Source organism: Sorex fumeus, unplaced genomic scaffold (genome assembly GCF_029834395.1).
Source record: "Sorex fumeus unplaced genomic scaffold, SorFum_2.1 ptg000002l, whole genome shotgun sequence".
NCBI classification, from domain to species: Eukaryota; Metazoa; Chordata; class Mammalia; order Eulipotyphla; family Soricidae; genus Sorex; species Sorex fumeus.
Window position 1 is genome coordinate 59,460,203 of NW_026606059.1, and position 144,179 is coordinate 59,604,381.

Here is a 144,179-nt window from a genome sequence, read left to right on the forward strand (position 1 = left end):
GAAGTGATCAACCATGTCAAGAGAGGGGGTCAGCAGGGTTGATACCATTTCACCGAAACTCTTCAGTGCCACCCTCGAGAACGTCATGTGACGACTGGAATGGGAAGGAATGGAAGTGAAGATAGACGGTTGGCAACTATACCACCTCTGCTTTGCTGATGACATCATAATAACACCAAACATTAGCCAAGCAGCACAAATGCTGGCCAACTTCGACCATGAGTGTGGAAAGGTGAATCTCATGAAGACAATGTTTATGAGAAACAACCTCGTTCCTGACACTCCATTTGCTCTCAACGGAATGACCATCTCCGAATGCAACAGTTATGTGTACCTAAGTCGAGAAGTCAACATGATGAATGACCTGGCACCTGAATTGCGCAGGAGGAAGATTGCTGTTTGGAACACCTTCAAGAGAGTCAAAGAAATAGCTAAGAGGACGAAGAATCTCCAGCTCCGAGCACATCTCTGATTCCACTGTTCTTCCTGCATTAACATACGCCTCAGAGACCCGGGCTCTACGAAAACAGGATGAAAATGCTATTCGGGTCTCCCAAAGAGGAATCAAAAGACCTATGCTTGGAGTATCATGCTTCACTTAAATGAGAGAAAGAATCTGGAGTTCTGAATATCATGCTTCACTCAAATGAGAGAAAGAATCTGGAGTTCTGACCTCCCTTGACGGTCAAGAATCAGGGATGCTATCTAGTTTGTCAAGGTATCTAAAATCAGATGGGCTCATATGGACACATAATGAGATTTGGAGATGACAACTGGACTAGAGCCTTTACCAACTGGATTCCACAGGGCATCAAAAGATTGCGTGGCTGCCCACCTAAGAGATGGTCAGACTTCTTCATCAAGACTCTGAACTATTGTGCTCCTAGAATGAGCAGACGCCATTGGGCTACACTATTACATGACAGGGATGAATGGAGATGTTACTGGTGCCCGCTCGAGCAAATCGATGAGTAACGGGATGTCAAGTGATCAAATGATCAAGTGTTTATAACAAACACCTTATAGAAAAGAAGCTACTAAAGTTTACCAACTCAAGCCAATCACCCAAAAAGGTATAGTCAGTGAGTACTATTCAATCTGATCTTATATGAAAGTCATGTTTTTAAACTAATTTTATTTTTTTTTTCATTTCAAAAATTTTTAATTGAATCACTGTGAGATACTTACAACGCTGTTCATAAGTAGGTTTCAGTCATACAATGTTCCAACAGCCATCCTTCCACCAGTGTACATTTCCCAGCACCAGTGTCCCCATTTTCCCTCCCATGACTCCCCCACTCCCCTCCCCCACCCTCTCTATATGCTATATGGCAGGTACTTTTCTTCTCTCCCTCCTCCCAGCTCTCCCTCCCTCTCTCTGTCTCTGTTTCTCTTTCTGTAATCCCTTTGGGCATTGTATTTTGCAATACAGATACTAAAAGGTTTCCCATTATTTATAGCTTCCAAAATTTGCCCAAGGAAGCAAAATTCTTTTCACATTGATATTGATTTAAATTATTTGTATTACATGTTGCTAAGATATGCACAAAATCTAGATGAAATGCCTATAATAATTTGAACTATAAATTCAAATATATATATACCAATTAAATTCAGACCTATGAATTTAATTCAACATAGGATTCAACATGTTGATTCAACATAGGAACAACATAGGAACAACAATTTAATGTAATGAATGTGTTACTCCCATGAAATAAAAAAAGGAACATGGTGTTTACTGTCAAGATTTGAAGGTTTTACTTTTTTGTGGTCTCATGCCCATTCTTCTGTGCACCATTAGATCAGTCAACTTTTCCACCTCTTATTTTCCAACTGTTGAAAAAAAAATAACATGATGTCATTTGGCCTTCAGTTGGCAAAAATTCACTATTTACATAGTAATTTTGCCTTCATATAAAAAAAATTTACCCAGAATAAAGTAGAACTACTTGGGCACAACAAATTAAAAACAAAAACACTATTATTAAAGTTTACAAATATGGGAGCAATTGTTAACTGTAAAGTTATAATCAGCAAGCCAAAATGTGCTTATGCAGATTTTTTTTATTTATATAAAATTTCTAAATTTCTAAAAATCATCATGGTCTCTGGGGACTAAGCTTGAGAATTCCCAGCGACCAAAGATCTTAACTTAGAAAGTACTCTGCCAGTTAATAAAATGATAATAAAATTAGTTAATAATAAAACAATAATTTTCTCCTCCTGTCTGAAAAAAATATCAGCTTATAAAATGCTTTGTCATGCTAAAGTAGAAAAGAATTAAAAGAAATTCTGAATTACCTTTTAGATTTTTGAACTGGAAAGGTCATTGAAATATTTTCTTTTTTTTTTGAATCACAGTGAGATACAGAGCTACAAAATTGTTCATGATTAGATTTCAGTAATTTTAAGTCATATAATGTTCCAACACTTGTTCCTTCACGAGTGTACATTTCCCACCACCCATGTCCCCAATTCCTGCTCATGTTCCCATATGCCTCTCTCTCTTTCTCTTTTCTATAACTCTCTCTATCACTTTCTCTCTCTCTTTTTTCTCTCCTCTTTTTTCTTTCTGAATTAAGAGAGGGAAAATTATAGAAAGACTGCATTCACTTGTGGAATATGAAAAAAAAAAGTAGGAGGATAATACCTAATGCCAGGACAACCAAGGGTCAGGAGGAGACTGGTGAACTGGTCAATGTATGAAGCTTGCCACAAGTGTGTTTGGGAAAAAGGGCAGGTAGGACAGAAAAAGGATCAGCATGACAATAATAGTTAGAAGTTACCACTGTGGATAAGAACTGGGTTTTGAAAATAGGTAAAGGCATATACATGATAACTTTTCGGTATCTGTATTGCAAAAATATTTTTTATGACCAAGTAGAATAAATGATATTAGAGAGGCTTGGTTTTTATTTATGGCTCACTACAGTGGTTGAGAAAAAGACACCTTTTATCATGGATGGCTCTACTATTTCACTCATTTTAAGGGATAATCAATGACTAATACTTATCTGGTATGTTATCATTTAAAGAGGTTTTTCTCCAACTTGATTATCCTCCATCTCAACCACACCCAGATGACGGCATTTCTCAAAGTAATAATCATAAATTAGGGAGTTAATATTTAAACTATTTCTCTAAATTATTATTATTTTTGGCTTTCTGCTCTACCAACCATCTTCAAAGAGTGGTGATACATGCACTCTCTACTGCATATTAATTAGCAAACATTTAACTTTTTATCTAAGGTCACAGAGATGATGAAATACAGGTATAGTTTCAACCCTTGTACATAAAAGACATATATGGCATATGTGTGCACACATGGGTGTGTATAATGTGTAATCAAAACCTGTGTTCTGGTGTCTGTTTATTGGTAATCACCATACTACTTTTGTTTGCTAGATATTTGTTTTGTAACTGGAGAAAAACTTCTCCTTATTAAGAATTTCAATATTTTCTTTTCATTTCTATTTTCCTGTCCACTTTGCAGGACTTTGTCATCGTTTTTTTTTCTAGACTATTGCAACATCACTCAATTAGTTTCCACTAAGTGGAGGCTGAGTTCAATATAATTAATTTTCTATAGCAAAGTGTTTTTTTTGAGGGGGTTTGGGGCCATACCTGGTAAGGCTCAGGGTATACTCCTGGGTCATGACCTCAGGAATTACTCGTGTTGGTGATAGTGAACCATAAGGAAAAGCAGAAATCAAACAGGGGTGGCTGCATACAATGCAAGTTCCCTACCCACAATTATCTCCTCCAGCCCCAGCAAAGTTTTATACCCTTAGTCCTCTTCCTCACTATATTCTTTATAAGGCTAATCATCACCTTCAAAATACCACCACAACCCGAACCCTACTTTCATTTCCAACTTTATTTCCTCCTAATTTGACATTTTAGGAATCCAGACCATTTGTAGATTCCTCAACATATTATTCTCATTTCATAAGACTCTGAAGCATGTTTTCCTGTTGATCTGACTATGTTGATGTAATGACTAAATTCTTCATATCTAGTTAAACTCATGTTTAAGAATCTTCTACATGAAGTCTTTGCTCATATCATTATTTTCACTTGAATTCTTGAAGTGATTATCTAAGCATTTCTGAGCAAGAGGGTTATAGACACAGACCTCTTCTGAAAATAAAATACCATCAAGTACATTGGGACTATTAACTACTATGCAATTTTTTACACAATAGAAAGTCATATATCACAGAAATTTGAGGCAACTAGTACATAATAACTTAACTTAACAATATCATTAGGCTTCCTGTTAAAACAACAGCAGTATGGTGTGGATCCAATTTGTTTGTTTTTATATCTCAAGCAGTCTTTGCATAACAATTTGTCTTGGGCAAAACTTGACACAAGTTTTCCTAAGACCTCCATACCTTCTCTTTCTCCTTCCCATCCCCCAAAGGCTTTGTTACTAAACTGTTTGTCAAGAAAAAATTGGCTTGTAAGTATCTGATTTGTTTACCCTTGACTCATCAAAAATGTTTTGTAAGAGATTTGATGTTCAAGAAGCCTCTTGAGCCTCCTTTGTATCTTTAAAACATATTTTTCTGAGAACTAAAATTATTTCTGGCCAAATTCAAGTAAATGGGGAACTTCAAATGACTTAAGGCTGTTAAAGGACCAAAATAAATACATGTGCATTCTGGCATGTGCTCTCTTGTCCTTAAATTGTATACCCATGCATAGGAAGGTTTTCAATTTCTCCCTGAAGGTGAATTTCAGGAAGTGTGGAGTTGTATAACATGACCCAAGAAACCCTTCTTAAAATATTACATAGTTTGCTAAGCTCTACCAAGATTTCTTTGTCCTTGATGTCACTAACATTTCAAAATCTAAAGACAGCATCACCTTAGCAACAGCTAATGTCAGTTTAGGATTTCTTTCACAATTACCTATGGCTTAGGGCCAGCTAAGGTAGAGCAGGGGCCTTCCTGCTAAGCCACCTGGATCCCCAGTTTCTGGCTATCTCAGGTAGTCAGGCTTAGACAGTGGAGGAACAAACAAACCTCAGGAAGATAATGCAATCCATGTGTCCCAGAATAGATGCCTCTGTTTTAACTGCAATGCCCTAAGTCATTTATTCAAAGACTCTAAATTATATTTTAAAAGTTCAACAAATAGTTCATTGTAGAACAGTCTTGACCACTTAATTAGAAACTGCAGTACTTACTCATTGTATGTAAGATTATAATGGTCCTTTTCTTCCATTATCCAAATGTTGTAGCTCATTTATCTTGTAAGATGTCCTCTGCAGTATACAACCAAAGCACTCTGCATGTATTCAAGTTAGACAAGTCTAACCTCATTTAAGATGAGGGTTTTTGAGAATCCTTTCTTAATATTTCTTGATGCCCCCCTTGTCTAATCTCAACCAAGCCACAGGATGTCCTGACTTAAAATGTAGCAGCACAAGAAAGCTTCCATCTAGTTACTTTGGAAACTTATTTCCAGTCAACTTTGCAACTTCTGTTGCAAAGTCCCTAGAGGAAATTCATATTGGCTCAAATCCAGAGAACAGAAATAGAATCAATAGCCTTCTTGGAAATATTGGTATCATGACATCCTGAATGATCACTTGTCTTCCTTATTTCTTCAATAACCCTTCATTGAAAGAACTATATTACCACATATCCACCAGCCTAAAATGTCTATGAGAACTTGTAACAGTTATACAACACCAAATGGCTGGCTACAAGAACATATTTTGATGTTTCCCTCCTCCGTTCCATTTTCAGCCAGATGTTTGGAATCACTTAGATAACACCTAATGTTCTAAAAAGAAATTATTTTAACGTAAAATTTCAAATTGGCACTATGAGAAAACAAAGAACCAGAAAGATGTAATTAAAGTCTATCTAATCACAAAGGATTTTAATAGGTTGAATATAAACTCAATCATAAAAATCTCGTAATACTAAAAACATCCTTTGAAATTTGAGTCTGTAATCACAAACAAAAGAGCCAACCAAGTTGAGAATAAACATATGGGACTTGCTACCCCAGAAGTAGGGAATGAATATACACATACTAATCTCAATTTATGTATGTATGTTCTCAGATGATCAGCAGAGTCATTAAAAGCAATAAAATATTTTGGGTATATTATTAACTTTTTGACATTGGTGTCTTGGAGAAAAATTCTGACTTCTACCACATATTCCTTAGAATAACTATCTGTATCCATACACTGGATTGGTTGAAATCCAGCCTGGCTATTGTTATTTGCATGGTAACTGCTTATAATTATCTGTTGAATGAATATAAATATGTCTAGTGTTTTCAGTACATAAGCTCTTGCATATGCATTACCATTTTTTCCTTAATAAAATCCTTGAAATTTTAAATGAAGAAATTTCCAGAATAACTAAGATGACTGTAATGGGGAAAGAGAAAGTCTAGGGGAGAATAATTGTAATAATGAATTCTGGAACTGGAGCTCTAAAATTTTGGCTCTACAAATCATGGGTTTATAATATTATAAATAGCTATATTCTTTATCAGTTAATATTTTAATTAATGACATAGATATGAACACTTCTTATGTGCTGATTGTATTTTTAAAGGTTTTTGGCTTCCAGGGGCCACACCCAGATGTGCTTAGAGCTTATTCCTGGCCCTGTGTTCAGTGTTCAAGAAATATTATTCATTTGTGTATGTGACTCAAGAAACCATGGAAGTTTTTTGGGTATCAAACTCAGGTCAGTTGCATGCAAGCCAAGCACCTTCCTGCTGTACTATCACTCCAGCCTTTAATGATTATATTTATAGATGATAAAAAACAGAAAAATTATCAAAGATGTGCAAAATCATTTATGAATAATGTCTAAGTGTGAAACTTAGAAACCTAAATTCCCAGAAATTCATAATACATTTTCAGATCACACCAGGAAATACAATGAAATGATTAAATATCATATAAACAGTATATAAATATATGGCAGATATTTTATAATGTCCATTGCTAATATCAAAACTTTTTAAAAGGTAGACTTACCTAATTTAAAAAAGAATTAAACAAGTACATTAATGGCCATTATCCAGAGACTCACAAATGAATCTCAGAACAGAGTAGCTCGCTGCTGAGATTTCTCCAGACCTGATTTCACCAAGAACCTCAGATGGGAGCAGACATTGTTCCTCCTCAGGCTTTAAATGAATCTCTGTGACCACAAACCTCCATAATCCAATTGCTGCCACACTCATTGCTGATCTTCACAGGCTCGTCCAGATCCCCCACACAAGAGAATGAATTCTCTGAAAATCCCAGGGATGCAGGACCAGTGACTGAAAACTCCAGGCTTCAAGGACCTGGGAATGGGAAACCTCTTCCCATTTCCTTGCCCTTCTGGGGTCCTGGTTGTCACACCCACAAACTGCCTCTGGGTGCCATTTAAGTGCATTAACGGCCATATTGCAGAGACTAACAAATAAATCTCAGGACAGAGCAGCTTGCTTCAGAGATGTCTCTGGACCCCAGTTATTTAAAATTTTAGAATTCCAGGAGCGTGTGGCTTCAAAAGTGGCCGTGTGACATCTCATACTATTTATTTTCTTCTTTTTTATTGAATCACTGTGAGCTAGACACTTACAGACATCTTATATTGTTCATAACAAGCAATACAAAATAAATTATCTAGCCTCTACCTGTGAGGCAGGCTTCAGTGGTGGGAAAATTCAAAATAATGGTAGTGGGAAGGTGTAATGGTGGGGGGATTGGTATTGAAATATTGAATTTAATCAATTACTGTGAACAACTATGTAAAAATAAATTTAAAAATTAGATAAATAATTAAACTTTCCACATCTCAATTAACTTGTAAGTAAATAAGAGTACAATGAAAAATCTACTTCAGGAGATTTTTTTTATGAGGAGTTATGAGATTCCAATGTAGAGTATATGGTCCAGAGCTTGTTATAAAATAATTATTCAGTCAATACAAGCTCTTTTTGTAAACTCATATTTTAAATTTCACTTGATCACTTGACATCCTGTTAATCATAGATTTGCTCATGCGGGTGCTAGTAATGTCTCCTTTTGTTCCTGTCGCATGCTAGTGTAGCCCAATGGCGTCTGTTTGTTCTAGGAACACGAAGAGCCTCAAACCAATCATTCAGGGACTTGATGAAGAAGTCTGACCATTTGGTAGGTGGGCGGCCACACACTCTTTTGACGTCCCGTGAAATCCAGTCAGTAATGGCTCTAGTCCAGCGGTCATCTCCAAATCTCATTACGCATCCAGCCCATCTGAATTTCGACGCTTTGGTAAACGAGACAGCGTCCCAGATTCTTGATGGTCGATGGAGGTCGGAACTCCAGATTCTTTCTCTCATTTGAGTGAAATGTGATACTCCAAGCAAAGCTCTTTCAATTCCTCTTTGGGAGAACCGAATAGTATTCTCATCCTGTTTGCTTAGGGCCCAGGTCTCTGAGGCGTATGTTAATGCAGGAAGGACAGTGGAATCGAAGAGATGTTCCCGGTTCTGGAGGTTCTTCATCCTCTTAGCTATTTCTTTGATGCTCTTGAAGCCGTTCCAAGCCACTCTTCCTTCTGCGCAACTCAGGTATCAAGTCATTTATCATGTTGAGTTCTCGACCTAGGTACACATAACTATTGCTTTCGAAGATGTTTGTCCTGTTGAGAGTTAATGGAACATCAAGAATGAGACCATTTCTCATAAACATTGTCTTCATGAGATTCAGCTGTAGTCTGACCTTTCCACACTCACGGTCGAAGTCGGCCAGCATTTGTGCCGCTTGGCTAATGTTTGGTGTTATTAGAACGATATCATCAGCAAAACGGAGGTGGTGTAGTTGCTGATAGTTTATCTTCACTCCCATACCTTCCCATTCCACTCGTTGCATGACATTCTCGAGGGTTGCACTGAAGAGTTTCAGTGAAATGGTATCAACTTGCCATACCCCTCTCTGACATGGATGATCACTTCTTTGTAGAATGGTGAGATCCTGGTAGTGAATTTTTAATACAGCTCACGGAGGATCCTGATGTATTGAGTTTGAACGCCTGACTGGCTAGGGCTCCAATGACTGCTTCTATCTCAACAAAATCAAAGGCCTTCTTTAAATCAATGAATGTTAGACAGAACAGCATCTTGAGCTCCCAAAAAACTTCAATGAGCTTGGTTATCATGTGGATATGGTCAATAGTGCTGAATCCTTTTCAAAAACTGGCTTGCTCGCATGGTTGTTCTTCATCTAGTGTTCTTCCAATCCTATTCAGGATGACTCGAGTGAACAGTTTGTAGATGACAGATAATAGGCAGATTGGGCAATAGTTGCCAATGTCATGGATGTCTCCCTTCTTGTACAGTAGTACAGTCCTGTTGGTTTTCCATTGGGACGAAAACTTGCATTCAGACAAGTAGCGTGTGAAGAGCTGAGCCAGCGTATTGATGAGCACTGACGGCAGGTTCTTCAGGTGTTCAGGTCTGACGTTATCTGGGCCAGGTGCTGTTTCTTTAACGACAAAATGTCATGTTGGATTTACAAAGGAAGAACGATGGGAACGACATATCCATTCTGCAGAATTTGGTATGTGGGCAGGTGGACGTGGCTATCAAAGAGATCTGAGTAGAAGTCATGGATAATCTAGAAGTCATGGATAATCTTCTCCATTGCCCTTCTGGAAGATGTGATAGATCTGTCAGGATGTTGGAGGGCAATCATCTTGGTCTTGTAGTTGGCAAAGGACATGCGGGCATTACAAATGCTTTTCCTGACTTCTGACGCATCTATCAACACTTCTGCTCTTCTCTCTGAGGTCTTCCTTGATCGCATCTCTGCACTGGCATGTGACAAACCACGTTGGCAAATAAGCTCAAGAGTTTTTGAAGACAGGCATTTTTTTGTGTGTGTGGCTATCTCTCTTTTGCCATTCCTTGCACAACCATGGAGTTTCTGAACCAGCTGATTGTATTCTTTGTCAATGCTGTCAACGATGTCATCTTCCCATGTTGCCGCAATAGTGCCAAAGAGCTCCCAATTGGTGGTCGTTCTGTGAGTTCTCTTCTTAAACTTTTCAGTCCTTTCTCCCTGTTCTGTGAAGTAGAATTTTGCACGAAGGACATGGTGGTCCGATCCCGTTTGGAATTTTGGGAGAACAGTGACATTAGTCAGGCAAAACCATCAATTGAATATGATGTTGGTCAATTTCGTTGTGTAACCATCCACCAGGAGACTCCCGTGTCCACCCTTTAGATTCGGCCTTCTGGAACTGTGAGTTACCATGGATGGTCTTGGTCGACATGTTGAACTCAGACAGTATCTCACCCTGTTCGTTCCATTCTAAGCCATGGGTCCCAATGTGAAGTTCTTCAGCTGATCTTCTCGGTCCTATCTTGGCATTAAAATCACCAACAATGGTCTTATAGAAGGTGTGGTCTTTTTTATAGAAATTCTCCAGCTCCATGTAGAACTTCTCAATTTCTCCTTCATCATAATTGGATGTTGGTGCGTAGACAATGAAGATAGAAACTTCTGGCAGTGAGCCACATCTATTTAAATCATCTGCTTTGGGTTGTTAGGCATTTGAATGAATCAATGCTCATGGCCAAGTTCGTGTTGACAAGGACCCTGAGGCCTCCAACACCTCTTGTCCAGTGTGATCATTCACAGCTATTATTATCATACTGGTCTCTTCTCTCCAAGAGAGAAAGAGAGAAAGAAGAGAAAGAGGAGGGGAGCGGGTTGAGCTTTCCTCCCAGCCCCGACCAGGGCTCCAGCAGCGGAAGACCTCCAGGACCAGCCACCACCATGCCGAGACGACTCTCCGCACACATGAAGGTACTGGCAAAGGGACAAAGCCACGCGGGTTCCGGGGCCGAGATCTCCAAGCCTACTTGGATTGGAGTCGAGCATCCTCCACCCAGATCCTCCAAATTCCAGTAGGCGGGGGTCACACCCACCACCTGGCCCCCTGGCGCCGTGTAATCCCATCAGTGGCCAAGACTCAGAGACTATAAAATCCAGCTCCCGGACATCTTATCAGGACATCTTTTTATGACATCTTATTATCTCATTCCTACTTTGGACAAACTGGCAGGCTATCGAATGTAGCCTGCCCACAGGGCAGAGTCTGGCAAACTCCCCGTGGCGTACCAAATATGCCAAATACCAGTAACAATGATGGGTCTCATTCTCCTAAAGAGCCTTGAATATAATCTCAGGGCTAGGATGAAAGAGACGTTACTGGGGCCTGCTAGAGGCAATCGACGAATAACAGGATGATGAATGAAAAAATGAAATGGTCTCTTCTCTATCTTAACTGCCCTCAGGCCTCACATACTTGTAGTTAGTTCCAACCATTGACCAGTCTTCCTAACCCCTGTCCCTGACCATGGATATTATTCTTCTACTGTATATATATTTTATATCCCCAAAATGAATGTAGTCATTCTGTATTTGTGCCTTTCCTTCTGACTAATTTCACTCAACATGATACTCTCTATATCCATATACTTATAGGCAAATTTCATGGCTTCATTTTTCCTGAGAGCTGCATAGAATTCCATTGTGTGGGTGTAATATAAGCTCTTTTAAAGATGAGAAAATATATTTAAAATAATAATTAATATAGCGAACTTAAAATAAAATTACATGGGGGTATGGTGCTGCCAGCAAGTCAATCTGTACCTGTGAGGTGAGTGCATCAGCAGCCTGATGCCACTGTCAGACTTTCAGATAATCCAAAGTTGCTGCTGTGCTTTTGGCCAGACCCCAAAAACTTTGGACAAAGTTTACCAAGAAAGTAAATGGCAAAAAGTTAGGTATGTGGGAAACACACCCACAAACCACCTCCGGCTCATCTATATAATTGAACGCATGGCCTCACTGGTTCCTGTTCGAACTGCTTAACGGACATGATCCCAGAGATTCAGAAAAGAATATTGGAACCCAAAGGCTTTTGGCAGAAATGCGTTCTGTTTCTGCAGTAGGTTACTGGTGCTGGGCCAATCCAGGTGGAAATAGGTTTCATGCCTTGGCCTCTTTCCCCTGGTGGCCCGGTGACCGCCATCCTCCAGAGGCACTGGACAGTCAGGTTTAGGTCTGCTGTAATGAGACACACTGGGCCTCACCAGAAGGGGCTGGAACCGGCCCTTTCCTCCCCATCCCAACAAGACCCCACGTTGCCACCTATAAACGGCCTCTCTGGCTCCTGATCAAGCTGATTAACAGCCATGATCCCAGAAATCAGAAACAAATCTCGAAACCCAGCTGATTTTGGCACAAAAGCATCTGGACCACATACAAGGTGGCCATCGCCTCAGAGCTTATAGGAAAGCCAGGTATGAGCTGGCAGTGATGGGGCAACTGCAGTCTTATGGGAAGGGGGACTGTACTGGCTCATACTTTATGCCCTACCAAGGTCACGAGTTGCCCCCCACGAGCGGCTCACTGGTCCTAGCATGGCTCCAGAGGCAAAAGGACTTAATCCAGAGCCCAGCAGCCTGCAGCAGAAAAGTGAGTGGACCATGCGTTAAACTACAGTGCCATGCCTCCCTGGTAGGGAAAGGGTGTTGCTCCCTTCCACTTTTTCCCCCCCTGGCAGCAAGGTGGCTGCCACCTCAGAGCTTATTGGAATGGCACATACGAGCCAGCGGTGACAGGGCAACTGTAGTCTCATGGGAAGGAGGACGGTATCGGCTTGTCCTTCACGCCCTACTGAGATCACAAGTTGCCCCCCACGAGTGGCTCTCTGGCACAGCCATGGCTCCAGAGGCAAAAGGACTTAGTCCGGAGTCCGGCAGCTTGTGGCAGAAAACTGAATGGACCATGCGTTAAACTATGGCGCCATGCCTCCCCGGGAGGGAAAAGGTGTTATTCCCTTCCGCATTTTTCCCCCCAGCAGCAAGGTGGCTGCCGCCTCAGAGGTTATAGGAAAGCCAAATATGTGCTGGTGGTGACGGGGCAACTGCAGTCTCATGGGAAGGGGGGCTGTACCGGCTCGTCCTTCACACACTAACGAGGTCACAAGTTGGCCCCCACGAGCGGCTCTCTGGCACAGCCATAACACCAGACGCACAGAAACCAATCTCGTAATTATCTGGCTCTTTGCAGAAATGCAAATCGTGGCTGCGTGACATTATATGATTCTCATAAACAACTATAGAAAACAAAATATTTCACAATGCCTTTTCAGCAGTTCTGATTATTGGGGGGAAATTCTAAACAATAATGGTGCATCTTTTTTTGAAATAATGAATGTAATCAATGTAGAGAAGAGTTAAGCAGAAACCATCTGCCTCACAGGCATTGGGAGGGGTGGGAATGGGAGTATATAGGGGTTCCTGGTGGTGAAAAATAAGTACTGGTTAAGGGAAAGGTGTTTGATCATTGTATGATTGAGACTTAAACTTGAAAGTTAGTAACTTTTCCCACAGTGATTCAATAAATAAATACGAGAAGAAAAAATAAATAAATAAAATTATGAAAAAAGTAAGGTGGAGTTCATGCCCAATAAAGTCAGCTAATCAGTGCTGAATAAGTAGCAGTACTCCTACATAAAAAAATAAAATAAAATAAAATTACAGTACTGAAAATGAAATGGAATTTTTTAGATGCTATACTCTGTAATCTCTCAAACTTTCTGGCTTATGCTATGGTGGCCAAAGAAAAAAGACTAGACTGAATTGTTCAAGAACAAAAAGTCTGACAGGGGGTGTCTCAATAAGTCACTTCATTAATGCTCATTAAACAATATATATTTTAAAGAGACTTCTGTTTGACTCATGATTAAAAATATTTGGGCTTTTTTTTGATGACAATCAACCAAGTTGAATTTTCAAGCTACCAAAATTATCTTGTCAGTGTTTATCATCTATTAATAATATTATGTCTATAATTTTAAGTAACAACAAATATTCACATTCTTGTGAGATGTTTTATGGTTAAAAGAGGATTAGATAAAACTTTCTGGAGGAAACAATGCAGACTGTTCATTTTCATCCATCCCTCAAAGAAATCCATCTTTCAAGAACAAGAATAGCATGAAAATTAATGACTTTTCCAAGTTGTCAAGCAAATTAAGTTAGTTGATGTGTTTGGATAAAATGAGAAAAAAAATCCTACATGCCATTATTTTCTGTAAAAGCAACTGATATTTTCATCTATATGATGAGTAATGTAATTAAAGTTAGGTATGTTTAGAAATATATAATTTTGTATCTTTATCCTAAATTCATGTAAATCAGATTATTACATGGGATGGGGTCCTTTGATACCATTAGCTTGTCTTCACTACACAACATTCACCTCCACCACAACTTCCTGTGGCTCGTATATCTAGATAATATTATTTAGGTAAATGAAAGACAAAAATTGTGTCAGTTCATTCTTGCTGTGTAACAATAACCTCTAGATCACTGGATTAAAATGACACTTATTACTTCTGACAATGCTTGAGTTGGCGGGGCAGTTCTAGTCTGGGCTCACTTAGCAATTCAGCTGGGGCTGGGTGGTCAGGCTGTCATTACTCACATATCTGGTGGTTAGTTCAGAGTCATATCAGGGGGGTGAAGGACCACATGTCTCCCATTATTCCACAGCCTCGCCCAGACTTATTCACATGACGCGGGTTTCAGGATTCCCAAAATCAGCCAGTAGAAAAGTCATAATAAACAAATGATTCCTAAGTCTTTATTTATGTCATGTTTATTGTGCCATTGACCAAACAAACCAAAAAGTCAAAATAAGATTGTAAGAGTGGTTAAATAAACTTCTACTCTTAGTGAAAGGAATTACAAGATCTCATTATAAAGAATATTATATTAGTAAGTATAAAAGTTGAAGTGACATGTTCTTTTACCACAAATTATCTGGTGCTATCTTACTAGCATTTTCTACCATAACTTGTTCCGTACTTTACAAGCTCTATTCAAAGCCATTTCTTATTTCAATCACTTAAAATTATGAAAAAACAATTAATGATAAAAATATATATTTAATTATACATTTAATTCTAACCTGTACACAAATTACCTTTATGGTTTTGGTTCAATTATTTAATATCTCATTACTGAATATAATAGAATGGAATTCTATTTATTTTATTTTTTATTAAAAAATTTTTTAATAGTGAGACATCATGAGGTACAGTTGCAGACTTACACATTTTTGTGCTTGGGTTTCAATTATACAATGATCAAATACCCATTCCTCCACCGGTGCCCATTTCCTCTCACCACGGATCCCAATATCCCTCCCACCCTCCATCCCCCCTATACCACCCTGCCTCTGTGGCAGGGCATTCCCTTTTGTTTTCTCTCTCTTATTGGGTGTTGTGGTTTGCAAAAGAGGTAATGGGGGACAATCATGTTTAGTCTATAGTCTACTTTCCGCATGCTTCTCCCATCCTGGGAGGATTCTCCCAACACCTTTATTTGGTGTTCCCTTCTTTATCTGAGCTCCCATTCCCCCTAGTTTATGTGGTTGGCCTCCAAGCCATGGAGTAAAATTCCTGGTACTAATCTTGGCCATTCTTGGGTGTTAGTCTCCTATTTTGTTACTTTATGTTCCCGAGATGATGAGGGTCACTGTCACTGTCCTCCCTTGTTCATCAATTTGCTCGAGTGGGCCCAGTAACATCTCCATCATGAGACTTGTTGTTACTGTGCTGTTTTTGGCATATTAAATACATCACAGGTAGCTTGCCAGGTTTTGCCGTGCAGGCGAGATACTCTCAGTAGCTTGCCGGGCTCTCCAAGAGGGGCGGAGGAATTGAACCGGCTTGGCTGGGCCAGCTGCACACAAGGCAAATGCCCTATCGCTGTGCTACCGCTCCAGTCCAAATCTAAGACTATATCTCAAGATTATACCAAGGTAGCAAAGAGTAACCCCCAAAAAAGAAGAAAGACAGAAACTAAAAATAAAATAGTATAAATCAAAGTAAAATAACATGTAATAGAAAATTAACAAATCCAAATGAACTCTCATATCTTGTTCATGGAGTTAATAAGTAAAAGAGTTGTCATACAACAAAAATCATAATAGAATGCAAATACATACCAAGTTGGCTTCCATTTACTACCTCTTCAGATTCTATGACAAATTTGTGACTTATTATTATGCCCCTTATTTTATATATGGGGCAAATGAGGCCCATAGATGTTATTTTGGCCATGGTACCATTGCCAGTATGGACCAAACCCAGGACTAAACCCTAATACATCCTGATGTTCCAAATATTTTGTTCTTAAGCAATATATTACACTTTTCAATATTCATGGAAAATAATAAAAATATGTGGATGCTGTATAGTACAAAAAGGTATTTGAGGAAACAATTCTATCATATAGTATCTATGTATACACAATGCACCTAAGCAATAGGTGGGTGTAGGGTCAATATTCTGGGTGTCTTGCCTGCTTTTAGATACACAGACACACCCACTCAATAAAATGCATAAGGAAGTTTGAAATATCATCAGTTGTCCTGACTTTATTGCTGTAACTACCAGGCAAAGATCAGGGGAAGAATCTGTGCTGGCAAGTTGCTCGACAAATATTTTGAAATCCACATTCTAGTATCACTTTTTCTGCAAAGTAGTTAACACCTAAGGTAAATCACATCATTTCCTTCTGGGCCTCAACAGTGCATTAACAGTGCTGGATCTGGACAGCCTGTTTGGTGTTCTGTCTGGAGATTCTGTGCCTATCATCCTTGTAGTCCTGGTTTCAGAGTTATTACTGATCTTTCATAATGCGGCCATAATAAACAAGCATCTTTGAGAAGACAGATCACATAAAACAAAACATGTTACTTGTAATTTGATATCCAAAACAACTTTTTCCTACTGGGAGAATTTTGTTTCCAGGAAAGTATTATATAGTCGAAATAAGGGTTCACTTAGGAATCATATAGACAAGGTTCAAATCCCAATTTGGAACTCTTCATTCATATGAACCTGATCCATTCACTTTCTGTCATTACTGGTTCCTCATCTGTAATTGGAGAGTGTAAATGTGTATCTTAATGTTCCATGGCCAGTTCTGTTGATAGCCATTGCCAATCCTTTTCCTAATCTATCCTTCCCCAAATTACTGCCACCTGCTGCCAGGAACACTCCCTTATTCGACCTTCTAGAGCTCACTTGTTTCTTTCTACTTTAAATTGCAAGAACTGTGGGAAACTTAAATGAGTTCTGCCTTTATTAATACTATATGTCATATTTGATAGAAACTGTTTAATGCAATGAAATATACTATAAATAGAACAAGTGCAATTGTCCTTAGTAGCACTATATTAGTCATTAGTTATTCAAAACTTAATTTATACAAGTATGTGGTTCAATGGTACGTTAGTGTGAGACCCTGTATTTAATCCCCAACCCCCAGTTCCACATTAAATAAATAGAGAAAATTATATTTTTAAATAAAGTGAAAAATAAAGGAAACACAATTGTCCCTTTATCATGTCAACAGCAACTAGGAAATTTAGTTTATAGTGAATTTCAGATAGGACTCATATCTTATTTGAACTGTTTAAATGGTTTAATGCTGGTTGAGTCTTCTACAACAATTTCTATATCTATAAAGCTCTATATCTATTATAGAGCATATCTTTGTAGAGCCCTATTGGACTCCTCTCTCTCTCCTCTCCCTCCTTTCCTCTTCTTAAATTCTCCTTACCCATCTTTTTCTCTCTTTCCCTCACTAGCTCTCTATCTCTCCCCCTTTTCCCCTCCCACACTTTACTCTTCAGCTGAAATCTGAGCCCTTGAGAGGCAGACCCAATATTTGTAAATTTCTTTGTGCTGCACCACTTAAACACAGATTTTCTTATAAAAGTCACTGATATTATAAACAAACAGTTTGCAGCTGGTGTGAACCAGTCTTTTCCATCTGAAGGTCTTCCTAAAAAATATACAAAGCATGGGGAAATGAGCAAGTCATCTAACCTAAAAGGTTGTGAGGCTCTATGATACACCCAGAATGCAATAGTCCAAATATGAATTCAGCCTTGGCTTATTTTTCATTTCTTTGTTGGCTTCAAAACTGACCTTGAGTCAGGGGCCAGGCTGTGATGTAAATAGAAGAATATATTTATTCTTATATGTTTTGCATGCTACATTAAAATACAGAAGTGTCTAATCAAGTGATTTCTGGAAAAGAAAGCATATTATATTGTGGTAAAATTTAAACTATATGAATTTATATGGACTGGAGTTATAGCACAGTGATAGGGCATTTGCCTTGCATGCAGCCAGCCTGGAGGACTGGGGTTTGATTCCTCCTCACCTCTCGGAGAGCCCGACAAGCTACCTAGAGTGTCTTGTCTGCACGGCAAAGTCTGGCAAGCTACCCGTGATGTATTCGATATGCCAAACATAGTAACAACCAGTCTCACAATGGAGACACTACTGGGCCCACTTGAGCAAATCGATGAACAACAACAGGACAGTGCGACAGTGCTATAGTAGTTACACAAATAGTAAAGCTTAAACACCAAGATTTTTGGTTACTTTTCCAAGAACTTCATTGAAACACACATTCTGACACACAAGGGACTGTGGACATCATTTAGATTAATGGAAGATTTAGATATGAAAAACCTAGGAAAGAAAAAGTAAACATCAGTTTTTTTAATAAAATATAATTTCAAAGATAAATATATATTTATTCACACAAATTTACTATACTAGTAGTAAAAAGTAATTGATATAATGGTAATAATAAGAGTAAATAACATATTAGATATACATTTTCTACCAGACATTAATTATCATCAGTCCTGTGTATTATCTTACTTGACCTTCAAGAAATTTATTAAGCTGATTCTTAAAGACATCAAATAAATTGTCACATTTATCACATGTTAGGTCACTGTCACGGTCCTCCCATTGTTCATCGATTTGCTCGAGCCGGCCCAGTAACGTCTTCATTGTGAGACTTGTTGTCAGTGTGTTTGGCATATCGAATACACCATGGGTATCTTGCCAGGCTTTGCCGTGCGGACGAGATACTCTAGGTAGCTTGCTGGGTTCTGCAAGAGGGGTGGAGGAATCAAACCCAGCTGGGCTGGGCCTGCTGCGCACAAGGCAAATGCCCTACTGCTGTGCTATCGCTCCAGCCCATCACATGTCAGGTAGTAAAGACAATATTCAAATTCGAAAATTCAAACTTTAGAACTCATGTTAATTAGTATATTCAGTACATCTTAGTAATTTTTTTCAAAATTATTTTAAAATTAAGATGCATTATTTAGGAAATTTTGGATAATACATAATGACACAAATTTCAACTTTATTTAATATCAAACTGAATTAACAGTAATTTACAACCTCACCTGTTCCTTGCAAAATTTGTAGTAAATGACAATAAAAAGTTGAAAAGAGCTTGATTTTAATATTTGACATGAGATAATTTTACTGGACAATATTCTCCCATCCCTTACTCCCCAGTTGCCTCTCATTATCACTCGACAAATTCTTACATAAGATATGACCCAGTTTAATATGCAAAGCCAATTGAATATTAAGACACTAGAAAACCTAAGACTTTCTAAACCTTAAACATAGAAAGAATATGATAGGCAATAAAATAAAAATGACACTTAATTGAAAAAATGAAACTCACAGGCAGATGAAAACATGTAGCTTTATTTCCAATTTTCTACTTATAACGCTTTTAGTATGAATCTGTATAATAACATCATTTGCAGGCATTGCCTTACTGTTGATTCCAAAAGCAAAGCCCTCTAGTACAAGATGTGCACATAGCAGATGATTAAGATGCTCCATGCGGTCAAAGGAAGAAAACAGATGATAGAACTTAGAAGGATAAGGAGGAAAAGAAAGCTAGGGGAACCGAAGGCAACAAGGATAGAGAGCAAGGACTTCGGACACAATAGTGGTGTTAAGGTCTCTATATACCTGAACCACAGAACCAACCAAACTGAAAGCATGAGGTCCAAACTACAACCAAATTTAAAAATGTATCTGTCAAGGAGGTGGTTGGGGAGGGTAGCAGGGAAGGGAACTGAAAGCATTGGCAGAGGAAAGTTGACACTGGTGATGGGCTTGGTTCTAGAACATTGTATGCCTGAAACTCAGCTGTGAACAACTTTGTAAATTATGATACCTTAATAAAAAGAGTATTAGAAATTTGGCTTGTGTTTGCTTGTAAAAATACATAAAGTGATTTATAAATATTTAAATCAGTAGTGACCTGGGAGACTTTCTCCGGATCACCAAACTGAAGGGCACATGCTGTTCATAAGATGTCCAGAGGGATAGGGAAAGGGTTGAAAGTATTGACTGTTAGTGAATTTTTCATTATTTTTTCTCTATTTTTTTAGTACAGGCAATAATTTATAGTTTACTTTCCCCAGTTAATTGAATTTATAATTTATATCATTGAATTTCGAATGATTCAATGGTAATAAAGTGACTAATGACAAAATATCGCTATTGAGAAATAGAAAATTGAAGATAATATCAACAATGCAAGCACACCAAAAACTGAACATGGACAAAGTCATATAAGCTTTTTCTCAGCCATGGCACAAAATTAAAATGTTCAAAATTATTAGGGAAACTTCCATCTCTAGGTTTAAACCCATTTTCATAATTTATGAATCTTTCCTGTAAAGGCAAATTCTACTTTGATTGTTTGACAGACAAATTTGTCTAATAATGCTTTAAAATACTACAAACTAAATTATTTTTCAGAATTTCCTTTAAGGTAACCCACACTATTAGAAACCACTTTTGAATGGTCAGAGAGATAGCTAGGGGTAAGACACTTGCTTTGCAAGCAGCCATGCCTGGTTTGTTCAGGCACTAGGTATGGTTCTCCGAGCATTGTTTGGAGTGATCCCTGAGCATGGAATGAGCAGTCAGCACTGAATACTGCTGAGGTGGTCAATAAACAAACAAAATCATCTAAAAATAGAAACGTTGTTTGTGATTCGTTAAGAGCAAAGACTCAAATCTTCAGAGAAGCACTTGTTTTGCCTTTTTGGTGAAATACCTACAGGAAGTAGTGGACAGTATGGTGAGAAAAAAATACATTTCCTTTTTTTTTTTTTTTTGGCTTTTGGGATCACACCTGTGATACTCTGGGGTTACTCCTGATTCTGCACTCAGAAATTACTCCTGGCAGTGCTCAGGAGACCATATGGGATGCTGGGCTCAGCCACGTGCAAGGCAAATGCCCTACCTGCTATGCTATCGCTTCAGCACTTACATTAGCTTATTCCCTTGTCAAGCAAAAGTATTTTACTGCTCAAAAAAATCTTTTAAAAATAGCAGCAAATTGTTCAGTGAAATATTCACATTCTTATGAAATAAACTTTTTTGCAATCATAGCCCTTAAATCCAGTTTTGAAATAAATTAAATTTGGAAATAGAAATTTGAAGGTCTGTAAAATGGTGCAACTCAATATTTTATAAAATATTTAGGTCTCATATAAACTTATTCTGTCACTAATCAAAATACTTTAATAATAATTATTATTATGAATTAACAATACTAGGTGATGATAATCACTTTATTGTCATAATTTATTAAAATTACATGTATAGTCTCAATTTTTTTTGTAAGTTTGGGGTTATTTGACTGAATTCTCCCCAATAAAATATGGATAGAAAAGCTGTGAACTTATGAGGGTGAAATTTTTAAAATTTCTTATGCAATATTTTGATCTCTCTTTTAGTAGCAACTGTGAAAGACACATATTACTGTACTGCAAGATGAACTCAATCTGGAGTAAATGAGAAAAAATGAACATTTAACTTTACTAAAATCTAATATGACTGCCTTGTGATAAGCCTGATTGTGATAAACTAATGAAAATTCACTGGAACTATTAGAGACACAGTACTACACAGACGAATATGATTATTAATATTTTAATAACTGCATAATGTTTTAGCACTAATAGTTAATATAATAACTGTATTTTATATAGTCTTCATATCACACTTAGCATTTCTCTATTTTTGTGTGACTTATTACATGTACTATATTTCATTATTCAGAATGTATTTCCACATAGTACAAATATTCATGTTTAGATGACCTGACAAAGATACGTTTTTTTGAAACCAGGAGATAATAAAGTGGTTAGAGCATATGCCTCGCATGTACCTGATGCTCGTTTAATTCGTGGCACCTCATGGTTTCCTGAACATCTGTGGGTACAATACAGGAATTCCCTTATATCTGTAGAGTAGCTCAACTAATCCTCAGTACCACATGGGGCCCTTGCATTGAGCTTTTGGCCTGGTTGTCAGAGAATCACCAGTAAGGATTCTATGACTCATGAGCCCTTCACAGGAGCAACCCCCCAAATTAGTTTTCCTTCATGATGAGGCAATCAAAATCATTTGGAAATAGTGAAATTAAATGTTCTCAGTTGACACATTCTCATCATCAGCTCTTTTATTAATAATATACCCCTAGAGGTACTCTAAAAATTGATTTTATAGCATGACCCTAAAAAATGAGTGCTAGTTGCATTCTATTTCCGCAGGGATCCTCTAACTTCACTCAATTTTTGTTCATGTAGTTTATCATATCCAAACCAATAATGTAGCAGAGAATACCAGTAGGAGGTAGTTTAACCAGCTAGTGTATGTGGGGTTTGGTAATGCAAATGTATTAGATCTGAGAAATAAGAATAGAAACAATGATTACATTTTGGGGATATTTTGTGTGTGTTGTGGGGTGAGTGCTTGCCACGCTATAGGCTGCCTTGTGGGTTAATGCAGACTTAGTACTTGGTAGGGAGCATGTATTGCTAAGGATCAATCCTAAACCCACTTTTGGGTCCCTGCATTCAAAGCATGTATTCCAGCATTTTGCATTACCTCCCCAGCACAAACCCAGGGCTCACACATGCAAGGTAAGTGCTCTACACATCCCAAATCAACAATGACAGTTTTACAAGAAAATAAAGTGAAAAACTAAATGGAAATTTTCTTGAGATGAAGATATAAATGCATACATATACAGATGCATAATATGATCACTTAAATTTATTTGGTACTTATTTCATAAATTCATAAAAAATGTTTATCTTAGAGTCTCTTTGACAACTCAAAGTAAAAGTAACTAGAAGTGAAACTGAAAGGAACACTAGCTACAAGGAAGAAGTGATGGTCTTGGGTCTTATTTTCCTGCATAAAGATTGTATGCTCATTACGAAGAAGATAGATAGATAGAAGGTTTTCGTACTCTCTGGTGCAAAATGTAGTCCATTTTATGTGTTTAATATCTTACATTTATGTGAAGCTAGATAGCTCACAGGATGTCTGCCCAAGAGCTCTCTTCAAAATGCATTCATTTCTAGACATTTGTGACTCTTACAGTCTGTCATTGAAAGCAGTAGGAAGAGTGGGCTTTGAAATCTTTGAAACTGTTGACAGTTATAAGCTCTCTGGGACCTCCTGCTTACAATAACATGTACTGAATGAACTCTTGGCCATCTCACTGGAAGCTCTCACCCTATCATCTGATCAAAAGTTTGACCTTTTAGGTCATTTTGTGAGACTTTCAAATACACTTTTCAAAAGCCAACAGCAACATTTCAACACAACTAAAGCAAGATTAAAGCCTTCAGAGTAAGGGACAGATCCCTTTTCAACTTCAAGGAGACATCCCCAACAATAGTGCTTTTGCTTCATTATTTCACAGCATGAATACTTGTGTTTCCCCTAATTTACTCTGTTGAATCCTTAATCTCCAGTGTTACCGTATTTGAAAGTAGACAGGTCATTAGGATTGTGGTTTCATGAATGGGATTAGTGTCCTTATAAGAAGGGGTTTGAGAGATAATGGCATTCTGCAAGTTGTCTACAAACCTGGAAGAGGGCACTCATAAGGTACATGGAATGTGCAAACAACTCGATCTTGTATATCTCAATCTCTAGAAATAAACGGTTGCTGTTTAAGTCCCTTTATCAATGGTCTTTGTATAACAGCTGCCAAATTAAGATAAGTAGTGTAATCAGCCAACTACTCTTAATATAAAGGTAAATGTATGCTCAAACAACCAAGGACTACTTAATTTAATAAGCTACTTTGATATAAAATTTATATTGCTCTTTTCCAAGTTGATAGCATGATGTTGCAATATCAATTTGCAGTCTTCTGTCATCTCTACTTCTTAGAAATGACTGTTTATATCAGTAATTGAACCAAGTGGAACTGTAAACCTCCTGTCATCTCTCTTGATCAGTGGAATTGCAAATTGATTAGGGATGAAATTTTGGGTGGATGTCATGCAATATCAGTCAAAGTAGAAATCTTGAAGGATGTTATTTAAGGAAAGGAAGGGACACGTGTCCCATAGGTAAAATAAGGTCACTAATTCATAATAATTACAACATTTTCACTGTATGCCTGACTTTTTTTTAGCATCCCTGAGCATAAGGTTTGAATATAAGATTTTTAAGTCAGTGAGGGGAAAACAAGAAAGCTATTGCACTCTAGGATTGTATGATCTACAAAATGTGAAAACAGATTAACTATAAATTGAGATTTCATTATTCTCACAATTACATAGGATCTGCCTCCATTCTGTCTGTCACACAAAACCAATAGGAGAGTAAGATGTGATTAAATGGAGATAGATATGTGCAAATGTCTCACTAATTAATCCAGGTTGGGATCTTTTAGAGGATCTTTCCCTCTATAGAAACAGACAACTACGTCTAAGAGAACAGAAAAGAAGGGTTGTGTAAACTCAAAAAGAGCACAGCAGCGGCGGTGGCTCTATCTCTCCTGCCGCCTGCGTTCGGTAGTCTCAGGTTGCTTCCCCCACCCCGGGGATGTCGATGGCAATGGGCAGGCAAGGGAAGGAACGAGGGCCTGGCTGGTTGATGTCAGTTGCAGTTTAATCCAATCCTCTCTCCATTCATTCCTGTTTCTCTCCTCTGTCTCCTCTCCTGCTTCTTCCTCCCCCATGCTACTTCATTCTCCTTCTCAATCCGCCTTCATCCTCCTTCTCTGGAGTCTGGATTCTGTTTATGATCCCTCAGCCCACTCTTGCAGTCTAGTTAAATCCCAAAGCATGAGGGGTTGGGGTAATAATTACACATCTGTGTGGTCACAACAATAGGGGTAGAATTCTTTCCCTCGGGGAAAGCCGTTTCTAGGACAGGTTGTCATTATCAGATCAATCCACCCTACAGTAGAACCCCCTGGGTGTGTTTCTCCTTTCCTTGTCCAACAAATATGTAAGCATATATAATATAAATTATTTTGTATGGATACAGTAAGAAATACCTTAAACTTATAAAATTGCCCTCCTAAGGCCATCTCGATCTCAGACTACAGTGCTCAGGCCAGATAGTCTTTCCTACCCCTAGCAGGGTCCTAGTCTCGTCGTTACTTTTGGATCATAACAGCATTTGTCTATGATCAAACTCTTAACTTATAGTTAAGGCACTTTGGCCTGGCCCATTTCAATGCCAAGGTAGCTCATTGCTTGCCCTGGGTCCATTCAGTCCCTCATTGGGACCCTGCTTTTGGGTGTTAGGAACCAAGGGCAACTGAGGCTTAAGTTGAGAAAGCAGATGTCCAGGAGTGAATAATATTCAAAGCCAATTAAATCCTAAGTTACAAAAGCATAATATTAACTGTCTTTCAGTATCTATACAAAAAGGACATTGCATTAAACTATTCAAAAGACATAAGGAGAGGAGAAATGCAATATTTCACTCATACATATAAAATCATAGATTTCTGAGGAATCCAACCTTACAAGGTAACAGGTCTGATTAGGGGAAAAACTGGTTGGGGAGGAGAGCATAGAGAAGTGGTTACAGATAAACCAAGGAATGGGAGTGATTCGGGAGCACTGTGATGGGTGTAACCTGATAAACCTAAGTTCCTTGTGGAGAAAGAGAGAAAGGACAAAGCAATGTCATCCTACAACGGGCCATGTTGTTTACAGAGCACAGCTTCTTTTTCCTATTTTGAAGAGTTGTTGAACTTCAAAGATTAAGGCTAGCTTATTAATTGCCGTAAAAGAATACCACTATCTGGGTTACTAAAGAACAAATATTAATTTTTTCACAACTCTGGAAGTTGGAAGCACAAGATCAAGACACCAGCAAATTTGGGTTCTGCAGAAATCTTTCTGTGTTCCAGATGGTAACTCTTCAGCTGTGTCTTCACAAACACTTCTCTGGGCTTAAGCTGGGTAAGATCTTTGGCAGATGTTTCTTCCTTTGTATTAGTGTTGCACCCTTAAACTTTTATTTAAATGTAATTAATTCTTTAGATGTCCATTTTCCAAAATTAGTCACATTGGCAGTTACAACTTCCACACTTAATAATTTTTAGTTGAAATAATATTGGATTGTAATGTGTGTTTTTAGATATAAACAGTGAAAATCAACATTACATATAAACAAATAATTTCACTACTGAAAGTTCAATTCAATTCTTTAGCATATATTTGTCTTGATTGACCCCACTCCCTTCTTTCTCCCTTTACTTCTGAAAACTATTAATTAGCCCTTAGTCTAAAAGTTCCTTTATATTTTATTTAATTCAACTCTGCTTATACTTGGGCTGGAGCAATAGCACAGCGGGTAGGGCGTTTGCCTTGCATGCAGCCGACCCAGGTTTGATTCCTTCGTTCCCCCTCAAAGAGCTCGGCAAGCTACCAAGAGTAACCCGCCCCCACGGCAGAACCTGGCAAGTTTCCCGTGGTGTATTCGATATGCCAAAAACAGTAACAACAAGTCTCACAATGGAGACGTTACTGGTGCCTGCTCAAGCAAATTAAAGAACAATGGGAGGACAGTGCTACCATGCTATTTTTATACTTACCAACTGAATGATATTATAATGTCTGTCTGTCATATTTATTTTGTACTGTCCAGGTCCATCCATATTGTTACAAATGATAGGCTTTTTAACTTTGTGATAGTTAATAATATTTCACTGTATATTTTATCTTTACTTAATTGTTAGTTTATGAGCACTTTCTAGTTCTTGATTATTGTAAGTAAAGTGACAAGAAACATGATAGTACAAATATTTCTTTGGATTAGCACACCTTTTCTATTTCTATGAACCATCAATTGAGAAAAAAACTAAGATTTGGCTATACTATGTCCAAAAAGTAAAATACAGTGGTTGCACTTTTTTATCAGTGAGTATATGCTTCTTATCCTTTAAAAATAGTTGTCTTTATTAATAGATTATCAACTAACACCATAAAATGCAGAGAAAAGTTTAACTATAAGATAGGCAAAGAAGAAGGTGTGAAGGGGATTGGAAGGAGAATAAGTTCTCAAAGGCAATAATAGGCCCTGATCAGAAAATACAGACCTCTGAATGATAGATGCCAGGCTTTCTTTAGCCCACTCCCAAAGTTTTGCTTTCTTTCTTTTTCTTTCCCTAAGTGAAATATCAGAAGTTCGTCTTAATATCTTCAAACTACAAGTGAAATGTTTTTTACTGTTGTACTATATTTGCAATGAAAGTTTGGGGGTAAATCTCATAAAATGTGACTGCTGCTGTGACCATTTTATGGTTTATGCTGTATTGTTAACTAATAAGTGTTTCTCATTTTCTGAAAGACAAGAAGATGTTCTGTACAGAGACACAGTATGTCAGGGAGGAGCAGGTAGGGGCATTGTGACAGATTTTCGGTCTTATCTTGCTCTTCCATTGTCTTAGTTGTTCGTTTATGACCATATAATGAAACCTCCTGAGATACAGTTATTTTTCTAAGATCAGGTTAATGTGTGAGGAAGAATAGACTTGCTGACAGCTACTAGAGAACAAGAAATTTAGAACAAAAAATTGATACGCTTTTCATGGATTTGAGATTTTGAGTTATTCTTGGCCTGGTTGGCAGAAATCTTTCTTCAAAAAAATTTCAGCTTTCAATGTCTTTAAGAAAATGCAATGTGAAGATCAAGGGCATGATATATTTTCAGCTGAATGAAAAATCCAGAGCTCTCTTAAGATATCCCTGGTTTATTCCATTAATGAATAGACTTATGTTCTTGGACAAAGACAAATTTTTTTTCCTGGCCCTTCTCCTGTACTTTGCAGACAAGTCATCAATGGCAGCAACAGCTAAAGATTTTATAGCCAAATCTGTTAAAAGGAAGTTCAATATTAGAAGAAAAAATACCCTCTATGGTCAAAGGTGTTATTGATCACTGCAAGACATTTTATTCTTTTCTGAATTAATGTTGTTGCAATGTTTAGGGGAGAATTTGTCAATTGTAATTTTGAAAATATAATCAATAGCGGTTTTTATTTGTTTAAGAACTGCTTTAATGGGCCTGGCATAAGAGCTACCAGATCATAAAATGAGAAATTCTATTGAATGAGCTAAAGGAATTGCTGGAAAAGATGCAAAGACACTAAAAAGAAAAATGAAATGGTAAATGATATATTTTACATTTCAACTGGTATGACTGATTGCTAATAGCTTTTCTGTTGAGATAGTGATTTTGTCTAGGTGGCTACTCTTATTCTTTCAATTCTGGTCTTGACTCTGATCACCACTATCATTTTTGTTTATCCCTTTTGTAACTGGGATAGTTTTGTAATTCTAAGTTAAGAATTTTATGGTAGCTTAAGATTGAATTTGTTTCCTTCTGTGACTATTATGTTGTCATGGCAAAAGTCTTGTGTAATATGAGAACCACAAAGAAAATAATAATTTATCAACAATTTCAATGAATAGCAAAGGACACAATCTTGTGAATCTGTCTAATAAACTTGATTTGAATATATGCAATGAAGTAGATTAAGTGTCATTAATCAATGTACTATTTCATGACATGTTCCAATCTATCAGTATTTTATCATGGAGGCCTTTGCTCATTATTTTAATTCATTTAATTCTTTCATCGTGTCAGAGCTAAGTTTATTAAGAAATTCAGAACTTTCACCAGGATCAAAGAAAAATACAACATTCTGTGGCCTGGTTTTGAAATTCAGTTCTGGATATGTGTGAAATTTATGTCCACTGTCCACTGTCCACTCTCCTCCCATTGTTCATTGATTTGTGATAGGTATGAAAAAAATTTAAAAATCATTATTATTATATATGAGAAAAATATATTTGAATTGAATATTTTGCTACTATTTTGTACATATTAATTTCGATATATGAATTGTTTCAAGCAATTATTTATTTTTCACTTACAATTCTATGGAATAAGGTATTGTTTAGAACCTGCCTTGCAGTCGCAATCATACAACAGCTGAATTGATAGTCCTGGAACATTCAAGATGGTTTCTCATACGCCTGGTGGTTGGTGCCTCTTGTGAGTTGAGTGACTTTCTCTCAATAATATAATAAAATCCAATAAATGGACAGTTTCCACCCCTACCCATCCTGCTTCACAGAAAAACAATTTAATGCCAGTGAACACAATGCTTCTTAAACCCTTACCAATGAACCCCACTCTGCTGTTGGTCATTTATGCACTTTGGCATGTCACAGATCATTTCACATTTGACACAGTGACATTCTAGACAGTGGGTTCTGCACTCTATTCGGAGTCTACACATGATGGCAGGACTGAGTATAACCAACAGGCTAAGGAACGAAGGAGGAGTTCGCAGAAACAAAATGAAATTATATTATAATTATCATCATTAATGACACATTTTAAATGATTTTTTGTTTAGGAAGATTGAGAGTTGCAAAGCTGTTTTAGAAAGATCTTGCCCTTACTTAGAAAACACTATGAAGACTATTATTAATCAGTACAATCATTAATCAGTGGGATAGAAATTTTAGCACCACTGAAGGGCTTTCTATGATTAAACAATATTGTATATGTTCACAGAGAAATGTGAATGAGAACCATCTCTTTGAAATAACTGTAGTGATAGGTGATTGATACAATTTTCTTACCATGAGCACTTCTGTACTTGTTTATTTTTTATTTGATCTGTTCTTGATCTCAAATAAAATTCATTTCTCAATGTTAAATGAAAAATTCTATTGCCTTAATTTATGAATAAGATGACATGAAGTATTAGAGTGTCTTATCATCAAAGATCCACATAAATTGAGGGTTTTCTTTTTTAGACAAATGAATAAACTAGATAAACATTTTATTTTATTGGTTAACAATAGTAACAGGACTTTATCAGTCTAGGTAACATTTCCAGTTTTTACTGATATTTTATGCTTATTATTTCCAAGTGACTTTCCCAAAAAGAGATCTGGGATCTTAAAACAATTTTATATTTTCTAAATAATAATGTGTATGATTATCAAATATATTAAAATGTACTCAGGAAAGAAAACAACAGATAGGAGACATCGAAAGTATAGGACTGGTTTCATCAAGGGCAAAGCGTTATTGTGGGGAAGTTGAAGGGGTTTTGGAAGGGACCTAGAGATAACGGTGGAGGAAAGTACACACTAGTGGAATACAGAACTTGGAACAGTATATGCATGAAACCCTATCCTTCACAGTATAGCAAATCATGGTGATTTTAATAAAGTAAAAGGAGAGAGGAGAGAGATAATGAAACCAAAATAAGGTAAGATACATAAAAGTTTGAAACTACTTAAGTGACTAAGATTGGACACTGTCTTGCAATGACTGAGGATGTAAGAGCAGATGGATTCCAGAAGGTCACATGGCCTTTGTATTGAGAACAAAACCCTATAATTACTAGGGGTTAAGTGAAGTCCCTTTCATACCAGACCACACCGCCTTCTTAAAATGTCCATGACGTTTTCATCCTAAGTCCTGGCACACTTCTGCAGCCCAGGGCTGCCCCCATGTCTTTGGATCCGGTGGGTGGTCAGTGTTATTTCACTGAAAGAGAAACAGAAGTTCCAAAGGGGTTAAGTGAATTGCAAAATGTCAAACAATCCTTCAGAGAGCTGATCTCAAACTCCTCAGGGTAAATCTCTGTATTCAGATATTCTTGAGGAAAGTGATTATTTATTTTGAAGAAGTCAAAAAGTTTTGAGGGTAAATAGATGTAAAAGAGTTATGGTCTACATTTACTAGGGATTACAAAACAGAGTAATGATGACTTTGCAAATAATTTCAGTAATTTAAAACGTGTGGGAATTTCACATATTAAAAGGCCATTATTAAAGTTTTCTTTTTTTCTTAAGCGCTGGAAAACTCTTGAGAAAGTGATATACTTACTTGGAGGAATTTACCTAAGAAGCTCATTCTATCTTTGACATCTACTCTTGCCTAAGAGTGTAGAGTTCAGGAGAAGACACGCCACTTATCCTACAAGAAAATTGGAAAGATCTTAGCTTTGAGCTGTAATATTTCCAGATGTTTGAAATCAAAAGCAGACTTCCTCTTCTAGCCTGGTCAGCCAAAGTTTTATGCAGCAGTAAATAAACTCTTATTTGCTTGTGCCACATTTTATTGCAGGGTACAGAAGTATTGAAACAACCAATTTTGGGGGAATTTTTTTTCTCAGTGTTCCTTGGAGGTTATGTACAGCATCTGTCTTAAAACAGGGACACATAGCTTGAAATTTTAAGTCTAAGAATACCATAGAATTCTTTGATAGTACTGCCTTTTCCCATTACTCATGTCTAATACACACAGAAAATTTTCTCAGCCTCTATTGCTACAGAGCTTGGCAGAAAAATAGAGTGATATTATTGCCCTTTAGGCTTTAAACATTAAAGTTATTTTATATAAGTAAAACAGTACAATAATTTTTATTGCACATGCAGTAATTAAACATTTCAGGAAACATAATAGTCCTGGAAATCTAAATTAAACATTAAAATGCTTACTTTCTCATTAATAGGAATGTAGTCATAAGGGGGAAAGTTGACAAATGAATTGGAGTTGCTTACATATCTTGCAAGTATGGAATTTCAACTTTTTCTATCTTACAATCTCTATCACATTTTTGGTGCAAATTGTATTTGAGATATGATCTTTTTATTGAGTAATGTTTCTGGGTATCCCCTATATATTAAACAGATATAATTGGTACACTCAAAATAATTTATACAATCAGCTTGTTGAAAACCATATTAATGTATGTGAGACTAGAATATGACAAAATATAATTACTGTATTGTATTTCATGCATAGTACGTGTTAAATTTCTCTCAATTTTCAAAAGTAACAAGAAAAGTAGAATGTAATATTGTTTCAGAATCTGATGTGACTTTTCCACCTCCACCCCTATTGACTAGTTTACCAATGTGAAGATTATAGATATTATCAGGATCATGAATCATCCAAGATAGGTTGTATGGAGGTGTCTAATCTGGAATGAAAAAGGAATTTAGCAAATGCCAGAAAATGGCAACTAGAGATGACATCGGTTGTGATCACCTAATTGCATTTATAAATGTTCTTTTCTGACAAGCAAGTGATACAGAAATTGTCAGGGTGTCCAGACTTTGGAGAGGGAATAGACTATTAACTTCTGGTTAATTTCCAAAGACATGTGCTGACAACCAAAGGTAAATGAGGTACTGTGATTGGCAACTACCCTGAATTAAATATTTCTGGGTCTCACTCCCACTAAAAATCATACATTGATATTCCTTAATTTCAAAATGGTAACATTGTGAGATAAAGATTTTTGGAACTGGTTGGATTCTAAGACAGCATAAGGTTTCTTGATAAATGGACAGGGACTTCTCTGAGGAAGACCAATGGATGGCCAACAGGCACATGAAAAGATGGTCATAATTATTAAGTAAACAATCAAATGCTCATTAGGGAAATCTAAATCAAGACAACAATAAACTACTATTTCACAGCAGTGAGAATGACACATGTCAAAAATAATGGGAACAATCTGTATTGGCAGGGATATGATTAAAAAATAACTCTTATCCACTATTGGTGGGAATGTTGTCTGGTTTAGCTCTTGTGGAAAACAGTATGGCAGGTTCTCAGTGCGCTTAAAATTGAGCTGCCATATTTCACTTTTGGGTATTTTCCTGCAGGACAGAAAAAGAATCATTTAAAAGGATGTATACACACCATGATTCATTGCTGCATTCAGTATAGTTGCAAATATTTGGAATAAACCTATATGACCAATAGCAAATCATGAAGATATGGTACGGACAGACACAATGAAATACTATGCAGCTATAAGGAATGATGAAATTGTGAAATTTGTTGAAACGGAACTTAAAGATATCATATTAAATGAAGTAACCCAGAAAAAGAAGGATAAACACAGGATGATATCACTTATCTATGGTACTTAGAGTAAGTGGATGAGGAGGTGCAATGGTTTAAAAAGGACGATTCCTAGGTCACACACTTGATTCCAAAGTATAGGGAAGAGCAGGAAAAATAATGAATTTGGGGTGGGGAGAGTTTGGGGATAGTGGGAGAAGAGATATATGAAAAGCAGTAGGGAGCAAGGGGAAAGCTACATCGGTGCTATTTTAGGAATGATGGAGCTAAATATCCAAACCACAGAGTGAACAACATTGAAATCATGAAACACAAACTTTAATAAATTTTTTTTAAATGTACCTGTTGAGGGCTGGAGCGATTGCACAGCGGTTAGGGCGTTTGACTTGCACGCGGGCATTTGACCTAGCTTCGATTCCTCTGCCCCTCTCAGAGAGACTGGAAAGCTACTGAGAGTATCTCGCCCACAAGGCAGAGCCTGGCAAGCTCCACGTGGCGTATTCAAAATGCCAAAAACAGTAACAACAAGTATCACAGTGGAGATGTTACTGGTGCCCATTTGAGCAAATCAATGAACAATGGGAAGGACAGTGCTACAGGGCTACAGTGTACCTGTTGAAAAAGAGATTAGACGATGGGGTGAGTGGCACAGGGGACCTATGAACACTAATGGAGGGAATATAAAACTGGTGGTAGGATTGGTGGTGAAACATCATATGTCCCAACTATGGATAGCTTTGTAAATCATGGTGCTTTTATAATATAAAATTTGGGAATTAATTAGTCACGGTCACGGTCCTCCTATTGTTCATCGATTTTGCTCGAGCGGGCCCAGTAACATCTCCACTGGAGACTTTGTTGTTACTGTGTTTGGCATATTGAATACATCACGGGCAGCTTGCCAGGCTCTGCCGTGCGGGCAAGATACTCTCGGTAGCTTGCCGGGCTTTCGGAGAGGGGCGGAGGAATCGAACTCAGGTCGGCCATGTTGGCTGCATGCAAGGCGAACGCCCTACCTCTGTGCTATCACTCCAGCCCAATTAATTAGTATTTTAAAAAATTCATAGGGAGCCATTCCTCATCAATCCTGTGAGGTCTCAGTAAATGGAGTATATTTCAGAACAAGGAAATAGAATCTGAAATACTTAAAACATGCAATACATTTATCTTAAAGTTTCTAGTTTCCAGAACTGGGGAAAAAATTCTTTTCTGAACTCCAATTGTTCTGTTATATTTTGTTACAGCAGCTTGACTGATCACTTGATCACTTGGCTTCCCGTTAATCATCGATTAGCTCTAGCTGGCGCCAGTAACATCTCCATTTGTCCCTGTCGCATGCTAGTGTACTAGCCCAATGGCATTGGTTCCATTATAGGGAAACGAAGAGCCTCAAACCGATAGTTCAGGGTCTTGACAAAGAAGTCTAACCATCTGGTAGGTGGATGGCCACGCGGTCTTTTGACGTCCTGTGGAATGCAGTCGATAACAGCTCTAGTCCAGCAGTCCTCTCCAAATGTGTCCAGCCCATCTGATTTTCAACACCTTGGCAAATGAGAGAGTCCCTAATTCTTGACCATCGACGGTGGTCGGAACTCAGAGTTCTTTCTATCATTTGAGTGAAACGTGATACTCTAAGCATAGCTCTTTAGATTCCTCTTTGGGAGATTCGAATAGCATTCTCATCCTGTTTTGTCAGGGCCCAAGTCTCTGAGGCGTATGTTAATGCAGGAAGTACAGTGGAATGAAAGAGATGTGCCTGGAGCTGAAGGTTCTTCATCCTCTTAGCTATTTCTTCGATACTCTTGAAGGCATTCCAAGCCGCTCTCTTCCTCCTGCACAACTCAGGTGCCAGGTCATTAGTCATGTTGACTTCTTGACCTAGGTACACACAACTATTGCATTCAGAGATGGTTGTTCCATTGAGTGAATGGAACATCAGGAACAAGACTGTTTCTCATAAATATTGCCTTCGTGAGATTCAGCTGGAGTCCGACCTTTCCACACTCACGGTCGAAGTCGGCCAGCATTTGTGCCGCTTGGCTAATGTTTGGTGTTATTAGAACGATGTCATCAGCAAAGAGGAGGTGTTGCAGTTTCCAAACATCTATCTTCACTCCCATTCCTTCCCATTCCAGTCATCACATGATGTTCTCAAGAGTGGCAGTGAAGAGTTTCAGTGAAATGGTATCACCCTGCCGAACCACTCTCTTGACATAGATGATCACTTCTTTGTAGAATGGTGAGATCCTGGTAGTGAATCTGTAATACAGCTCACAGAGGATCCTGATATATTGAGTTTGAAGGCCCTGATTGGCTAGGGGTTCAATGACTACTTCCATCTCAACAGAATCAAAGGCCCTTTTTAAATCAATGAACGTTAGACAGAGTGGCATCTTGAACTCCTGAGAAACCTCAATGATTTTAGTTATCGTGTGGATATGGTCAATCGTGCTGAATCCTTTTCGGAAAACTGCTTGCTCACATGATTGTCCTTCATCTAGTGTTCTGCCAATCCTATTCATGATGACTTGAGTGAACAGCTTGTAGATTACAGACAATAGGCAGACCAGGCGATAATTCCCAATGTCTTTGATATCTCCCTTCTTGTACAGTAGCACAGTCCTGCTAGTTTTCCATTGGGACCGAACCTTGCCTTCAGACAGGTAGCATGGAAGAGCCAAGCCAGCATATTGTGAGTACTGACAGCAGATTCTTCTGGTGCTTAGGTCTGACCTTGTCTGGGTCAGGTGCTGTTTGCTTCTTTACTGAAGAAATAGCTTTTTGGATTTCGGAAGAAGAACATTGGGAATGACATCCATCCTGCAGAATTTGGTATGTGGGCAGATGGACGTGGCTATCAAAGATATCTGAGTAGAAGTCATGGATAATCTTCTCCATTCCCCTTCTGGAAGATGTGATAGATCCATCAAGATGTTGGAGGGCAGTCATCTTGGTCTTGTAGTTGGCGAAGGACAGGCAGGTGTTACGAATACTTTTCCCGGCTTCTTCCAGATCTACCAGCACTTCTGCTCTTTTCTTTTTGAAGTCTTCCTTGATCACATCTCTGCACTGCTTTTTGAGCTCGGATGTTTGCTTGCGGTTGCCTGCGGCACGCGCCAAACAACGTTGGTGAATAAGCTCAAGAGTTTTTGAAGACAGGCACTTTTTTGTGGCTATCTCTCTCGGTGTTCCTTGAACAGTCACGGAGGTGCTGAACCAGTCAATCATATTCCTCATCAATGTTGTTAATGACGGCATTTTCCCATGTTGCAGCAATAGTGCCAAACAGCTCCCTGTTGGTGGTCATTCTGGGAGTTCTCTTCTTAAACTTTGCAGCCCTTTCTCCCCGCTCTGTGAACTAGAATTTTGCACGAAGGAGACGGTGGTCCGATTCTGTTTGGTATTTTGATACAACAGCGACATCAGTCAGGCAAAACTGTAGATTGAATACGATGTGGTCAATTTTGTTGTGAAGACTCCCATGTCCAACGATTAGATTCAGCATTCTGGAACTGTGACTTACCATGGATGGTCTTGGTCGACATGATGAACTCAGACAGTCTCTCACCCTGTTCATTCCATTCTAAGCCATGGGTCCTGATGTGGAGTTCTTTGGCTGATCTTCTCGGTCCTGTCTTGGCATTAAAATAACCAACAATGATCTTATAGAAGGTGTGGTCTTCTTTACAGAACTTCTCCAGCTCCATGTAGAACTTCTCAATTTCTCCATCATAATTGGGTGAGCTGGAGTGATAGCACAGCTTGTAAGGAGTTTGCCTTGTAAGCGTCCAACATGGCCGGCCCGAGTTTGATTCCTCTGCCCCTCTCAGAGAGCCCAGCAAGATCCCGATAGTATTTCGTCCACATGGAAAAGCCTGGCAAGCTACCCATGACTTATTTGATATGCCTTACACAGTAACAACTGTCACAATGGAGACCTTACTGAACCCGCTCGAGCAAATCAATGAACAACGGGAGGACAGTGACAGTTACAGTGACATAATTGGATGTTAGTGAGTAGACAACATAGAAACTGCCGGCAGTGAGCCACATCTATTTAAGTGTAATCATCCAATTCGGGTTGTTAGGCATTCGAATGAATTAATGCGCATGTCCAAGTTCTTGTTGACAAGGACACTGATGCCTCTGATGCCTCTTTTGTCACATGTTCCGAGGAACAGTTTTTCTCCAGTGTCAAAAATGGCGTGATGTGATTGATGCCTTCTTGTCTCGGTCAGACCAATGATGTCATACTTGATCTTTTGCGTTTGTACCATCAAGTCCTCGATGGATGCATCTGATGCCAGCATACGTGTATTGAAAGTACAGACAATCATTTTTGTCTTTCTTCATTCTGGCAGCCTAGTTCGGCCTTGAGATTTTATCAGCCTCTTCCTTCCTCATCCTTCTCAATGCTGCCATATTGGTGACTCCTTCAGGGTCAGGGGAATGAGACCCATTATAAGTACTGGTTTTGGCATATCGAATACACAACAGATAGCTTGCCAGGCTCTGCAGTGCGGGCAGAATACTCTCGGTAGCTTGCCAGGCTCTTCGAGAGCGATAGAGGCTTTTGGGGCAGCCTCTAATCACCCTTGTAGGTGTCCCTATTGTTCAAACCATATTTGAACCCTATCAAATATGATGTGGCAAACCTGGAAGATGGGTATTAAGTGTGTTATAATGTGTCGTGTGGCTGCTTTGCGGCCGCATGGTCCAGAAAGCGTTCTGGAGTGTGGCAATGGCTGGGTCGTGGCGGTAGTGGAGGTAGTGAAGATCTGCAGGTGAGGTATTTATTTGGTACTGGTAGGGGTAGGGTGGGTCTTCTGTGCATAATCCAATCCCTGCGCCTCCGTGGTTGGTGGAAGCAGATAGGGCAGGGTGGGGTGGGGGGGCTCCTGGTTTTAATCCCTTTGTCACCTATGGTTGATGGGAGCAAGCAAAGGATCTCTATCCCTGGGTCCGTTGAGCCTGGAGTCCAAGGTCTCAGAGTTCCACTTATCTTGTTCTGTGGGGCTTCCATCATGCGTGAGTCTCTGTCCGAGCATCAGGAAAGCATCCTGGAGCATGGCAGTGGCTGGGTGGGTAGTGGAGGTAGTGGAGCTTGAATGAACCAAGACAATCATTCCAATGATGAAAATGGTACAACACTTGATCAGTGATTACAACAGTGTGATTTTCTTTTACAAAAAAAACTTGTATAAGGTCTGGGTAGAGTTCTCAAAGAGATAAAGCATTCAAGAGGAATGAAACTCTGAACAAAGTCTTAATAAAACAAGCATGGTGCGAGCATAGAATACCACTGACAACATATAACCTGAATTAGTTCAGGATAAAATTTAGTGGTTAAAAAAGTAAATATGTGAAGAAGGAAATGAAAGCCAGGTTACTAATAAGTTTGGATTAGTTCTGTAAATGGTGACAAATGGCCCTAGAGGAATTTTTTGCATTTTTATTTATTTATTTATTTATTTATTTATTTTTATTTATTTATTGAATCACTGTGGGAAAGGTTACAAAGCTTTAAGGTTTATGTCTCAGTCATGCAAATGTCAAACACATTTCCCTTTACCAGTACTTATTTTTTACCATGAAGAACCCCAATAAAACCCCACCCCTCCCCGTCCCTGTGAGGCAGATGAATTCTAGTTAACACTCTATCTGCTTTGATTAGATTCATTGTTTCAATAAAAGATCCACCACTATTATTTAGAGTTTACCCCCCCCAAATGAGACATGCTGAAAAAGCATTGTGAAGTGATTTGCTTTCTATAGCTGGGTTCAAGAATTAAATGTTGGTTTTGGATTTCTGCTCTTTTACCTATTGACCCTGGAAGTATTTCTACTGAAAGTCAGATAGTTAAGAAATTGGTTTCTGTGTTCTGGAGTCATGACCGTGCTGGAGAGCCGCTCGCGGGGGGCAACCGGTGGCCTCAGTAGGGCGTGAAGGGCGGAGCGAAACGCCCCCCTTCCCATGAGGTTTTAGTCGCCCCCACACTCCCGGCTCATACCTGCTGTCCACAAGGCTCCCATGTGGCCGCCATCTTTCTTTCCAGAGAGGAGAGGGCGAATGGGGCAACACCCTTTCCCCTCCGGCAGACTTGATGGCCTGGATCAACGCATAGTCCGTTCACTTTTCTGCTCCAAGCTGCTGGGTTCTGCATTAAGTCCTTGTGCTTCTGGGGCCATGGCCGTGCTGGAGAGCCGCTCGTGGGGGGCAACTGGTGACCTCGTTAGGGCGTGAAGGACGGACCGGAACGCCCCCCGACCCATGAGGTTTTAGTCACCCCCACTCCCCCGGCTCATACCTGCTGTCCACAAGGCTCCCATGTGGCCGCCATCATTCTTTCCAGAGAAGAGAGGGCGAATGGGGCAACACCCTTTCCCCTCCGGCAGACTTGATGGCCTGGATTAACGCATAGTCCTTTCACTTTTCTGCTCCAAGCTGCCGGGTTCTGCATTAGGTCCTTATGCTTCTGGGACAGTGGCCGTGCTTGGGAGCCGCTCGTGGGGGGCAACTGTTGACCTCGGTAGGGCGTGAAGGACGGACCGGAACGTCCCCCTTCTCGTGAGGTTTTAGTCGCCCCCACACCCCCGGCTCATACCTGCTGTCCACAAGGCTCCCATGCGGCCGCCATCCTTCTTTCCAGAGAAGAGAGGGCGAATGGGGCAACACCCTTTCCCCTCTGGGCAGAAATGATGGCCTGGGTTAACGCATTGTCCGTTCACTTTTCTGGTCTAAGCTGCTGGGTTCTGCATTAAGTCCTTGTGTTTCTGGGGCTGTGGCCGTGCTCCAAACTTAACTCTGATTTTCAGGGAGAAAGATTGGGTGGTTTACTTCTCATTGATCACTTTGTATATAGAGAGATATCGCGCGGCCACGCGGTTTTGAGAAAAAGTCCTCGTTCCCGCATACTCGAGCTGTGTTTGTAGAGGCTTCTGGTCACTGGGGTTCCATCTGGGGGAGGCGGGATGCGGCACCTACTCCATCTGGAACTTGCTGGTGATCTCGGCTCTTTTTGGAACCTGTTTTTTTTTTTTTCCTCCGGGATTTGTGGTTCCCGCACCCTCCATGTGGTCCTTCTCTTAATCTGAACGCTTCAAAGATCTTAATTTATTTTTTGACCTAAATTCTCATCCAGTTTTTGGTTGACGCTGCATTACATCCATAACCTTTGCTGTTTGAAAAACAGTATTTGTAGTTATCTTAAGAATCTTATAACTGGAGGACTTAGAAATAGCACAGAGGGCAGGATACTATCCTTACATACAGCCCACTGAAGGTTTAAACCCTTAACCCTATATGGCCCCCTGAGTACAAAACTGAGAGTAACTCCTGAGTACCACTGAGGGTCCCACCCATCCCCTGCTCTCCCCAATCGTATGATTAAATTTACCATTCAGCAAAACTAACATTTGTCTATGAGTGATGGAGTATAACCACAGTCACTGAAGACAGGAGATCATTACAAGCATCTAGGTTTTGAACGAGAGTAGCATTTACTTTCATAGCCCTGGTCACAGTCATAAATAATTTCTTTTTTCAGTACACATATGCTCACTTTTGTGTTCCTTATGAGATTAAAAGCATCATGATTTTAGAGAAAGTGCATTATTGACTATGATAATCCCAGAAGTTAGCAAATGTCTAATCAACAAATGATTTAATGCTTTATTAAATAGTAGTTTGTCAAAGAATCAACAGGTGATCTGGCTTGAATTAACCTGGGTGGGGTTAAGTTTTGAAGAGACATATTTTTATAAAGCTTCAAGAGAAAAATGTACTGAGACTTCTAAATGTTGAAAGCAGCATCAGGCACCTATATTAAATGGATCTTAAGCAGCTCCATTAACTACTCAGTTTGACACAATTTTGAGGATGGAAACTATGTACCTCTCTTTGCTCATCTTGGCACTTTGGCTTTCAAGCTCTGCTCCTAGGCAGATAATTCCACCCATCTTTGCCTTGATCTGATCAAATTTGAAATAAGAACTAATGGAGTACATGCCTTATCATTGTGATTCTGAGACTTTCAAGACTTCCCTCCTTTAAACCACTTAGGATAATGGCTGGCAGAGAGCATATGTTCAGCGAGAAGTTAAGATTAAATTCCCATTCAGCCATTAGTCACTTGTGACTGTTTAATTACAGGGAGGTGACTTGGCTTCTAAACCTTAGTAGCACCTCTTCATTCAATCCTCTGTCTTTCTCTGAATTATTTGTTGACTTAATTTAAGACATGAAAGATCAGAGGCATCCAACTAAGCTATGTGCTGAAGTTCACACATATTGTGAAAACAAGAACAAAGCTCAGAACAGGCATATATGGACACTTCCTACTGATTCCCATTTTGTCTTTTTCTAAGGAAACACATGCTGTTAGAAATGAATAAAGTCAAGAAAGGCAACATTTAAGTATTTATAAAATCATATGCTTTGGAAAATCATGTCAGGCCCAAGACCCATGCTGCCAGAATAGACCTGCCCAGTCTTAACCTGATGCCAATACCAGAGTTTTACAAAAACTCTTCAACATATGATTTAGTCCATTAAAGGTATGTCTTCCATAATTTAAATAAAATGCCTTTGTGTAGAAAATAAATTTTCTTTTCTATTAGCTTCTCCTTTACTTGATATTCTTGTGTAAGTAGGATTTCATCTATTTATGGATTCAACTAGGAGAGTTCTATGTTCATTGTGTTCTAACTTTCATATTATTTTAAATGATATAAAATTCAGACACAATAATTAGCAAAAACAAAGATAAAACACTAGGGAAATAAAAAAGAAAGTAGAAAGAGTGAGAGAATAGGTAAAGGTAAGGTAAGGTAAAGGCCCTCCCGTTGATCGTCGATTTGCTCGAGCGGGCCCAGTAACATCTCCATTGGAGACTTTGTTGTTACTGTGTCTGGCATATCCAATACTCTCAGTAGCTTGCCGGGCTCTCCGAGAGGGGCGGAGGAATCGAACTCGGGTTGGCCATGTTGGCTGCTTGTAAGGCGAACGCCCTGCCGCTGTGCTATCGCTCCAGCCCCTAACATCGCTACCATGGCAGTACCGAGAGAATAGGAATATTTTTCAAATCTGTATTGGCAAAGGGAAAGGAAAATAAATAGACATAAACGTAAGTCTTAGAAAAGTCTTTGTCTAAAGTGATGTCAGGGGGCAGAAACTGATAAAGCTGAAGAAGTATACTTTTGAGGCCTTGTAAAATGCTCTAGCTACAAAGAAGCTAAAATTATTAGTAAAAGGAATTTACCAACTATGATTGGCTACTTTATTATATTGAAAACATTTTAAAAACAAACATTAACTTTACTAATTTATTTATTCTGATTTGGGGGCCACAGCCAGCAATGTTCAAGGCTTACACCTGGTGGTTAATTTTATGTTATCAATATTCCTATTTTGTTTGGTTCTGGGTTTTGTTTGTTTGTTTTGAGGCCATACCAGGTAATACTCAGAGGTTATGCTCAGAAATCACTCCTAGTTATTTCTAACTTTTAAGAGGAATAAAGAGAGAATGTAAATAGTATCTCAAAGATGAGATTCAAAACCTTATAAAATGGGTAAAATGAACTGGATATATAGACTAAGAATACAACCCTTAAAAGTCTATCTTTCCTTTGCGAGAGTCCCTGTTGTGTGTGGATCTCTGTTATGATCACTGGTGTCTTATGTGTATTCTCTGTCCGCTGGAAGAGACAAAGCATGGAGAATAAGCAACTCAAATAATTGAGACATTCAGTGTGGGAGGTCATTGAGAATAAGCATTTTAAAAGTAATGTTTAATTTTATTTGATTATAAATATATTGCTGCAGTGTTTATCTGTTTTTGTTCTGTTTTATGTATCTTTTTTAATATTGTTTCTGATGATTAATTTTCTATTGTACAAAAATATCAAGGATGTAAAGTATGTCAGTAGTCAACAATGGATTGGGGATAAAAAAAAATTGCCCATACTTCCTAGTTTTAGAAACAGTATTTAAGAAGCAATAATTTTTCAATCCAAAAAATTTCAAATTTTCAATATTATCACATAAAATCTATACAAAAGAGAAACAAACAGTTTCAAGCAAGCAAAAGAAAGTAAATAGAGGTTTATTTATTTATTTATTTATTTATTTTCTGCACTCAGGAATTATTACTGGCAGTGCTCAGGGGACCATATGGGATGCTGAGAATCGAACCTGGGTCAACTGCATGCAAAGCAAATTCCCTACCCACTGTGCCATCGCTCCAGTTCCGTTTTTTTTTTAATTAACAAAACACCATGAGATAGAATTACAGACTTACACACTTTCGTGATTACGTTTCAGTCGTACATACAATGGTCGAGCACCCATCCCTCCACTAGTGCCCATTCTCCAACACCAATGTTCCCAGTATCCCTCCCGCCACCCTACTCCATGCCCCCCACCCCTGCCTCTGTGGCAGGCACATTCCATTTTACTCTCTTTCTCTTCTCTCTCTCTCTCTCTCTCTCTCTCTCTCTCTCTCTCTCTCTCTGTGTTATGGTTTGCAATACAGGCCCTCATGTTCGATCTATAGTTTACTTTCAGCACACATCTCCCATCCCAAGCGAGGACTCCAAGCATCCTTTGCTTGGTGGTCATTCTCTATCTCAGCTGCTTTTTCCCAGCATATGAGACCGACTTCCAAGCCATGGAGGAATCCTCCTGGCCCTTATCCCTACTATACTTGGGTTTAAGTCTCCCATTATATTACTTTATATTCCACAAATGAGTGCAGTCATTCTATGTCTGTATCTCTCTTTCTGACTCATTTCACTTAACATAATACTCTAAACGGAGGTTAATTTTACATTGTCAATATTCCTATTTTTATTTGGTTCTGTTTTTTTGTTTTTTATTTGTTTGTTTTGAGAACATGTCTGGTGGTACTTGGAGGACGCTCTTGGCTCTGAACTCAGGGATGACTCACTGATAACTGGTTAAATTTATCATATATATACACAATACACTTTAATTCTAACGACATGAAGGCTTATATATATATATATATTCCTATAAAATGTCACAGTCACTGTCCTCCCATTCTTTATCAATTTGCTTGAGCAGGCCCAGTAATGTCTCCATCGTGAAACTTGTTGTTACTGTGTTTGACATATTGAATACATCATGGGTAGCTTGCCAGGCTTTGCCATGCAGGCGAGATACTCTTGGTAGCTTGCTGGGCTCTCCAAGAGAGGCAGAGGAATTGAACCCGGCTCGGCCGGGCCGGCTGTGCACAAGGCAAACACCCTACAGCTGTGCTATTGCTACTATAAAATAATTTATCAAATTTTTGAGAACCAAGTCATATGACTTGAATATGGATTCTTTCAAAACTTCTGAGGAAAATAAAAGTTTGATCCAAAAAAATAATAAAGATGGTATAGAAATACAGCTACACAGAATAGAGCTCATGGAGAGAAATGGCAGCACAGAAAATTTCACAAGCAAGCCATCAGGGTGATAGGCAGGGGCAAAGAGACAGTGACGATGACACTTATACCACCACAGTCTTGACTGGAAGCCAGTGGAAAAAGAGCTGGCCCGAAACGGGAACTTTGTCTCTTCCGTTTCTGCCAGCATCCAGAGCCAACTCCCAAAACCCAGGAATCCAGTCATATTATTGCAGAGAAAGCAGCCCATTCTGAAGGCTAATTTCAAGACAAGATCCCACATTCTCTGAATATATACTTCTTTGGCACTGAGGGAAGGGGAACAGAGCATGAACCTACACTGCAGGAGCACAGGTATCCCAGTGACTGACCATATAGCCCCAGTTTCCAGGAAATAACAACTCAACTGAAGATGGCTACTTAACATACTGGAGTCCAAAAGGAAAGAAGAACAGAGGACAGGCCAATGCTACGATTATTTTTTTTATCACCTGCATTTATGTTTGGTCTTAGGTGACTACTGAACAATTCCATTTGGCTATTCTATCTTTACCTCAAAGTCAACATACCAATCAGTGTTTATTTCCTCTAGTTCTTCCTTTAGCCAAATTCCTTACAAGTTAAGAGCATTATACAGTTATAAAAATCTTGAAGTCTGGTTGTTTTTTTTTTTTTGTCTGTTTTCACAGAAGTGTCTGTACATGGCACTTTTTACAGAGAAGAGCCATTACCATCATTGAATGAACTTACTGAGGAACCGGCTGCACCAGCACTTGTCATGTGTTTTAGATGCACAGGTGAAGATGGAGATGTCCTTTTTCATAAATCTTATATTCCAGTAGAAATTACAACAAACACGGGCAAGAAAGCAGCAAAGACTCAAAGGCAATGGAAAATTTAAGAGAATGGTCAGAGTAAGCTTGGTTGTTAAAAAGGAGATTCTAAGTTAAGGAGGTGAATAAGGTTAAAGTGGCCAAGCAGACAGGCAAGCAAAGGGCTGCAGGCAGGGGATCAGCCATGCACAGGACTCACTACGGACAACTGCAATGTCTGCACTAGGATACTGTTACCGTCCCTGGTGCTGCCAGACTGATTTTGCTTTCCCCACAACCCGGTGCCATCAGCCTCAGTCAGCCGTCTCCCTGGGCAGCCACATTCCATCCACAGCCTCTGTGTAGGAGTCAGACAGTCTCCCTCTACAGTAGAAACCAACCAACCACCTGATTCTAAGGAGGCTAAAACACCTAATTTACAGGATGACCAAGAAGGTTGTACATAGTTCTGTTTAGTTGATACCAGTGATTATTCAATATGTGGGACTTACTTAAATATTTACTTTTTTTTTTTGAAGAGGAATTAGATGTCACTGTCATGAAGTAGTATACTTAGTTGATTAAGGAAGAGATTAACAGGTTTCACTTGATATAAGAAAGGTTTTTCCACCAAATGAAGCTGCCTTAAAAAGTCAATTTATAAAGGACTGTTTCTAGAATATTCAGGCAGAGGTTGACTTACCTACCTGCGAAACTATAAAAGGTTTTTTTTTTCCTTTGGGTAAGAGGTTGGCATGTTTATCTCTAAGCTGTATTTGTACTCTAAATTTGTATTTTGAGGTATGTATTCTAGACTTCTCAATTTTTTATTCAAAGAGAACAGTTATACAACTCTGTGAGTAGGTGGGAAGCATGTTCCCCAGGGGTACTTGGTCGTGATTAGGTGTCACACCCAGTGACACTTGCCCCAGTGATGTAGGCGTGGCTGTTTGGTCCTGGACCTCTCCATGCTGAGGGCCATCTGGTGACAGAACCTTCAGGCCTTGAGCTGCATGGAAAGCTTGAGGCATAAAGGATCATAGTCCCAGCCTTTTGAGCATCTCTCTGACCCTTCATTCGCTGTTATCAGCCCACATAGAGGCTCTCAGCCTCCCTATAGCTCTGAAATAAACACTTTTCTAACTTTCTTACAGTACAGTATGCTTGGAATAAAGCCATATACATTATGATCAAAATAAATTTAAGAGCCAGTGAGTAAAAGGAGAGCACAGAGAGGGAACACTTGCATGTACTTTTGCCTGAGGAATGCTATTACAGATGAGCACAGTAGTTTGTAGGATAACACTGTTCTGTCCTTCCTGCATATCAATACTAGCTAATTTTGTATGGACTCAGTAAGAGATAACATTGAGACTTGTAGGGCAGCTCTCCTGGGAACATCTTTGCACAGACTCAGACTATAGCACTCAGGCCAGATGAATCTTTCCTAACCCTAGGAGGGTCCAAATCTATTTATTACTTTTCAGATCATGACAGCATTTGTCCATGACCAAGCTCTTAACTTATAATTAAGCATTATGGCACTTTGGCCAGGACAATTTTGATGCCAGGGTAGCACATAGCTTACCGCTTGCCCTGGTTCTGTCCAGTCCCTCATTGGGACCCTGCTTTGTGGGGCGCTAGGAAGTAAAGGCAGCTGAGGCTTAGGTGAGAGAACAGATGCCCAAGAAGAAAATATCACTGAGAGTCACATTAGGAAAGCATGTCTTCTTGTGTCCATAGGAAAAGGAGATTGCTCTGAATAGACTATGCAAAGGACTTAGGGAGAAGAGAAAAACAATATTTACAAGTCAACAGAGCACAAAGAAAGAAGTTACAAATAAACACAGAGGAATGGGAACACTGTGATGAGAGCAACCCAATAAACCTAAACTACCTGAGGCTATGCAGGAAAGACAGAACAGTGTTATCCCACAGTAGTTGGCAGTGAGTTTTCTAGCAGCAAGGGCATTTGGCCTTCCAGTTCTGATAAGACTGTAGTTCTATAACCCCCTCCCCTCCCTCCCGCTCCCCACCCCCACTGCTCTCTTAGTAAAATCCAGCCTAGACACAAAGATCGCCATTCAGGGAGAATCTCCAAGTAGGAAGGGAAACTCTGAACATGGAGACCCTGTTACTTATTCTAGAGCTTCCTCTTTGCCACATGGTAGATTCAATTTAGTGCTTCTGCTTATCATACATCTTGTCAGACCTAGAGGTACCACAAGCTAATTACATATAGTGGAGCAAAATAAATCCTTTTTTTTGCATTCTGATTTACTTTCTTCAAAAAGTATCTTGATGTTCACACCAAATAATAAGTTTTCTTTTTCTAGTCCTATAGCCTCAATTTCTGTGCAAATTTAAATTTTGCTTCTTGTGGGGAACTGTGGGAAGTGAGTCTAGTCATTAAGTAAGTTTTGTTTTGTTTGGAGACCACACCCAATAGTGTTCAGTGCTTATTCCTGACTGTAGTCAGGAGTCACTCATTGTGGGGTGCCAGAGATATGGGGTACCAAGATCAAATTCAGGTCCGTTATATGCAAACCAAGTGCCTTGCCCATTGTCCTAGCTCTCCGACCTTCTTAAATGATCTTTTATAAAGACAAACATGAAAAATGCCCTATCAAAGATTCAAAAGTATCACTGCAGCATACTCATTAGGGTGTGAGGACCAGACAGGCCTTTGAGATCATGCTTTGGAAATGATGTCCCAAGGGCTAGAGCTGCTTCCAAGTCTGTGCAGTCATTGTTCCTAAGTTAGTGCCATCAGAGATCATGCCATCAGCATGATCAACCAAATTGAGACCAACGGCATCTGTAGAAATGTTATAAGATGATATTTGGAGTATCATACAGACATGAGGATGTGTTTAATGTCCATTGCATCCAATAATATGAGACTCAGGTAAGTTTTGAAAAAGAGGAAACTGATCTTACACTACTGTTTATGAAAATAAACAACTATTTGTGGGTGAAAAGAAGCACTTTCTAACAAGCTTGGTAAACTGTACTTTGGTAAACCTCTTAATGGATATCTGACATATCTCTCTAGATTTTAAACCAACAACTCCTCCTTGAAGACTTTTCCCCAGAGATATATTCAAAATGTTGAAGAAAATGTTTCCTTCATTAATTTGTTGAATCATTTAAAAAGTTTTCAAAATTTCTAATTTTCCAGACACTATCCAGGTTTTGAACATGCAGTAATGGATAAGTTAGAACACAATCCCTTTCCATAAAAATATTTCACTTTAGTAAGGAAGGGAGAGTTTAACTGTACATTTAAAATACCACATAAAGGGCTGGAGTGATAGAATAGCAGGTGAACACTTGCCTTGCATGTGGCTGAGTTGAATTTGATCCCTGACATCTCATATTTTCCCCAGAGCTTTTCAGGAGTGATTCCTGAATACAGAGCAAAAAGTAAACCCTGAGCATCACTGAGTGTAGTGCCCCCCTGCCCCTTTCCCTATACCATTAAAACCTTGCATTTTACTGCTGCTTGGATGGAACTGAGGGTACGATGCTAAGTAAGTCAGGGGAAGAAGGGAAAATACTGAAATTTCTTATTCACCTGTGGGTTATAGAGTGACAGAACAAGGAATAGACAATATAGAATGATAACAGACTCTTTGTACTGTATTGCAAAACTCAGATAACCAAGCAGTGGAGGAGGGGTGTGAGGAAAGAAGAGGTGGGGTGGATGTGGCACTGGTACTGTGATGGGGATCTTTGGCACTTTGATGGGGGGTATGAAAAATCTAGATCAAGACCAAAAACTTCAGCACTGTTATAATCCTGTTGCTTAAACTATAGTAAAATAATAAATAATACAAATAGATAAATATATAATAAAATAAAGGGGATAAAAGTGGGAATTGTAAAACTAAATAACATCATATATTTATATGCACACAAATATATATTCATTAGAATAATGAAATAGAACACATGAAAAAAACTAAATAAAATAACTAAAATGTCTCTTAGTTATGGGATCAGTTACAATAGCTAGAGCACAGGTAGGCAAATAATCTTTTACATGCATATGTTAAAAAATAAACAAAACATTTTGCATATTTGATAAAGGTATTATCTCCAACATTGAAGGATGAGCACAGAATATCATACACTGAATATAGTGAGTTTTATTTTTATGAAGAAATATGTAAGTTATCACATGCATGCATGTGTGAGGTCCTGCGTTCAATTCTAAGTACCACAAAAATATATGTCTATATGTATGCACATGGCCTTTTGTTTAAATATATGTGTTTATGATTATGTATTTATATATAAAATGTATGATCAGATCAAGAAGTTAAAAGCAGCTTCTTTGATCAAATGGAAAGAAAAGTACATTATTCATTTAAGTACATCTTTAAAGCTCGCAGTGGATTATAAAAGGAAGTTCTGCATAACTGAGTGCAGTGGAATTCCGCCTAATTGGGGTACATGTATTTATGGCACAAAATAAAATTCTCAGGGTGAGGCAAGGGTGAGCTTGGGTGAGAAACTCAGACAGTTGATGTAAAATAAACTTCAGTGAACACATTTACAAAGACATGCCAATATGAAGAAGCCACTGTGTGAGGTAGTTTTAAAATAGATTCATTTGCTATAGGATCCTATTTAGACTACATAAAATAATTTAAATTTAGTCTAAAACATGGATCCTGCAGTGAGAGGTTGTGATACAGTGACGAGAGTGGTTGGTGGTTTCAAGGGTTGTTCACCTTATCTCCTCAACATGCAATGAACCTGGAACAAAAGACATTGACGTTATATTTTCAAGTTCTAGTCTGTTTGATGGAGTTGTGAAGGAAAGATACCTAGAATGAGGAGCATGAAGTTGGAATCCTACTCAAAAATCACTCTTATAAAGGAAGCCCAGACATTTACTCTGAAGGACGCTAGGTAGGGAAATGAGTGATGCCAGGACAGATAAATAATTTCAGTTCAGGGAAAAAAGCCAGATACAGAGAGAATCTTTGGGGTTCTGTGATCTTGTATCGACCTTGGCTGTTGATACTCTGCTGGCATATATAAGAGCATATCACAGAAACCTATAATTCAGCACCAGTATAGTAATTTAAGGAGCTTCTTATTTCTCATCACAGGTTTGCACCACTTTCTCAGCCAAGTATTAAAATGTAGGACAAAAGCAAAATGATTCAGACACCATAGTAAAGGATTTGGGGAATCTGCACAAGGAGAAAATATAGTTGATAAATAATGCACTGTGAATCTCCATTAATGCTCACTATCATAGACTGACACTCTGGTAAGTTATTTAACCTCTGTAAATCTTAGTTTCTTCATTTTTTAGATATAACAATTATACAACTTACATTCTAGGGTGCTACTGTGACTTACATTCTAGGATGCTACTGTGAGTAGAAAATGAGATAACATGCTCACAGTAACTGATATGCGATAAATTCTCTAAGTCAATAAACGTGATGATTGATGATGATATTGATGAGGATGACACAACAGCATTTCACAAGCAGAGGAAATGTGTACAGGAGATTCATACAATTTCTCTTATCTTCAAGAAGTCCATTATTCTCCATCACCAGTGATCCTACAGAAACAAAGCATAGACATATTCATGAAGGTCAAGAAAAAAAATTCAGCTGGAGTTCTTCAATTTAGCCATGTAGCAAATGGAAATGAACCATAGAATTACTACTTAGTTCTTCCTACAGCCTCTCTCCATGCTATTTTACCCCCAGGCTGGGTAACATCTGTTATATTATCATTTGCATGAACATGGGATTTTTTTTATTTTTATGCATTGTATGCTTGTCATTAGCATCCATATAGGGCTGAAAACTAGATGTGAGTTTTATCATGATTAATCTTACTAATTAGGTTTTCTACTTCCTTTTATTTCCTGTTATCAGAACTGACACCAGGAATTTTATACCAGAAGTTGCAGCTGTGTTCATATACCATGAAGTTTCAATTACAATAGGGAATTCCACAGTTCAGTGAGTTTGGTAGTTTAGGTTCCAAGCACATTAATCTTACTTTGTATTGGAGGTAACTCACTATTTCTCTTTCCTTATGTTCAGTGAATTTTCTCTTGCCTTATATGATGTGAAAGTACTAGGGTGTAGGTGGAAGCAATACTGGAATCAGTGGTGGTGGAGAATGGGCACTGGTGGAGGGATGGGTATTTGATCATTGTATAACTGAAACCCAATCACAAAAATTTGTAAGTCTACAACTGTACCTCATGGTGTTTCATTAATCAAAAGTTAAAAAAAAGAAAGTACTAGGGTGAAGTATTTTCTCATATTTCTTAGTAGTTAGTACAAATACTGCAGAGTGCTTTAATTTATTATATACTCATTTTATATTGCTACTTAAACAACTTGTCACATACTTAGAGGTAATACAAGAAGATGATTTATTATATGTTTCTAAAAGTTGAATTATGGATATGACATGGTTTATTTGCTTAGACTCTCACAAGGCTGACACCAAGGTACTAACACGACTGCACTCTAAGATTTTATCTTTGGAATAACTGCATTAAAATTAATTAATTAAAGGCCCTCCCATTGATCGTTGATTTGCTCAAGCGGGCCCAGTAACGTCTCCATTGGAGACTTTGTTGTTACTGTGTTTGGCATATCGAATACGTCACAGGGAGCTTGCCATGTTGGCCGCTTGTAAGGCGAACGCCCTACCACTCTGTTATTACTCCAGCATAAAGAGATATTTTTAGACTTAGATTATTGGAATAATTCATTTTCAGGTTGTTGAAGCATCGAGGTCCCCATTTTTTGCTGACTATCATCCTTTGGTGGGGATTTCATTCCTATTTTCTAGACGCTATCTAGGTTATTTGTCACATGATCCCTTATCATCTCCTTCAAAGTCAGCAATGGCAAATGAAGTCAAGCTTCAAATTCTTCTGATCAACTCTTCTGTCATGTGTCTCTTCTTGGTCTTGTGTTTTTTAGCTCAAATTTTAATTTTTTAATTTTTAATATATTCAAAAGACAATCACGGTCATGGTCCTCTCGTTGTTCATCGATTTGCTTGAGTGGGCCCAGTAACGTCTCCATCATAAGACTTCTTGTTACTGTGTTTGGCATATCAAATACATCACAGGAAGCTTGCCAGGCTTTGCTGTGCGAGCAAGATACTCTCGGTAGCTTGCCGGGCTCTCCAAGAGGGGCGGAGGAATCGAACTCGGGTTGGCCATGTTGGCTGCATGTAAGGCAAATGCCCTACCGCTGTGCTATAGCCCAAAATACAATAAACTAGTAAAAGGTAAAGGTAAAGGTAAAGGCCCTCCCGTTGATCGTCGATTTGCTCGAGCGGGCCCAGTAACGTCTCCATTGGAGACTTTGTTGTTACTGTGTCTGGCATATCCAATACTCTCGGTAGCTTGCCGGGCTCTCCGAGAGGGGAGGAGGAATCGAACTCGGGTCGGCCATGTTGGCCGCTTGTAAGGCGAACGCCCTACCCGCTGTGCTAGTGGGTAGGGCGTCTGCCTTGCACGCAGCCAACATGGCTGACCCGAGTTCGATTCCTCCGCCCCTCTCGGAGAGCTCGGCAAGCTACCGAGAGTATTCGATATGCCAGACACAGTAACAACAAGGTCTCCAATGGAGACGTTACTGGGCCCGCTCGAGCAAAACAATAAACTAGTATTATTTAAAAAGAACATTTTGATACTTGGACATTGTGATGGGAACATTGACATTTCCAGTCTATATTTTCTGAGACACTGAATTTTATGTTACTTTTCCTCTTCTTCCTTTCCTCCTATTTCTCCTGCATTTTAGTCTATTTTTTTGTCTTCTCTATTTTTGGGTGCTCTATGTCTTCTAAGAGGTTGTTCAGTCATACATAAGGGTCTGCACCCACACTTGCCTTTGTTTTATTTCCTTCAAGAATCCATTCCAGAGATCAAGGCGATATCTCAAATGGTTAGAGTACACCTTTTTGCTTGTGATAGGCCTGGATTCAATTCCCAGTAAAGCATGGTACCCCCAATATCCACCAAGAATGGACATCAACAACCCTGAAGTCCCCCTGCAAATAAGATCCAATCTCAAATGTCATTGTTTCAGGTACACTTGATGTAAATAACAACAATAATCAACATATTTGAGGCCAAAAAAAAGGTTATTAATACATTTATGGGGGTCATGAATTCAATTTTTCTATTAACTTTAAATGGTATTATTATGCCCATCTGAATATAAAGAAATAGACCCCAAGTGATATTTTTTCCTAATGTGATCCCAGAGAAAAGCCATGGCTTAAACAATATTGGTTCAAAAATAAATCCTTTATTCTTAATTGTGCTGCAATTGTTAAATACTCCATGTCTGTGGCAGTTTTTATTAAATTGCTTCATGATTCATTGCTTTAAGGTCACTTCCTACATACACTTTAATTTCTACAGCTATATCGCCCACAGAATTGAAGTGCCATCTTCTTATTTTGCTCTACAGTTTAGACCACTGCCATTTCTTTTCTGTATTCTTTTCCTTTATTGTCTACTGTGATATTCATGACCTTTTTGAGGACAAGGGCCAGACCTAATTGGTTCTATCCAGTTTAAAGGATCCAGCATTTTGCCAAACAGTTTGTCTGAGAAATAACCAAAGAATTGATCAACTGTTCCAAGTGAGTTTTTAAAGAGTTTGACATAAAACCGATCCTGCTTATATTAGGGAGTGTAAGGAAAGAGGACTTAAGTCATGCTTTAGTTACCTTTAATCCTCCTAATTGAGATTTTAACTTTGAAGTTAAATTCCAGAATGATTAAAAGTGCATTACTGACCTCACACACCATTCCAACTGTACGTCAATGTTCACCCACTGGGAGTATCAACCTTCCAAAGGTTAGAGCTAATGTTTGAGGGAGGAGCACCAGTAGTGAGTGATGCCAGAAGACGTCGGCCTTGGGGATATGCATAAAACAACCCACCCCTTTCTCACATAGTGATGTTACTACTTGCTAGTCAGCAACTGATGATAATGTCTGTGATAGAACATCTTCTCTGAATTTACACAGAGCATGAAAACAGGTGGAACATCACTGGATTTTTAATATATTTAGTACCATCAATGTCCATAAATGTTTTTAACTTTGAAACAAAATTACTGTAGCCTTAGAGATGGAAGAAGGGGGCTGGAGTGATAGCACAGCGGGTAGGGCATTTGGTTCAATTCCCAGCATCATATATGGTCCCCTGAGCACCACCAGGAGTAATTTCTGAGTGCAAAGCCAGGAGTAATCACTGAGCATCGCCAGGTGTGACCCAAAAAGCAAAAAAAAAAAAAAGATGTAAGAAGATTAACACTATGGCTTTTTCAATTATAATTATTTGCAGCAATATTTTTTGACCTTTAATAGCTTTTTTTAAATTTTAATTTTTATTAGTGAGACACCATGAGGTACAGTTGTAGAATTACAAATTTTTGGTATGGGTTTCAGTTATACAATGATCGAGTACCCATCCCTCCACCAGTACCCATTTTCCACCACCATGAATCCCAGTATCCCTCCCACTCTCCATCCCTCCCATCCCACCCCGCCTCTGTGTCAGGGCATTCCCTTTTGTTCTCTCTCTTCTTTTGGATGCTGTGGTTTGCAAAAGAGACATTGAGTAGCAATCATGTTTGGTCTATCTTCTACTTTCAGCATGCATCTCCCATTGTGGGAGAATCCTCCCAACACCATTTATTTGGTGCTTCCTTCTCTATCTGAGCTGCCTTTTCCCTTAGCTTGTGCGGCTGGCTTCCAAGCTATGGAGTAAACCTCCTGGTACTTATCTCATCTATTGTTGGGTGTTAGTCTCCTATTTTGTTACTTTATGTTCTCCAGATGAATGCAATCTTTCTATGTCTATCCCTCTCTTTCTGACTCATTTTGCTTAGTATGATACTTTCCATGTAGTACCACTTGTATGTAAATTTCATGACTTTATCTTTTATTTGCAGCAATATTGAGAAAACAGTATATTATTTCAAAAAATCTTTTTAAAATAAACTTACAAATGTACACAAATATGTACATATTTTCTTGGATCATTAGTATAAATCTTAATTATACAGCAACTTATAATATTTCCAATGTATGTTCAAATTAAAGAAGTTGAAGTAAATTGACTTAGACACTAAAATCATGATCATTCATAATGACATACATGATCAATTGACGAGATCAGTTCATTCAATGGTTCAACAATCATCTGGGTAAGACCCTAAACATCACTTTGCTTTCCTGTTCTCTGCATGGTAGATTGTCTCTTCAGGGTCACCCACCCAAGATCACAGGTAACTATAACCGCAACCCAGTTTCTTGTCAGTGAGTAGTAAAGTTAGGGAAAAAGAGAAGAAGAGGACTGTGTTACTTGGTCAATTGTAACTGATGAATCTATTTGGAGAATTATGATGAGTCCTGGGGTTTTTCAATTAATTGTATAACCCTAAAGTAATTTGCCTCATTAAGATCTTAAAGGAACAAGTGAGTCCCAATATTAAACAGTAACAAGTATCTGATGTCCTTCAATCTCAACGGACACACACATACACATACACACACACACACAAAACATACACACAAAGATTAATTGGTTCAACTTATTCCTGCTCTACCTTGGAGGAAGGGAACTAGTTGATCCCATTAATGATGGAGATCAGAGATTTACTAAATTAATATAGAACAACCTTAAGATTTGTGTGCTAGTAGTTTAGAATACTGGGTTTTATAGTTTCTGGGTCTTGGCCGTTGATGGGACCACCTGGCGCCCGCGGCAGCTGGTGGGTGTAACACCTGCCTACTGGAAGATGGGGTACTTGGGGGGAGAAGGCCCAGTCCCGATCCAAGCAGGCTTGGAGATCTCAGCCCCAGGATCCGCATGTCTGGGTTCTTCTGTTGGTTCCTTCATGCATGAGGCTTATCCGGATGGTTGGAGAGTGGTCTCAGCATGGCTTTTGGCTGGTTCTGGAGGTCTTCGGCTGCCAGGGCTCTGCTCGGGTTGGGGAGGGAAACTCAACCCACTCCCCTCCAAGGAGCCCTGGTGAGGACAGTCAGGCGTGGGGGCAGGAGACTATAAAACCCAGCTCCCGGAAGAGAACATCGCAGAGTCTCCTGCCCCCATGCCTGGCTGTCCTCGCTGGGGGCCCCTTGGAGGGGGGCGGGTTGAGTTTCCCTCCTCGCCCCTAGCAGAGCCCCGGCAGATGAAGACCTCCAGAACCAGCCACAGCCATGCCGAGACCACTCTCCACATGTCCGGACAAGCCTCATGCATGAAGGAACCAGCAGAGGAACCCAGGCATGGGTGTCCCAGGACTGAGATCTCCAAGCCTGCTTGGATCGGGACTGGGCCTTCTCCAACCAGATCCCCCATCTTCCACTAGGTAGGCATTACACCCACCAGCTGCTGCTGGCGCCAGGTGGTGCCATCAAACGCCAAGACCCAGAAACTATAAAACCCAGCTCCCGGAAAAGCACAATCGCATTTGCGGTTGCACGACATCTTATTATCTCGTTTTTACTTTGGAGAACACTGCAGGCTATTGAAAGTATCCTGCCCGCACTGCAGAGTCTGTCAAACTTTCCATGTCATACTCAATACGCCAAATACCAATAACAATGATAGGTCTCATTCTCCTAGCCCTGAAAGAGCATTGAATATAGCTCTTTTAAAATCTCAGGGCTATGACTTTACTGGTGCTTGCTCGATGCAATCAACGAGCAACAGTTTAGAATATGCTATTACAAAAATATATACACACTTAGAAAAGGAATGTTTTCCATTATAATGCTTATGTATAAAGATATAAAGCTAACCCCTGAAGTTTCATAATCTTGCAAACCAATGATAAATCAATATTAAAATAAAAGAACAAAAAATTGAAAAAAATTAATAAATTGTCTACTGAACATATATGATACTTTCAGCATCATGAGTAAATATACTCAGATATACAGCTGGGGAGTATATTTACTCAGTTATGATTCCAGTTTTTTATAAAACACTGATAAATCAAAGCAGCTACTATGTTGTCTTAACATTTAAATTTAAGTAGAGTCTTTTTTGTTGTTGTTGTTGGGTCACATCTAGTTATGCTCAGGGGTTACTCCTGGCTCTAAGCGCAGGAATTACACCTGGAAGTGCTGGGGGACCATATGAGATGTCGGGGATTGAACCTGGGTCGACCGCGTGCAAGGCAAACACTCTATCCACTAGACTATCACTCTGGCTCGGCTCCAGTCCTGACACAGAGTTTGATGGGTAATTTTTAAAGCTTTATACATTATATTGAGATTATTTATTTATTTATTTATTTTGATAATGAAAATCTAAGTATGTTTTCTAGTATTACTTCTAGACAGAGGGTGTTGAACTGCCCTACTAATTGCTAGTTCTCTCTGTGCTTTCCTTGGTTTCACGCATAGGTGTTATTGAAATGGAGGTATGTACTTGAGCCATATTATCTAAGACAGTTTCCTTGAAGACTTTTCAGATAGGTAGTGGAAAATGAATTCATTTTCTCAATGTTTTAAGCCACTGTGAAATTTTGTAGCATATGAATAGTTTTTCTGGTGTACCTTAGATACAAAACTTACATAACCTACTCCTACTCTCTATCCATATTTATGTACTCTTGGGTTTTCTTACCTTTATCTGTGGTAGAGTAAAAGTAATCTCATCTACTTAAAGGGAAAGAACTGACAAAAGTGTACTCTCTGGGGATAATAGGTATCATAAATATTCATTAAATTCCTATTATGTTCAAAAGAATTAATGTCTCATACATCACTTGTAAAATATTGATAACAAATAGACTTATCAGATATTTTATATCATTATGTAATAAAACTTAATATCCATAATAAGCACTAAAATATGGCACTGATTTGAATATAAAACATTTACTCAAAAACATTATAGATAAATCAAAATGAAATTTCAAAAATATTGAAATAAACTACAGGAAAACACAGAAAAGAAAACATAGTAGAGAGAAAAAAAGAGAAAAGAAATAGATAAAAAGAACAGCCTTGATTTAAAACTGAGAAAATAATTCTTTCAATTCTTTTCAACCTTCTGATCAAGTCTAGGAGAATCCCAGTCCAGTGACAAGAGTTGATCCTTCCCTGACTCCAATAACTAGCCTCTTTCCTCACCCAGGTTAAACAGCTTTAAAACTTCTCCTGAGTCATTAAGAGATTTAGTCAGAACATTCTAGCACCATTTTTCAGTGCCCTTACTTTTGTTTTGTTTTGTTTTGTGGCCACACCCAGCAGTACTCAGGGTTTACTTCTGGATTTGTGTTCAGGGATCACTCATGGCGGTCTTATGGGGGAGCATATGGGATACAGGGTATTGACCCAGGTTGGTCTCATCCAAGGCAAATGTTCTACCCTTTGTACTATCTCTTCAGCCCCATCAGTGCCCTTATTTTTAAAGATATTTTATCTTGCAGCAAATGATATAAATGTTCACATACAGATGTTACAAAATGTTCCCTTTTTTTCAGAACTAGAGAGAAAACAGTAGGAGTAAGCCTCATTATTGCCAGTGTGGCTCAAAATCCCCTCCAAAAGGAGAATAAATCCCAAATTAGGAAGAAATAATGTTTAAACTATAGAATGCTGTCAAATACATAATCATATATCAAAAAAATACCAAGAGGAAGATATTCAAAGCACTAAAGTTCATGACCATATGAAACATAACAAGGTATTAAAACCACTTACTATTTTATATAGAAAGTAAAATACTTTCATATTGCATATTCATATATATGTATGTGTATATATACATATATATATATTGCTTTTTGTTCCACACCCAGTGATACACAGAGATTACTGCTGGCTCATGCACTCAGGAATTACCCCTGGAAGTGCTCGGCGGACCATGTGGGTTGCTGGGAATTGAACCCAGGTCGACTGCGTGCAAAGAAAATGCCCGACCTGCTTTGCTCTAGCTCCAGTCCATATATATATATATATATTTTTTTTAAAGTGTACTAGAATATGAGGTATTTGGAAGAAATGTCTGATTTTTTTCCCTAGCCATTAGTGTTACATGTGTTCATCCTATAATTTTCTCAGTAAATACTGAACAGCTAGTCAGGGTCAGTATTTACTGACTCCCCGCCCTGACCAGGGCCCCAGCAGCCGAAGACCTCCAGGACCAGCCACCACCATGCTGAGACCACTCTCCGCACACCTGAAGGTACCGGCAGAGGGACAAAGCCACGTGGGTTCCGGGGCCGAGATCTCCAAGTCTACTCGGATTGGAGTCGAGCATCCTCCACCCAGATCCTCCAAATTCCAGTAGGCGGGGGTCACACCCACCACCTGGCCCCCTGGTGCCGTGTAATCCCATCAGCGGCCAAGACTCAGAGACTATAAAAACCAGCTCCCAGAACCGACATCTTATTATGACATCTCATTCCTACTTTGACAAACTGGCAGGCTACCGAATGTAGCCTGCCCACACGGCAGAGTCTGGCAAACTCCCCGTGGCATACCCAATATGCCAAATACCAGTAACAATGATGGGTCTCATTCTCCTAAAGAGCCTTGAATATAATCTCAGGGCTAGGATGAAGGAGACGTTACTGGGGCCTGCTCGAGGCAATCGACGAATAACAGGATGATCTGTGATCTGTGATCTGTGACTGAACAGCTTGAACAGCTCTAAGAGACTCTACAGGAAAGTACGAGCATGCTATACCATTTTGTTAGTTATACATTGTCTATGATAAACCAAAAACATGCTTTTATGTGCTTGATTTTTATCTAAATAAAATATGTTTTAGCTCATGTTTTGAGGTAGCAGGCATCGTCATTTTATCAACTTCAACAAGAACAAAAATGTGACTTTGTTCCCTGATTTTGAAACTTAGCTCTCAGCAAGCTACCTTTAGCTTTCAGAAATATAAATATTTTATTATTGGCATGTGTCCATTTATGATTTATAAGATTATAATTAGATAATATTACCAGCGCTTTCATAATCTGGTGGTTTTAGATACGGGAATTATTTTTGAAAAACACAGTTATACCTTTGTGAAAATGATTAAAATGGTTTATGATGAAATGTATTTTTGTTTTTATTGTATGAATATGTATTTTTAAAAAATTGGAACTCTTAATCATGTCCTTTCTACTTACAAAATTAACTTGAATAGCTTAGACAAAAATCCTCTAAGCGTAAACTGCCATTATTTCTGGAAATAACTTCTTTTTTTATTATGGCATAGAATAATATGTGGATATTTATGTTCATTTTTCAAAGAGAAACAAAATCACTGGCTGTGGAGCATATGTATGTTGGAGAGTGTGGCCTTTTGTGTGCGCGTAATAGCAGTGTCCAATTTATGGCTGAGATTCTATGACAGACCTTTCTTAAGCAAATTTGTTAATACTTTCAGACACAAACAATAACAGAGTAATAACTTCTGTCCAGATGTGGCCTCAGCAGATTTCCACAGGAAATAGATAAGGATCACAAACATTATGATAGTATCTTTCTGTACAAATTGTTAAGTGTGTGAAGTAATTTGTGCTTCAAAACTTCTAGTTGAAATAATCTTGACAGCATTATATTCTTAGCAAACTCCTCTTCCCATCAATGTAAGTTAAAACAAGTTTTTATCTGTTCTTGTTTGAATGATCACAGATTTAGAATCTATTGTATTTAAAATCTACTGTATTGTTCTAATAGTAGCAAAATGCCTTAAAAATTAAAATCACCATTTTACTTTTGAAAATTAAAACTTTTATTTTTAAAAAATAAATAAGAAGTTAACTTTTAAATATTTCTCACCCAAACACATAAAGATGATGTCAATAAATTTACTTAAATAAATTTAAATAAAATAAATTTCAATTTAAAAGGGCTGGACAGAGAGAACAAAGGCTAAGATACTTACTTGCCTTGCACATGTTGATCTGAGATCAGTTCCCGGCACACCAGATGGTCTCCTGAACCCAAGCAGCAGTAGTTCCTGAGCACAGAGCCAGGCTTAAACCCTGAGTGCTGCCAGGTGTGGCCCCAAAATAAAATTAAAGGCATGAAATTTGGTGATACATTATATTTTGGAAGAAAAATATTGCACAAAGTTCTCTATAGCGTAGACTGGCCATTTTATATCCCCTTATACTAAGAACAAAGGTTTGTTTCATGTTTCATTCTAATATCCATTTTAGAGGAATGAAAAGCCACATGTGTGGGAAATGACATTTCAAAACTGGTATCAAGGGAACAGCATATTCATAAAAAAATAAGTGTAAATCCATTTGGTGCCCAATAAATCTGTGAAACAAACATACTATTTTTTTTATTCAATGGAAATGGGTCAAGAACTAAAATATAACTATACATTATAGCCTGTCTTGTCTTACTACCAGAGTTGCTTTCATGAGAAAAACATAGAATTAAAAAAATTATTCCTTTGCATTTTAAAGGAATAAATTTATAAACAGGGAAAGCTTTCAGAAATTTAGGCTATAATAAATACTATATAGACGACAAAGAGAAAGAGTGTTAGAAAAAAAAGAGACTAGAAGAAAGAGAAGGAGTTGGCTATATTGCAAATACAGTAAGACATCGTAATCTGAATGTTGGAACAGATTTGGGAAAGAGATAAAGGCTTCATGCTTTCAGAATCCCAGCATATCACACACTCACACACACACATACACACACACACACACACATCACACATGTACAGACACACATTACCAAAGTCAAGGGAGTATTTGCCATGTCAGACATCTGTTGGCTTTAACCTCATATACTTCCTTTTATTGTTAATAGCATCCAGGTTCCTGAAAAAGGCTAGGTTTTGTATCCTTGAGAAAAATTCTGGAGGTTGGCCTTGTCTACTGTTTTGCATCTATGGAGGATAAAAGCTGACTTGCTTGGTACAGAAAATGAAAACATCTTCTCAGTTAAAATTTTAAAAAAAAGAAAAAGAAATACATAGCTTCCTGCAAAGAAAGAATCATTTCTTAGTACTACAATAAGCCCATTTTTATGTTAACAACATTTTCATTTTTTTCTAGAGAAATTCTGAGACCAAGATAATAAACTTCTATAAAATAAGTTTCTGAAAAATAGATAAGTAGATTTTAAAAACATTCAGTTATGAGAGGCTCAAAAGATAAGGCAGTAGTTAAGGAGCTTGTCTTGCACGTGGCCTACCCATATTTGATCCTTGTCACTGCATATTGCCCCTTGCACACCTGGAAATAATTTCTGAACACAGAATCAGGATTAAGTCCTGAGCAAAGTTGGGTGTGTCTCCATGCCTGCTTCCCCACTGAAAGTAAAAGATTCAGGACTTAAAGGATCACCATTTTGCAGATTACATAATCAAAAGACTATGAGAATGTTGTAATTTCTTGTTAATTTCTTATTCTCCAAGTAATTATTGTGCTAATAAAAAATAAATCATCATTTAAACATTGTTATTCATTTGTTTATTATTATTTTGGGGCCATAACTCTGTACACTCAGGAATCTCTCCTAGTGGTTCCCAGGGGACCATATATGATGTCAGGGATAGAACCCACTAATCCATTTGTTTCATGGTCATTGTCACCATCCAGTGCTGTAACTATCCCTTTGTGCTTTCAGGGCCATGACCATCCCCCTGGCCGATGAAGGAAGGAATGCCGACATAAGCCGGTAATCAGTGGCAGCTTATCTAGATCTCCCAGCATTATTATAGAAAAATCATGAAGGGTTAGCAGGGCAACACTTACACATAGGTATGGTTGAACACTAACATAAACAATTAATAGATATAAAGTCCCATTTCAGGGGAAATTTTTAGGGAATCCTCCCAGGGATGGAATTTCATGCAGGTACTTCAGCACTCTAGATTCCTAATAGGATATCTGTCCAAGGGTCGAATTCCATATAAGGGTATATTGCTTTCTCCTCTCCTTTACTGGTAATTGATTTAAACAATCATATTAAATTTACTTCTTAATAATATTTCTAGCCATTTTGTATGGACACAATAAGATATATAGACTTTTATCTATACCCAAAATTAAGCTGGAAGTATGGCTTTTCCTAATGTTTGGTGTTATAAGAACCAATAAGAAGAGCAGAAGTGCTGGTAGATGTAGAAGCCAGGAAAAGCATTCATAACGCCTGCCTGTCCTTTGCCAACTACAAGACCAAGACGACTGCCCTCCGACATCCTGATGGATCTATCACATCTTCCAGAAGGGCAATGGAGGAAATTATCCATGACTTCTACTTGGATCTCTTCTATAGCCATGTCCACCTGCCCACATACCAAATTTCGCAGGATGGATATGTCATCCCCAACATTCTACCTTCCGAAATCCAACAAGCCATTTTGTTGGCAAAGAAATGAACAGCACCTGGCCCAGACAAGGTCAGACCTGATCACTTGATCACTTGACTTCCCATTAATCGTTGATTTGCTCGAGCGGGCTCCAGTAATCTTTCCATTTGTCCCTGTTGCGTGCTAGTGTAGCCCAATGACGTCTGTTCGCTCTAGGAACATGAAGAGCCTCAAACCGATCGTTCATGATCTTGATGAAGAAGTCTGACCATCTGGTAGGTGAGCGGCCTTGCGGTCTTTTGACATCCCATGGAATCCAGTCGGTAAAAGCTCTAGTCCAGTGGTCGTCTTTAAATCTCTTTACGTGACCAGCCCATCTGATTTTTGACACCTTGGCAAACGAGACAGCGTCCCAGATTCTTAATCATCGACGGATGTTGGAACTTCGGCTTCTTTCTCTCATTTGAGTAAAACGTGATATTCCAAGCATAGCTCTTTCAATTCCTCTTTGGGAGACCCGAATAGCGTTCTCATCCTGTTTGCGTAGGGCCCAGGTCTCTGAGGCGTATGTTAATGCAGGAAGAACAGTGGAATCAAAGAGATGTGCCCCGAGCCGGAGGTTCTTTGTCCTCTTAGCTATTTCTTCGATACTCTTGAAGGTGTTCCAAGCTGCTCTCTTCCTCCTGCAAAACTCAGGTGCCAAGTCATTTGTCCTGTTTACTTCTCGACCTAGGTACACATAATTGCTGCAGTCGGAGATGGTCATTCCATTGAGAGCGAATGGGGCGTCAGGAACGAGGCTGTTTCTCATAAACAAGGTCAGACCTGAACACCTGAAGAACATGCCATCAGTACTCATCAATACACTGGCTGGGCTCTTCACACGCTACCTGTCTGAATGCAAGTTTCCATCCCAGTGGAAAACCAGGAGGACTGTACTACTTTACAAGAAGGGAGACATCCACGACATTGGCAACTATCGCTCAATCTGCCTATTGTCTGTCATCTACAAGCTGTTCACTCGAGTCATCCTGAATAGGATTGGCAGAACACTAGTTGAAAGACAAACATGTGAGCAAGAATGAGGGACACTGTCTCTTTTGCCAAGTTGTCGAAAATCAGATGGGCTGGACATGTAATGAGATTTGGAGATGACCTCTGAACTAGAGCCCTTACCAACTGGATTCCACAGGACGTCAAAAGACCGTGTGGCCGCCCACCTACCAGGTGGTCAGACTTCTTCATCAAGACCTGAACGATTGGTTTGAGGCTCTTTGTGTTCCTAGAATGAACAGACGCCATTGGGCTACACTAGCACATGACAAGGACAAATGGAGACGTTACTGGTGCCCGCTCAAGCAAACTGATGATTAACAGGAAGTCAAGTGATCAAGTGATGGATTTTCCTGGGGACATCTCACTATATATCCCAGACTACAGTCCTCAGGACAAGTTTTTTGTAACCCCAACATGGTCCTTATTCAGTTATTTTTTTGTGGATCATGTCAGAGTTTGTTCCATGACCAAACTCTTAATTTATCATTCGTCTTATGGCACTTATGCTGTCCCTTCTCGAAGCAAGGGTAGCTTACAGGATGCCTTAGTTTCATCCAAGTCCCTTGGCAGAAAACATCGTTTAGGTTGTTAGGAACAAAAGTTAATCTAAAGGCAGGAGTAATTTTATTCTGAGTCATTAATTCTCAAGTTACAAAAGCATAGTATTTACTGTGTTCCTGTATCTATACAAAAAGTACTTGATCACTTGATCACTTGTCATCCTGTTACTCATTGATTTGCTTGAGCAGGCGCCAAAAACGTCTCCATTCATCCATCACGTGCTAGTGTAGCCCAATGCCATTTGCTCACTCCAGGAACATGTAGAGCTTCTAACCGATCATCAGGGTCTTGACAAAGAAGTCTGACTATCTCATAGGTGAGCAGCCACACAATCTTTTGATACCCGGTGTAATTCAATCAGTAATGGCTCTAGTCCAGTGGTCATCTCCAAATCTCATTATGTGTCCAGCCCACCTGATTTTCAATGCCTTGGCAAACTAGACAGCGTCCCTGATTCTCAAGCACTGACTGAGGTCAGAAATCCAGATTCTTTCTCTCACTTGAGGGAAGTGTGATACTGCAAGCACAGCTCTTTCGATTCCTCTTTGGGAAACCCGAATAGCGTTCTCATCCTGTTTTCCTAGGTCTCTGAGGCGTATGTTAATGCAGAAGAACTGTGGAATTGAAGAGATGTTCCTGGAGCCAGAGGTTCATCGTCCTCTTAGCTATTTCTTTGATGCACTTGAAGGCGTTCCAAGCCACTCTCTTCCTCCTATGTAGCTCGGGTGCCAGGTCATTCGTCATGTTGACTTCTCAACCTAGGTACAGATAACTGTTGCCTTCGGAGATGTTTGTTCCATTGAGAGCAAATGGACGTCAGGAACGAGTCCATTGCTCATAAACATTGTTTTTGTGAGATTCAGCTGTAGTCCAACCTTTCCACACTCACGGTCGGAGTTGGCCAGCATTTGTGCCACTTAGCTAAAGTTTGGTGTTATTAGAACGATGTCATCAGCGAAGCAGAGGTGGTGAAGTTGCCAACCCTCTATCTTCAGTCCCATACCTTCCCATTCCAATCGTCGCATGACGTTCTAGAGGGTGGCACTGAAGAGTTTCAGTGAAAGGCTATCACCCCACTAAACCCCTGTCTTGACATTGATGATCACTTCCTTGTAGAACAGTGAGATCCTGGTAGTGAATCCGTAATACAGCTCATGGAGGATCCTAATGTATTGAGTTCGAATGCCTTGTTTGACTAGGGCTTCGATGACCACTTCAGTCTCAACAGAATCAAAGGCCTTCTTTAAATCAATGAATGTTAGACAGAGCAGCAACTTAAACTCCCAAGAAATCCAAATGATCTTGGTTATCAGGTGGATATGGTTGATTGTGTTGAATCCTTTTTGGAACCTGGATTGCTCTCATGGTTTTTCTTCATCTAGTGTTCTGCCAATCCTATTCAGGATGACTCGAGTGAACAGCTTGTAGATGACAGACAACAGGCAGATCGGGCGATAGTTGCCAATGTCGTGGATGTCTTCCTTATTGTACAGTAGAACAGTCCTCCTGGTTTTCCATTGGGATGGAACCTGCATTCAGACAGGTAGCATGTTAAGGGCTGAATCAGTGTATTGATGAGTACTGACGGCAGGTTCTTCAGGTGTTCAAGTCTGACCTTGGCTGGGCCAGTTGCTGTTTGCTTCTTTACTGACAAAATGGCATGTCATATTTCAGAAGGGAAAATGTTGGGAATGACATATCCATCCTGCGAAATTTGGTATGTGGGCAGGTGGACATGGCTATCGAAGAGATCCAAGTAAAAGTCATGGATAATCTCCTCCATTGCCCTTCTAGAAGATGTGATAGATCCATCAGGACATCAGAGGGCAGTCATCTTGATCTTGTAGTTGGGGAAGGACACATGGGCGTTGTGAAGGCTTTTCCTGGCTTCTGCCACATCAGCTAGCACTGCTGCTCTTTTCTCTTTGAGATCTTCCTTTATTGCTTCTCTGCACTGCTTTGCGAGCTCAGACATTTGCCTGCAGTTGCCTGAGGCTTGCACCAAGCGACACTGGCAAATGAGCTCAAGAGTTTTCGAAGATAGGTGTCTTTTTGTGACTGTCTCTCTCTCGGCATTCCTCGCACAATCATGGAGGTGTTGAACCTGTTGATCTTATTCTTCATCAATGTTGTCAACAGCAACAGTCTCTCACTCTGTTCTTTCCATTCTAGACCATGAGTCCCCATGTGGAGTTCTTCGGCTGATCTTCTCGGTCCTATCTTGGCATTAAAATCATGATATAAAAAGATATTAAACTTGGCACGGACCATTAAAAGAGGGAAAGTCAAATGAGTCTAAACTTTTTATCTCTACACCCAAAATATTTTTTATTTAATTAAAATTTATTTTTTAATTAAACTACAGTAAGGTAGTACAGTTACAAAGTTGTTCATGATTAAGTTTCAGTCATATAATGTTCAACACCTGTCCCTTCACAAGTATACATTTTTACCATCACCAATGTACACAGATGCTTCTTCTTCTTCTTCTTCTTCTTCTTCTTCTTCTTCTTCTTCTTCTTCTTCTTCTTCTTCTTCTTCTTCTTCTTCTTCTTCTTCTTCTTCTTTTCTTCTTCTTCTTCTTCTTCTTCTTCTCTTCTTCTTCTTCTTCTTCTTCTTCTTCTTCTTCTTCTTCTTCTTCTTCTTCTTCTTCTTCTTCTTCTTCTTTCTTCTCCTTCTCCTTCTCCTCCTCTCTCCCCCTCTCCCTCTCCCACTCTCTCTCCCTCTCTGTCTTCCCTTCCCCCTCCCTTCCCCTCCCCCTCCCCCTCCCTTTCCCTCCCCCTCCCCCTCCCCCTCCCTTCCCCTTTCCCCTCCCCCTCCGCTTCTCCCTCACTCTCCTCCTCCTCCTCCTCCTCCTCCTCCTCCTTCTCCTCCTCCTCCTTCTCCTCCTCCTTCGCCTCCTCTGCCTCCTTCTGTTCCTACTTCTCCTTCTCTCTCTTTCTCTCTCTCTTCCTCCCCCCTCTCTATCTCCCTATTGTGGTTTGCAATACAGATACTTAAAGGTTATCAGTTTTATTCCTATTTCTCTTTACCTACTTTCAGCACTCAACCTGTTCAAAGTGATTAGTTCTAGCTATTATTGTCATACTGGTACATTCTCTATCCTATCTGCCCTCACCCCCCACTTATGACAAGCTTCTATTCCTTGACTAATCCTGAGACACACACCTAGCCATGCCTTCCAGATACATTCTCTTAATTTCTTAGGATGCTTAATCTACAAACTAGTTATGATCTAATCTACACTCATATTTCCTCAAAATGCAATAATGAGTGTCATTTCATTTACATTGACCACATGTTCAGCATCCATTTTCACTTGTAAGCAAAGATTTTGATTTTACACCTTAACTTTATCTTGAGACCCTGAACTTTTCTTCATATGCAACACTATCATTCTGATGCAAGTTAAACGATTTTTTTTGACATTTTACTGGCATTGGCTCAAGTCCAATTCTAGCCTGTTGTCTAAATTGTAACACTAATGATCTTTTTTGAAGTATAACAGGTTTTATTCGGAAATTTTGGGGGAGACAGAGAGAGAGAGAGAGAGAGAGAGAGAGAGAGAGATCATGCTCAAGAGAGAAGACAGGTTTCTCCAGAGTAGAGAGAGTCCAGCACACACTCCAGCAGGAAGGTACAAAAGTACACATCTCAAGAGGGGAGATGGGGAAGACACATGTGTTCAGACAGCAAATACACCTGTAATGATATTTTAAACAACCCAAGCTTTCACTAACAGATGAATTCATAAAGGAAAAGACAAAAATCATGCAATGTATTGCTACATGTATGGATTTGGAGAGTGCCATGCAGAGTGAAGTCAGTCAGAAGTGGGGCAGATATAGAATGATCTCCTTCATGTATGGGAAATAACAGATGTTCAACAGCCATAGTACCTGAGAACTTCTCTGCAGAACTGAACTTACGATGGCGGGAACATGGGGTATAAGAGGATTGAGGAACACTGAGACACAATGGAGGGGAATAGTCACTCTGATGGAGAGTGTGGTGTTGAATGCTGTGTGCCTAAGAGCCTGTCATTAGCAGTATTGCAAATCACAGTGCCTAAAATAATATTTTTTAAAAAATAAAACATTATGTCATCAGTATTTGGAAGATAAAGAATAGAATTCTGATATGAACAGCTAATATAGGCAGCATAATGGTCTCTCTGTATTTCCCCAACACCAATTTACTTCATCATTCTCTGCTATGGACACTCTAGAATTGTACACCTGACAACATCTCTCAAAAATCCCATGGTCCTCCCCACTACATGCTGTCCCCATAAACTGAGAAACTCTTCTTCCCACCCCAGGTATTTACCTAATAATCTTTTCATTTTGAATTTGAACTCTGTTATTATTTCTCCTGGAAAATTTTATGCATGTCTAAATTAAATAATATTTCTCTATTTTAAGTTTGCAGTTGACTTTGTAACAATTCTTTTAAATGTGTCCCTTTATATATACTTCTACTATTTTAATCACTATCTTAAAATTGGATTAGATATTATTAAAAGAAAAAAATATTTATAATTTTGCTTTCAATTTTGAACATTTGTCACAATGCCTACAACATATAAGGCACATATTTCCTGAGTTAATATATCTTGTGAACTTAAATGAGCATAACCATGAGTTTAGGAAAGAAGGTATAGTCTTTTACATACATGTCTTTAACAGAATTATAAGGAAAATTTAAGAATTTCCTAAAAAACTTTATTAACTTAATATAACATTTGAATTGTTTTAATAAAGGTTCTTCTTGTTTATATTTTAATAGTACATAAGTTTATGCAAATAATAGAAAAATAATTATAAAGTATAAAATATTTCTTCTAACATTTAAAATTAAAATGCAATATAACTTTTGAATTAAAGAGATTAAAGGTATTAATGAGATTTCCAGATGCAAAATTCACATTGCTTTCTTGAAAATATCACAGTGACTTGGGTGGGGGTGGGGGCTTAGATAGAAACCAGACAAAACCATCTTTCTGTAATTCAGTATTGGGTGGGTTATTAGAATTGTGACCAAAATACATCTGTGGATATAAACACAAGCTCAGCCTTATACTTTTCCTTGAACCAGCCAAGCATTGCTTATAAATCACTCCCTAAGAAGCAATAATGGGATGTGTCTTTTCTGAGGACCCACTATTCATAATGAATTTTTCTAGTCAGCTCTTAAAATATCTATGAAGCAGATTCCTGTATATTTCTATTTCAAAAATGAGGTAATTGCCATTTTAGTTATTCTGAAGTAAACATGGTCCAAATGAGGTATGTAAAGCACCACTTACCCCAAATACTTTCTACAAAATATGAACAATGAGTTAGACATTAATTGATCTTTTTTATTAAAAAATCTAAGATTTGATCCTTGATTAAATAAGTTTAAACAAACATCTTGGTTAAAAGCACTTTCAGAGAGGTTTAGTCCACTCAGTATGCACTGTGATTCTCTAAGAAGTTAAATAGCAATAGATTTTCCTATATATATGCCTCTTGAAATAATATATCTCAAAAATGTTTTTAAGGAATATATTTATAAACTCTCTTGGTTTGTGAAGGAAAGTTTGAACATATTCTGTATTATGATGTATATGCTTGCAGATGGTATAAAGCAAATATTATTTTTTTAAATCTCATTCCAGACTCTTCAGCATAGTTTGAAGGAGCATTAGAGTAACATTTGTCTGAAATTTTAAAATTCACTCTACATAACACTATTTCTATAATTTTATAATAAAATTTCTGAGTAGCTTTCTAAATTATTTTCCCTAACTAAAACTCAAAGAAATTTTTTAAAAAATTTGAGTAATAACAAACAGGCATCAGGTTTTAGTGAGCAAGGAGAACAAGTCCTAGAGATCTGCTATAATAATTGTATCCAGAGTTCATAAGATTCCATTGCAAACCTAAAACTCTTAAGAAGGCAGATTTCATGTTGTGTTCTTTTCACAATAGAATAAAATCCCCAAAGTCCCTGTGATGTGATATGAAAGTGTATATAGTTTAGAATCAAATCCAAGTTTATCTGACTTGAGTACTTTGTTCTTTCCACAAAGAAACTTTTCCACAAAACTTTGTTCTAGGCATACCACCCTCTTTCAGGATGAGGCACTTTTACATGATGGCCAAAAACACTGGCTACTAGTTTTGTATTATAAATACAGACTTAATAAATAAATATGGAAATTTGAAATAGTTCATCCAGAAGCTCAAACAACATTCAAAATTTCATGTGAAGTACATACATATATTAATATATGTGTATATATTATATATGTGTGTGTATGTGTGTGTGTATTTATTAGCCATGTTGGAGATGGGAGACAGTACAGTGATTGGGATGTGCCTCTCCTGGGTTGGATTCATGGTACTACATTTTACCCCAGGCATTTCTCAGAGCAGCCATAGAGGCCCCACAATCATCACAGCTGTCACCCAGGAATTCCTTCCCAGCATCCAACAGCCTAGCCTATCCTAGGATTCACACATTGAACCCCAGCCTGGCTGAGATTCACTTGGCAGGGGCCATCAAAAACTTGAACACATCTTGGGAAGCCACCTCCAAAGCAAACCATGACTGCATTTTAGTTCCACTTATTGGGTGATCGTATTGTGTATTATTTCCTTAAAATGTTCTTTTGTCAAACACATGTTATTCACTTGATCACTTGACATCCCATTACTCATGGATTTATTCGAGCAGGCACCAGTAACATCTCCATTCATCCTTGTCCCGTGCTAGTGTAGCCCAATGGCATCTGCTTGTTCTAGGAATATGAAGATCCTCAAACCAATTGCTCAGGGTCTTGACGAAGAAGTCTTACCATCTTGTAGGTGGGCAGCCACTCAATCTTTTGACGTCCCATGGAATCCAGTTGGTAACAGCTCTAGTCCAGAGGTAATCTCCAAACCTCATTATGTGTCCAGCCCATCTGATTTTCAATGACTTAGCAAACTATAGAGAATTCCTGATTCTTGACCATCAACAAAGGTTGGAACTCTGGCTTCTTTCTCTCATTTGAGTGAAGCGTGATACTCCAAGCATAGCTCTTTGGATTCCTCTTTGGGAGACCCGAATAACATTCTCATCCTGTTTTCATAGGGCCCAGGTCTCTGAGGCATATGTTAATGTAGGAAGAACAGTGGAATTGAAGAGAAGTGACTGGAGCCGGAGGTTCTTCGTCCTCTTAGCTATTTCTTCAACACTCTTGAAGGCACTCCAAGTCACCCTCTTCCTCCTGCACAGCTAAGGTGCCAGGTCATTCATCATGTTGAGTTCTCGACCTAGGTACATATACTGTTGCATTCAGTGACGTTCGTTCTGTTGAGAGTGAATGGAACATCAGAAATGAGACCGTTTCTTATAAACATTGTCTTCGTAAGATTCAGCTGTAGTCCGACCTTTCCACACTCCTGGTCAAAGTTTTCCAGTATTTGTGCCTCTTGGCTAATGTTCGGTGTTATTAGACCAATGTCACCAGCAAAGCAGAGGTAGTGTAGTTGCCGACTGTCTATCTTCACTCCCATTCCTTCCCATTCCAATCATTGCATGACGTTCTCGAGGGTGGCACTGAAGAGTTTTGGTGAAAGGCAATCACCCTGCGGAGCCCCTCTCTTGACATGGATGATCACTTCTTTGTAGAATGGTGAGATCTTGGTACTGAAATTGTAATACAGCCCATGAAAGATCCTGATGTATTGAGTTTGAATGCCCTGTTGGCTAGAGCTTCCATGACTGCTTCCATCTCAACAGAATCAATGGCCTTCTTTAAATCAAGGAACTTTAGACAGAGCAGCTACTTAAACTCCTGAAAAATCTCAATAAGTTTGGTTATCATGTGGATATGCTTAATCGTGCTGAACCCTTTTCAGAACCCGGCTTGTCAGCATGCTTGTCCTTCATCTAGTGTTCATTTAATCCTATTCAGGATGACTTGAGTGAACAGCTTGTAGATGACAGACAATAGGCAGATTGGGCGATAGTTGCCAATGTTGTGGATGTCTCCCTTCTTGTACAGTAGTACAGTCCTGCTGGTTTTCCATTGCGACGGAACCTTGCATTCAGACAGGTAGTGGGTGAAGAGCCCAGCCAGTGTATTGATGAGTACTGATGGCATGTTCTTCAGGTGTTCTTGTCTGACCTTGTCTGGGCCAGGTGCTGTTTACTTCTTTACCAACAAAATGGTGTGTTTGATTTCAAAAGGGAGAATGTTGGGAATGACATATCCATCCTGCAGAATTTAGTATGTGGGCAAGTGGACGTGGCTATCAAAGAGATCCAAGAAGAAGTCATGGATAATCTTCTCTGTTGCCATTCTGGAAGATGTGATAAATCCATCAGGATACCAGAGGGCATCATCTTGGTTTTATAGTTGGCAAAGGACAGGCAGATGTTGCGAATGCTTTTTCTGGCTTCTGCTATATCTGCCAGCACTGCTGCTCTTCTCTCTTTGAGGTCTTCCTTTATTGCTTCTCTGCACTGCTTTGCGAGCTCAGTTGTTCATTTGTGGTTGCCTGAGGCTTGCGTCAAACCATGTTGGCAAATAACTTCAATTGTCTTCAAAGACAGGCATTTTTTGTTGCTCTCTTGGTGTTCCTTGCATAATAATGGAGGTGCTGAACCAATCGATCATGTTCTCATCAATGTTGTCAACGATGACATCTTCTCACATTGCCACATGTCATTAAGCAAATTGAATAAATTATTTTATTATAATAATATATTTTACTAACTGGATTAAAGAAGTTCATAATAACTAGCTTTTGGAAATCCTAAACCACAAAAATATCCCAAATCACAAGTAAATTTTTATTCATATATGCTTGGAAGCTTTTTGAATATTTCTTGAGGAAAAATCTGTGACACATTTTCAAATTCTTTATTGGTGAAATAGATGTCTTATTTATATATCTGTCCACATTGGTTGATGGATAATACTGGGTTGTCCTTGCTGCTCCTGCAGGGAGCTGAAGGTTCATTGAGTCACTTCCACAACAATGTAACTGAGGTACACCCAATTTCATCAAGCACTAATAATAATTGTTTTTCTCTTTTCTTTATGTCCTTTGCATGGTTTATTTAGCAATGTCCTTTTTTGTATAGACAAAGGAAGACAGTTGATGCTATGCTATGTAACGTGGGAGTTAATTGACTCCAAAATAATACTCCTGGGCATCCATATTCACTTGACTTAAGTCTCAGTTTCCCTTAGTCTTTAGCACTCCAAGAGCAGGGTCCCAAAAAGGGACTGGATGGACCCAGGACAAGCTATAAGCTATCCTAATCGAAATGGCCCAAACCAAGCTCCGTAATACTTAACTATAAGTTAAGAGCATGGTCATAGGCAAACTCTGTCATGACCTAAAAAGAGGTAACTGAATAAGGACTTTGCTGGAGTTAGAGAAGACTAACCTGGCCTGAGGATTATGGTCTGGGATATATAGTGAGATGTTCCCAGGAATAACCAAACTTTAAGCTTAGTATATCTCTTACTGTGTTCATACAAAATGACATTACTAGAAATATTATAAGAAATACATTTACTATGATTGTTTGAATTGATTTCAAGCTGAGGAAAGAAGAAACCAATACACCCTAGATGAAATCCCGCTCTTGGGTGCATCTCTTAGTAATATGGAGTGCTGAATCCTCAGATAAAATCTTATCTTGAGTTAATCTCCTGAAGGAGAGGTTTTACCTGTCTTTGTTGTTATCATAATGTTCAACACCACCTTTCTATGCCCACCCTTCATGATTTATATATAACTATGCTGTAAGAGGTAAGAAGGAGATGTTGGGAACTAGACTCTGGAACTAGATTCTGGGAAGGACATGTTGAAGACATTGAAGACTAGATTTGGGGAACGAGAAAGTCAGGACTAGATGCTGAAGACTGAACACTGAAGACTAGACACTGAGGATGAGAAGATCAATGACAAGATGTTGAAGAATAGGAGGAGAACTGAGACTTTGAAACTAGAAAGAGAACCAGATGATGATGATAACTCAAGCAAAGGACTTTGAGGTATATGAGGAGACTAGGATGATAGAACTCTGATGACCAGGACTGGGACAAAAATGATGACTATGATTGCGCCACAAAGGAAGAAATCCAACAATGCCGGTGTGGAAAGAGAAATAAACCAACTGCCAACCAGCACTGTGGCCCAGTTCCTGTTACTCCATCCGTCACCAGCCCTTCACCCACCATCTGTCCTGGAGAGGAAGCTCTAAGTCACCAAACGCCAGGTTCTTTTTTTTTTTAATTTTATTGAATCTCTGTGAGATAGTTACAAGCTTTTATGTTTGGGTTACAATTACACAATGATCAAACACCCATCCCTCCACCAGTGCACATCCCCCACCACCAATATCCCTGGTATAACCCCCCCTTTTCTAACCCTCCCTCTGACTCCATGGCAGACAATATTCCCCATACTTTCTACTTTTAGGCATTATAGTTTGCAATACAGACACTGAGAGGGTATCATGTTTGATCCCATCTACTTTCTGCACACATCTCCCATCCCTACTGGTTCCTCAAGCCATCATTTTCTTAGTGATCCCTTCTCTATTCCAGTCGCCTTCTCTCCTTTGCTCACGAGGCAAGCTTCCAACTATGGAGCAATATACCTGTCCCGTGTATCTACTAGAAACGCCAAAGTGTTGAGTCCTGTATGCGGGTCTATCACAACCCCTTTTCTTCTTTGATTTGAAACTTACAATTTATGACTTGGCAAGAAATCTTGGAACCATAAACATGAAACCATTTCATGGATATGTTCAAGAATATCAGCAGACTTATGTTCTCAAGTATTGGCATATACCTTTTTAGGGACCAACTTTGGGTAATTGCTATCCAGAAAAACCCAGGCAGCATTTTGAAAGCATATAGGTGATAGAATGATAATCAAGTTAGCTGCACACACTAATCTATCCACAAAAAGTTTCTTGATAATGTCATCAGCTACTTGTTTTCTACTGAAGAAACTGAAGCCATGAGACATAGGAAGGTAAATGGGACAAAGGATTTATGGCAGCATCAATGTGTAGTCAATTGGGCTATGATAGAGTGAATGTGGGCTTTGTTTCATGTGTACATCATTTCTATTACTGAGAAATATTTCAAGAGGAAACTGAAGTGCTGTTGGTGAATTGCACTCTATCCTTGAATTTCTAGAATTCCTAAAAGTGGTATTTTAACTATCATAACTTTAGATTCAGTACCCTAAATTTAGTATTTTACTTAAAACACCTAGAAGGGGTTCTAGGTTATAGGACAAAAACTTTGATTATTGTAGATGGGCTGGAGTGATAGCACAGCGGTAGGGTGTTTGCCTTACAAGTGGCCAACATGGCCGACCCGAGTTCGATTCCTCCGCCCCTCTCGGAGAGCCCGGCAAGCTACCGAGAGTATTCGATATGCCAAACACAGTAACAACAAAGTCTCCAATGGAGACGTTACTGGGCTCGCTCGAGCAAATCGACGATCAACGGGAGGGCCTTTACCTTTTGCCATTTACCATTGTAGATAGAATTTTAAAAATTAGCACTGACATGAGAATCAGTTGGCACAGCACAAAATTAGGGACCCAGAAACCTGAGCTCTTCTTTTAATTCACTTTTTGGATGACTTTTTGGCATCTGTCTTTACCTTTTAAGGCTTATTTTACATAGATATCCATGGATTCAAATTATTTCCACTGTGAATATTTCCAATAAATAATTTCTCAATAATGTTGAAAAAGGTATGATAAACTGCCAGAAAGTTAAAAATAAAAGTAACATGTTTAAAGTGATATACAGAAATGAAACAGCAAACATTTTCAAGCAAGATTTAAATGTTGCCTCAATGAATTTAATTATGCCTCAAAGAAAGGAACTGTTAAAAAAAGCTGCTATATTCATGTGCACAATTTTCCATCTTACATGTATAACCAGTAAGCATAGATACTATGAAGGAAGAGACCATGTCTTTACATTCAAGAACTTTGTTCATTGGAAATGAGCATAGCGCTAGTCAAAGAGGACACATTCAAAAATGTGTTTAATGGGACATAATGTGACAAGGAAGGATGGAAGAAAAAAAATAAAATAAGAAAGGAAAAGAGTATAAGAAGAAGTGAGGAAAGCACTGGATGACAATTTTTTAAAAATGAAGAAAACAGGTTGGGGGGAGGATGAGATGCAAAGGAGCAAGTCTTGCAAATGACTTTAAATCAAAAAACTAAGCCAACAAATTAAAAAAGCAAGTGTCAAGCTTATCAAAAGTATGAAATCATCCTGCATTCCTCCTCTCATTCAAAAAAATGCATTGTTGCTGCTTCTTTTGGCATTTACAGAATATTTATCCATCCCCTGCTGACTTTGACAGTTTTGCTCCCACACATCTCAATCTGTCTTTGTGCACACTGTTCTTTTCATTCAGAATAGGTCAAGCATGTTTACAAAAGTTTGGCATTCTTACATGTTTTTAAATTTCAGTGTCTCATGTCTATTCTGCTTATGGAGGGCAGAACTGTGGGGAAAAAATCCCAATTAATCAATAGGTGCTGGGATTTCCCAACTCCACAGGTAAAAAGGTTAGAGGCAGTTTGAGGAAGAAAGAGATATGAATTCTAATGACTTTGATCAAAGAACACCAATATTAGTGGTTCTTTTTGCTTGCAAAAGGCAGGATGTAAAGGTGGTGAAAAATAATTTTGTGAGTCTATCTTCAAATGGGCAATTGAGAGGCTCATAGGAATTTTCAAACATAATATAACAAAATTGAGAAACAAAAAAGTTCCTTTTTTTCTGCACAGAGGCCCTGTTGAAGCTGAAATATTTGTGGGATATTTGGAATGAAAAATGTCAGCATGCATACTGCCCAAGCTAGCCTGGTTTATGGCTCCCACCTCGTGGTCGCCACTTCTGTCCAGTAAAAGAAGTTCTTTGTCTCCAGAGCACTGCTTTTCAAAGACAAGAAGCATCCCCAAGCCTTTTCTCACTTTGACATATAGGTCATGGCATTCAGAGAATAATGCGAGGGATGGATCAAGTGCCAATTCCTTGAATCACTGAGACTGTTATTTAGTAAATTTTGCTCCTGTGAATTTCCTTCCTGAATGGAAAGTCTGAAGGCGACCTGTGTTCTTCAGTGGTTTGACACACAAAAGAAAGAAAAAAACTGAACTAGGATGGTTGGAGATAGGTGCACCAGATGGAGAGAGAAGGACATGACAAGGACAGGGCATTTATAAGTCTTAACTGCAGGCTGGAGAGATAGTGCTGCGGGAAAGTGCTTTCCTTTCTAAGGCCACCCCAGGTTCAATTCCTGGCATTCTTTATGTGCCCGGAGCTCTGCCAGGACTGGGCGCTGAGTGCAGAATAAGGAGTAAGCCCTGAGTACATTCAGGTGTGACCCCAGAACTGCTTCTACTAATAATTGGGGTAAATATGTCTGAGAGATAGTACAGGGGGTAAGGCCTTGCCTTGCACAGAGCCAACCCAGGTTAGATCCCCTACCCCATAGGGTCCCCAAATATCTTTAGGGGTGCTCCCTGAATGTAGAGCCAAGAGTAAATCTTGAGCATCAATGAGTGTGTAAAAAGTAATAAATTTAAAGTCTTAGCCTTAGATTGTGTGAGTGGTGTGTGCTTGCATGCGTGTGTGTATGTCTGTGTGTGTGTGTGTGTGTGTTAAAATCCACAGGAGAGGGGCAGTGGCTAGATAGATAGTGAAGGTGTTAAGATGCTCAAATTGCATGCTCCCAGCACTGCATAAGGTCCCATGAGTACCACCATGAGTGATTTTTTTTTAAGTTCTTTTTTTTCCCCTTTATTTTATTTATTTTTTTTTTAAAGTTGTAGATTTACAATTTTTTGTGCTTTGGTTTCAATTATACAATGATCAGATACCCATCCCTCCACCAGTGCCCATTTTCCACCACCATGGATAATATCCCTCCCACCCCCATCCCCCCATCCCCCCTGGTGATTTTTTGAACAGAGCCAGGAGTGAGCCCTGAGTACAGTCAAATTTGGCCCCCAAATATATATATATATATATATATATATATATATATAATAAAATAAAATGAATGCTAATTCCGTATCTCATAAATGAAATAATCCAGATATAAAAGGAGTATATTTTCTGATTTTTGAAAGATTGAGAAAACCTGACTTGTGGAAACAGACAATTTATCTTCTATTAGAAATCTTCCTGCCTAGTCTGCCTCAAATCTGTTGCTATCTGGCACAACTCAAATGCTGTGGCTTATCACTTAGAGATAAACATACTTTAATCAGAACTTTTCCAAAGAAAATCATTTATAAACCCAAATTGGTGGTTCACATTTGTTTAAGCTGTGGCACAAAGGGACAACAGTTACTTCCCTTTCTGGATATCTGATATGAATGTCCATGTTATTTTGCCTAAGTCCGATCTAATTTACCAATTTCTATTGCATATTGTACCTAAATCTAGTGAAAATAAGTTGAATATTTTGTACAAAATTAAATAATGGATGAATAGCGTGATATACCCAAGACAGCATGAACATTTGATGTGTGGCAGATAATATTTTTTACAGCTTAAAAACTTTAAACTAGATAAAAGATGCAATTTTTAAAAGGGTGAGGATAAACAGTTCTAAGCATAAGATGAATGACCTGAGCTTCACTTTTAAATGAATCCCATTAAAAAGATACTCATATTCTCTGTGGCTGTGCTTCTGTGTCTTCCTATTTCAAATACTTATATTTCTACTAAAAATACATATTCTTCTATCCTTCACAATGCCCCCAAATATCAAACAACATTTGCTAACTGAAATACTTCATTCTCAGGCCAAAGAGATAGTACAGTGTGTAAGTTGCTTACCTTACATGCAAGGTATCAGTTTGATCCCTAGCACTGCCTGTGGTTGCTCAACCCCCCTAGCCCCCCAAGAATGATCCCTGAGCACAGAGCCAGTAGTAGTCTCTGAGCACTATTGGTGTGGTCCAAAAGCTGAATAAAAATAAATTATTTCTGATAGTTTATAAGGTAAGATACTCTTGTTACCTTTAACAAATTGACATCATTCATCTGTGACAGAAAGTATTATAGGCACTCTGTTTTCAGAACTTATCTATCAAATATGCCGTAATAAAGGTTGCTTTTTTACTGCTTTATTTCCCCTACGTTATGTCATTATAATTGTTCTTGAATCCACAACACACCTTCATATGCATAGGCAAAAGTTATAGATGTTACAAAAACTTATCACCTTTTTCTGATTTAGAAATAATTTATTCATACCTAGAATAATTCATTTTTATTAATCCATTAATATACTAAATGTTTTCATGACAGAAGTATTTTATGGGCTTTTCAAATTTAGGTCTATTATATTTTGGAAGTATAAAGTAAGTAAAGCATTAAATGGATTCTGTCTTCTTAATGCAGGGTGAAACTAAGGTCGCTGTAAGAACGTGTACTGCATGTGAAGTTTGAATGAATCAGTTTGAATCCCTAATATTAATAAGTTCCCCAAGCAGTAACTTCAGTAAATGTTGGGAAAGTATTATGACTTGAAAAAATGACATTAATCCTACCTTATTTAAGTTCCATAGGCAGGAGAAAGGTGATATCTATGTTTTAAAAAGATTTCTCTCAGACTCTCCTTCACTGCTGGTGGGAATGCCAGCTGGTTCAGCCCTTTTGAAAAACAGTATAGATGATCCTCAAAAAATTAGAAATTGAGCTCCCATTTGACACAGCAATGCTACTCCTGGGAATATATCCCAGAGAGGCAAAAAAGTAGAGTCGAAGTGGCATCTGCACTTGTTTGTTCATTGCAGCACTCTTTACAATAGCCAGAATCTGGAAAAAACCTGAGTGCCCAAGAACAGATGACTGGGTAAAGAAATTTTGGCACATCTACACAATGGAGTACTATGCAGCTGTTAGAAAAGATGAAGTAATAAAATTCATATACAAGTGGTACTACATGGAAAGTATCATGCTAAGCGAAATGAGTCAGAAAGAAAGGGACAGACATAGATAGATTGCATTCACCTGGGGAACATAAAGTAACAAAATAGGAGACTAACACCCAAGAATAGCCGAGATAAGTACCAGGAGGATTACTCCATGGCTTTGAGGACAGCTGCACATGCTAGGGGAAAAGGCAGCTCAGATAGAGAAGGGAGCATCAAATAAAGGGTGTTGGTAGGTTCCTCTCTGGATGGGAAATGCGTGATAAAAGTAGACTATAGACCGAACAAGATTGCCACCCAATGTCTCTTTTGCAAACCACAGCACTCAAAAGGAGATCACAAAGGGATATGTGAGGTAACAAAAGGGAATGCCCTGCCACAGAGGTAGGGTGGGATGGGGGGATGGGAGGTGGGAGGGATACTGGGACTGGTGGTGGTGGAGAATGGGCACTGGTGGAGAGATGGGTATTCGATCATTGTACAACTGAAACCCAAGCACAAAAATTTGTAAGTCTACAACTACCTCATGGTGGTTCACTGATAAAAATTTAAGAAAAAAAAAAGATTTCCCTCAATCAAAACACTTACCAAAGTGTCTTGAGATGGGTGTGTATGGTCTACCATGTTTTGCTGCATTATCATCACAGATCTTATGACAAAAACAATGTTGCAAATATGCGGGGTATGAATGTTACATGATACACTCTTTCCCAATTGTTCCTATATTATTTAAAATATAGGATATGACAATTATATGGTGGTAGTGATTATGCGGTGAAATATAGTATAGTATAATATAGTTTTGCATGCCTTGGCATTTTTCCATTCTTTGGATGGTGTAGGCATTTTTATGAAAAAGAATAGTACCCTGCAACACCAGCACAGACTATCTTTCCAAATATCATCTTATTTTCCCATTTTCTTTTTTGTGCTTTTAAATTCAGCAGTCACCTTGGATAAGCATTCTTTTTTAAAAAATTAGTTTTATTAATTGTTTTTTATTTTATTGAATCACCATGAGATACAGTTACAAGCTTTCATGTTTAGGTTACATTTATACTATGATCAAACATACATCCCTCCACCAGTGCACATTCCCCACCACCAATATCCCCAGTATACCCCGCCTTTCCCACCCTCCCCCTGTCTCCATGGCATTTTTCTTATGAATACATCCGTCCTATACTTTTTCCCCTGATCCCCACTGGGAAAAACTTCTCCTGAGTCAGTATCACCTAGGATCTCTCTTTCACTCTGGACTAACTCCATCTAGATCTCTAATTTACATGTGCCATTCTGGTAATAAAAATACTGAGTAAAGGTAGATCAAAATATACTCAGAATTTATAAATTTGTATGTTTCTTAAAAGCAAATCATTGATGATAACTTTGAAATACTTATTCATTGAAAATATTCAAGAAATATTATATAATATATGATATTATAAAATATCATATACAATATTATAAAATATCATTATATAATACTAATATTATGGCAGAGCAGGACAAGTTCCCCGTGGTGTATTCAATATGCCAAAAACAGTAACAAAAAGTCTCACAATGGAGACGTTACTGGTGCCTGCTTGAGCAAATCGATGAGCAACGGGAGGACAGTGCTAGAGAGAATATTACATAATACCAATTATATAATATATTTTATAATATTAAATATTATTGACTGTGCTTAGGGATCAATCCTAGAAGTGTTTGGGGAATTGTAAGTGGTGCTGGGTGAGCCACAAACAAAGCAGGTGCCTTAAGCCCTGTCCTTTCTCTCAGGAACCTCGTTAATGGCCTTTATATTAATTACACATTGGGGATATATGGGGTGATATAAAATACATTGAAGCTAATGTTGCTTATTTCTTTTTCGTGGTTAATGTGGCTACTAGAAAATTCAAAAGGACCCGCGTGGTTGCCATTTGTGGCCATATTTTATTTCTATTAGTGGTATCCTAGGACAGCATGTGTCTAAATGCCTGACTTTGGTTATCTTTCAATTTATTTGGTTATTTTAGTGATGGCAGGGATGAAACCCAGGACTTCAGACATCTGAACCACACGCTCGCCCACAAAGTCACACCCCTGGTCCCATGCATCTTCCCAGACCTCAGTCCCCTTGTCCTCAGGGAGATGAAAAAAGCTGCTCTGAACGACTGTCCGGAGAAGGCAGCTGAGCCAGCACTGGTGATAGCACTGAGCACAGGCGAGTGAGCCCAGCGCATGTGGTGCTCCGCGCTTTCCCTTCCAGTCACACTCTGAAGCCCTCTCAGAGCAGAGCATCTCAGCTTCTCGTACGCCCCAGATCCACCTGGGCAGCTTTTCATTGCATTTATGATTTTTTTTATTGGGGATGGGGCATAGTGAGTGGTGCTCAGAGGTGACTTCCAGGTCCGTGCGCAAGGGACACTCCTGGCACTGCTCAGGTGCCCATGAAGTGCCAGGGATTGACCCAAGGCCTCCTGCTTGCAAGGCATCTGCTCAGCACATTGCACTATTGAGCCGATCAATATTTTTGTTGTTGTTGGAGCGATGGCACAGCGGGTAGGGTGTTTTCCTTACAGCAGCTGCCAACAAGGTTCGATTCCTCTGTCCTTCTCCGACGTAGCTACGTAGGGTATCCTGCCCACATGCCAGAGCCTGGAAAGCTCCCCTTGGTGTATTTGATATGCCAAAAACAGTAACAAGTCTCACAATGGAGACCTTACTGGTGCCTGCTCAAGCAAATCAATGAAATAAGGGACTACAGTGCTACAGTGCTAATTATATACTGTATAATTATATAATAATAAATTATATAATGTTTACAAGCTGTTCAAGACTATAGAAATGGAACACGCCATGTAGATATAGAACCAGTTGATGAGAAGTCTATAAACAAGTATATTTGATCACTAGCATTCTCTGGTTGTAACAATATTTTTTTTCTTTTTCTTTTCCCTTTGAGCAGTGTGACCACTCCCAGCAGTGCTCATGGCTTACTCTTGGCAGTGCTCAAGGAATTACAAGAAGTCCAGAGTACGGAAAAAGAGTCAACTGTGTGCAAATAAAGTGTCTTAATCCCTCTGCTCTCTCTTCTGTCTGGCAGCAATGCTTTTTAAAATATTTTTTTATTTTATAGTCCATACTAGGAAATGATGTTTATGATAACAAATGTATACACCTTTCCTCTAATCACTGTAAAAAAATTATATATGGCAAAATGCTTGCAAGTGTTTGGAATCTAAGACCAACACAAGGTTTTCTTTATTTTTTCTACTCTCTCGATGCCTAGAAAAAGTGTTTCTATTTGGAAGTGGGTGTTGTGAAGTTTAATTTTAACCAAATCTAATTTTGTAAACCAAAGTGAACATCAAGTAGTTATTTTAGGCTTATAATTTCATTGCTAACATAACAAGGTAAATATGCTATTTGATAATCCAAAATAGCAACATACACAGATAAATTGTTTCACATTTCATAATTTCATTTTTAAATAGAAAAAAATTAATTGTGAGATATTAAATTATTAGGCATAAAATATCTATTCTTATTAGAAGTATTTTTTTTATTTTGGAAGGATTAATAGTAGTCATTTTGGTTTAATAGGAATAGTCTAAGAGTTTTTAGACGCTAATAGTCAATCCAGTTTTTATATTACAAAGAGAAAAAGGCACAGTTGGTATTAATTGAATTTTCCATTGGTTTTACCCTGGGACAGAACAGGGTGACAGCCTTACAAGTGCATGGGCAGCAACCCCTGACTGTCTTCTTCAGCCCTGTTTAAAACAGAAACTGGTGATTATCTTGTAATACCATAATAAATTCATTGATACATTGCACTTTTTTTTTATCTTTCGGTTTTCTTTATTCTGAGTTCATCTTCTCAGCAATTACTATTTTGATAGTGACAAAGGGACAAAGACTCTTTGACAGAACCAAAGAGTCTAAACAGCAGGTACACACTTGCCTTACATGGATGGAGTCTACTGAGATTTCATCTCTGTCACCCCAGATGATCTCCTGAACCCAGAGACAAGAGCAAACCCTGAGCACTGTGGGGTGTGGCCCAGAAGTCAAAAACAGAAAGAAAGAAAGAAAGAAAGAAAGAAAGAAAGAAAGAAAGAAAGAAAGAAAGAAAGAAAGGAAGGAAGGAAGGAAGGAAGGAAGGAAGGAAGGAAGATGCCAAATGAAAGAACAAGAAGTAGAGACCTAAGTAGAAAGCAGAAGAGCTTAGGAGTGACTGAAGGAGATGTAATATCATCCTTTCCTGAAGTCCCAACATTTCCCTTTTTTCATCCACATCAAAGCAAGGCTGCAATTCTTCCAGTATGCAGAGATGTGGGGGGGAGGGGCAGAGAGGGTAGACCTTTAATCCTTTAATCATTATTTCCACCCTCCTCTCCCTCTATTGATATTATGATGACTAGAGGTCAAACAATTCATTGGCAACACTCACACTTCTGATTGGGGCACTTGCTGAGGATTACTCATTCAATGGCAACCTTGGTTGGAAGTCACACTTTTCATTGTGATGCTCATACACATTCTGGTTGGAGTGCTGGAGCTAAGTGTGCTCAGGGCTTACTCCTAGCACTGTGCACAGAAATCACTCTTGGGAGTATTCAGGGGACCATATGTGGTTCTGGGGATGAAACTTGGATTGGTTTTGGGACAAAGTAAACCCCTCACCCACTGTACTATCTCTTGTCTCCTTAGGTTTGGGTGGGCTTTTTGTTTAATTGTTTGTTTTGCTTTTGGTTAAAACCCACCAATCCGTGCTTGGGAGCTAGTGTTCCTGGAGGACATGAGTGCTGGGAACTGAACCAGGGCCAGTGGCATGCAAGGCAGTGCCTTGGCATCTGTATTATCTGTATTACCTCTCTGACCCCTGCTTCTTACATTTTCTCATGGAATCTATTTCCTATCATGCTAGAATATCTTCTCATTAGAAGTGATTGTATAATAATGTTCAGAAACATTCATGTTCTTTCCAGAGGGGAATGCTCAATAACCATGAAAACCAATTTTTTTCTTTTAAGCAAAATGATACCTCAAGAAAATGTGCTTCCCTGAGAAAATATGTGTCCCTGCATCCTCCTGGTTTCAGAAGGAGGATTTCCCGTAAGTGAGATAAAGGCAAAGCCTGGGTTCAAATTTTGTTCATCTGAAGATGGTTGGGCAATGTTGTGCATGCTGCTGAGGAACGTCTTGCATTCTTTGCTAATAACATTGGGTATTGTGTCCCAAGACTATATGGAAAAATTGATGGTAGCATATGACAATAGAATTGATTGTGCAGTTGGTATCCGTAAGACACTTACTTACATGAGACCTACAAGAACAAGACAATTTTTTGTTTCATTTGATTGATTAATTTTTGGTTTTAGGGGCCATAGCAGTAGTGCTCAGGGATTATTCCTGTCTCTACACTCAGGAATGGAAGTGTGCAAGGCAAACATCCTATCTGCCTATTGCTCAGGCCCCACAAAACAGTTTTTTAGAGTATCACTGAAATATGATTTGATTTTCCACTTTTGTCACACTTTGAGCATCACACACAAAAAAATCTACTTGCAGCTTGAGCATCGCAAGTGAAACTATGTTTAGTTTTCTACTCAAATCATAAGTAATTACAAATTTTAGGAAGACAGGAAAAAGAACTTCTACCTCCTTAATGCAACCATTGTATGTTTATTGGCAACTAGTCAAATTGATAGCATGGTAATATTGTGAATAATAATAAATAACAAGTATTAGGCATGTAATAATATTACAAATGTGAATAATAATTTTTACAGTTCAAATGGTCTGAATCTTTAATCCATGTATTTCCTCATAACAATACGTGTATGCCTATGAATTTAATTTTTTTCCTACAGTCTCTGTCTTCTCTCTGCCTCCAAATCTCAGATATCAGTTCTCATGGTCAGACAAATGAAGTCTCTGGGCATGCGCTGTCTGCAAGAAACACCCGTTTTCTCGCTCAATCCAGTTGATTTCCACAGGTTAGTTAGTCTTCTTCTCCTTCTTGTTTTCCAACTGGCAGGTGTTAGAAAGGGAGATTAGAGAGGACCCCAGTGGCGATGGAGAAGAGTTGTTTGGTAACTGGAAACCACACAGTCACTTAGCTTTGAAGGCACAAGAAAGGCTTCATTTAGATACCAGGCAGAGAAGATCAAAGCTGAGGAGGACAAACATGCCTGTTGTCTGTGGCAGCCAGCAAGTCACCAGAAGGGCGCCCCATATCCTTTATTGCAAAGCAGATGCAATACATCTGGGAGGTTACCATAAAGCAAATAAATACTGCCACAGACCCTTCCCTTGAAGTCTCAGGGAAACAAAAGCGTGGGACTTTCACCTGAAACAGAAGAGGCTGGTGCTCTCTGCAGCTGGCACATGGCCTCTGCCCCATACAGCTTCGAACGTCTGAGATGGATACAGACATCTAATAAAATATCCCCAAATACAAAACTGCTTTATCCATGTCTGAAAGAACACACAAATTTATTTTAAACATTCCCTGGAAAGTGAGATATAGTGACTTCTTGGTAAACCACAAGGGATTCTGGTTGGTGGAAGGCAAGGAAGAGAAATACTCTGCTTTACTTCATGGCTCTCAGAAGTGGACCCAGAGATAGGGGAGGAGCTTCTCACACTTCTAGTCAAGCAGTTCCTGTATTGAAGAGAAGAACATAATTGCATTGGGCATATACTCTCTAGAAGGTATCATTTGGTGTAGTTTATATTATCATGATTATTATGGAATTTGATTTCTATCGTAATCCTATGAATTAGGAATTGTTAAATCTAAAGAAGGAGGAGGCTTTAAAATAGCACTGTAGCACTGTCCTCCTGTTGTTTATCGATTTGCTTGAGTGGGTACCAGTAACGTCTTCATGGTTAGTGAGACTTGTTGTTACTGTTTTTGGCATAGCGAATATGCCACAAGGAGCTTGCCAGGCTCTGCCGTGTGGGCGGGATACTCTTGGTAGCTTGCCGGGCTCTCCAAGAGGGACAAAAATATGCTAGAAAATATACTAGATTTTATTTGAAAAGTTACTTTGCCATGAATTCTATTTGCTAGGAGCTAAACTCTCAGTTAGGGAAAGTAACAAAAGTGACATAACAATTAACTCTCAGATTAAAATGTCTCGTCTGTTCAGCTTCACTTAATCACTTAATCCCCGTTATTCATCGATTTATTCGAGCGGGTGCCAGTAATGTCTCCATTCATCTCGGTTGCGTGCTAGCGTAGCCCAATGGTATCTGTTCGTTTTAGGAATATGTAGAGCCTCAAACCGATCATTTAGGGTCTTGACGAAGAAGTCTGACCATCTTATAGGTGGGCGTCCACGTGATCTTTTGATGTCTCGTGGAATCCAATCAGTAATGGCTCTAGTCCAGCGGTTGTCTGTAAACCACATTACGTGTTCAGCCCATCTGATTTTTGATGTCTTGGCAAATGAGACAGCGTCCCTGATTCTTGAGCGTTGACGAAGATCAGAACTCCGGATTCTATCTCTCATTTGAGTGAATCGTGATATTCCAAGCATAGTTCTTTCGATTCCTCTTTGAGAGACCCGAATAGTGTTCTCATCCTGTTTTCGTAGGGTCCAGGTCTCTGAGGCATATGTTAATGCAGGAAGAATAGTGGAATCAAAGAGATGTGCTCGTAGCTGGAGGTTCTTTGTCCTTTTAGTTATTTCTTCAATGCTCTTGAAGGCACTCCAAGCCGCTCTCTTCCTCCTGCGCAACTCAGGTGCCAGGTCATTCATCATGTTGATTTCTCCACCTAGGTATATATAACTGTTGCATTCGGAGATGGTGGTTCCGTTGAGAGCGAATGGAGCATCAGGAACAAGGCTGTTTCTCATAAACATTGTCTTCGTAAGATTCAGCTGTAGTCCGACCTTTCCACATTCACGGTCAAAGTCGTTCAGCATTTGTGCCGCTTGGTTGATGTTTGGTGTTATTAGAACGATGTCATCAGCAAAGCGGAGGTGGTGTAGTTGCCGACCATCTATCTTCACTCCCATGTTTTCCCATTCCAGTCGTCGCATGATGTTCTCGAGGGTGGCACTGAAGAGTTTTGGTGAAATGGTATCACCCTGCCGAACCCCTCTCTTGATATGGATGATTACTTCTTTGTAGAATGGTGAGATCTTGGTAGTGAATCCGCAATAGAGCTTAAAGGGGAAAAATAGGTTTAAGATCAATACTGCCAAGAATTACTAAACAAATGCAGAAAATTGAAGAAAAGGACATTAATCATCAAGCTTCATTTTTTAAATACAAATTTGACTGTGCACTCGTGTATCCAACTCATCCTGATTTTTGCAAAGGAGTCTCTTGATTTCTCAGACTTTTCGTTTCATGCTAGAGATACATGGGAAGCAGGTGCAAGCTAATGCTGGTGTATAAAAATTTGTTAGAGGTAAGATAAATTAATGTCATAAAGTACATCAATGTTGATTATTTTGAAAGGGATCTGGGAGCCAGAAAGCTAATACAAGGGATCTGACCATAGTTTTGATCCCTAACACCACAGGGATCAAACTATGTGTCAAAGTGATTGCAGTGCCAAAGTGAATCCTAAGCATAAAGACAGGAGTAAGCCCTGAGCACATTTTTGGGGGAAATCCAAAACTTCTCCAGTAATAAAATACAAAAGGATCTTGAATTGGTTTTGGGTTTGAGGGTCAGCTTCCTAGAAGTAAAAAGAGAACAAGGTAAGAGATGAATTCCATCCTCCTTCCCTCTTCTTCTCCCCACACAAAATACTCAAGAGGGAATGAAGGAAAGAGGGAAAAACATATGCAAAACCAGAAAGGAAGGGAGAGAATTGCTATTGAGGAAAAGATTACATGAGAACAGAGGGACATAGAGCATCATTTAGGTGGCACCCCAAGGGACAGGGATTTTTCAAAGGCTCATTAAACTGAATAAAAGTCTGACACAATCAAAATCCCTCATAGAGGATTAGGGTTTGCAAGAGGAAAGGATGGACTTTGGAGCAGTCCTCCTCCCCAACATTTTTGGTGTGAATAAGGTGCAGCAGGAAGGTCAGTGTGAGTGAGTGATGATCACCTGCGTAGTACTGAGACCTGCCCAGGGGAGCAGAGGCTGGTGGCCATCGCCAATATTGGAAGAAAAAAGTAGGCTGTGTCCATGTATATTATCACATAGAACAATGAACTGCCCTTGATCAAGCATTTGTCACCAAAATGAAGAGCAGAAAAGTCCAGTCTAATGCCAATGTTTCTAGCTTTTGTAAGAAGACAGGTGGTAGAAACTTAAAATCAGCTTTGGCTTTACTGTCTAGAAGTTTCTGTGCTGCATGTTTTAAGTGAAGGTACTCTTGTTTTTCTAATAATATCAGAAATGTGGATATCTTTCCCCTGACTGAGGGTAACTGTAGACCCTGCTGCCACTGGCTGACTCTGTCTGTGTCGTATGATGGAGAGAGAAGACTCAGGAGGTGAGAGACCTTTTGTGCTCAGACGTCATGTTTCTAAGCCCTCCCCCGCCCCCCACACACACACCTGTCAGCCATGAATGATAAGAAACAGCAGAGGGAATTGGCTGCGAATTTCCCTCATGCTAAATGTGAGTCAAGAGGCGTATGTTCAGTAGTGAAAAGCATTAGGAACTCATTCATTTTAACCAAATTCCCTGACTGTGTAAGTGGCAGAAAAGATCAGGTACAGACTTTTTGCTTCCTTTTTAATATTATCACATTTAAAATATTATCACATTTTAAAACAGGTTCTACAAAAACCAATAGATAATTCTCTCTACTTAGTAGATTCTGACACTGTGAGTAAAAATTATTCTACAGTTTCTCATTGTGGAATGGGAAACCTTGCAGATAGTAGCCAGGGACCTGACATCATTCCCAGCTATACACACCCTGGCTGTGGCCCCTGAGAATAGAGTGCTTAGTGCCAGCACTGCTGCTCACAGCCAGTGATGCTGGAGGTCACCAGGACAATATCAGGACCTGTAAGGCTGGTGGTGTCCAGGATAAAACTTGGGGCCTAACCCTTTGAGTTGTCTCCTTATCCCCACCTTCTATAGCTTCTTAAAGTGTTTGATTATCCATATCTCTTTAATATCATTAAAAATAAAAGGCTACTTTTAGATGACTTTTTATCTATCAAACATGTTTCCTGAAACACTTATGATTATAATAGTATTCAAAAATAAGCAATAGGTCATAAATGATTCAGTATACCACATATTATAAATTGTATTATATATTTGTAATTGTAATGTATTATAGCAAATACGTTAATGTTTAACAGATCATGTATAACACAATGAATAGTAATATGTGATATATTACATAAAAATCCACATACAAATATACATATTAACATGTTCACATACATAACATGTGCTTTATAGTTTACAAAGTTATATCACATATATTCTCATTGAGTTTTCATTATGATGCAGACATCACTTTGCTTCTAAATGAAGCGAGGAAAAACTAGCTGCTCACAGTGTATTTGAGAGTAGAGCATGGAGAAATTCTTATCTCTAGAATGTAAAATACATAGTATGGAGTGTGGAAAGTGACATATTACCTAGTAAACATTCACACATATTCTCACTGAGTCTGCTCTGGATGGAAATATTACTGTAGAGGAGGAAAGAGAGAGACCACATACTCTCTCTGGCCAGATTTAGGGTGCACAACCAGCTTTTTAATTTTAATTTATTTTTATATTTGATATATTTATTAACTTTTGTATTTTTAACTTGGGGATCATACCCCCACTGTGCTCAGGGCTTTCTCCTGGCTCTGTGTTCAGGAATCACTCTTGTTCAGGAAACCATTTGTGGTGTCAGGGATGAAACTGGGTCAGTCATATGCAAGGCATGTGCCCTCCGTATGATATCTCAGACTCACAACGAGTCTTGAATTGCAGTCCCAGTGTTCTTTCCACTGAATCAGAGCTTTCTTAGATAATTGAAAGACGTTTGTTTTTATTGTCTTTACCCGGTTTCTAACTGGCAGTTGCTGAAGAAATATGCTTTTTCTCCATGAAAATCAATCCTCTAATGACATCCAGAAGTAGCGAATGTGGTTTCCATACCAGTTCTGAATGGACGAGTAATATGTCCAGTCAGCACTTGCGTGAGGTATCGCCCTGGTGTGGAGCAGACTGAAGTGTGTGTGCTTGCAAGTGCTTTTTGTCATTCTTTCCCTTTCAAGTAATGCAGGGAGCAGCACTGCCGCACTCACAAAGCAGGACTGCAGATGGGAAGTGAGGGGAAGTGTCTTGGTCTGACAGCCAGGCAGAGCAAGCTCTCTGCTGGAAGCAAAGGTCATTAAGACTTAATGACCTCCAAGGAGCCCACCCACCCAGAAGAACAAAGAGTCCTCCAGGTTCCCGAAGATGATGCAAGATATAAGTGTGTACAGGGAGTTGCAGAGAAAAGGGTGACTTCAATCTCTGAATTCACAGTTTAAGCAGTGAGTCTAAGAAGGCTAAGAGATAATGGGGGTAGAGAATTCATGGACAGTACAGCAAAAGTTTAAGAGCCATCATATTTTTACCCATCCTGTCTTTTCCCTTTCTGATGGTAATCGTATCCAGGTACTAATAATTGCACTAAGAGGACCAGAAAAGAGATAGCAATCCACATGTATAGTAACATATGTAGGTGTGTCATATATGTCTGAAACAATATATAATTTTTCTTTCTATTTTTTTTTTTTTTTTGCTATTTGGGTCACACCCAGCTATGCTCAGGGGTTACTCCTGGCTCTGCACTCAGGAATCACTCCTGGCAGCACTGGGGGACTATATGAGACGCTGGGGATCAAATCTGGGTCAGTTGTGTGCAAGGCAAACACCGAACCTGCTGTACCATTGCTCCAGCTCCCTGATTTTTCTTCAGTTCTCTTGAGCCCCAAGAATGTAGATAATGCAAAAGAACTTAAGGAACTTACTGATGGCAAATAAGAGCTCCTTTTTTAGAAAATTAAGGAGACTTAAAATTATTCATAGAGAAAGAAAGCACTGTAGCACTGTCATCCCACTGTTCATCGATTTGCTCGAGCAGGCCCAAGTAACATCTCCATTGTGAGACTTGTTTTTACTGTGTTTGGCATATCGAATACGTCATGTGGAGCTTGTCAGGCTTTGCGATGTGGGCAAGATACTCTCAGTAGCACAAGGCAAATGCGGCACATCTAATTATGTTCTTTCTTCTAATGTTGCTAGCTCCTCCAATTTTCTACCCCAGTACATACACAGAAACACACAGAAAAATGTACATAAATTGCTGAAGTTTTGTTGAAGTGAAAAAAGGACATAAATTGCCCTGTATGATTTGCAGTACTATTTCCTTCTTTTATTATAGTACTGAAGAGATAGCACAAAGGGTAGAGCATTTGCCTTGCACGCAGCAGACCCAGATTTGATTCCTCCATCCCTGTCAGAGAGCCTGGCAAGCTACTGAGAGTATCCCAGCCACACAGCAGAGCCTGGCAAGCTCCCCATGGTGTATTTGATATGCCAAAAACAGTAACAACAAGTCTCACAATGGAGACTTTACTGGTGTCCGCTAGAGCAACCAGATGAAAAAGGGGAGGACAGTGCTACAGAATTATTGGCATATTCACTGCATTTGTATGCGCTCACTTCCTTAGACTTTGAGATGAAAGATCCTTCCCCTACCCCACTAGTCCCAGTCACATTTTACATATGAGGACACTGAGGTTTGAGGAACACAAGTGAGCTACAGACGTTTCATTGGGATTGACATTTTTGTCTGGCTTCAAAGTAACTGCATCACAGCCTTCCATGAAACATATCAGGTCTGACTTTTCTCAAGAGCTACAAAAATGAGAATAAATTTCTTTTTCAAAGATTGGGGAGATAGAACAATGAGCAAGGAGCCTTGCCTTACATGTGGTTGATGGGTTTGATTCCCAGTCTTCCAAATGGCTCCCCATCAAGTCCACTGAGCTCTGCCAGGAGTGACCCTTGAGCTCAGAGCCAGAAGTAAATCCTGAGCATCACTGGTAGGACTCACAACTAACGAACAAAGAGCATACTTACAGAAAAAAATGATTTGTGGCTGCAGATATAGGTCAAAGGACTAAGTGTGTGTGGCATGCAGGAGTTTCCATCCCAAACACCACATGAGTTTCTACAAGCACTGAAGAAGAAGCAACCTCTGAATACTTCTAGGTATGGTTAAAAAACAAATTTAAAAAAAAAAAAAGATTTGTGTTACTTATGATTTTCCTTCTTTTACTCCTTAACAAATAATGGATTTCTTGAGAAAAATGAACTACAGCATAAAGAATTTTGACTAACAAGCAAAAGCAAATGTTAGCTTTTTAAATTTTATTTAATTTATTTTAAATTATTTATCAAGTTGACTGTTGTCTTTCAGTTATTTTTATTAAAATAATGAGAATGAGGTTGATAATAATTTTTCATTAGTTTTTTTTATTCTCACTTTGCTTTTTCATCACCCCCATCAGCAGAGGGTCAATATCCTTTCACCCCATTCCATTATCCCTTACCCCTATTTTTCACCTTGCCCTGAATTTTGCAAAATGGTGCAATCAGATTAACATTATGATAGCCATTATCTCAGCACTTGTTTCCATATGGAACTGTTCTTAATAAAGATTCTTGAGAAGGTTCAGTTATTTTCCTATGAAAATTAAAACAACAATGTGAGGGGATAGCACCTCACACCAATTAGATGCACACACATAAAACAAAGATAAGTAGTACTGGTGGTACCAATGTAGATTAAAAGGAACCCTCTTGGGAGCATCAACTGATTCAACCTCTTTGGAAAATAGTAAGGAGATTTCTCAAAAAAAACTAAGAATTGAGTTTCCATAGGATGCAGAAAGCCTGCTTCTTGGCTAGAGAGGCAGCAAGAGTTAAGTCGCATGAAGTTTATGCAGCCAAACTGGCATTGCATGGTCCCCAGAGCATAACCCACTGTGGTTAGGAGCTTTCTGAGCACCGATAAATGTGGTCCTGGCAGTCCCTGAGCACTGCTGGGCTGGCCAAGCCTGAGCAACACCATGTCCTCTGGTCCTTGTATTTTACCACCAGCTTGACTGGCAGAGTATTCTCTTGGAGCTCCTCCTAGACCTCCTCAGTATCACCTGGGAAAGTTTAAAAAAAGGATCTGTGAGAAAATAGGTGTTAGATGGATTTGGATTCATGTCAACAAAGGGAAGGGGAGCTGTTGCTTGCTTGGACATTAGAAAGCTGTCACTGGAAGGCTTTTTCTCTCATCAGCTGGGATAGAGTTGCTCCAAATAGGATGACTCACTATAAGCAGGAAAGGGGAGAATCTGAACTGGTTTATATAGAACTACTCTTTAAGGATTGCCAGATTTATCAAACACAAATAGAGGACATCCAGTTACATGTGAATATTGGATCAATAAACAATTTGGTTTTGTTTTTTTCGGGAACCAGAGGGTGAAAGGTTTATGGTGTTCTTTTGCTTTATTTATTTGTTTTTAGTATAAAAGTCTCACGCAATGTTTGGGACATGCTTATACTTGAAAAGTAAGACTCAAACTTGACATGACTTTCAATTATAAATAATATATTTAGGGTTCACATGGGGCTTCCATAAGTGCATGTAAAAATGACTTAAGAACTAGCTCTCTGGAGATCTTGACAGGGACCAATAGAAAATACTAAATGTCAAAGTGCAGCCAAGTTTCCAGGAAAGATCTATGAGTCCTGGTCAAGTCAGAAAAGATTCTAAGGAGCGATAGCACAGCGGGTAGGGCATTCGCCTTACAAGCGGCCAACATGGCTGACCTGAGTTCGATTCCTCCGCCCCTCTCAGAGAGCCCGGCAAGCTACCGAGAGTATTCGATATGCCAGACACAGTAACAACAAAGTCTCCAATGGAGACGTTACTGGGCCCGCTCGAGCAAATCGACGATCAACGGGAGGGCCTTTACCTTTTACCTTTACCTTGTGCCAGAATCATTAAGAGAAAGAAATGGGCTTTCTAGGATTGCCATCAGTTGCCCCTCAGCAATATCATCTGTCATGTGAGCAAACAGCTGAGACCTAAAACTGAAGTCAATAAAAAGGCAAAATTCTAAAGAAGCCCTGGTTGCTACAGATTTAGATCATTCTGCCATCAAAGTATAAACTCTCCACTACATTGCAGATAGTGCAGGAAACTGACAGCTGACAGCTTTTTTGTGCTCAATATTTGGGATAAGAGAGGCTTCTGCTAAAAGCCCCTAAAATAGATTAATGAGAACAGGCATTTAAATTAATTTTTGTCCAACATAAGATCTGTCTAACGATCAGTCTCTCTTTGAGATCTTGTCAGATTGGCAGAAATTTTGCCAAAAGTACATTCTCAGGACTGCCCAATTCTGTTTTCTTCTATTTCTGAAAGTACCATACCTGGGCTGAAGCGATTGCACAGCGGGTAGGGCGTTCGCCTTACAAGCGGCCAACATGGCTGACCTGAGTTCGATTCCTCCGCCCCTCTCAGAGAGCCCGGCAAGTTACCGAGAGTATTCGATATGCCAGACACAGTAACAACAAAGTCTCCCATGGAGACGTTACTGGGCCCGCTCGAGCAAATCGACAATCAACAGGAGGGTCTTTACTTTTACTTTACTTTACCATACCTGTCCTCTGAAAATGTTTCCAGATTCATCCTAAACTAAAAAAAACTGTTTTAGTTTTCAAAGACCTTATCAGGTAGTAAATACCTTGAACTCATTGAGCTTCTGCTTGCCAAAGAATCCAACTAACAGAATATGATTACTGGTATGAAATCATCTAACTACCCTCCTCCCATAATCTCAATTGTCTTCTAATAGTAGAAAAGCTGAACTCTGATATATAAAGTATTACCTAAATCACCCAGACAGGAAAATATACTTTATATACTTAAACTGGACTGAGACTACCTGGCTGGGGAAAAAATAAACTATCTTGAATACATGCATCTCTCTAAATCGTCCTTTTATTAAGAAAGGAGTTTAGAAAGATCAATGTTAGAAGTTGCTTTTCCATGTATGTTTGATTGTAATCTTGAAGGATTTACAACCTTGTATTACCCACTTAAAGCAGAATATAACCTTTCTGATTAATGAGCTAGATGAGCTAGGAAAAAGGTCATTAAGGATAGGTAGAAGGATGAAACCAGATACAGGGAGGAGAGATACATGAGCTTTATAAACATTTGAAAGTTCAATGTCCTTTAGAGGAGTTTGTTTTAGAATTCTACCCCTCTGACCCATCACTAGTTTCGATATTAGTTCCCTGTCTTGGGAAAATGAATTTTGTTCTGGAAAATGATCACAAGTCAGTTTCCTAGCAGGTACCTGAAAATCAGGGAAAGGAGTAACTTCCTTCAGGCTCTTGAGTGTGAAGACTTCTCCCCTATCTACTAAATCTAAAAGAAACATTAGACCTTTCCTGCTACCTTTTATTGGAGTTGGGTTGCTAGTCTTGCAAAGTGTTAGGTTGCATTAATAAGATAAATTTATTGGAGAGAAAAAAGTCAAAACTTTAGAATTGGAGCTCCTTATTTTGCATTTCAGGGTGCTTCACATCTTTGTTCCCATAAAGGCTTGTTAGAGTGATTTCTTGACTATATAGTAAATTCTGAAGTATATGATGGGCTTGCTTCAATACACTTACTTTTATGAGTCACAAAAGGTTCACATTTTATCTTTAAATTATTTTATTATTTTTCATGTCATTTACTTTTCACTTATATTCTGTGAATGAGTTACTGGGCTGGTCACATAATGAGATTTAAAGACGACCGCTGGACTAGAGCTGTTACCGACTGGATTCCAGGGATGTCAAAAGACCGCGTGGCCGCCCACCAGATGGTCAGACTTCTTCGTCAAGATCATGAACGATCGGTTTGAGGCTCTTCATGTTCCCAGAGCGAACAGAAGCCACTGGGCTACACTAGCACGCGACAGGAACAAATGGAGATGTTACTGGCGCCCGCTCGAGCAAATCGATGACTAACGGGAAGTTAAGTGATTAAGTTATTATATTCTGTAGAGAATTTTATGCATATTTTATCTAAAGCATACTCTTCCCTCTAGAGTAGTGTCTAGTAAATTTCTTTAAAATAGCTGACAACTCATTCTAAAACAAGTTAAATCTGGAACCAGAGTGATATATAATGGGTACTGTGTTTGCCTTGCATGTGGTCAATTTAAGTTTGGTCACCAGCATCCCATATGATCCCCTGAGAGTGCAGAGCCAGAGTAACCCCTGAACATCCCTAAGTGTGACCCCAGAAGCCCTCTAAAATGAATAAATGGAAACAAAAATTTAAAAAGCAAGTTAAATTAGAAAAATCAGACATGAATGATTCAAATATAATCAAAGTCAAATAATATTCTTGGAGGAATATTGTGCCTGCTTTGCTCTTATTCTTTAATTTTCAAGCAGTGAAGACCAAAACAAAGATATTAGTGAACTTAATTTTGAAACATTCATTGACTTCACTACTAATAATGAACTCAGGTGATTCAGAGCTAGCTAATCCACTTCCAACCTTACTGTAAGAGTTAAAATGCAATTATGCCCTAGCATAAATTATGCTATACGTAAAAATAAGATACATACCAAACAATGATTAGAAAGAAAACAAAACTATTTATAACCTCTTCTATTGGTTCAAAGTCTTAGATCATTGCCTTTTAAGTACTGGGATCACAAATGTAAGAAAAGTTCATTTGAGGTAGAAAGAGTAATGTTTTAGAAGCTAATACAGCAACATTCCAGAGAAAAGATTTGGTCTCTATTGCAAATGAATCAAATAACAAAAATCCTTCAGAAACCACAGTTTAACTCAGAAATCTCTGAGGATTCCTTGGAAAAGACACCTTTCCAAGGATTCAGCCAGAGTTGAATTCTTTTTGTTGATGATTGTGTAGGAAGTATTTACTAAATATTTTAGCCCACATGCGTGATATTGAATATTTTTAATTCCCCTAAGAAGAACCAACTTATGCTTAACAACTAATAACTATCATCAATTTTTCACAATGAATGTACCATTTCTCATATTCAGTATACTTGTCATCACAGGATCAGTGATTGATCCAGATGCAAATAACACAAGAGTTGCTATTACTGCATGTTATGCCACTTGGGGTTCAGGATACAGTTCTGAGGCAGGTGGGTAGATAGGGAAGTGCCCATGGCAATGGAATTCCTAAGCAATAAAACCAAAGGCCCACGGCTGCTAAAAGTCCATCTTGTGAGCACACGATTTAAGGCCTGATAAGACCTTTACCTGGCACCAGCACAGACCCTAAGGAGGTTGGACGCCCTTAAGAGAACTTCCAGCAGGAACAAAGACCAGAAAGGGAATTTCAAAGAAGACCAACAACTATTCCCAATTCTACCCCTAGGAAACCACCCTAGGAATGGACTGTTACCAAGGAAGAAAGTTCCACATGGGCAGATAGGGAAAAACACTATAAAAGTCAGCTTGAACAAAATAAGTGCACACACATGCTGTCCAAGTCCAAGTATTGCTTATGTCCATGTGTTGTGGCCAAGAGTCTATGGTGCCCAAGCATATGTGTCACTCACATCTCTTCTCTTGAAATCTTGAGATGTGCACTTCCATACTTTCATACCTAATGCAGGGATGTGTGCCTAGGCTCTCTCTGCCTTTGGAGAAACCCAAGTGTTCTCTCTCTGTCTCTCTCTGTCTCTCTGTCTCTGTTACTGTGTCTCTGTCTCTGTCTCTGTCACTCTCTCTCCCCACCCTCCCCCTCCCTTTCTTTCTTCCTCACTTTTTCCCCTTCACCCAAATAAAATCTATTTTACCTCACTACTCAATTCCTCCTAAAATTCTTTTCTATGAGAAGTCAAAGGACCTTAATGGCCTGGGTAAAGCCTAGGACTAACTTTCCTTTCTTGTAAAAAGCAATTCCTCACTCCAGTCTGACATCATGGCTCTTGGGGAATTTGGGTGGTGGGGATTAACTATTGTGCAGCACAGAACAAGTGAACATCAAGTGTGGCTTGATAACTGCCTAGTGGGCCTTGCAGGACTTGAGCTTTTTGCTGTTCAGGAGCTCATTGCAAACTATTTCAGTCCTATACATCCCAGTCAGTCTTGGGGTGGCAGAGGTGGATTGGGAGAAAGTGACCATATGTTTCCTCTCCACTTCACAGAAATCAGCGGGGGTGGGGGATGGAGGGGAGGGACTGGCATCAGTTCTGAGCATTCCTGGTTAATACACTGGTTAACGATGTCTGAATTAGGCATTTTTTAAAAAAATTACTGAAATCCTCTAAATTAGAGACTAAACTAAGTAACACATGCAATCTTACACATAACATCTTTTGAAATATTTTGAATAATTTAGAACTATCATCATAATCAAAGTCTTGGAGAAACTTCTGGCAAGTCTATCCCCTGAGTTCTCCAAATCCTACTTTCTCCCATCCACTCATGAAGTTCTGTATCCTTGAAAGAAAGTTAATTAAAAATATTATTTAGCTTCTGTATAGGGCCAGAACGCAAAAATTTATTTAGAGAATAGAAAATGGGTTATTGTATAAAATTTCTGTAGACAGAAATGTAGAGAAGGTTCTGGCAATATGTATTAGGAAACAAACACTGTTGGGAATCTAAACCAGCCCAAAGGCATAAAGGCTTTGGAGATATAAAACACAACCAAATTTTTCAGAGAGCCTTTGAGAGGCAAAATTGCAGGCCCAGAGCAAGGTTTAAAGCCCCTCCAGGAGGGGAAGCTCCACCACTAGAACAAAGGCTCTGCTAAGAATATCAAAAGAAGACCAGCTCCTAGCTCTTCCTAGTCACAACCACCTTAGCAATAGACTTCAGGGGGAAGCTTGCAAACACTAACTTGGCAAAGGAAAAGACGTATTTCCCAATTCTGGGGAAGTGGCCTTAAAACTCTGCCTGAAACACTTGTATTTATGTTGCATATTCTCTGTTTTGGGCATTCACTGTAGCTCTACTTCATGTGTGATGTTGGTTTTCACTACACAGGAGAAGGTCTTGCTCTCCCTTAAGCAGGGAACTTTTTTTTTTCTTCTTTTTTTATAATTTTATTTATTGAATCACCGTAAGAGCAGTTAGTTACAAAGCTTTCGGGTCTAAGTCTCAATCATACAATGAAACACCCGTACCTTCACAGTGCCCATTCTCCACCCCCAACAACCCCAGTATACCCCCATCCCACACCCTCCCCCTACTGTAGAGCAGATGATTTCCACATTACTCTCTCCTTTGATCACATTTGATATTTTGACACCAGACCCACCACTATTATTTGAGATTTTACCCCAACACTCAGATCTCTGAAAAGGTAACAGTAGACAATTTGTTTTCTATTGCTGGTTATGAATAACATATGATGTCGCGTGGCTGCTGTTGTGGCCACACGATTTTGAAATTCCGAAATTTTGACACTTAAATCTGGAGGGATTTCTCCCAAAACCTGCTGGGTTCCAAGATTTGCTCCTGAGTCTCTGATCATGGCCATTAAGCAGCTTGATCAGGAGTCATTGCCATTCGTAGGCAATGACTTGGGGTCTCGTTGGGGTGGGGAGGACAGGACCGTCTCCACCTCCATCCCATGAGGCCTAAAATATCTCGTCACTGAAGACCCAAACCTGACTGTCCAATGGCCTCTGGAGGATGATGGCCACTGAGCTGCCAGGGGGAAGCAAGCATAGGGACAGCATACTTTCCCCCCCTGGGGTGGCCCAGTGACAGTAACCTACTGTGGGGTCCGGATGCATTTCTGCCAAAAGCCACTAGGTTTCAAGATTTGTTTCTGAGTCTCTGGGATCATGGTTGTTAAGCAGCTTGATCAGGAGTCAGAGAGGCTGTTCGTGGGCAATAACTTGGGGTCTCTTTGGGGTGGGGAGGACAGGACCGTCTCCACCCCCATCCCATGAGGCCTAAAATATCTCGTCACTGAAGACCCAAACCTGACTGTCCAGTGGCCTCTGGAGGATGGCGGGCACTGGGCTGCCAGGGGGAACAGGCTAAGGCACAAAATCTATTCCCATCTGGGTTGGCCCAGCACCTGTAACCTACTATAGGGACCAGACACATTTCTGCCAAAAGCCGCTGGGTTTCGAGATTTGTTTCTGAGTCTCTGGGATCATGACCATTAAGCAGTTCAATCAGGAACCAGAAGAAGCCATGCCTCCAAGTATATAGCTGAGCCAGAGGTGGTTTTTGGGTGTGTTTCCCACATACCTAACTTTTGGCTGTTTACTTTCTTGGTAAACTTTGCCCCAAGTCTTGGGGTCTGGCCAAAGGCACAGCAGCAAATTTTGGGGTTACTGGAAGTGTGAAGGCGCCATCAGGCTGCTTATGCACTCGCCTCACAGGTACAGATTGACCTGCTGACGGCACCATACTCCCATAAGCAGGGAACTTTTTTCTCCCCACTTATTCCTGCAATAAAATTATCTTATTTCCCTCTGCACATCTCCTACCCAACATTCTTTTCTGCAAGACAAAGAGACATCCCTGAAAAACCTGAGCAGTAGTGAAAATGTATTTTCCTTTCCTACAAAGGAAAAAATTGGGTCAGAAACAGTTAATGTGTAGCAATTTCTGGTTCCTGTCTGAATTCCATGGCTCTCAGAGAAATTGGGTGGCAGGAATTATTGTGCACACAGCAAGAACGTGTCTCTCAGGAGCAGTTCGGTGACTGTCATGGGAAACCGGTGAGATGCCAGATCTGTACAATGCTGGTTTTCACAACTAACATCCATCAGGTTGAAAGTTCCCTAGACTTACCCAGGGGACCCAGATTGGTAGAGAGGGTAGACTCCCTCCTCAGACTGCCATACTCCTATCCTGCTTTTTCTCCATGATAAAATTGCTATCTAGGAGGGATGCTACTTAAAGGTAGTGATAAACTCAGAAGAGCTTTATGGGGAGGGATGGTATATAATGACACCATGGTAAAACTAAGATGTGAATGATCAGAACGGTAAACAATTTGTTGTATCTAAATCTGTTAATGGAACTGAAGAAGCGTCCTTATTTTGACACATCTCAAGTAATAGCCATATACATCTGTTCTATCACTGAAAATGACTTAAATGACTATCTAATTTAAATGATGTGTTTGCATATATGAAATCTCTGTTACAATTCTTTATCCTGCATTCTAACCTTCACAAAAAAGAGGCTAAAACTGTCCAAAAGGAGACCACTGAGGTCATATTCTGCCAAGGACTCCACTGTGATTCAAGTCTACCTGATTAGGTCAGGAGCACTAGACGTTTATCTAGACTGGGAGAGTATAAATAACTCATGACAAGAGCGTCTTTAATAGGCTAGAAGAGCATGATCTTCTCTAACATTCCCTTTCTCCATCTGGCCAGGAGATCTAAAGGTAAAGGCCCTCTCGTTGTTCATTGATTTGCTCGAGCGGGCCCAGTAACGTCTCTATTGGAGATTTTGTTGTTACTGTGTTTGGCATATCGAATACATCACAGGTGGCTTGCCAGGCTCTGCCATGTGGGCGAGATACTCTCGGTAGCTTGCCGGGCTCTCCGAGAGGGGTGGAGGAATCGAACTCGGGCCGGCCATGTTGGCTGCGTGCAAGGCAAACGCCCTACCGCTGTGCTATAAGACCATTTTGATGAGCCTGTGTCAAAGAGACAGAATTATGTGGTAAAATTTACTAACTTTTTCACTCCTTTATTTTTTCCTGGGGAGTTTCCTATGATAACAGATATGGGGAAATAATAACTATGGGTAGACAGCAGTGTACAAGTTCTCACTCTACACAATTAATTTTTTTGCTTTTCTACTCACTTTCTCTGACCTGGCATAAACTGGGCTGGAGCGATAGCACAGCGGGTAGGGCATCTGCCTTGCACGCAGCCAACATGGCCGACCCGAGTTCGATTCCTCCGCCCCTCTCGGAGAGCCCGGCAAGCTACCGAGAGTATTCGATATGCCAGACACAGTAACAACAAAGTCTCCAATGGAGACGTTACTGGGCCCGCTCGAGCAAATCGACGATCAACGGGAGGGCCTTTACTCACTTTCTCAATCAGCAGTTTCTTCTACCAGCTATATACTCTAAGGTTTGAGACATGAGGAACAAAGGAGCAATTCAACATTCATGATTTGGGAGCTCTGATTGGCTGACTAACTCTCCCAAAAAGGAATTAGTAACTGGTCCCTATATTTTTGAAGACTAGTGAAACAATGAGCTTTGTCTCCAAAAAAAGCTTTTATTTCATGTCTTATAAATTATCAAAGAGATTATGGTTCATCTAAAGTCCACAGATAGTTCCTTCTCTCTTGGGTCTCTCTCTCTAGACCTTAATCTAGAAAGAGGAAAGAGAGCAGCTTGAATTTACATACTTATGAGGAATTCAGATATTGTATGCATTAAGTGTGCTCACTGTATAGATTAAAAGCAAAGGTAGTAATTGAATTAAAAATAAAAGTAATATAATTATTAAACTACTGCAGAATCTCCATCGGAAGTTCCTCCCTCTTACATTATATTGGGTTTTTCTGTAGAACTACAAACTAATAACACATGCCCTATTATATCTTAGTCATTACTTTCAGGAGCTGTACCTCACATATTTTAAAATAAAGAAAGCTATTATGACAATATACAATAAATCAAATGCAAATAAAAGTATAAAGCTTTTTAAATCAAGGAACATATATTTCTAGATTTTATTTTAAACTTGTTATGAAAATACTTAACTTATTTAAATGTGATCTTGAAAATTATTATAATTTGGTGCTTAATAAGGAATGTTCTATTTTTCTATTATTATGTGGTATTAAACCTTGTAAACATTTAAGATAGCACAATTTAATGTGCCAATTTAGATTTTCAAAGGGTTGTGTTGAGTGTAGGTTTCTTTGAGATCTCTAACACATATGACTAGATTGTTTTCCATTCCCACCTCTACGATGAAATGAATGCACCAGGGAGGGACTGGCAGTGGGAGAGGTCATGGGAATAATGTTGAATCCACCTCACCCCCAAATTGCATCCATGTCTTAAGTCTTCTTATAATGTGGATTGGGTTTCCTCGGAGGTACGGAGGAAGAATAAACAAACAAAATGGTTCTTTTTTCAAGAGAAGGAAAACAATGGTCAAGCTGCACACATTTATGAGTAGTACAATAACACAAGTTAATTAGCATCAAGTCTAAAAACACATTTTACTGATTAAAAAGTAAGCCTGGGAAACTTCCCAAACTTTTCCTGCAAAGAAAATCAGTGCTGAAGACGAAATTGTGCAAACCCACCCTGTGATTATCACCAATTGGGAACCACGGACAATCCTAATGCCAAAGCATGAGGAGGCATTTTAGCATTACACACCACCCACTTGTTCCAAACTATTTAACAAATTCAAAAAGGCCCATGTACACATAGCATAGTACGTACAGTGCTTGTTCTCATGGCCATCTATTCTGTTAAAATTTTTTCTACGTTTCAGACCCACAGGCCAGCTAGATGTAGAAGAAAAGTTAAGGAACAGATAGAATGCTGCTCATCTTGCCAAAGATCTGTATATTTTTTGCTCCTCAAAATCGTTATATAGCCAAGTTTATCAAACTAATTTCCAAGTGATATTACTGACCTGAATGTTTTCAACAACTTAAAAAAAAGAAAGATAGCCCCAAGACTCTAAGTACTCGAGCAAAGCTATCATAATAAATACTCTATTCCAGTGGGAAATACCTACTGCTTTGCCTAGTTTTATTATATTAAATCAAATTATTAGGATGACTAGTCCATTAAAGATCCTTGATTCTCAGCTATTATAGGAAATACATGTGTTAATGCACCATAAAACAAGGTTGTATTTATAAATTAGGTGAGAAAACAATGGTCTACAAAATCCTAAACTTCTATGAATTTACTGAGCTTTACCATTATTTCACTTATAATTATCATCACTACCATTAATAAAATTTTTAAAACTGTCCTATCCTTGACTTCATTTAATCAACATTAACCTGGCTTTAAGGCTCTGGCTGTTACATAAAATATGAATTGGTAAATCACTTTTTAATTCATCTCAACCTGATTTTTTTCTTTGGCTATGTGATTATTTTTCTTTCTTGTTGAAAACAAGCAATTTTAATATATGAGAGCCTCAGTATTTTACAGAAGGCATTAAATAGAAGAAAGTTTAGATAAATCACCTGAGGCTACACTCCAAATTACTGGAACACCCAAGGTCAGAATCTGGGACTCATGATTCCCAGTCTTGGATTTCTTTAAAGACAGGACATGTTAAACTGTACTTTATATTCCAAAGGACTTTAATTTTTGATAATACACAAATCCTCCAAAGCATTAACACATTCAACAAAAGTGTTATTTTACAGAGGAAAAGTATGATTTTTTATATGTAATTTTTTTTATTCTGTTAGTAAGATCCTTGTCAAACTAAGAATATGACTAAGGCAGAATGACTGAAGTAAACATCAGGACTTATCTGAATGTTTTCTGCACTGGATTAGGGATGCAAAAGTGAGAAATGAAGTATATTTGCATTTAACAAGAAAAAAATATTTCCTTAGCACAAGTTTTAAGTTGGTGTATTCAAATAACTGAAGTATAAATACTGTGGGTATTTGGGAAAGACACAAAAATGAAGAAAAATGCCAGTTCATTTCCAAATCACATCTTCCTTTTGTAGGCCAATGGGTGATTATATCAATGAAAAACATCTATCTACAGCTACTCCTTTGTCTAATAAGTTTTCTCTTTCACCATCAATGGGAGTACAATGTCTGTTTTACTAATCTCATTTCTTTTTCTAGATTTATCATACCTCTTATATTTATATGACCAATGAATGAGGCACAGGATTTTTTTCAATGCAATATTCATAATTAGGGATTGTCTAAGAGGTATTGTTTCTTATAGACTTGCTCTCCTCCTCTAAATTTTTCATAACAAATAAAAGGAAAATAGGCAGGGACCAACTTGTTTTTACAAGTGCGGTTTCATAAAATTGGCCATTCCATAACAATATGAGCTGTTCATTCAGCCTATAAAAATGCCTCATATTAGACAGCTGTTTTGCTTTCACCAAGCTTTGGAATTGGGGACACGATATTTACACTGTGTTCTATCATACATTTAATAGCCTCACAATGCGGAAATAATATTTTTAATGGAAAGAATATACTACAGTCAAGATATTAGTATCTGACAAGGAGACCTCCCTTATACTTGAAATCTGTCTGATCTAATAAAAGTATATATATATATACATACATATATATATATATATCTTGACCTGGTTTTACTCATAAACAGTATATATAAAATAATTTTTCTTTATATGTTTTATCTCAGTCAAAATCAAGAAATCTGAAGACATTTGTAAACATTCCACAGTCTGTTACAAAGCACACTCCTGGGACTAAAGTGACCAATAAACCAGGATGAGGTAATAAGCAGCACTTTTAAGTGTGTTATCAATTGAAAATTTACTGAATATCTTTTAGACTTAATTTCATTATATTATAAAAGTAATATATGTATGTACCACATAGTAGTCTTATGAAATAAAGTCAATATATATCAGAAAACAAGTAGATATTCAATGTGGTGCCATCATTAAAAGTTTAGGATTAGGAATCAATCTGAATTCAAAGCTTCGTTCCACCACATTCGCTTTTACGTTGGAGCACATCCTGCAGTGCTCAAGGCTTACTTCCAGCTATGTGCTAAGCTATCACTTCTGGAAGGGCAGTGGGGGCCATATGCGGTGGTGAGACCAAAGCTGGGTCATCCTCATGCAAGACAAGTACCTTACCCTTAACTATGTTCTGAGTCCAAGCACTCTTATTTCTATGCTTTTGCTCTTATAATTTGAGAAAACTAATTATAGCTATATTTTTAAAGAAGATATAAATAGGACATGACATTCGGAGCATTAAAAAAAAACTGCTTTGTAATAAGTACTCCATCCATTAATCAGTGTTAAGCATCTATGACAAATGCTTTTTTAAAAAACTGAAGATTTATCTTTGAAATGAATGGCCAAAACACCCATTGGTATGAGCTTCATTATTTTCAGAAAGAAATATAATAAACAAAATAAATAAGTAAAATAAATATTGTGTAAAATAGTGAGAATATATCAAGATGACTTTCAAAAAGCAGTAAAGTGGGGAAGGATCAAAATTTTAGACAGGCTGATTTTGGAGTGCTCACTAAAACTATCTTTTGAGTAAAGAATGTGAAATGTTATTTTTTTGTTAATATTTTTCTTCTTTTATTCTTCAATAATATATTATATGGCTGGAGCGATAGCACAGCGGTTGGGCATTTGCCTTGCATGCAACCAACATGGCCGACCCGAGTTCGATTCCTCTGCCCCTCTTGGAGAGCCCGGCAAGCAACCGAGAGTATCTTGCCCGCACAGCAGAGCCTGGCAAGCTACCCATGCAGAGCCTGGCAAGCTACCCATGATGTATTCGATATGCCAAACACAGTAACAACAAAGTCTCCAATGGAGACGTTACTGGGCCCGCTCCAGCAAATCGATGAACAACGGGAGAACAGTGACAACAGTGACATGATTTATTCATTATGCAAGAAGAAAAAAGAAAAAGTTGCCAGCTAGGGATTATTAAAGAAAGAAAAAGAAGACACTCATAAGAAGTTATTTCATGGAGGGAATTAGGCACTTGCAAAACCATAGAAAAATCTGAAGAAGTAGAATGTAAGTGAAACTATTTTATTCATTCAAGAAATTAGTATATTGCAGATATTTCTGGAGACTACTGCCAGACTTCAGCAACCCATGTCACCAAAAAAGTAGTTATCAATGGAATTTCTTTAAACTACTAGCAAAACCTCTCGATTGTGTGCTATCAAAATCTGCCTATTTTCAAGGAAGTAGACTATTAATTTTGAATTCTTATCTGCCTTCGAATTTGCATGCAAATATATCTCATTAACGAAATTGACCAGAAGACTGACGGCAATGGATTCTGAGTAACAGATTTTCATGGCCCCATTGTGTGATACATAGGTTAGCATAGAGCAGAGTCTGTATATATTAAAAATAGAGATTAACAAAAGAGAAGACTGTGTATTTATCAGACACCATTATGGCTTATTTCAACTTATTTACTTCTAGACACTATTTATTAATAGTAGTACATTATCTCCCCAAGTTAGAAATGAGGAAATTGGGGTTTATAAGGATAAATTCATTTATCTAAAGTTACTCATGAAATTAACTATAGAGCTGTATTTTTGAATTATAAGTGCTATTTTAAAATTTTAATTTCCATTCTTAACACTCTGCCTTTATTCACTCATGTTGCTTATCCCTGGAGAAAAGGATAGTGATTTAATTAATGACCTAGAGGAGATATGATTTTTTATTTACTTGCAGCATTTATTGCAAAGGTATTAGAGAAATAATGATTTTAATCGTATGAGACCTGGTTTTAAGGGGTACCAAGGAAGAAATAGAGTTTAGTCAATGTTAAAAAGAGATGAATGTCTTCATGCACTTTTTCCCCATCTAATTTAAATCCTTCTAATTTTTAGACAAGTTTACTTTTCCAAAATAAGGTTCACAGTAAACTGGAATGTCAGATCTAGAGCATGGGTTAGAAAGTAATTTGTTCCTAAAGGAAAAATGAGACCCCCACTACTTTTAAGAAATTTGTGCAAGGGCACACACAGGCAAACCTGGAGTCAAGAGGTTTCCTTCTACACTATGCTTTCTTCTGCTTTAATTATTCAATATCTATGAATTTCTTCTGTGTCTGGCAGTTCAAATAGTCAAGTGGAAATCTTGTTTGCTATTCTTGGCTCATCCGCAAACTTGCTGGCAGCCATGTCATGTCTCATTCACTCATGCAGAATTTCCAGAAACTCTATGTAACCATATGTGGCATGTCATTAATCCTCATTCAAATTATTAAAGGGAATGTATGGGCTTAATTAGCTCAAAGTGCTTTGAGGTTTTTGCATAAACATCCTATATGCAAAAGAGAAATCCTCTCATCTGCTTCTGAGCCATCAACCAGTATTTCAAAGAATGGCAGAGAAGGAAAATTCAGTGTTCCTCCTCGAAATCTTACAATCAATTTTGGAATTAATTCAATATCCTTAAAACTCTAAAGAAATAATAAAGTGTGTTGGCCTTCAAAATCTTTTAGTGTAAAAGTAGAAGCATTTTAAAATTACTGTTAGTCTATTTCTATCCTTAGGAAACAGCTGTTTGTACTCTCTACTTAACTACATATTCCCAAGCTGGTTTCGGAAAACTAAGTTCTGTAATTTATTTCATCCATATTGTATCAACATTTATTATTCAAAGATGAACAAATGATCATTAATGTTTTTTTCTTTAGGAAATACTTCCTTCCTTAAAATGTATAGGTGTTACTCTACTTATATGTTTTATTGTGTTTACTCACGTGATCTTTAGTAGAAAGAAATAACCAAACAGATGCCAACTTTTTATCAAGGCATATAATTGCATTACATGAAAATGTTATTAAAAAAAAAAGTAAGGGAGAAAACAAGAGAAGGGAATGGCAATTAGAAAAACCATATTACATTTTTTAAAGCTAAAAACAACAAAAAACAACCAACTAAATTCTTTCATGTTCACAATCCCGAAAAATTGTGTCTGAAATGAGTAGAAATAAAGTTTGGCAAAAATAAATTGTGTGTGTGTGTGTGTGTGTGTGTGTGTGAGTGTGTGCACACGCAGTCTGAGTCTTTTATTTACTCTTTATTTAAGATTGCTTCCTCAAAGTTGTGGCATGTCAAAAGCAAAAAAGTTGCCCAGTTCTTGATGTAGCTCTCAAGTGTGTCAGGGAAACTTCAAAGAAACTGAGATGAAGTTGGCTAATGGAGAACTCACTTGACCAAGCTGGTATTTTACTCAAAGACTAATGTTACCTCCGGGGAGGGCTAGCTGCAGAGGGAGTACAGAGAAGTATCTATGTCAGGCTGTAATATTAAATTCCCAGGACCAGACACACATGATTTATAATTTTTCACAAACACAGTGAATAGGGGGAGGGAAGTCTGAGATTTGATTGCAAAGACTTGTCTCTTGTCTTGTCATGTCTTCTGTCCCCTCTTGCAGTTCTGGTCCCAGGGTAGAGGACCAATTCTGTGCAGTGCAGTAATTCATCAGCAAAGAAGGCAACAGTTCTTCCTTGTCTGGAAGTACTGAGCACATTTCAGACACACACTTTCACTTGTGCCAAAACCATCTGAAACCACCCTTCTGAAGAATGGCCACTTTTCTTGGTATTTCAAGTTTTTTCTTTTAAACTTAATGAACCTAATACTGAGCCCTCTGGCTATCTGAAGTAAAGTATTCTGGGTTTTTTTTTAAATTGTTGTTGTTGTTTTAAAGCATGCTTGGAATTAATGAGAGACAAAAGTCATTTTCATTCCAAAAAAGTCAAACCACTTTATTCCAGTCTTTTATATCACTTTATGCTCTTCTGTGTTCATTTTTTACCACATTTTCCCCAGCACTTATTTCTGGAGGTTGTTGTAGATGAGCATTTAGTATACTATTTTAGAAATTACTTTCATTTTCCTGTTTATATATTACTCAGATGCAAATGACTCATAATCTCATTATAAATAACTTTATTCTTGACTAATTTCTTCACATACCTTCATAGAACTAAAGTCAAGAAACTTCCTACACCACTTTCACCTTTATTACTTCTTTATTACATATTATAAAAACATTTCAACATTTTTGTTCTTCACTAAGTTAAATTATTAGATAGCTTTTGATTGTTTTACATACCATGAGTCTCTATACATTTCTGAGCACTGAGAAATAACTATGTCTTAAATTTTTGTTGTGGTGTATATATATATATATGTATATATACATATATACATATATATGAAGCACTTGATTCTTGTTTCTAAATCAGAAATGGAAAGTAGTAAAAGGGTACATTAGCATCTGCAATATTTAAGAATAATGCCTGCCACTCTAATTTAAAACATCAGATATTATTCATCTTTCAAATATGATAAATAAAAGTGAATTTTTTTCATTTTTCTGACCAACATGTTTGACTGCCAGGTTTGTTGAAATTTTAAGTGAATGTATACACTTACATTCATATTTCTTAAAGTCTACCAACTAGCATATGCTTGTGGGTGTGTTCTTCATATGGTAATTTCATTTCTTTCTGGAACTGCCTCTAGGGTTTATATATCTATGAATGCAATCACAATGTCTTATGGGCTGAAAACTCCACCCTGGGTTTGAGCTCAGGCTTAGATATTGCAGAAAAACATTTTACCAGAGAATCAGATTTTCCAACATCACTCAGTATGTTTTTTTACTTCGGTTTTTTTTTTCTCATGCCTGAGCATCACTAATTCTGGATTTTTTTCTGAAAAGGTAACCCTGTATTTTATGCAGTTAGAAAAGGGGGAAACATGGGTTGATTAATTAATTATTCCCTGAGGATGCGGCAGCCAGTGCTAAGAGAAAGTATGAGTTCACTCTCATTTCCTATTTGACCTTTTGTATCAGTTAGTCTGTTTCTTTGAGGAGCAGACCAGAGCACCATGGAAGACGTCCTTTTGTAACCATATAGCCCATGTTTATTACTGAACATGAGAAGGCCATATGGAATTAATAAAATGATTATTAGTAAGTGCAGTGAATAAGCACAAATGCATCAGAACTGGATTATTAATAATTTGTTAATGCTTTATACATAAACCAAATTAATGGCCTATATTCAGGTACTGCAAAAGAAGCAAAATGTATTTTAAAATGACTGAAATGTTATCAGGGGTTGGAGAGACATTCAAGGGTTAAAGCTTTTGCCTTGCATAAGGTTTATCCAAGTTGATCTTCAGTACCACATTACTCCCTGAGTAAAACCAGGAGTGACCCCCCAAGAACAGACAGGAGCAGTCCCCTTTCATCATCCAGGAGTGCCGCCTGCCACACACAGGGCTAAAACCATGGTGGCGGCAAATAAGCATAAGACAACGAAAACCTCACAGCTTTCAAAGTCTCTGGAAAACTCACTGGATCAGAGAAAATTACTGTTAGCATAGACACCTCCTGTCACTGCTAGTACAATGCTTCTTCATTACAATAGTAACACCTCAAAATCCAGTGTTGACAGTGTCTGAAACTTTTCCAATTGTAACAAATCCACTATCCCTTCAAGGAAGTATTTTAACCTCACCTGCACTCCATATGAGTAAGACATTCAAACATCAGAGCAGCTTTTTCTAAAACCTTTTCTTGATTTCTGAATTATACTCTAATCACTATCAAGCAATGTCCATAGGTAAATTGATTAGAAATGGTAAGTACTCAATTTTATTATGATTCAAGAGTATCTAACATAAAATTGTAAGCAATATGAAAAGACCTTTTAAAAAAAGTATAAATCTATGTCACAACCTGTAAATTCTATTCTGGTTATAATTGCAGTATAGCACTGCCCTCCTGTTCATCAATTTGTTCGAGTGGGAACGAGTAACGTCTCATAACAAATTGTGAGACTCGCTGTTACTGTTTTTTTTTTTGGCATATCAAATATGTCACTTGATATGCCTGTCAGGCTTGGGTAGCTTGTCAGGCTTTGCCCTGAGGGCAAGATACTCTTGGTAGCTTGCTGGGCTGAGAGGGGCGAAAAAATCAAACTCCGGTCAGCCCTGTCGGCCGCATGCAAGGCAAATGCCCTACCCGCTGTGCTATCACTCCAGCAATTTCCAACAAAGCACAAACAGTAATTTGTAATTACCGAATTACAAATTAAGTAATATGAGTAAATAACAGTAATTAAACAGATACTATTATTACTACTCTATATAATATAGTATACAATAAATATATATAACACTTATTAAATATATTGTAAAATACACAAATACTATATTAATGCTGTTTTACTGAAAATACTATTACTAAAATTCTGTATTATGACAATACTAATGCTATAACTATTGATAAACTAGCTTAACTTTACTGAGTACCTACTCTGTGTCACGAGCTGAACTATGACCTTGTTAAATTGTATCTTGTTTTAACTTAAAATAATATTAGGCAGTAGAGGCTGTACAGCAGATAAAGTTTTTGCCTTGCACACTGACAACCCAGCTTTGATTCCCAGTGACCTATAACGTCCCCAGGTTATGCCAGGAGTGATCCCTAAGTGCAGAACCAGAAAAATCACCCTGAGCATAGACAGGTGTGACCTCCTACAAAAAAAGATTCGAATTCATTAAACAAAATTCATTAAACAAAAACATTCTGGGTAGGGAAGAGGAGAAAACTCAAAGGATTCAAGTGCATGGTTATCCCCACCCAAGTCCTACTCTTGGCACACAGGCTCCTCTCCACCACCACTGCCTGCGATTAGCCCTAGTGTATATTTGAGAATTAGCAGGAGAGTTGCGAGGCATTTTGAAGTTAAATCCTTGTTTTACACATACAGAGATGGTTAAGGAAATAAATTGTTCCATGATTGTGAATTTTTGGTCTAGCTATAATTTGGTTATAAAAGTCTTTAAGTTTACTTCAGATGCACTGTTATTATATGAACATATTTTATTTATTTATTTATGACATTTTTCACCACACCTGGCAGTGTTCATGGCTTACTCCTGGCTCTGCACTCAGGGACCATCTCTGGTGGACTCAGGGAACTGTACAGTGCCAGGGATCGAAGGCAGATTAGCCACGTGCAAGACAAGAGCTTTTTTTAACAATTCTTTTTGCAGGCAGAAATCTTCTCTATCAAGTCTCAACTCCCCTGATTTTATGCACAGTATGGTAGACTTTTGACCTTTCTCACAAGCTCCAGTACCATTATGCATTGTCCTAGACTCCTTATCAAAGATGCCAGAGTCTATCTCGATTAGCTGGATTCCAAACCTACTCTTTTATGCCTCATTCTTGCTTTCTGATTGGTTAAAAAAAAAGGGATGTATAACAGCTGTATGACTCCTCCTTTTTTTTTAAACATTTTATATTGCTCCCATCAAATAGTCTCTGTGCGCTGCCAGAGATGACCTTCAAATGAAACAAAAATAAATATTCACATCATTGGAAGAGTCACCAGGTAGTTTTAATAGAATCTGAGACTGAGAATTAAAGACAATAATACAACAAGAGGAATCAACATCTTGCCTTTTTTACAATTCAGGTACTATCACTCCAGTCATCATGTTATTTAAAGTCCCAACAATTTATGCAAGTTAGGTCCCCAATAATCTTCCATTTATAAAGAAAATTGAAGTTTCAGAGATTAAATGATTTAATCAAATGTATATAAGAGAAGGTGGGCACTGAACACAGTTAACTAGATTCTAAACTTTTGCCTTGAGTCACTATTCAATTCCTAGGTCAGCCAACTCAACTCAATAACCTCTCTAGAAGGCTAGGTGGTCTTCATTCTCTAAAGACAGAAACTTCTATGTCAGAGTTTCTAGAGAATCTTAAGTCACGCTCAAGCCCAGAGACTTTCAGACATTTCCATGAAATATCTCTAGCCTCACCTCATGCAAGCAACATAGTACAAGATACTGAGTTAATAGTGGAATGCTATTGACTTTAAGAAATGACAAAGTCATGCAATTCACTGTTACATAGATGGATCTGGAGAGTATAATGCTGAGTGAGAATTGTCAGAAGGAGAGAGACAGACACAGAATGATGTCTCTCATATCAGAGATATAAAGATGCATAGCAACAGAATAACAAATCCCCCAGGGCAACAAAGCTGAGAATTGGTCATTAGTAGGAAGCCTATCATGATGGAGGAGGAGGAGGAGGAGGAGGAGGAGGAGGAGGAGGAGGAGGAGGAGGAGGAGGAGGAGGAGGAGGAGGAGGGAATAGATTTAGGGCCGGAGGTTTAACCTGAGACAATGGTGGTAAGACTCTGGTGAAGGGCATGATGCTGGAACATTTCACGCATGAAACCCTATCATTAGGAGCATTAAATGAAATTTAGGAAAGTTAGTATATGAGAAAGAAGATAATAGTACAAGAAGGGAGAAAATAAATGCTAAACCCATATTATTGACTTTTTCTTCCAAGATCATGTTTACACTTATACATGTATTTCTCTCTTTCTCTCTGCTTTTTCTACTGTAGAGCATACCATATTCTCTCTTGAACTTCTGTCTCTCTCTTCACAACTCTCTAGATTTCTTCATTAAAAATTGTTTGATTCACTAAAACATATAAATAAGTAAATAACTCATATTATCTACTACAATATAAACTTCTGATTACCCTCTATGCTTTCCAGGGGGTAAATCCTATTCTTGGATGTATAAAATGATGTAAGATGATTCTAAGTCTATAACTGGGAGGAAAATAATCTAGTCTAATATGAGAAATGCAATTAGGGGCACATAGTCTAAGAAATGGAAATCAATTCACACAATTCAACTGCTGGCTTGGTAATATGATGCTGGCAACTTTGCCTTGTGGATTACTGGTTCAGCCAGGCTAACACAAAGTAGGTGAAAGCTGCCGGCAGTAAAAAGTTATTTAATCCTCTGAATGAAATGGAGCAGTTATCTCAGCTCAGTTCTGCATGGACTCTCATCTTTTCCCATAACCGCTTTCCCATAACAGTTAGCACTCTTGTTGACAGTTTCTGTGGAAAGGCCAAGATCATAAAAGACTTAGAGATTAAAATCATATCTCACCTTAGTGCTCCCTTCAGAATAGAGTAAAAATGGTAAGAAATCTTGTCCTGTCATTTGATCCTTTTAGAGAAGTTTATTTTCCAGGAATAGACTATATAGAAAGAATAGAAGTCTATTCTTTCTCAAGGTTAGACATTATAAATACTAGTTCTCAATTTGTTACTTCAAAAAAATATTTCTTGAGGTTGGAGACATAGTAGTCGGGCACTTGTCTTCTATGCAGGAGATCAGGGTTCTGTCTTCAGTACTTTCTATGTCTCTCTGAGCTCCTCCTCCAGAAATGAATTGAGTACAGAGCATTGCTGCATACACCCCTCAAAACAATGATTCCTTACCTGCAAAGAAAGTCAAACCTTCTTAGAAATTATCAATATATATTTGCTTATTAAAGGTTCTGAGGAAAAACTAATGAAATAATTAAGACTGTGCAATTTATTTTTTGGGTCATACCCGGCGATGCTCAGGGGTTACTCCTGGCTCTGCACTCAGTAATTACTCCTGGTGGTGCTCAGGGGACCGTATGGGACGCTGGGAATCAAACCCGGGTTAGCAGCGTGCAAGGCAAATGCCCTACCCGCTGTGCTATCGCTCCAGCTCCAAGACTGCGCAATTTTGAAAAGAAAAATAGATTCACTGGTGAATTTAGTTTTCTCAAATTTATTTGGAAATAAAATTTCATTCGTGCATACTGTCTCTGTGACTCTTTTATTGATCTACACAGACATCATTTTCGCCTGTATGATAATTCAATCTTGGTCTCAGCATTTGACCTCTCCCTCTAGTTCAACTAATTCTGTGTTTAGTTCTTTACTGTCCTTGAATCATTGAATTTTAAAAACTGTGGAAGTCAATGCCTTCTGCTTATCTTTGAAGATGGCCAAGGAGCAGCTCATTACTTTTAAAAAATCATCCAACCAGGATTCAATTGTAAGTTTGTCAAGTTCTAGATCCCAGGTTTCTAATCTTAGACCATTCTCAATGACTAAGTAAATGAGTGACCAAATACTTCCTCGCTGTATTTGGACAAAAACTGCATTAAGGAGATTCCTTAAAGCAGCCCCAGAAACTGGAGATAAAATTGCTCTGAAAAGGAGGGAACTTTTCTTTCTTGTAGTATGTAGTCAAGAGTTAGACATGCACCTGAGTTACTATATTCTTCCACATCTTTGACATTGTGTGATTTATATATGTTTGCCAAAAGAAAGGACTAAATCCCAGTTCTTCTTAACCAATGGGCAATGTTTTGGAATTTCATTAATGGTCGAGTTGCTAAACAATTATTCCTTCATTTTCTAAGTTCATCTCATGTCATTTCCATTTATAAAAGATTGACATTAGTACTTATTTTCACTACAAAAAAAATCTGAAATATTTCCATTTTTTAAGCCAGGAACAACAAGCTTTAATTGATATACTTTCTTAAACCACTTTCAATTTATGTTTATATCATTTTCCCCAAATCACCATTTTTTGGTTTTATAATAGTTGTATTTAGAGATTACTAGAAATGAAAGAAAGAGAATAAGATGTTCAGAGAGAGCATAGTCTTCTCCAAGATGATAGCTGAGAGCAATACATCAGTTGGAGATGCAGGGGAGGAAAGCACTTGCCTTCACAATAATTTTATAGTAACTTTATAGGTTTTCTCCTAAGCTGCCTGCAGACAATTTTTTTTATTAGTGAAACACCATGAGGTACAGTTGTAGACTTACAAGTTGTTCTGCTTGGGTTTCAGTTATACAATGACCGAGTACCCTTCCCACCACCAGTGCCCATTCTCCACCCCCACCAAAACCAGTATGCCTCCCACCCCTCCCATCCCCCATCCCACCCTGCCTCTGTGGTAGGGCATTCCCTTTTGTTCTCTCTCTCCTTTTGGGTGCTTTGATCTGCAGAAGAGACATTGGGTGTCAATCATGTTCTATCTATAGACTACTTTCAGCATGCATCTCCCATCCTGGGCGGATCTTCCCAGCACCCTTTATTTGGTTCTCCCTTCTCTATCAGAGCTGCCTTTGCCCCTAGAGTGTGCAGCTGACTTCTAAGTCATGGAGTGAACAACCTGGTATTTATCACAACTGCTTGGGTGTTAGTCTCTTATTTTGTTACTTTATGTTATCCAGATGAATGCAATCTTTCTATGTCTGTCCCTCTCTTTCTGACTCGTTTCGCTTAGCATGATATTTTCCATGTAGTACTACTTGTATGTAAATTTCATGACTTCATTTTTTTTCTAACTGCTACATAGTACTCCATTGTGTAGATATACCAAAGTTTCTTTAACCAGTCATCTGTTCTCGGGCACTCAGGTTTTTTCCATATTTTAGCTATTGTAAACAGTGCTGCAATGAACAAACAAGTGCAGACATCACTTTGACTATACTTTTTTGCCTCTCTGGGGTATATTCCAAGGAGTGGTATTGCTGGGTCAAATGGGAGCTCAATTTCTAATTTTTTGAGAATCGTCCATACTGTTTTCCAAAAGGGTTGAACCAGTCAGCATTCCCACCAGCAGTGAAGGAGAGTCCCTTTCTCGCCACATCTGCGCCAACACAGGTTGCTTTTGTTCTTTTGAATGTGGACCAGTCTCTGTGGTGTGAAATGATATCTCACTGATGTTTTGATCTGCATCTCCCTGATGATTAATGATGTAGAGCATTTTCTCATGTGCCTTTTAGCCATTTAGATTTCTTCTTTGAGAAAGTCTCTGTTCATTTCGTTGCCCCACTTTTTGATGGGGTTGGATGTTTTCTTCTTGTGGAGTTCAACCAGTAATTTGTATATCCTTGATATGAACCCCTTGTCAGATGTGTATTTGGAATATATCCTTTCCCATTCTGTAGACTGTCTTTGTATTTTGGTCACTATTTCTTTGGAGGTGCAGAAGCTTCTTAGTTTATGATAATCCCATTTTCCTATCTCTGTTTTCACTTGCTTGGCCAGTGGCATGACATCTTTCAAGATACCATTAGCTTCAATGTCATGGAGGGTTTTGCCGACTTTGTCTTCAATGTACCTTAGGGATTCCGCTCTGATGTTGAGGTCTTTGATCCATTTTGATCTTACTTTTGTACATGGTGTTAGGCAGAGATCTAAGCTCAGTATTTTGCATGTAGTCATCCAGTTTTGCAGCACAATTTGTTAAAAAGGCTTTCCTTACTCCACTTCGCATTTCTTGCCCCTTTATCAAAGATTAGGTGATCATATGTTTAAGGGGAGATGTCAGTCTATTCAACCCTGTTCCATAGGTCTGCAGCTCTGCCTTTGTTCCAGTACCATGCTGTTTTAATTATTACTGCTTTGTAGTAGAGTTTGAGGTTTGGGAGGTTAATTCCTCCTGTTTTCTTTTCCCAAGAATTGCTTTAGCTATTTGTGGCAGCTTATTGTTTCATATAAATTTCAGGAGTGTTCACTCCATTTCTTCAAAGAATGTCATGGGTATCCAAATAGGGATCCATTGAATTTGTACAGTGCTTTGGGAAGTATTGCCATTTTGACAATATTAATTCTCCCAATCCATTAACAGGGGATATTTTTCCATATCCTTGTGTCCTCTTTTATTTCCTGAAGCAGAGTTTTGTAAATTTCTTCGTACAGGTCCTTTACTTCTTTATGTAAGCTAATTCCTAGGTAGTTGAGTTTCTGAGGCACAGCTGTGAACGGGATTGTTTTCTTCATGTCGTTTTCTTCTCTTTCACTATTTGCATATAGGAAAGCCATGGACTTTTGGGTATTGATTTTATAGCCTGCAACTTTACTATACAGATCTATTGTTTCTAGGAGTTTCTTGGTAGAGGTTATAGGGTTCTCTAAGTATAGTATCATATCATCTCTGAATAGTGAGAGCTTGATTTTTTCCTTTCCTATTTGGATGCTCTTAATATCTTTTTCTTTTCCTTTTTTTTTTTTATTAGTGAAACACCATGAGGTACAGTTGTAGATTTACAAATTTTTGTGCTTGGATTTCGGTCATACCATGATCAAATACCCATCCCTCCACCAGTGCCCATTTTCCACCACCAGGATAATATCCCTCCCCCCCATCCCCCCATCCCCCCCGCCACTGTGGCAGGGCATTCCCTTTTGTTCTCTCTCTCCTTTTGGGTGTTGTGATCAGCAAAAGAGGCATTGAGTGGCAAACATGTTCAGTCCAGTCTACTTTCAACCTGCATCTCCCCTCCTGGGAGGATTCTCCAAACACCCTCCATTTGGTGTTCCCTTCTCTATCTGAACTGTCCTTTCCTCTAGAATACCCGGCTGGCCTCTAGGCTATGGAGTAATCCTCCTGGTGTTGATCTCGGCTATTCTTGGGTATTAATCTCATATTTTGTTATTTTATATCCCCCAGATGAATGCAATCTTTCTATGTCTATCCCTCTCTTTCTGACTCATTTCGCTTAGCATGATACTTTCCATATTGTACCACTTGTATGTAAAGTTCATGACTTCATCTTTTCTAAGAGCTACATAGTACTCCATTGTGTAGATGTACCAAAGTTTCTTTAATCTTTTTCTTTTCTAATAGCTATTGCAAGTACTTCCAGTAATATATTGAACAGTAGTGGAGAGAGTGACATCCTTGTCTCGTTCCTGATCTTAAGGGGAAGGCTCTCAGTTTTTCCCCATTGAGGATGATGCTTGCTGTAGGCTTGTGGTAGATGGCTTTAACTATATTGAGGAAAGTACCCTCTATCCCCAATTTAGCAAGGGTTTTCATCATAAAAGGGTGCTTGATCTTGTCAAATGCTTTCTCTGCATCTATTGATATGATCATGTGACTTTTATCTTTACTTGTGTTGATATGATGGATTATTTTGATTGATTTTCAAATGTTAAACCATCCTTGCATCCCCGGAATAAATCCCACTTGGTCATGGTGTATGATCTTTTTGATGAGTTGTTGAATTCTATTTGCTAGTATTTTGTTCAGAATCTTTGCATCCGTGTTCATCAGGGATATGGATATGTAATTTTCTTTTTTGTTTTTTGTGGTGTCTTTGTTTCCTTTTGGTGTTAGAGAGATATGGGCCTCATAGAAACTGTTTGGGAGAGTTTATGTTTTTTCAATTTCCTGGAAAAGCTTGAGAAGGACTGGCAGTAGGTCCCCTTTCAATGTTTGGAAAAATTCGCTAGTGAATCCATCTGGACCTGGTCTTTTGTTTGGGGGAAGAATTTTGATTACAGTTTCAATTTCCTTGATGTTAGTAGGTCTATTTAGGTATTCTATATCTTCTTGACTCAGCTTTGGGAGATTATAGGAATCTAGGAATTTATCCATTTCTTCTAGGTTCTCTTGTTTCATGGCATACAGACTTTCAAAGTAGTCTCTGATGATCTTTTGAATTTCTTTGGTTTTTGTTGTGATATCTCCATTCTTATTTCTGATTCGGTTTATTAGGGTTCTCTCTCTCTCTCTTTCTTTGTAAATGTTGCTAGTGGTTTATCTATCTTGTTTATTTTCTCGAAGAACCAGCTCTTGGTTTCATTGATCTTTCGGATTGTTTCTTTGGTTTCCACGTTGTTGATTTCTGCTCTAAGTTTTATGATCTCTTTCCTTCTGCCCGATTTGGGCTCCTTCTGTTGATCCTTTTCTAACATCTTGAGCTGTGAAGTCACATTGCTTATGTGTATCCTTTCTTCCGTCCTTAGATATGCTTGCAGGGCTATAAATTTTCCCCTTAATATGGCGTTAGCTGCATCCCATAAATTCTGGTAGCTCGTGTCTTCATTCTCATTTGTTTCCAGGTACCTTTTGATTTCGTCCTTGACTTCCTTCCTGACCCACTTCAGCAGTGAGTTGTTTAGTTTCCAGGTGTTTGATTTGGTTCTCTGTGTCTGTGTGTGATTCACTTCTATCCTCAGTGCATGGTGGTCTGAAAAGATTGTTGATACTATTTCTATCTTTCTGATTCTATTGAGGTATGTTTTGTGGCCTAGCACATAGTCTACTTTGGAAAATGTTCCGTGTGCACTGGAGAAGAATGTGTGTTCTTTCTTTTTGGGGTGTAAAGCCCTGTATAGGTCTATAAGTCCTTTCCTATTTCTTCATTCAAAGCCAATGTTTCCTTGCTGAGTTTTCTTCTTGTTGATCATTCCAGAAGTGATAAGGTGATGTTGAAGTCTCCAACTACTATTGTGTTTCTAGCAATGTCCTCCTTAAAATCTGTTAGCAGTTGTTTTAAGTATCTAGCTGTTCCTTCATTAGGTGCGAATACATTTAAGAGTGTGATTTCTTCCTGTTGTAAGTCTCCCTTGATGAAGAGAAAATGGCCTTCGCTGTCCCTTCTAATCTTTTTCAGCCTGAAGTTAATGTTGTCGCATACTAGTATGGCCACCCCAGCCTTTCTGATGGAGCTGTTTTCTTGCATATTGTTTTCCATCCTTTAACTTTGAGTCTGTGTTTGCTCTGATTGTTCAGATAAGTTTCTTGTAGACAGCAGAATGTTGTTTTCAGTTTCTGGATCCGTTTTGCCACTCTGTGTCTCTTAGTAGGTGCATTTAGACCATTAACATTAAAGGAGATCATTGTCATGGGGTTTTGTTCCATCTTTCTGTAGGAGTTGGTTGTGTTTATACATGTTTTCCTTCCTTACAGGAGCCCCTTTAATCCTTCTTTTAGATTTGATTTTGAGTCTATGAAGTTCCTGAGCTCTTGTTTATCTACAAAGTGGTGTATCGTACCATCGAATTTGAGTGAGAGTTTAGCTGGATAGAGTATTCTTGGTGAGGCGTTCATTTCATAGAGTTTTTTCACTATATCCCACCATTGCCTTATGGCTTGGAGGGTTTCCTCTGATAGGTCTGCTGTGAATCTAGGGGGTGCTCCTTTGTCTGTAATGTCCTTCTTTGACCTTGCTGCTTGTAATATTGTGTCTCTGTCTACAGTATCCATCGTTCTGACTATGATATGCCTTGGAGTGTTTTTTCTGGGGTCCCTTTTAGCTGATACCCTTCTGGCTCCTTGGATATGTATGTCTGCGTTCTTTAACTCTGGGAATTTTTCAGCAATGATTTCTTTGACTGTGGCTTTTTCATTTTTCATTGTCTCCCTGTCCTTCTCTTACTCCAGTGATTCTAATATTTCTCTTGGCATCATCCCCTAGGTCTCTGATTCTCCTTAGAGCCATTTTGAGGTCTTTTCCTATTGCTTGTTGTTTCCTGTGGGATTTCTGTTGCTCATCTTCAAGCTCGCCGATCCTCTCTTCAGCTGCACTTATCCTATTGCTAAGGACACTTACTGAGTTTTTAATTTCATCTACTGAGTCCTTTATTTGTGACACTTCTTTTTGTAGCTTTTTAATTTCTCCTCTCATTTCTTCCTGTATTTTCTCAACCATCTGTTCTATTGTTTCTTTCATTTCTTCTTTTATTTTTCTGGACATCTCTTTCATTGATACTTTGAGTAGATCCTTGAACATCCTCTGCATTTCGTCCCAGAATTCTTTATCGAAGAGAGCATAATTGTGGACAACCTCAGTTGAGGATTCGGGATTCTTTTCTTCGTATTCTCCTTGTAGTGGAGATTTGCCCCATTTCTTTCATGTTGTTTTGGTTGTCTTGAGATAGAACCTTGTACTCTTCCCTCTTATTGTGGGAAAGGATTTTGGATAAGGTTGGTCTCTGGTAGTCACCCTTCTCCCTTTCTAGAGACCGACCTTCTTCTCAATCAGGCATTATTCTTTGTTTTATAATGAACATTGAATGAAGCTTTGGAGAAGGTGCTCTTTAATATTGAGCTCATACCGCTTATTTCATACTGGTCTTTTGTTAGAAATGGAGTAGGTGAGTGGAATATTGTTGTATTAGAGTACAGGTGGTCAGTAATTTTTGGTCGTTATTAGGTGACAAAGGGTGAGATGGAAGTCCTGAGTGCTCAGATTGGGAAATATAACTGCGGCCACCCTGTAGAAGGTCACGCCCACTTCTAGGAGGCCACGCCCCCTACGTAGTGGCCACGCCCCCGTCCCGTCCCAAGGTCACTCCCACCCAGTATCCTGGAATGGAGGGGCCAGTGAGCTGATGGGTTGTCCCACGGGGGAGCTGGTGCAGGTGTCCGGTTTGGCAGGACAATATTTCCATTTTTAAGCAGAAAGTTTAAAAATAGCATTTCTTCTAGGAGGCCTGGCCTCCTAGAAGTGGAGTTTCTAGTGACAGCACACATTGAGCAATGAGAATAGGACCATCAACCAGCTTCCCTGGGAACTACTTTCTACAGGTTGTGTGTATTCATAGCACTATTGCTTTTATCATATGGTATTGCTACTTGCTACTTTAGGTTTTAGACTGTATTTGGTACAATTTGGTAGGTGATTTTGGTGTTCTGAGATCTCTCAAAAGCTTACAATTGACACAGCCCGCCCCCAAGGGCCTGGGTTCCTCTCTGGGCACGCGCAGCTAGAAACAGCCCCGAGACAGCCGGTTTTCAACCCCTGAGCCGCGTGGGACGGGCACAGAGGCCCAGCTCTGGGCAACAAAGCTGAACGGCTCCAATTCCAACAGGTACAGCCCGCCCCCAAGGGCCTGGGTTCCTCTCTGGGCACGCGCAGCTAGAAACAGCCCCGAGACAGCCGGTTTTCAACCCCTGATCTGCGTGGGACGGGCACAGAGGCCCAGCTCTGGGCAACAAAGCTGAACGGCTCCAATTCCAACAGGTACAGCCCGCCCCCAAGGGCCTGGGTTCCTCTCTGGGCACGCGCAGCTAGAAACAGCCCCGAGACAGCCGGTTTTCAACCCCTGAGCCGCGTGGGACGGGCACAGAGGCCCAGCTCTGGGCAACAAAGCTGAACGGCTCCAATTCCAACAGGTACAGCCCGCCCCCAAGGGCCTGGGTTCCTCTCTGGGCACGCGCAGCTAGAAACAGCCCCGAGACAGCCAGTTTTCAACCCCTGAGCCGCGTGGGACGGGCACAGAGGCCCAGCTCTAGGCAACAAAGCTGAACGGCTCCAATTCCAAACAGGAGACATTCCCAACTCCTCGCCCAGTGGCAGGGACTCTTTCCGGAGCCGCGGCCGCTAACGCGGCCTCGAAATATTTTCCCACTACATATGCCATAGGAACCATAAGCTAACTTCTTAGATGGAAACTTCTCTATTTTAGCTCAGCCACTAGAAATACAGTTGCCAATAACTCATAAGCCTATCTTAACTCACACTGCATATCAAGCAGAATAGTAACACTGAACGTGAAGGACTAAACCACACCTCTCACAATGGTAAAGCAACTCAAAAGCCCACCAAACATTCATATAGAAGAGTCTAGCCCAGATGACACCAACAGTACTGTAGTGTTAGACAACCTCTCTGACAAGGAATTCAGAAGGGAGCTACTTAGGATGCTTAGGGAATTAAAAGAAACAATGGAAAGCAATGCCAATAGAAGACAAGAGGATCTGAAGGCAGAAATGAGGAAAATGCAATCAGAAATGTCAGACCTGAAAAATCTCGTAGGCGAATTGAAAAGCTCAGTGGAAGGCCTCAGCAGCAGAGTAACAGCGGCTGAGAACAGAATCAGTGAGCTCGAAGATGAAGTTCAGAGACTCTCCCGAAAAGAGCAGGAAATGGAAAAGAGACTCACAATTCGGGAACAGATGGCAAGAGAAGATCGTGATGAAGCCAAGAGGGGTAACATAAGAATTATTGGAGTCCCAGAGGGACAGGAAGAAAACCTCGATGAAGAAGAAACTGTCAAAGACATCATTGCTACAACATTTCCAGAGCTGAAGAAAACTTGTGACCACATTCAGGAGGCCCGAAGGGTACCAGCTAGAAGAAATCCGAATAAAAATACCCCAAGACACATTCTGATCAAAATGACCAAAACCTTAGACAGAGACAAAATTCTGAAAGCAGCAAGATCGAAGAAAGAAATCTCTTACAAAGGAGCATCCCTAAAATTCACAGCTGATTTTTCTGATGAAACCCTCATGGCCCGAAAACAGTGGTGGGACATAGTAAAAAAACTCAATGAAATAAATGCCTCCCCCAAAATACTTTTCCCAGCAAGACTCTCATTCATAATAGAAGGAACAACACACAGTTTCACAGACAAACAACAGCTCAGGAACTTCATAGACTCAAAACCATGGTTACAAGAACAACTAAATGGGCTACTTTAAGGCAAGAAAGGCCCCTCAAATACACCCAATTTTAACATAACAATGGGACAAAATCCCATAACAATAATCTCTCTCAATGTCAATGGGCTAAACGCACCAATTAAAAGACATAGAGTGGCAGGATGGATTAGAAAATTGAACCCAACATTCTGCTGCCTGCAAGAAACGCATCTCAATAGTCAAAGCAAACACAGACTCAGAGTCAAAGGCTGGAAAACAATCCTACAGGCAAACAGCTCCCATAAAAAAGCTGGGGTAGCCATCCTTATATCAGACCACATCGATTTCAGAGTGAGGAAGGTCATAAGAGACAGTGAAGGCCATTACTTATTGATCAGAGGATCTGTACAACAGGAAGAACTTACAATAATAAATGTATATGCACCTAATGAGAGACCAGCAAAGTACTTAAAACAACTACTCATAGATTTGGAAAAAGACATCAATAGCAACACAATACTAGTGGGAGACTTCAACACTGCTTTGTCACCTCTTGATAGATCAACCAGACTCAAGCTTAGCAAGGACATACTTCATTTGAGGGAAACAATGGAAGAAAGGGACTTAGTAGATATATACAGGACACTTCATCCACAAAAAGCTGAATACACATTCTTCTCAAGCATACATGGAACATTCTCCAAGATAGACCACATGCTGAGCCACAAAACATGCCTCCATAAAATTAAGAAGGTAGAGATTGTATCAACAATCTTCTCAGACCATAATGCGCTGAAATTAGAAGTAAATCACACACAAAAACAGAAAACTAAATCAAACACCTGGAAATTAAACAGTGCACTATTGAACAACGAGTGGATTAGACAGGAAATCAAAGAGGAAATCAAAAGATTCCTAGAAACGAATGAAAATGAGAACACGAGTTACCAAAACTTATGGGACACAGCAAAGGCTGTGTTAAGAGGAAAGTTTATAGCTCTACAAGCATTCCTCAGGAAGGAGGAGCGAGCACACATAAGTAACCTAACCTCACAGCTTAAGAGCTTGGAGAAGGACCAAAAAAAGGAGCACAACCCGAACAGGAGAAAGGAAATAATAAAACTCAGAGCAGAGATTAACGAGATGGAAACCCAAAAAACAATCCGAAAGATCAATGAAACCAAGAGCTGGTTCTTTGAGAAAATTAACAAGATCGATAAGCCTCTAGCAAAACTCACAAAGAAAGGGAGAGAGAAAACCCTAATAAACCGAATCAGAAATGAAAAGGGGGTCATTACAACAGAAACCACAGAAATTCAGAGGATCCTCAGGGAGTACTTTGAGAAGCTTTATGCCACGGAACATCAAAACCTCGAGGAAATGGATAAATTCCTAGACTCCTACAGACTCCCAAGGCTGAACCAAGAAGACCTGAAATACCTGAACAGACCTATCACCATCAAGGAAATTGAAATGGTAATAAAAAGTCTCCCCAAGCACAAAAGTCCTGGCCCGGATGGATTCACTAGTGAATTCTTCCAAATCTTTAAAGAGGACTTACTCCCAATGCTCTTTAAGCTTTTCCACGAAATTGAAATATCAAAAACACTTCCGAACAGTTTCTACGAAGCAAATATCACACTGATACCAAAAGCAGACAGAGATACCACAAAGAAAGAGAATTACAGGCCGATATCCCTGATGAACACAGACGCAAAGATCCTCAACAAACTACTAGCAAATAGAATCCAACTACTCATCAAAAAGATCATACACCATGACCAAGTAGGATTCATCCCAGGGATGCAAGGATGGTTCAACATTCGGAAATCAATCAACATAATCCACCATATCAACAAAAGAAAAGATAAAAAGCATATGATCATATCAATAGATGCAGAGAAAGCATTTGATAAGATCCAGCACCCCTTTATGATGAAAACCCTAGCCAAAATGGGTATAGAGGGGACCTTCCTCAACATAATTAAAGCCATCTACCACAAGCCTACAGCAAGCATCATCCTCAATGGGGAAAAACTGAGAGCCTTCCTTCTAAGATCAGGGACGAGACAGGGATGCCCACTCTCTCCACTGCTGTTCAATATAGTACTGGAAGTACTTGCAATAGCGATTAGGCAGGAAAAAGATATTAAGGGCATTCAGGTAGGAAAGGAAGAAATCAAGCTCTCACTATTCGCAGATGATATGATACTCTACTTAGAGAACCCAATAACTTCCACCAAAAAACTCTTAGAAACAATAGACTCGTATAGTAAAGTTGCAGGTTATAAAATCAATACCCAAAAGTCCATGGCTTTCCTATACGCAAACAGTGAGAAAGAAGAAAGCAACATGAAAAAAACAATCCCATTCACAATTGTGCCCCAGAAAATCAAGTACCTAGGAATCAGCTTAACTAAGGAAGTAAAGGACCTGTACAAAGAAAACTACAAAACACTACTTCAGGAAATAAAAGAGGACATGAGGAAATGGAAAGATATCCCCTGCTCATGGGTCGGGAGACTTAACATTGTCAAAATGGCAATACTACCGAAAGCATTGTATAAATTCAATGCAATCCCTATAAGGATACCCATGACATTCTTCAAAGAAATGGAGCAAACACTCTTGAAATTTATATGGAACAATAAGCCCCCACGAATAGCTAAAGCAATTCTTGGGAAAAAGAAAATGGGAGGAATCAACCTCCCGAACTTCAAACTGTACTACAAAGCAGTAATAATTAAAACAGCATGGTACTGGAACAAAGGCAGAACTGCAGACCAATGGAACAGGGTTGAATACACTGACATCTCTCCTCAATCATATGCTCATCTAATCTTTGATAAAGGTGCAAGTAATGTGAAGTGGAGTAAGGAAAGCCTCTTTAACAAATTGTGCTGGCATCACTGGACGGCTACATGCAAAAAAATAGGCTCAGAACTCTGCCTAACACCATGTACAAAAGTAAGATCAAAATGGATTAAAGACCTCAACATCAGACCAGAAACCATAAGGTACATTGAAGATAAAATTGGCAAAACCCTCCATGACATTGAAGCTAATGGTATCTTCAAAGATGCCACGCCACTGGCCGAGCAAGTGAAAACAGAGATAGATAAATGGGACTATCTTAAACTAAGAAGCTTCTGCACCTCCAAAGAAACAGTGACCAAAATACAAAGACAGTCTACAGAATGGGAAAGGATATTCACCGAATACACATCTGACAAGGGGTTGATATCCAGGATATACAAAATACTGGTTAAACTCCACAAGAAGAAAACATCCAACCCCATCCAAAAATGGGGCAATGAAATGAACAGAAACTTTCTCAAAGAAGAAATCCGAATGGCAAAAAAGCACATGAGAAAATGCTCTACATCATTAATCATCAGGGAGATGCAGATCAAAACCACAATGAGATACCATCTCACACCTCAGAGACTGGCCCACATTCAAAAGAACAAAAGCAACCGATGCTGGCGTGGATGTGGCGAGAAAGGGACACTCCTTCACTGTTGGTGGGAATGTCCACTAGTTCAGCCCTTCTGGAAAACAGTATGGACGATTCTCAAAAAATTAGAAATTGAGCTCCCATTTGACCCAGCAATACCACTCCTGGGAATATATCCCAGAGAGGCAAAAATGTATAGTCGAAGTGACATCTGCACTTGTTTGTTCATTGCAGCCCTCTTTACAATAGCCAGAAACTGGAAGAAACCTGAATGCCCAAGAACAGATGACTGGTTAAAGAAACTTTGGTACATCTACACAATGGAGTACTATGTAGCTCTTAGAAAAGATGAAGTCATGAAATTTACATACAAGTGGTACAATATGGAAAGTATCATGCTAAGCGAAATGAGTCAGAAAGAGAGGGATAGACATAGAAAGATTGCATTCATCTGGGGGATATAAAGTAACAAAGTATGAGATTAATACCCAAGAATAGCTGAGATCAGCACCAGGAGGATTACTCCATAACTTAGAGGCCAGCCGGGTATCCTAGAGGAAAGGGCTATTCAGATAGAGAAGGGAGCACCAAATAAAGGATGTTTGGAGGATCCTCCCAGGAGGGGAGATGCATGTCGAAAGTAGACTATGGACTGAACATGTTTGCCACTCAATGCCTCTTTTGCAGACCACAACACCCAAAAGGAGAGAGAGAACACAGGGGATTGCCCTGCCACAGAGAAGGGGGGATGGGGGGATGGGGGTGGGAGGGATATTATCCATGGTGGTGGAAAATGGGCACTGGTGGAGGGATGGGTATCTGATCATTGTATAATTGAAACCAAAGCACAAAAAATTGTAAATCTACAACTTTAAAAAAAATAAATTAAAATAAAGGGGGAAAAAAAAAAAAGCTTACAATTAAACATAAAATGTAATGATAATTTACTAATTTGCTTTTTTTTTTTTTTTTGCTTTTTGGGTCACACCTGGCAATGCACAGGGGTTTCTGCTGGCTCTGCCTCAAGAATTACTCCTGCTGGTGCTCAGGGGACCATATGGGATTCTGGGAATCAAACCTGGGTCAGCCACATGCAAGAAAAATGCCCTACCTGCTGTATTATCTCTCCAGCCCCAGTAATTTACTTATCTTAATAGCTATGTAGTAGGGTATGATTTAAATGAATTAAATTTCTTGCATAATTTGGAAACACTATTTAGATACTTCACTATTTGTAAAAACATTTATATTGCTTCCAACTTCTTAATCTCAAATAAATTTAAATTATTTTAGCATATGGTAACTTATTTAGAAATTTGTGTGGAAAAATTATGTAAAAATTCAAAGTCTTCAAATACAATATGGATATGTGATGAAAAGTATTTTCTAAAATAATTTTTAAAAATTTCATTAAAGAACTGAAATTTATGAAATTTTTAATAGGTAATTTTTAGACATACAATATTTCAACACCAATCCCACCACCATTGTCAACTCCCCTACACATTACAAAGATGCATTTTAAAGACTTAGATTTCATATGTTTTCAGTGTTGCTGCATCAGTAATTTGGGTATATGGCTATATCACATATACTAAATTATCCACATCATATAATGAGAAGCTTTATTGTCTACTGTAGCAATATAAACTTACTTTGTTGAAAATAATAAAGTACCTGCTCAGTCACTTCTCAGTGAAATTAAGAAACAATTGAAAATCGTCTAAGGGGACCAAAGAAATAGGCTTATTAGATACTTTACTAATAGGAGAATCCTCCCAATAATAAAGTTGGAAAAAAGATGCCTCCTCTCAATTCATAGATATAAGTAAACTTTATAAGAAGTTTTATAAGAAAACTTTATAAGTAAAACATCTAATCTACAAGTCACTGAGGAAATTACCAAATTTACCAGTTAAAGCAATAATTACATATTAGAGGATAAATATAGTCCCAATTATGTGTGCTTGTAGCAATATGAAGATAAAAATTTCCATCATAGGCTGGTGATATGGTTCAAAAGACTTAAGCACTTATAATTCATGCAGGACACGTGGGTTTGACCGCCCCTAGCATCCCACGGTCATGAGTACTAAAATGAGATACATCTTTTCCTCAATTCCAATCCCAGCATAAAGCCAGTAGCAACAATCTGAGCACTGAAGGGTACAACCCAAAATTTAAAAAAAAAAGAAAAGGCATTAAAAAAGAGTTAATCAACCTTCCCCGTGCCCTGGCCTCCAGCGTCCTCTCGAACCCTGCGCCACCCAAGCAGTCCGAACTTACCTCTTCGACCCCAACTGCCAGGCGGCTTTTCATCCTATCCTAAAAACCCGCAGGGGGCGTGGCCTCTGCAGAAGTGGGTGTGGCCTCTGCAGAAGTAGGTGTGGCCCATGGGGGGGGGGGGCTCTCACTTGACCTAAGGTAAATTACCCATACCCAGTAATCTCATGTCACATCTCAGTCTCTATAACATCACAACATGAAGAAGCAGCGCAAATCCCCACCACAAGGGGAGGATGATGGAAAGAGTCCAGAAGCTTCAACTGGTGTTACTCACAAATGTGAGCTTTCCAATGAAGAATTCAGAGATGAAGTATTGAAGATGTTCAATGAACTCAAAGAAATGGTGGGACAGGTGTCCATTAAATTAAAGGAGGACAAGGAAGAAACAATGGATCAGAGAATGGAGAAATTATAGGAAGAATTGAGAGCAGAAACTGAAAGGCTACGTACAGAAGTGCCGCGAACAAAAGATTTGGTAGATGAAATAAAAAAATTCAGTGTGTTCCCTCAGAAGTAGAATGGCTACAGCCAGAGACAGAATCAGTGAGCAGGAAGATGAGATCCAGGAGCCTACAGGCAACAATAAAGCATGGGAAGAGACCTCAAAATAGCTCTAGAGTGAATCAGAGTCATTGGGGATAATTTCAAGAGGAACAACATTAGAATCATTGGAGTACCAGAAGGTTAGGGAAATAATCCCAGTGAAATAGCCAGGGTCAAACAAATCATTACTGAAAAATTCCCAGAGCTGGACAATGCAGGAATCCAGATTCAGAAGCCTGAAGGGTGCCAGCTAAAAGAGACCCTAACAAAAGCATGCCAAGTCATTTCATAGTTAGAATGATGGATGCCACAGATAAAGACACAATACTGCAAGCAGCAAAGAAGAAAATTACATACAAAGGATCACCCCTTAGATTCACAGCAGACCTATCAGAGGGAAACCTCCAAGCTCAAAGGCACTGGTGGGATATAGTGAAAAAACTCAGTGAAATGAATGCTTCACCAAGAATATTTTGTCCAGCTAAACTCTCACTCCAACTCGAAAAAATGATACACTATTTTGTGGACAAACAACAGCTCAGGAACTTCATAGACTCAAAGTCAGACCTAAAAGAAGGGCTAAAGGGGTTACTCTAAGGCAAGATAAACCCCAACAAGCACAACAAACCCTTACAGGAAGATGACATAAAACCCCACGACAATAATCTCTCTCAAAGACAATGTTCTAAATTCACCAATTTAGAGACACAGAGTGGGAAAATGGATTCAGAGACAGAACCCAACATTCTGCTGCCTACAAGAAAAACATCTAAACAGTCAGAACAAACAAAGACTCAAAGTCAAAGGATGAAAAGCAATCCTGCAAGCAAAGAAGCCACTCAAAAAAAGCTTGGTAGCCTTACTTGTATTGGACAACATAGATTTCAGTTGAAATAGATTACAATGGACAGTGAAGACCATTTTTTATTAATCAAGGGATATATACAGCAGGAAGAAATCACACTCCTAAACGTATATGCACCTAATGAGGGACCAGCCAAATACCTACAACATCTGCTAACAGACCTTAAGAAGGACATTGCGAGCAACACAGTAGTACTTGGAGACATCAGCACTGCCTTATCACCTCTGGATAGATCAAGAAGATTAAAACTCAGCAAGGATATAATGGCTCTGAAGGAAGAAATAGAAAAGGTATCTTCAAAGGTGACACGCCACTGGCCAAGCAAGTGAAAACAGAGATAGACAAATGGGACTATCTTAAACTAAGAAGCTTCTGCACTCAAAAGAAACCGTGAGCAGAATACAAAGACAGTCTACAGAATGGGAAAGGATATTCACCCATCCGATAAGGGTTGATATCAAGGATATACAAAGCACTGGTTAAACTCCACAAGAAAAATAACATCCAACACCATCAAAAACTGGGGTGATGAAATGAACAGAAACTTTCTCAGAAAGAAATTCAAATGGCTAAAAGGCACATGAGTAAATGACCTACATCCCTAAACATCAGGAAGATGCAGATCAAAACAACAATGAGATATCATCTCACACCACAGAGACTGGCTGACATCCAAAAGAACTAAAGCAACCGGTGCTGGCGCGGATGTGGCGAGAAAGGGGCCCTCCTTCACTGCTGATGGGAATGCCAACTGGTTCAGCCCTTTTGGAAAACATGATTCTCAAAAAATTAGAAATTGAGCTCCCATTTGACCCAGCAATACCACTCCTGGGGATACACCCCAGAGAGGCAAAAAAGTACAGTCGAAATGACATCTGCACTTCTATGTCTATTGCTGCACTGTTCACAATAGCCAAAATTTGGAAAAAAAAAACCCTGAGTTCCCGAGAACAGATGACTGGTTAAAGAAACTCTGGTACATCTACACAATGGAATACTATGCAGCTGTTAGAAAAGACCAAGTCATTAAATTTACATACATGTGTTTCTACATGGACAGTATAGTATCATGCTAAGTGAAATGAGCCAGAAAGAGAGGAACAGACATAGAAAGACTGCACTCATCTTGGGAGTATAAAGTAACAGAATGGGTGTCGAACACCCAAGAAGTGTTGAAATAAGTACCAGGAGGTCTTCCAGAGCTTGGAAGCCTGCAGCACGTCCTGGGGGAAAAGACAGCTCAGATAGAGAAAGGAACACCAAGTAAAGAATGTTTGGAGGATTTGCTCGGGATGCAAGATGCATGTTGAAAGTAGACTATAGACCGAACACAATGGCCACTCAATAACTCTATTGCAAACTCTATTACAACACCCTGAAGGAAAGAGAGAGCAAAAGGGAATGTCCTGCCACAAAGGCGGGGTGGAGTGGGGGATATGGGGGGGGGGGTGTGAGAGGGTTACTGGGATCATTGGTGGTGGGTAATGGGCACTAGTGGAGGGATTGGTACTCAATCATTGTATATCTGAAACCCAAGCACAGAAGTTTGTAAGTCTACAACTGTACTTCATGGAGTTTCACTAATTAAAAAAAAAAAGAAGTTCATCAAAGAAAAAAGTGCCAATCTATTTCTATTTGGGGCTAGAGAGAAACTTAGAAAGAAAAAGTAAAAGAGTGAAAATGAAATACTAAGAGTTATTTTAAAACTGTAACACTGTAGCACTGTCCTCCCATTGTTCATCAATTTGTTCGAACAGGCCCAGTAACATTGTGAGGCTTGTTGTTACTGTGTTTGGCATATTGAATATGTCATGGGTAGCTTGCCAGGCTTTGCTGTGTGGGCGAGATACTCTCGGTAGCTTGCTGGCTCTCGGAGAGAGGCGGAGGAATCGAACTTGGGTCAGCCAGGTAGACAATGTGCAAGGCAAACACCATACCCGCTGTGCTATTGCTCCAGCCCGTTTTAAAACAATAAAGTAAATTTTAAAACAATAAAATAAATTTTTACAAACATGAATGTAAAGTTTAAGTTAAACTAAAAAAAATTCTGAAAAACTGCAGATAATAGTGTGACACAAATGTAAACAATACCTCTTAGACATAAGTTCTTCAAATTAATAATAATGAGGTATAGTGCAGAAAAAATTAAACTCATAAAAGTGAAAATGAAAACAGTAATAAAACTTTTGGTCCTCCAGATTGACAAAGATTAAAATAATGTTACTGTCCAATGCTTATTAGAGTGAAAGAAAAGCCACACAAACACACTATTTCTCAAGGGCATCTATAGATTAAGCAATTATATATAAGTTTTGGAGAAGAAATCTGGCTATTCTATTTTTAATTGTGTGAATATTATTTGCCTCATTTTAAAGAAGTTATTTCCTAGAAAATACTCACAAGTATAGAATACTTTTTTCTTTTCAAGACCTTGGTTTATTATCTACAGAATAATCTTGGTTTGTTATCTCTAGAATTATTTTATTTTGATCTCTCCTCTTACTTTATTTCATCTCTCACTCAGAAGTGTATACTAAGGGTCAATTTGGGTCAGTTTGGGTCCCATTTAAACACACTTTCTTTCTAATGTGACCGTATCTCCTAATTTAGTACCATAGAACCACTGGAGAAAAACATATCAACAAAATAGGACACTTGCTAGCTTTTTTTTCTTTTTCTTTTTTTTCTTTTCAAGAGATCACAGGTAGGGTGTAGAAGAGAGGAGAGAGGGACAGTTAAGTCAAGAAAAATGGAAATGCTCTGGATTCAGGTAAGAATCTTGCTATTTTTATAGTTCAGTAGGATCATTGAGGGGAACAAGTCTGTCACTGTCACTGTCCTCCTGTTGTTCATCAACTTGCTCGAGCGGGCCCAGTAATGTCTCCATTTTGAGACTTGTTGTTACTGTGTTTGGCATATTGAATACGTCACGGGTAGCTTGTCAGGCTTTGCCTTGCGGGCAAGATACTCTTGGTAGATTGCCGGGCTCTCCGAGAGGGGGCGGAGGAATCAAACCCGGCTCATCCGGGCTGGCTGTGCTCAAGGCAAACGCCCTACCACTGTGCTATCACTCCAGCAGAGGGGAACAGGTATTGAAGGATAAACAAGTGAATAAAAGTAACCCTGCTCTCTATGTTTTACAACTGCATGGAGTGGAAAAAACAAATACACCAATTAAGCAAAAACTAACAAAATATTCCAATATGTTTATTAATTTGCCTTCTTAGTCATACATATAGGTATAAGCAATTATCAGTGTCAAATCCTAAACAGATTAATTTTTCACTTCACTTTCCTTTCTGAAGCTCTACAGTAAAAACTAATGTAATTTTTGAGCCTATGTTCTGAATAACCCCAAAAAGTTGTGTCACAGGGGTTAACCACACAGCATTTTAGTGATTCCAGGTAGTTATTCAATCTGAACTGAACTAAAAGAAATGGGATATTTAAAAACATACCAGTTTTAGGCAAAGACCTGATGATTATTGGATAATAAAAACAAAATATATCTTAAATATAATATTTTTCCAAGTAGTTGATACTCATTATGCATTTTGCTGGACAGTAAGAAAGGACATATAGATCATTTTATCCTGAGAACCAGCACATTTTATCAGAAGATAATCTTTCTAAACAGATCTATATGTTTATATCTTCTGATGTCTTCCAAAGAGGAAAGTGGAAAGTTGTTACACAGAATTATAAAGAAAACATCTAAAATCAAGCTTTTCCGTTGCTCATGTGATATATGATTTTGCTTCCCCTATGTTTTTCTATGACACATAAGACTGTTCTTTCTTAGTCAAAACAACCATTTTCTCTACTTTCCCCAGTCTTTTTCATGTTTTACTGGTCACAAATAATGGGAACAAAACATCTGCTCTTTATTGAGTGTTTACTGGGTGTCAGGGACTAAGCTAAGCATCTTATATAACAGACTTCTCTAGTTTCCACAACAACGCTGTGAGGGCTGTATTTTCTATATTTTATATAATGGAACGATAGAAGTTCAAAGTTAGTAACTTGGGAAAGATCTTATCACTAGCATATGGCAGAGATGCTCTCAGATCCATGTGTCTTGGACTCTAAAGCAATGATGTACTTAAACATGTTTTGATCCTACTACCACAAGAGACAGAGCATTCTAGAACATAGACCATAGACTGCTGTGATTTTTTTCACAGTCCTCACTTCTGTCTGTACTTCATGACATCTTGATAACTTCCTCCCTGGCATCCAGGGAAGTAATCAGTAAATTTGCATGACTCTAACTCAAAAATTAACAAACTGAATATTGTCTACTCTTCTTTGATTTTAGAAGACCTAGTGTTCAAGATGACATTTTAGGAGCAGAAATGTAAACTGAAAATATTTAGAAGTTGGTTAATTATAGATCCATTGCTAAGGAAATCTTTGATTCATTTTTTTTCTTTCTGCAAAGAGTAAGGGCATGCAGTTCATTGACTAGTTTGGATGTCTATTACATGGATTTCTCCCGAGAAGTTTAAGATAATCTCTGATATTTATATAGTGGCAATCATATCCATGACACTTAGCAATGGCCAAAAAAAGATTAGATAAAGACCTTTAAGAGATTAGTGTAATATAACCCAGACTTTGATGCAGCTGTTCTCAGTTGGCCTTCGAAGTCAGGCCCCACATGCTATTTTTCACAGTAAATCCAAGGGGGTACTTTTAAGATGTTACGATGATTTTATATTCAGTTGATTTTAATATTCTAGTACTGGTGCTGAATATTCTTTGGCATAAAATGCTTAAGCAATTAATTATACTTTCTTTGGAAATTCATGCTTTTTCTTTAATTATGTAACAAACAACAGTCATTGTTTTCATGGATATAATAATCTCTTTTCTGAAAAATACATGATTAATTAATTTTACTTCTGAATTATGTTTTTTCAGAGCACCACATATCTCTTCAATCCACAGCAACCAAGAAAAGGATATATAGTAATTGGTTATAGGTGTCAAAATAAAAATGTAAACCCTTCCACATACCTTTGATTAATTTTAAAGATTGTTCAATGCTACTTTTTATTTATTTATTTATTTATTTATTTTGCTTTTTGGGTCACACCTGGCGATGCACGGGGGTTACTTCTGGCTCTGCAGTCAGAAGTTACTCCTGTCGGTGCTCAGGGGACCATATGGGATGCTGGGAATCGAACCCAGGTTGGCCGCGTGCAAGGCAAACACCCACTGTGCTATCTCTCCAGCCCCACAATGTTACTTTTTAAAGACTTACATTTCATAAAAGCCCTAGATTGATTGCTTATATGAATGCTAATGTACATCTAAGTACATTGCTCTCTTGGCCCAGTTTCTGTGTTGAAATTGAAAGCACATTGAACTCTTAACAGGTTTCCTTCTTGCTCTCTTATTCTCTCATATACCCATTAACACACATGTACACAGATTTTATTTTTGAATAGTATCTGTTCATTCAATTTTAGAATGTACAAATTTCTTACAAACTGCTGCCTATCCAGCTTTCAAAATGAATGTAGTCCTCCCATAAACTTTTATTACCAGGAATTTTGGATCGTGCGCACATTTGTGTGTGTGTGTGTGTGTGTGTGTGTGTGTGTGTGTACACAAAATTTTCCAGCATCAATATGTAACATTTTAAGGTAAATTTTAAAAAAGGATCATTTTGAAAATATTTTTCTGACTTTTCCCTTAAGGTAGTCTTGCTATCCATAGATCTATGGACTGAAAAGATAGGGTGAGCGGGTTTTTTTCTGTTTGCAAAATGGTGTTTTTATCGTACTCATATTCAATGTAACTTAATTGTGAAAAATACATTTTGTCCTTTATTTAAAGGTAAGAAGCAATAGCATTTTCTGAAAAACTATTATTTATTTATTTATGTAAGTACTTCCTTACTAAATATTAGTACTTACTAGTATTTACTAAAGTGGTTCCAGTTGAATTGTCATGTCATGTTGGACAAGTTTGCAGTTTTATGAGCTTCTGAAATTACTAGTAGATCTACATTATTTTCTTCTCTGTTTTCTTGACTGCCAAGCAAAGATGAAAATGGGGATTTGTATGCTTTCAGTCTTAATAGAAGAATAATTACTGAGTGCAAACCTAGAAAGGCTCAAGAAACTAATTCACTCTGAACTGTAAGTAACTGTAAATCATGGTGCTTTGGGAGTTGGAGCAATAGTACAGTGGATAGGGCATTTTTCTTGCACAAGGCAAACCTGGGTTCAATCCCTGGCATCCCATATTGTTTTAAAAAAATATATTCACTCTGGCCAAATTGGGTGCAAGAAGAAAGAACTTTTATTTATCTTCAACTTCTATGCAAAACAATGTCTGCAGACTACACATGAATTCACTGCAAAATTAACTTCAAGAAGAAGTACCCTGACTGGAAAAATAAATACTCCAGGTGACTTATGGTAAATGGGAAGAAAAGAGAAACCAGTCTCTAGAGAGGACTCTCTCTGTTATGGCAAAAAAGTAGATTTATTCCTGAGCTCCTGGATTTGTGTGAATGATTTGTATAGAAAACTCAGAAGCTTAAGAAGTTACGACGTTTATTCTACAATTTAAGTAGGTGGGTCTGGGTTCCTCCCCAGCACTCAGGCCTTCTCCTTTCATGAGTGTGCAATGCCACTTTTCTATCCCCCTACCCCCACCTCTGGTCCCATGTTTGATTGCAGTGCTTTGTTCTGTGCACATGTGTGCTCCCCCATGGTAGATGATGGCTTGTCTTATCCCTACATCATTCTCTGTCCAATGTACATGTTTCTTGTCTGAAATCTGCAGCTGGAATCCTGTACTCTGTGTCCTCTTGCTGCGGCTTGCTGCTTTGTTAGCTGTCACAAGGTATTTATAGGACATAACCCAGGAACTCCCTGCTTCCTTGGTTTCCCTTGGTCTCTGGCCAAGGATACCTGTGAATGGATGAGAACCTTTGTTATCCTGTCATCCGACTAGACAAAGAAGAGGGGACAAAGAAAGAGTTGTCTGCCTAGGGACTAGTCTATTTCCAGCCCCTAACCTTTCCATTATCTATCTTGACTGGATATATTTTTTGACAGGTGTGAATTAAAATGATGCATTAAATCAACCTATTTACCTAATGTCCCTCCCCCCCAACCTTTCCATTATCTATCTTGACTGGATATGTTTTTTGACAGGTATGAATTAAAATGATGCATTAAATCAACCCATTTACCTGGTGTCCCTCCCTTCCATTCCCAAGGCAACGTACTGCCTTTCACTTTACCTACATTGGTAATGCAGGAAGTTCCTAGGAGGTTTAAGATTGATACAAGTGAGCACTTGGGTGGCCCAGACCTTATGTTTCAAAAGCTCATTATAGCAGTTCCACTTGATATACATGGCTCAGTAATTTTTCCTGAGGATTTCTTGCGGAGCTCTGAGCTCAAGATGGAGTGAGGAATAGCTCTTTGTAGGAAGAGCTCTCTGTAGGAAAAAGGAAAATCAGTCCTAGTCTCCACTGAGAGTTTTCCTGCCTCTTCGGTCCATCTCATACCTTCTCAGAAAATAATTTCAGGAAGAAGATTATTGAAGTTGATTGATGTGAAATAGGGAGAAGAAAAGTGACAACCTCACAAGGCTGAGTCTATGTTTTCACCTCTACCTAACTCAGTCACTCAGGGAAGTACCTGGTAAAGTTTAGGACTCATGAAAATTGGCTGTGAGCCCTTGCATGGTAGAGATGTTGCATCTCACCAGTTTCTCACAGCAGTTGTCAATGCACACCTGAGTTACTCTTGATCTATCCAGTGAAAATGATGCTGCTACTAATTTCTCAAGGAGCCATAAAACTCGGACTGAGAGAATTGCTTATTGCAGGAAAGGAAAACCAATGCAAACCTTTAATCAGGTTTTCCAGAAATATTGCTTTCCCCCACAGAAAAGAATGTCAAGAAGGAAACAAATAGTGAAGTATCAGGAGTTTATTTGGGAAATGGAGGTGCGGTGGGGGAAGAATTCCATGCTCAGAAGAAAGAATGGGCTCCTCCGGAGTAGAAAGTATGTTCAATAACTTTGGGACAGGGTTAAATATGGGTTTTCTTCATAATTGCTGTGGTCTGGAGTTCTTTGCACAAAGTTGGGCTAATTGGAGATTTTCACAGGGTAAAGTTTTGAACTTCAAGTCATCACAGCTTTTGTCCATATAGTATCTATCACATATAGTATCTATCACAAAGCCTTTCCAGGCTTCTCAGGTGGGTTCTGTATTTTTTTTATTTTTTTGGCCACATCCAGTAGTTCTTAGGAATTTCTCCTGACTCAGTGCTCTGGGATCACTTGTGGAAGTCTCAAGGGACCATACAAGGTGCCACGAGTTAACCCAGATCAGTTCTGTGCAAGGCAAGTCCCCTGCTCACTGTACGATTTCTCTGACCCCAAGTTCTTTATTTAAAGGCCTTTGAGTCTATGGGCTTGCTTGGGTGGAGACAGTGTTTTTTCTAATATACATTATCAGTCCTCTTCCCCCTTCTCCCTGCCTACCATCTCTCTGCTTGAAATCAATACAAATAGTGAGGGAAGGGAAGTTTATTTGAGAAATATGAGACGCAAGAAAGAGAGTTACATGCTGAATAGCTAACACCAGCTTTGCCCAGGATGGAGAGGTTCAAGTAGACATCCCAAGTTGTGCTTCACCCAAGATGGTGAGTGTATGCTACACTGTAAAACACAGGAATTACTTAGGCAGATATATGTGTGACCCAAAGATTGTGGAAATGCACTCCTTTCTTTGCTTCTCTCAGATCTAAACTGCAACTCCCAATGTCTGTTTCTTGAGTGTAGTCAAGAGAGAAAGTTTGGAACTGTTAATGTTCTCTGATATTCTTTTTAATTTTTTTTTATTTGGGGCCATAACTTGCAATGCTCAGGAGTTACTTGGGCTAAACACTCAGTAATTACCTCTGGCTGTGCTCAGGGGACAATATGGGATGTCAGAATCACCCAGTTGTTAACCAAACTGGTCAAAGGCTGTGAACAATTACTCTATTTGCTATTTGCTGTGCTTTCATCTCCAGACCTTCTCTTATATTCTTATCATGGCCTTTGTTGCTGCAGTGGAGTTGCTTCTTATAAGAGGTCTGTCCAGTAGGCTACCCTGGGCCTGTAGTTCTGCATCTCAGCGACTTTCAGCTCAGCCTTTATGCCTTTGTGAGGGTTTAAGTTCCTGACACTGTCTTTCCCCAATCCACATTAACATTCCCCTCCCCCACACCCTCTATCTCTCTACCAGCAACAGAAACCACATAATTTGCATAACTACACAAGTTCAGAATTCTGTTTGCCTTTAGAATATAGACAGTTTACTGCTTGCTTTTTAAATTAGTAGCTAAAGAATTCTCAGTTCAACCTTGCCTGTGACAAGTTTTGAATCTATGAAGAGGGAAATAAGTTGCTCTACTAATATCTATGTCATTCAAAGGGCAGGTAAAACTTACTTAGTTTGATAAAAAAAAAATTATAGGGCCATAATATTGTAAAGAATTCATACTTGCTTGTATGCCAAAAAAAAAAGAACACCACAAATATATCCAAGAGAATTTTTTTAAAGGATCGACATAGAATCAAGAATAAAGTGAAAATTGCCAGCCAAAATCATAACTTTGTGTTCAGGTGGGTTCTTTTTCAATTCCTGAAGTAACTAATTTAGTAAACTATTGTGATAAGGTCAGAAATCACAACCATGACATGACACAATTTTCTATTGATTGTTGGAGGAATTTCACAAAGTTGATTAGCTAAATCACTCAGATTTTTTTATACTCAATTGGAGTGTAAGCTCCGAAAGATCAGAAAATAGACTCCTTTGCATATCTCTTTTAGAAGGTGTTTAAAAATATGTTCTCAGCTTCTTCTACAAAATGACCCTGGCCATCAGTCCTCACTTATACTGGGGCCAGAGGGCAAATTGGACATC